This window comes from Periplaneta americana, chromosome 3, assembly GCF_040183065.1.
Source record: "Periplaneta americana isolate PAMFEO1 chromosome 3, P.americana_PAMFEO1_priV1, whole genome shotgun sequence".
In the NCBI taxonomy this organism is placed as follows: Eukaryota; Metazoa; Arthropoda; class Insecta; order Blattodea; family Blattidae; genus Periplaneta; species Periplaneta americana.
Window position 1 is genome coordinate 102,636,678 of NC_091119.1, and position 141,220 is coordinate 102,777,897.

A 141,220-nucleotide genomic window follows, 5' to 3' on the forward strand; every position below is an offset into this window, starting at 1 on the left:
CCTCTGTGGAATGGCCTTTCGAGGTACACGGCTACAAAAACAAAATATCGAGCTTGTTTGGATGCAGAAGACGATATGAGTCTTCAACTAACTTCTGTGACACTGGACATTGACAAACTCTGCCGCAAGAAACAGGAACTTCGAGTATACTTGTAACACTGTAACGTTTTTTTAATATATTAACTAGTTATATCATTTTGTAAATTGAAATAATATTCTCTATTTTTTTTTACTATAGTTTCCTTTATTAATATAATGTACCTTATTATTCACACTTCCGTATACATTTCGTGCACAGCATGCTTCATAAAACATAGAAGACAGAACTAAACATTAAACATTTCTTGGGGCCCCACGAGAAACTTTTGCTTCAAAAGGGGTTCTGTGGCTGAAAAAGTTTGGGAACCGCTGCTCTAGAACTAAGTCACACTGGTAAACCCTTTTCCACTGAAATGTCTTAAAAATTAAAACGCGTTCTCCTCAATGTTTTAGAAGAACTGGCTGTATGCATCTCCTGTGACTGCTGATGAATTAGGACAACTAGTCCAGAATGCCTGCAGATTAATTTCATATAGACCTGTGATATGGTCCATGTCCTAGGGATTGCGAGAAACTCATCCAATGGCATGACAGATAAACTTCCAATCAAATGTGTTTTTCTTAAGATACTTTAAATTATTTTATTTCAATTACGGAATATGATGGTTTTATTTTATGCCATAATTATGTTGTTTGTTGTAAAATAATACTTTCTTACTTAGTTTCCTTTATCAGTGCCTAAAATGCATGATTTTAATTTTAGAACCTTTAAAAAAATCTACAGATGCAAGTGATCAAACCTTGGAATTCAGTATGTGATCTAAGACAAAGCATTGCAGTGAATGCCTTTTCAACATTATGATATGACCTTGCTATTCCGTCATAAAAGTTTAAAGACAAGAACTTAAAAAAGAAGTCGTGCTTATGGTAGCTTCCTTTGTTATTTCACTGCTTAATGACGTAAATTAAATCATATTAAGATGTAGAAAAATAACAGACAATAATTCATCTACTGAACTTAGTCCTGAAAACCAAAATCCATTTGCTAAATACTGAATGTTTAGAGGGTTCTTAGGTAAGCTAAATTAATATGATTATACTACATAGATATGCTAAAAACAGTATTAAGTAATTCTGTCACAATGTGGATTCAAACTCATGATGGAAAGATTACAGAACCAAAGCTCTTGCTTTGAGCCACTCTGTAGTCTCGCAGATACTCGCCTATTTACATGTACAGTCAATTCTGGATATAGTGAACTCGGTTATAGTGATCCTAAATCGTTGGTCCCGACCTGCATACATTAAAAAGTACATTTATATTTCCATTTATAGTGAACCCTTGCTTTGGTTATAGTGAACCTAAAACTACATAACTTTCCCAAGAAAATGTAATTTTAAAATGGTCAAAATAGTAATTTAGGAAACCCTTTTCTCCTATAAACTTGCAAGAATATGTTCAGAACAAAATCTCAAACCTTCTGCTCCTTATGTGCATTGAAAGACAAAGGATTTGTTCAGCTTCCTGGACAGCTTGAAACATGTTAAAGAGAATAGTGTATGGGGTGAGGGATAAAGGAAGGATTAGTTCTGACCCCTTTAAAAGAGGTTATTAGATGAATAGGGAGAGGAAGTGTTTTCTTTTGTAAAAGGGAGTAGGGAGATGACCAATGGGTAAATACAAGAAGGATTACAGTAAAATGGTCCTCAACCCTTCCTCTCACATCTTTGTAAAAGTGAACCCGGGGAAATTCCAAGGCCGAGTACACAGTAGCATACCTCTAGTGGGAAGAGGTGCGAAATCAGTCAATGCCTACTACCTACATGACCAGATTAGATTCAAGTTTCGAACTGTGAACATCAGGATGTCGAAACGTAAAGTGTTTAAGTTGGAAGATAAAGTGAACATTAGTACTGTTATTGCAATACATCTTGAACCTTACATCCCCTAAGTCTGTCTTTCGAACTGCTCGGTACGGCATGTACTCATCAAAGTAACGGCACGGCAAGGATGCCCTCCCTCGAGTAACGTCACTCTTTTCAGAAAACGTTGGTTCTTTCACTTTACAGCTCTCTACTGTAAAAGAACTTGGTTCAATACAGACATCATCATCTCACGACACTCCGGTTTTGAGAGGAGAACATGGTTTCGTAGCAGGTTTTAATTAACTTGTAATGAGTAGGTATTTAAATATAATTGTGCGTACACTCCTCCTCTCTCATGCGAGCTGGAGACCGGCAACGGCGGAGTTACTACAGCTATTTCTATACATTATATAGACCTACATGACTTACACCTACAGCTGACATGTACATATTCTTATAACAATATTTTACAGGCTTATTATTTGAATTTATATTAATTTACAATTATACACAATCCATATCACTATCATTGCTGCCATCATCATCATCGTCTTCATCGCTTGGTCCAAAATTAATTATTATTTCGTCAATGGCACCATCCATTCGGAATTATCTTCTTAATCGTAGGTACTACTTTCTGAACAAGATAGAATTCTTCGATTGTATCCCGAATGACATGTTGATCGAAGTCGTCCACTTCAACTTTACACAAGTCCTAATTCTGGAATAAAATAATATGTTTTGTAGAACTATAACAAAATAATAACTTACAACAGTAATTCATTATGTCGCTCACAGTACACACACTATTGTACGTAACTATTATAGCAATAATTTCTAAACATTACATACCTATTCTTTCCCGGAGTAGTGTGAGGTTCATTCGGTTGTAATTCAATATTATTCTTAATTCTCTTCACGGAACTAATACTTTTGCCAGAGTATGTAGCCGCTGATAATTTCTCTTTCTCCACTGTGGATAACAGCATTACTTTTTCTCTGCAGTTGTGTGATTTCACCATAATTATTACCCTGTAGTTGCTGCTCCATGTTACACTACTGGTACGCAGTGAAGGAAATAGTTCAATGTTTCTTGACAAGAGATTATGATGTGGAGCATGCGCAAACAATTCAGTTGGCTCCACCCACGTTATGTGCTTCCTTCCCTCTGCCCCTCTGTCCTCGCTCAGGAAGTTCAAGAAAACTTGCAATAACGGTACTGATATTGAACGTGGTGTATGCACAGCAATGTCAGTAGTACAAAAACAGACTCTTCGGTTTTAGTGAACCTTGGATATAGTGAACGAAATATGCTGGTCCGCAGAGGTTCACTATAACCGAAGTTGACTGTATATACCGGGGGGGGGGGGGGGCGGCATTTCGAATCTACTATAACGGGCAATTTAATCGGCATTTTAAACCACTATTCAGCTTTTTTTACAATAGAGTAAGTTGGAAAGGAATGAGTTATCCCTTATTAGTGCATATCTAGATTTAAATTATTGACATAATCCTTTAAAATATATTATCTTGTGAACTCAGCTGGCCTTTCCATGCATGCTCAAATCTGTTTCTTGAGACTTACAGAACTCCAGCCAGCCATTTGTTTTGGACCACTGTACGAGAATGACTGCTCTCCAACATCCTTTTACTCGACTTTCTATTTCCTCATCATAGTAAGTCGTGAGGTTCTGTTGACAAAATGATGTCATACTTCTATTCAAATATAACAAGCTATAAATTACGAACACTCACTCCATTTGAAATTAAGTTAAGCAACAGGTCTTACAACATATGCAATGATGATAAGACACCAAATTTCTAATTATGTTGTACAGTAAAAAAAAGTTGTTCAAAATACAGCATAAAATTGGGTTATTGGCAGAAATGAAATTATAGTAGCGTACAAATTAATCCGAACACGACATATTTTTACATTTTCTATCATTGTTGGCCTCACAGCTGCTCATACCGCTTTAATTGACATCTGTAGTACGTGTAATTCCATTGCTGAAGGTCTGTCATTATTTTTTTTTATAATATGTGACATTTTGCCTGTCGTTTTGTACTTATAAGCATTTCAGTTGTGTTGAAGACTTAATACTGCAATCCTGTGTACATTCTGTCGTCTTCACAAATGGATACAACTCCATGAAAACGGTCTAAAATTATAACATTAGCAGAGCATTCTTCTATGACACAGAGGCAAATTGCTGCAGAATGTCACATCGGTTTGGCTACTGTTAATTCGATCATAAAACGATACAGGGAGACTGGGTCCATCACACCCCAGAAAAAAGGAAACTGTGGCCGGAAAAGGAAGACTTCACCTGCAGATGATCGTTTAATTGTCAGGAAAAGTAAATTAAATCCTAGACTAACTGCTATTGACTTAACCCGCGAGTTAATGGCTACCACTGGGGCGAATATTCACGTCACAACAGTGCGGCGTAGGCTTTTGGAAGCTGGACGAAGGGCTCGTAAGCCTATTAAGAAGCAATTGCTAACCCCTGTTATGTGCAAAAAATGCTTAATGTGGGCAAAATTACATCAACACTGGACAGTGAATGACTGGAAGAATGTACTTTTTTCCGATGAGTCTCATTTCGAGGTCCACGGCCACTGTGTTTCTTATGTACGGAAAGGATCCGAAAAAGTAACAGCAGCTCATCTCCAACAAGCACCCAAATACCCCCCTAAAGTAATGTTTTGGGGATGTTTTACACATGAAGGGCCTGGAGCATTAATACCTATCAAGGGAATGATGAATTCTGTCAAATATATTCACTTATTGGAAACCAGAATCGTACCCCAGCTGCAAAAATCATTTCCGGATGGCAGAGGTGTGTTCCAACAAGACCTGGCACCATGCCAAACGTCTCGAAAAACTACAGAATTCTTCAACAAGAAGAATATTCAGGTACTCCCCTGACCAGGCAACTCACCCGACATCAACCCCATTTAGAACTTGTGGTCAATTTGCAAAAGAAGAATGCAAAAAATGGATTGTTCTACAAAGGAGAAGATGATTTCTGCCCTCATTGGTGTATGGTTTCGCGATGAAGAAATGAAGAATATTTGTGGGAAATCAGTGGAATCCATGCCAAATCGTCTCAGAGCTGTTATTAGGAACAAGGGAGGCCACATAGATTACTGAGGTATGTCTTAGATCCTTTTTTTATCCCGTTTGAGTGTTTCTGCATAAGTAATTACGTTGTTCGGATTAATTTGCACGCTACTGTATGATACTGCATACAATAGTACTATCATTATGGTACGTGGTACATTGTGTCAGATGATGGTACAGTTGGCATTACTGAGACTGACAGCAAACAAGTACTCTCTACAGTGCTTACAAAGAGAGAACTCAAATTTATGGAAAATTGTGATCTCATGGGGAACTGCAGATAGTACTGAAACTTCAATACAGAATTAATTTGACTCTTCATACAAATGTTAATCACAACAGTTCAAACAATGGAAAGATTTAGATAATACACAGAAATTGTTGTTTTCTAATGCCAGGCATTTGACAATAAAGCTATTTGACCTCTTGCACTCCAATATTTTTCAAAGATATTATCATGGTCAGCCACTGAAGCACAGATTTTGAGGTGTTCCGAATCCATTTCTTCGTTTGAGTTGCACAATGGGCAATACTCATTTCATATAATACACAGAAATTGAATTTGTCTTTACAGTATTGACTATGACATATTACTGAATACATGGTCGATTGAAACAAATAACTTTGAGAAAACAATTAGGTATGATGATTGCTCAACAATTCCAACACAGCCTAGAACATTACACCACTATCAACAACAAACCAACAACAGTAATATATACAGATGGATCCAAAACTAAGCAGGGGACAGCAGCCGCCTTTTTCAACCAGCCAACAATTTAATGTTCAGGATAATTGGTCTGTTTACTCCACTGAAATCCTCGCAATAACCACAATATTATTACTTGTTCCGATTCGATCAACATTCACAACTCTACAAGAACAGGATGGTTGCCAATATCTATTACACAAACGAGGAAAATAACAATAACATCGATCTATTATGGAACCTCAGACATGTCAAAATCCCAGGCAACGAACAGGCAGATCGACTTGCAAAATCAGCAACGTTGTTTATATCCACGTCCTATCCCAGGACATTATATCAAAATTAATTAGGTACTTAAACAATAATGAGAGAATGGGACTCAACCTGACCCAAAATGGGATGCAAAGAAATGCAAACCGTGGCCTTATGCTCTGAGGTATTCCACATAGGTCATTCAGTGGCAACATTTGAATTAACAACAAAGAAAATATTTTTGGAACAGTCACATTGTTGCAGTGCTCAGAAGCAATCTCCTTCAACATGAAGAGGCCACCTCAGGGAGACGACGGATGCCATCCAGAACTAATCTTCGAACAGACTGCGCTAGCCCTACTGCTGCTGTATTGCCTGTCTGGTTCTAAAGCGAACCTCTAAGTGGGAATTTCATTTCCGCGAAAAGTTCAAAATTACATGGGCTCATATCTGGGGAGTATGGAGGATGCTCCAGAATTTCCCAGTTCCATCTGCGAAGTAAATTAACCACAGGGGCAGCTATGTGAGAGCAAGCACCATCATGTAGAACAATAGGATAAGAATTCAGGAGATTTGGACGTTTAAGGTGCACCGCTGGTTGTAAATGGTGTTCCAGAAAGTAACTGTACTATGCACCATTCACATGATGACAGAAACTGAATGAATGAGAAAGATTCTGACAAAATCATAACCAACAACGGTGTTCTTCCAGCATTCACTTGCCAATTACATTCTGCCAGTCCACGTTTTTGATGAACATCTTCCCTCCTGCTGCGAAATGCATGCGTCCACCTAGCCAGGTTACGATATGGTGAAGTCTCTCTACCACAAGCTTCCAGTAATGCTGTATGGCATTGTCGAGCATTCCTGCCTCTTGCAATCTGAATTTCAATGAAGCATCTTTGTTCGTATTTGCTAAATATTTCAGAGCGCTACATATAACAGTCTACAAATTAAACTCTCTACAAATATCTCATAAATGAGATTATTGTCTTCAAACTCACAGATAACACACATCAGATGTTTCTCTTTCACATTGTTATCAGCTTACGTTATTTACCGCTGATAGTGCCACATACAAACATTGTTGCCACTAATTTTTTAATGACCCTGTAGAAAGCAAACAGTAACGTATCACAACTTAAAACTAAAGCAAGCTCAGTCCTTGGTTTATTTAAACAGAATTGGAGTGACAGACACGGCAAACTGTATATGTGGTAAAAATGGAATTGCAAACCATGCTTCATTTGAATGTCCTCTACATAAAATAAAAACAGACCAGTTCATAACTCACATCTATTAAACCCTTGAGATCTAAACTCCCTACTCAATCAAAACGCAAGTATTAAACAACATCCAATAAGGTGTAAAATTAAAATCTAACATCCGGCATGTTAGCACTACTGCATTCATCAAGTGACAAACATAGTGCTTAATTATGAAGACCCAGACATTAAAGTTAGTCGGATCTTCAGCTGGCAGAACGTCGACAAATAAACTGAAGTGAAGTGAACTTTTTCTACATGTCTCACGGTATCCATAATGCTGTTGCACAGCTGTATTCACGTGAGTGACTGCCAAAAGGGCTGTAGTAGCCCTCTAATACCTCAGTGACCGCTAACCTGCCTATCATAAGAACCGTTCTTTTTGTTCACACAGCTCTGAGCATAACACAGGTTGAGACACAGCACACGGCTCTACTGAGAAGAAAGTGCAAGGAATAATTTTCCAATAATGCATGAATACAAAAACTTCTAATATAAATAAAGCTTTGTATCACTGTGCTTCAACAAACGTCTCGCATTGCTTATATGGACGCTTCACACCTGGTATTGCGAAAATTAAGAATATAATGAGCATCTTATTATTAGTTTCGCGAATTTACACACACAATTACACGCACACCAGGACACACACACACAAAAAAAAAGAAAGTGTAATTTTTAATTAACTATTTAACAAAGCTGCATCAACCGCAGAATTGAAGAAATGGCATAAAATCTTAATTTTCGGAATGAAAGCATTTGTAAAAATGTAGCCATGGTATTATTGACAGTATCACTATTTACAGGAAATTCCAGCCAAGACAAAGCATTTACTAATCAAATAAATACTTTGTAAATACACCACTATCTAAGAATCTAATTACACTTTACATTCAAATGTATAACTGTTCAACATGTAATATTCTATCTTTTTCTATAACATTTCTAACTCAAATACGTAATACCTTGCACCACAATTAAAAATGACGGGCTATAAATAGCAATTAGGCACCTGAGGGTAATTCTCACAGAGAATAAAAATAAATGGCAGCACTGCAACATATTCCAGGTTCACTGTACTCCTGTGTTACAGCTTCAGTCCTTTGATGTCATCACTTCTGAAATCAGTCCTAAAAAAGAAGAGTAGATTTTTTATTTTATTGGGTTATTTTACGATGCTGTAACAACATCTAGGTTATTTAGCATCTGAATGATATGAAGATGATAATGCCGGTGAAATGAGTCCAGGGTCCAGCACCGAAAATTACCCAGCATTAGGAAGAGTAGAAAATCTTTAATGTTACAAATGTGTCTGTAAATGATTTTTCCAATGGAATAATTTATTATTGGGAACTACCTCGAGATAAACTTATGAAATACATCAGATATGAAAGGATAACTCAAAATAAGTTTTGTTGACATATTAGAGTTAGTTTTTTTAATGTGAACATTGTTAAGTACAGTAGAACCCTGTTTATCTGAACTTTGGTTAACAGAAATCCAGGTTAACCGAGACTTTTTTTTTTTTTGTTCAATGTAGAGGAAGATTTATTTGTCTTACGATTAGAGAAAATCTCGAAAAAAACCCAACCAGGTAATCAGCCCAAGTAGGAATCGAACCTGTGCCTGAACACAATTCTGGATTGGTAGGCAAGTGCCTTAGCCGATGAGCTATGCTGGTGATGGGGCCCTCTAAAGAAACACTTTCACTCATCTCTCACTCTTAAGAAGGTTGCTCACTAGTTGACAATGCCTTAGAGGTGCTATTGCAACCGGTGAAGTGCGTTGCTTCAATTGTGTAGGATTACTAGCTTCACAGAAAACATTAATCAGTAAAATAACAATGTGGATTCTTTATCTGCAGTTCGAAGCGTTACAAACAGAATATTTTTGGTAGTGTGCAAGTGTGCTTTGCGTAAACGTTAGTGTATGGTACACTTTTTATTGAAATTTCGAGTAAAAGAAATGTGTAGAGACTACAGTTAAAGAAAAACTTGAGGCTGTGAGAAGAATGAAAAAATGGTGAAATCCTCTGATACAGACTGTGTTACGTTTGTAGAGGTAAGTGAAGAATCATCACCAGCAGAAGTTTTACTAATAAAGCAGTAGAGCAAAGAAACATTGCGAAATTAAAACTCAGCCCAAAATATCTGATTACTTTAAGTAGATCTTGTTACTGTAAGGTGTAGGTGATCAATTTTTATATTATCTGGATAACATAGAGACATTTTTAATCATATTTTTTTTTTCATAGAAAAGTGGAATTTTTGGAATTTACAGTTTATCTGAAAAACTGCTTATCCGAAATCACCTCTGCCCCCATTGTTTCGGATAAACGGGGTTCTACTGTAACCCACATCTCATCATACTGATATTCAATTTCTTGCTACCCATTGCAGAATATTTCATTATCAATTTTAATCCATGTATCTTTAACCTCCTGAGTCCTGAGACATTTGTCGTTTTATTTTTAAAGTTCACTATAATTCTACACTTCAAAAAAAAGTCACTGACATGAGGCAAAATTCTGCAAGTTACAGTTAGGGCACAAATGCAGGTATATTATACTGTACTTCGGGTCTCTACACATACATCTTATTTCATTTCTTTTTTTTTATTTCATTTATTATATTCCATAGATCTTACATTAGCAATGAAGCTTTAAGATGTGGAACAAGTCAAAATTTTACAAGATTATAATTACAATTTTTACAATTTTGCAATTTTCTACAATTTTTTACAATTTTTTGGCGAGATGTAGTGAGATGAGGTGAGACCTGAGAATTCGCCAAAAGATTACCTGGCATTTGTCTTATGGTTGGGGAAACCTCGGAAAAACCCAACCAGGTACTCAGACCAAATGGGGGTGAAATGAAGTGAGGCCAAGGACTCGCCATAGACCATCTGGCATCAGTCTCACGGCTGGGGAAAACATCGGAAGAAACCAATCATTGACACCAAACAGGGGATCCGACCCAAGCCCGAGCGCAGCTCTGGATCAGCAGGACTGAGCTGCATCGACGGTTCATAATCATCACGTATGAAATATAGTATAGTATACTTTACTCTGAGGACTCAGAAGGTTATTTTGTGTCTTCAACTTCTTCAGTGTTGTTGACAGAGTGTGGACATACACATTCTTTCACTAAATCCCATTTTAAGAGAAATTCAGTGGCTTCATAACAACAGATTTCATACAACCTCTACATTCAATGTAATACCTGTTCTTTGGCATGTCATAAAATGATACGTCTAAGATGCTTCTGAGAGCTTCACATAAATGACTTTATTATGTTCTTCACTTATGAGTGGTTTGTTTGTATTTACATACACAGCCCTCATACCAAGTACAAATTGATGGTTTGCTACGCACAGCTTTTCCATACTTTCGTCTAAACCCTCACAGCACTGTAGTAAGGGGTTTTCTCTCATCAGAACACACAAATTGCTTTCTCTGGCCTGATGCTATTTTGGTATAACCAAAAAATGAAGAAAAACCTTGCAATCAAGTGACAAATGCTAATTTCGACAGTTCTTTCATATGCTTTCATATACAGTCGACTTTCGATAATTCGCAATAATTAGTGCATGAACTTCCGTGAAATATCGGAAATCGCGAATTGTCCTCAAAATATTTTATTATTATCTGAAATCCAGTAAAAGTTACTCTGACAGGTTCAGTTACTAAAATACGCTTCAAAATGAAGTGCAAAATGTGGAACAGTGCAAAACACTTTGAAACATTGTAACTTGGGCTCGGAAGTTGATGACTTAAAAATTACAGAAAAATGGCCTATAAAATGACACTATATTTCTGAAAATATGACATTAAAATTTAGAAAAATTACCATGATTATAACGGTAAAATATAAAAAAATAGTATACTTTCATCTATGGAAAATACATTGTCACCAAAGTCAGTCACTAACTGTAGCAAAAAACTTTGCTTTATTTTACTTTCGGAATTTTTACATCTTCACTTGTGTGATACAATATGCTGCCTGCAAGCACTGTGGCTGCAGTATTTGTTCTGTTTTGTTGAATGGGGGAAGCACGTAACACACGTGATCGGAAACCATAAGGAAAATTCCTGTAAGACGCAATTGAATTGCATGAGCAATCTGCAGTAGGTTCTTGAATATCGACTACAACTACAGCATAAAAAAAATCCGTTCATAAGGAGAAAAGGGCAAAAAATGCAACAAAAGTGGAACATTTCCTAAAAAATGACCAATAGACAATAAAAGACTGAAAAATAAAAGTAGGCTATATTGGTCGTGTTGAAGTGAACGTGTTTGTATTGCATTCTGCATTGTCTGTGATGTCTCAGAAAGAAAGATGATATTTCATCAACTTCCGAGCCCTAATTATAACTATACAGTACTACAGTGTGACAGAATCTTAAAACAAGAAATACAGGTTTTAAAAAATGTCATAAGACACCTTAGCTTAACAAAAATACTCTGTCGTCTTTTTTTTTTTTTCCTTCCTCAGTGGATTGTTCATTTTTTCTGATTTTAGACCGAAAATTTCTTGAGGAGGAGGAAGAAAGCATAAACGAAGTAAAAACGGAAATGACGTTAGTTTCTCCTCCTCCCCCCACAAAAAAATGACTGCGAAGCAAATTAGCCGCATATGAATTATCAGGAGTCAACTACCCAGACGCACATATTAAAAAGTTAAGAATTAAGAAGAATTAAGAATTAGCCATGAAATCTCGTGAAGGGCAAGGGCCTCCTGACTATGCAGGTTGGCCTGTCAAGCAGCTCCTGGTTAGCGACCCCGGGAATGATGGTCACTTTTGTAATGTAATAGTTTGGGATGCTGTCTGGGTTAACACTGACCTGTTCACTAGTTACTGTTTGGAATGTAATTGACGGTATTCGACAAGTTATAAATATGTTTGCATTTTGATTGCTTTTTATATGTTAAATTAGATAGATATGGATTTATTCAACAGTACACTTCACTATTAACAAGCAAGAATACTGGTAGAAATTCAACAAGCAATTCTTATTTATGACAAAAATATCAGAATAAAAAGAACCCTGCCTCAATTGACTTGCCTAAGAGCCATTATCTGACGAACTTCAGTAGGCTTGAGTCTCCAAGTGAGAGGTCCAGAATTATTACCCCAATATCTGATATTTCAGTTACCCTCTCCAGGTTGAGAACAGTTACCATCTGTGTCAGACAGGCAAACTTGTCATGTATAGACCACGATGTAGTGCACGAACTTCCTTATCAAACACAAGACCTCCCAACTGCAACGTTACAAAATATTCAGAATCCTTTATTTCACTAACTTGTCATCTGCAATGAAAATGTTCCCCTTCCCACAACCATCTTACAAACTTAATATGGCTGCAAATTTCAAACCATTCAGTTATATAATAAAAATGACATGACACTTCTGCATACAAAATAATCTTATAAGTGTAAGATTTTAAGCTTTCATGGTAATTGTGTTCAAAAGCAGACATATGGGTATTTCACTGTGTACTGGAACTTAAAGCCCTGGACCAGTTTCTTGGGGTAGCCAGACATAATGAACCTGACAGAATAGGTCATCCTTCAGGTCGTTCTAAATGCCCTGAAGATGCAGTTCTAAACATTGAAGACATATGGTGGGATACCCAAACTCTTCTTCTACTTTTAAAGAGTGTTAATACATAATAATCAGTCTGAGTATATCAAACTCACCCTGTTAAACGTGGATTTGAATACAACTTTCTCCATGTGACTAGTAACCTCAGCAGTTAGAATACTTGCTTGTAGTTAAAGAACCTTTAAAAATTCCTAACAACCCATCTAAGTTCATTATGAGGTTTTGAACAAATGGTTCATTGGCTTCATAACTAGCAAAGTCCTCCTGAAACTTAACTGTAGTCCTCATCTCATACATAACATAAAATTTATTCTCACACAAATCAATGTCGTCAGTGACTATTATGCTTACCATTAGGTCCAAGGATTGTGGTTTGAAATGCAGCTAGACTAGACGGCATTTCGAAAGGCGGTCAGCTACTATATGCGCCGTAGCATTTCTGGTATGTGACGTCACAAACTTGTACAGTAGAACCAATCAGAATCAGTCTATAACAAGTACTTCCCGAGTTCATTTCTTCACATGTGAGTGTTTCAATACATTGAATAAGTAAAACTAACATTTATTGTATGTGTGTGAGATAAATAAATGGAAGAAGAGACTGTAAAAAGAAAAGTATTGCACAGGTAGGCACGGAAAAGAGTGTTTAAGGCGTATAATTATTTAAAAAATGTTGACGAGCAGAACACTGCCGGCCATCTTGATGCTGACTGCAATGTTGCCAACGCGCAAGAAACGACTGCAGAAGCATGTGGTGTGGGATTGAGAACCGTGCAAAGAATAGGTCTACTGTTAGTGAAGGAAAGAGGGTTTGTTTGGTGTCATGCTTACAGTAATCAACGGCTAAGGTCGTTATTGTCTTTTGATAATTTAAATTCTCTCCTGCACTATTTGTATTGCACGTGTGTATGAATTACGATGTGGCAATGTTCTACGCTGCATTGCTCTCTCTGTCTCTCTCGACGCAAACGCTAGCAGACTACCGCCTTCTGAATTCCCGTCGACTCTAGGGGCGATAGATTCTTAATGGCGATACAAATCCTTAGGAAATGAAGCTGGGGACTCCGTTTAATAAATTTATTACATGTAGAAAAGCTTTGTTCTTTAATAACAAAGCTTCAGACAAAATTTACAATCTATGCCGCATATAAAAAGCAACCCTGCCCATCATTATCTCCAGCTACCATGTCAATGGGTTAATGAATTCTACTTTGAAGACTCCAATCGTGGAACTTGCGCAATGATGAAGCGAGGCTAAGCGGGGAATAAAAAACAACAGATAACGTACTGAAGCTTGTGTACTATCATTGCACATGTTCAATATTACAAGACATTCTGAAAATAATTTCACCCATTGTAGACTGGAGATCGATATAGCTGGGGCAAATAAATTAATTCCGGAGCAAGGGACATTCAGTTTTTTATATAAACGAGACCTGGGTGAATAGCAATATGATATTTCGAAAATGTTGGCAAAATGAGAGTGTAAATGTCCACACGAATGTAAACTCTGAACAAAGATTGATCATGGTACATGTAGGAAGAATTAATGGCTTCCTTCCTAATGCAGAACTTGTATATAAAGCCGGGAGATTACCACGGTCAGATGAAAGTCGAAAATTTTGAAAGATGAGTAATACAAAAGTTGATATTCAATCTTCCTCCTCAATCAGTTACTGTGCTCCGTATCACTGTCTCCAGATCGACAAACTGCCATCTGCATATGCAGTAAAGACAGACATGATCTCTTGGCTTCGCAAGAAAGAAGTGAACTGTGATGAAAGTATGAGAAAGAACGACCTCTACAACCTTATTCTATCTCTGAAGCTAAAGCAAAAAAATGACAAAGTTGACAACATTTTGGAACAAGATAACCACAAAGTTCTTAGATTGCCGTCTTACATGTGCGAGTTGATTCCAATTGAATTGGCTTGAACTAAAGTGAAATGTATTGTCAGGGACAATAATGTCATTGATTTAAATTTACAGAAATTAATGCAAGTGACAAAAACTGCACTTCCTCTTGTGACAAATGAAGACTGAGAAGGATTCCGTGCACACATTGAAAATATAGATAAACAATACTGGAAAAAGATGAACTATCATTTGTAATTAATGAAATTATTATTAGGCTTGTAATATTGGGGACAGATTGTACAAATTGACTGCAGCATAGGCCGGGTATGTGAGCTAGTACGAGGACATTGACTTGGTTTTGCGAATTACACGAATAACAAGGTGCATATAAACAAAACTGGACAGGTCTGAAAGTAAATATACGCTACATGGCATTACAAAGATATATTTTTACGCACCTTTCGTTATGTGCAGAAGAACTATCATACTGTAGAATTATTCGTGGGTTTGAGTTTTTGCCTTGATTTTCTTGTGCTACAATGTCTCTGAATATAATATCACTTGTAACCTCGTATATTTGTATTACATAATTTACATATAATATTCCCGTCATTCACTTCAAAATACTCATCAAATTCCGCTGCGAAAATATGCGCCTGAAAACATTCAGCCTCAGGCATTATTATTCAGCAGGTACGCTGTTTACACATGCTAGAGTAATGACTGGTGAACAAATAGCCAACTTGAAAATCCTATAGGCCCCCAACATTACAAGCCTAATTATTATAAATTTAAGGGGGCTTACGACAGTGATAGTGATAGTGATAACTGATAACATTAGTAATACTGATGACAGTGATGGCAGTCGGGGTGGTGAAAACAGTAACACCACATCTGAATGTGACACTGACATGGGACTTGCTATGAGGTAGGAACAGAACACAGCTGGTAGCAGGCTAGCATTACTAATAGGGGTCACTATTGCCAACTGTAGGGTCGCATTGCATTTCTGTCAGGTTCCAAGATTAGAGTCTTCAACAGTACCTTAGACATTTCCCACCTCAAAATAACATTCAAAACTGTTGTTTTAGCAGACTCAAGGAATGAATGTCACAGATGTTAATCACACCCGAAGGAATTGGAGACCAACCAAAATTACTCTTGTTTCATGTACATTATCTACTGAGTGGTCCAAAAAATATCTACCATGTTCAAAAAGTTGTTGTTTTCTAATGCCAAACGTTTGACAATAAAGTCATTTGACCTCTTGCACTCCAATATTTTTCAAAGATATTGTCATGATCAGCCACTGAAGCACAGATTTTGAGCTGTTCCGAATCCATTTCTTGGTTTGAGTTGCACAATGGGCAGTTAGGAGACTGATATATTCCAATTCTATGCAGGTGTTTGGCCAAAGAGTCATGACCTGTTGCCAGTCTAAATGCAACTACAGATGATTTGCGTGGTAAGTCGGGAATTAACTGTGGATTATGAACCTCCAGAACCAAAATATATGAGATGAAACTTGTACAATGTGTTCATTAGGTTGCCCTATTTTGTTCTAGATGACAGAACTGTGTATAATTCGTGATTCTTGATCATTGACGAAATGACACTTAATATCCTGAACAACATTACAGAGTATTACAGATCAAATGAAAGTCCGAAGATAATTTCAAACAAAATTTCACTGAAGGAATGGTCAATTCTCAGTGTTACGACGCAATACTGGAAAACGAGATTATTTCTTTTCTGTATCATATTATCTCTGGTGAGAAAATGGAGTACCATTTGTTGATGCAGGATGACACCCAGCCACACCGCACAGATACTAATGAATGAGCATTTTGGCAATAGTGTTCTTGCTTCACACTCTGCCTGCCAGTTCGGAGATGGTGTGGACTGGTCAGCTATGCCCCAGATCTCAATCCTTGTGACTACTTCCTGTGTGGATATATCTTAAAGACAGAGTGCACTGGGATCGATCAGCAACAATATTAATCATATAAAACGTGCAATTCAAGAAGAAATTTATGTAATTTCACCACAACTTCTTCGAAAAATAACCTTCAATTTTGCAATCAAACTGTGTTGTATACAATAAGTAGCAGGAAGACACTTTGAAAATATTTTCCTCTACATGAGATATTAGTAAATGTGCATTTGTAATTTCTCTCTAAATCTTTTCATTTCTGCATAATCGTACATTAATTTTGATTGGTAGGTATTTTCTGGACCACCATATGTGTGGCTGGCTTCAGATGATGAAATGTCTACTGTGTGTTCAAAAAATTCTTGTGGATAATAATAGTTTGTTATTATTTGTAATCAAATATATAGCTACACTGGACATAGAAGAGCTACAAACAATTAAAGAAAATTAAGCAAAAATGATAAGATCATAAACACAAGATGAATGAAGATCATGTCCTACAGTTAGCCTCCAATCACCACGAGGCTATCCAGGTCTGAGAAGACCAGAACAATTTTGAAAAGGTCAGTAGCATTTTGTAAGATATAGAACAGACCTTCAAGATCCCTGAATCAGGTAAGGACAGAAATTAGGCACTGTTGAACTATATATCAAATCTGAAAATATACTAATTTATTCATACATATAAATTTAATAAAATAATAGTAATACAAAGTTATATGTTTCGGTAATGAATTGTGTTAATGTGTTCCCGCATCTCAAAACGACTCACTTAATTTCCCTCTGAAAATCGAATACAGAAAACTAGTTATGTTTGCCAGATTGTACGTTTTCCCGTTTTCTTACTTTTTTACCTTAAAATAAATCTTCCATAATTTGAGAGCCATCTACGTTTTTTCCCCGCAATATAATTATTTTCAACATGGAATCTATTAGCCTATATACACACATTTATTTTGTGTTTGTGTTTAAAAAGAAGTAGACCTAATGGCTTGTTAGGAATGGTAATGACTTTACACCTTAAACAATAAATAATCAAGTATATGCTACTAAATCTCTGGGAACTTCATATACATCTTCCTTATTTTTTATGCAAACCTTTCTTTCTTTTTTTTTTTAATGAAAACAAATCTAGCAATCCTAAAACTGGTTTTTATGTATTTTATTTCTCTAGTGCAGCATGATGTCGAAACGACTTTCAGTTAAAACAGCGCCGGGCATGAGAGCGGCTCCATTTAGCCGGCCAGAGCTGCTCTCGCTCTTCAATTGCAAGCCGGAGCAGAACGCTCATGCAGTGGCGGACTCGCATTACAGCTACCTTCCCTGCATTAATATAACAAGAGCCACGGTTGTTTTATTCATTCAGTCTGTCAGTACATAATAGTTTATAAGGATATTACATCACTCCATTGTAAGTACAGACTTCATAACACTCTTATTAATTTAAGGCATACATGGGCACAATTTTCGGTTACGTGAGGCACTCGATTTGAAATAGTTTGTTTACTAGGAGAGGAGACTGCAGAGTAGGATGGGAAATATAAATTGCTGTGACCTGCGTCACCTTATCGTAATCGCTAAGGTGGTCAGTGGCGAATTATTAGGAAAGCACTTGGTTAACGTGAGAGACTCGAAAACTTTTATTCAATTTGGCAAATTAATTCGGCAGCTTTAATCATAAACCTCTTTACTATTTCTCCATCATTGAATTGACTTAAATCACAGGCGAGAAATTGCGTAACTAGCCAATAATATTCCATCACGTTGTCTACGTTCATTTTCTTGAATATTCTGGGGTTTATCAAGATTACTTAATAGATTTTCACGTTCTCGACCTAAAATAATTTAAGAAAATCATATTTCGTTTTCTACGCACATTTGATATTTTTTAAATAAATTTCTTTTGGAAATAATACGTACAAACAACATTTAATTCCTCGTACCTTTTAATGCAGCGTGTTTAAGGTATAATGTCGTATTTAGTATAGCCTACTATCCAAATGTTAAGATCATAAATTTTCTTTGGACTAGTACGAAAAAATAACATTTAACTTGTCTTAACTTCTAATTCAGCATGTTCTTTATGACATAAGGAGTAATGTCGTTGTATATTAAATGTATTAATGCCTAATAGGATTTTCGAGCATAACATACATCGTATGTTCTCCCCTTCTAAACAGCAAAAAACTCTTCCTCCCATTTCTCATGAAATAATCGTTTTCTAACGCGTACACACTGCTTTGATAATGCCATTATGCCACCACTGATATTGCTTATGAAACTGATATAGAACCTGCCCATGCCTAGGAGCTACGTAAGGGAGGAACAGGGACTGTGAATATGATGTCACTCAGAGCGATAAGCTCTGTGAAGGTCAGTGAGGCACCAATTCTCAAATGAGGCACAATGCCCATCCTTGATTTAAGGGGTTGGATATAACTTACAGCAGTAAAAGTTTCGTAAATATTCAACATTTTTTTCCTCCATTACTGTATCTTGTACAATAATGAAAGTTGGTATGTGTAAAACACTGTTCTTCTGGTACATGAAAAAATATTTTTAAAATTTAAAAAAATTATATATATATATATATATATATATATTTTTTTTTTTCAAAATTCATAACGGTGGTAATTCACTCTGCAGTGATGAAACATTGCCCTCATAACTCATAAACTTGTAAACGTTTTCATGTTCTCTCTCTTTTATTTTATTGCTGAAACTCATGTTTACAATATCATGCTCTTTCAACTACATTCCTTAATAAATAATATCTATATATATATATTTTTTTTGTGTTAGAATAAAATACTGATATTTGACCATTTTTTAATTAATTTATTTTTTATCAGACAATCTATGAAAAATGGAGAGGTGATCTTGCATTACATTGTAGATATGGCATGCATAAATACACACAACAAATTTCATTACAGAATGTTGGATAGTTCTTGAGTTATGTGGGAAACGCTTCGTCACTGCAGAGTAAACTGAATTTTGAAAAGAAAAAATGTAAATAATTTTTTTTTTAATTGTAAAAATAATATTTTCATATAGCAGAAGGACAGTGTTTTACACATACCGTACTAATTTTCATTATTGACAAGATACAGTAATGGAGGAAAAAATGTTCAATATTTCCAAAATTTTACTGCTGTAAGCTGTACCTAACCCTCTTAATGCAATAAACTTCGCTCTATCCACACACACACATATACACAAACCATTAGGCTTATTTAAACAATCTATATGCATAAAATGTAATAAAGGATTTCAATCAGAAACACAAAAAGAAAATTAATGATAAACACTCTTTTACACTTTTCTTTTGGATGAATAAACTATTGTAATAAAACCGTACTTCTATATGAAATCAATAAATATTTTCTATTGAAACAAAACTATTTGAAACTCAACCAAAATAACTATGTGGTTGTTTTCCGAGACTTATGAGGTCGTTTCATTTGCAGAAATCGTTCAAAGTTTGGAACAAATGAATTAGACATGTTCAGTCTCAAAATATAATTCAGGTTTTTGTCTGACATACAGTTTCTCAGGTGGTGCATCTTTAAAGTTCTCCATCCTACTGCAGTGACAGTGAGTGACGTACAGTATGAATGCATCACAGTGCTCGGAAGTATTGCTCATTAAAGTAAACAGAATCATGGAACGTGCCCAGCCTTGAGTTAAAAGATCTCATGCAGTCCTGCTCCTTGTGCATGTCTAATTTTGGTGAAAATCCTCACAAGATTGAAAACAGAAAGAGAAAAAGAATAGAATCAAAGTAGATGATTATGATGATTATTGTTGTGGCATTGGTAGTGTGATGAAGTTTTCTCGTCATAAAAGAGTTTTAGTTGAATATGAGCATTTTTTCTGTCCAGTTCTTAAATAATGCTGTTACTTTCCAACGCTCGGTTAGTTGGCAATGAAGCCATTTACCATCTTGCAGTTCAATACTTTTCGATAATGTCTTGATTTGCTTGAGAGGATATTGTAGACAGCTAGATGGTCTTTGTCCAAGTATACATCCTTGCTGCAAAGTACACATTTTGGTGACTTCAGAATGCCAATCTTATGTAGATACTTTGCCACGCAGTCATGGCCAGTTAGCAGGCAAGAAGTTGCAATAGCTGATTTTTTGGTTCTTCCGGAATTAGATTTGGTTTCTGGAATGAACTTTCCCATGATCTATCTTTAGCTCATTCTTTCATTCTGTCCTTGAATTTTTGTTTGTTTAATGTTAGATTTCATAGAATTCTTAAATTTGTGTGCATCCATGCCTACCCACATCACTTGCATCATTCGGACTCCACATATTATGGATAGATGGTAGGATTGTGAACCATTTTCAAGTAGAATACCACTTTGGCAGGCTATGCTGTGCATGATGTGTATTTGTGGAGAGTTATTCGTGTACTAGTGTGAGTATATGTGTACGTGTAAGTATAGTGTAGTGTAGGGAATGAATGATGATGATGATGATGATGATGATGATGATGATGAAGATACGAAAGAGAGAAGGGAAAACCCAGTACCAGGCTTAATCTCCTTGTCCGACAGATGAATCACTATCAATAGTGACATATACCTTCTCTTCATATGCACTGTGGAGAGATTTGGAATTTAAGGGGAATTGGACGTTATGGCATGCAAAGTAATGGTAAAAATAGCCTATCTTCAAGCAGTCATAAATGTAATACTATTTATCACAGCTATTTCATTTTTTAGTGATATATGTATACACATTAAACTTTAAAATGATAAAAGAATGGTTAATCTAGTGTAAATCTTACCCTTAAATTAATTTTTGAATTTAAACATGTTTTATATAAATTCACTACATATCTGTGATTAGGTACACACTATTCACTTATCATAGCACACATTGAATTAAAATTTTGGCCACTTACTGCTAACAGATACTAAAACATACCCTACTAAAATTGTTAAAATATCTGTAATATTATGGGCATAGGGCTTATACTAATCTCCAATTTTTTTTAAATTTATTGACAGTGATGATTACTATAAGCCCTATGCCCATAATATTACAGATATATGAATAATTTTAGTAGGGTATGTTTTAGTATCTATTAGCAGTAAGTGGTCAAATTTTCAATTCAATATGTGTTATAATAAGTGAATAGAGTGTACCTAATCACAGACATGTAGTGAATTTATAAAAAAAAAATTGTGCTTAATTAAAAAAATTAATTTAAGGATACAGATTTACTCTAGAGTCACCATTCTTTTTCATTTTAAAGCTTAATATGTATACACACATAGCTAACAAAAATGAAAGACCACTGATAAATAGTAGACTATTATATTTATGACTGCTAGAAGATAGGCTATTTTTACCATTATTTTGCATGCAATAATGACCAACTCCCCTTAACCCAGGCATAATGGTGTACAATCTAGTGATTAGAAGTTGTGAACCTCCATCCCTTCTAGTCCTGAGGTAGAAATTTTACACAAAAATCTCTGACCTCACAGGGGATCAAACCCAAGCCAGCTAGTCTGAAGGCAGACGTGCTACCACAGAGCTAACTCAGCGAACAAATTCTTAAATATAATAAATCATATTTGAACCTCCTTTAGGATGTTCTTGGGTAATATTTAGGTTTGCCAACCCTCCTGTATTTCCCAGGATCTCCCATATTTGCCCCTAATTTTAAACAGTCTCCCAGCTCGTGTATTATTTTTCTCTTCGAGCATTTTTCTCTCTTATTTTAGCATAATGTAAAAATTGTTACTCTAAACATTTGATTTTGCCATGATTGATGAGTTTTGTTGTGCATTACAATATGCAGTCTTTATAGAACAAAATGCTTGTCAGAAATGGGTTTAAAATCAAGTCATGTTAATGTCATAAATTTAGAAAAACCAGCTAGCTTTGTTCTAAGAATATCAAGTAGTACTGCTCATACAATTGGACAGGATGTTCGAAACAGGAGCACCACACATCTAATCAAATCAGAGCTGAAAACTGCAGTCGATTTCAATTATTACGTGAGACAAAATACACTTAAGCTTAATTTAAGCTTAGCTGCCGAAGTGTAGAATAAAGATGGCTTTTAGTAACTAATCTGAATAATTTGTCTATTTTCTATGTGAAATTTTGTCGAGTCCTTGGTGTCCTATATTTTCTTTGAAAAAAGTTGGCAACCCTAGTAATATCATATGTGTACTAAGTTTAGTTAAAATCAGTTCAGAATTTGGTTGATTACTACTAATACTTCCAAATATTTCATACAGATCTTCCTGACTAGCAGAGTTGGCTTTTGGTATGGGTGGGAAAGACAAATTTTGCCCTCTTACTTTGGGACAGTGTTCTTTTATGTATGCCTTAAAATATGACATGAATTTACCAGTTTTACATCCCTTCTGAAGAAAATTACGCTCAGCATCTTTAATGCCATTAAAAATCCATCAACTTCATCTGGTTTGAGCCCACGAAACTTGGCTCCAATGGTCAGCATGTTAACCATTAGACTATCTACCAATGATCAGTTCATGCATGTGGAAGTTATTAAGACACACACATGAAATGCAGTATTTTATGAAGTTTGTTATTTTTAAAAAGGAAAATAAGAAGCTCACCTCTGAAAGCTGATGATTGACAGACAGGAAAGCGTCCACCCATGGCTTGATAGCACTAACCTGCATGCCATAGTCGATAACAGCTTTAAGACTGGCGGCAACTGAGCTCAGGCCTGCAAACAGCAGTCCAACTTCACTCCGACATGTTCGTCAGGGAACAGATGCATTATAGGACTCACCCTAAATATAAAAATATGCAAAGCCGCAAAAAAAGGTCAACGGAAGTAGCGTTTCGATCAATTAAATTATCAATATATATCGTTTTTATTATGTTGCCAACCAACCAATGTTATTGAAAATTAGTTTCATCAGAATTATGGCGGCAATTTCGAATGCTATAGTTAAATATCAAAAAGAAGTGTATCAAATTCTCCCTCTTGGCTTAAAATGTAAGCCTAGAAATGGAAATTATGGAATTATAAATAGAAACTTTGTAGTTGCTTTGTCCATGAATACAGATATGTTCTATGGTTTTTTATGTGATTGTGGTTTACTTAGGAGTGAAATGTTCTGCGAAACCTGTAATTCTGGGATGAGTTTGAAGAAATGTAAAAGTAAATGAGATGGACTCATATGGAGATGCCATCAAAAAATACAAGGTAAACAGTGTGGAAAAACGAAATCGATAAGATGTGGATCGTGGTTTACACAGAGTAAATTAACAATGCAAGAAGTAATGTTGTTAACCTATGATATTGTAAATGGTTGTACGAATGCACAAATTGAAAAGGAATACTTCTTTGGAGATCACACTATTACAGACTGGAGGCAATTTATTGATGAGGTTGTAGAAGTAAACAGCGAAAAAGTTGGAGGAGATGGTAAGGTAGTAGAAATAGACGAAAGCAAATTTGGTCGTCGAAAATATAACAGAGGTCATTTCGTGGGAGGGCAGTGGGTTTTTGGAGGAGTGGAAAGGGACAGCGGGAGATGCTTTTTAGTAGCAGTACATGATAGGAGTGAGAAAACACTAATCGAAGTGATTGAAAACTGGATCCATCCTAAAACTACAATAATATCAGACTGTTGGAAAGCGTATTCAAACCTTAGTAAGTGTGGTTACCAGCATCTAACAGTAAACCATAGAATTGAGTTCGTTAATACTGAAACAGGAGCCCATACGAACACAATAGAAAGTACATGGAGGCGTGTTAAAGCATCACTACCAGCCTACAAAGAGTTTGTGAAGTACTTGGCCCAATATATGTTTAGGAAAAGAATAAAAAGTGAAGGACAAGACATTACAAAGAAATTCTTGGAAATTGTTGGAGAAATTGATTGGAGTAAAAAGTGAAAAAATGTGTTTCTAAAGACAATGTTGGTTTGTTGTTTGATTTAATATCATAATTGTGGGGGGGGGGAATGTAATCAAGTACTACATCATATTATTCTCAGTGTTGGATTTTTTAAAATTGTTTTTATGGTGCTGCGATTTTAAGTTTTGATAACCTAGCATGTAAATTTACCTAAATTGTACGATAATTGATATTGTTTTGCTTTAAGTTCAGTGTTACTGTTTTTGGCGAAACTAGTGCTGAGTTAGTTCCGGTGATTTTGGAAGTGAATTTCTAAGGGTTTTTTTTTTTTTGAGATGGATTTGAAAACTTGAGGGTTTTATACGGGTATATGAAGAAAAGGAAATTGCTCGGAAATGTATTAAATTGCGTCTGGATTGATAGGTGCGTGGTCATGAAAGTGCAAACATTGTGACTTCTAGTGAAGGAAAGGAAATTAGAGATATAAAACACACAATACTATGTAATGTGAAGAACACAAAACTTGTATTAATCCAATAATTACTGAAATATAGTGGAGCATAACAAATAATAATGAAATAAACACACACTTTCCATAATGCAACTTAGTTTGCATGTCAGCCATTAAACTAGCCACCAATAGACCATTAATGATAACACCACTAAAAAAAAATCATCGCACTTGAAAATCCTGAATAGTTTCGTATATTCAAGACACAACAATGGCCTAAACTAACATAACCTAACCTGTCACAGATTCGTATATGCAGGGCTTAGCGCGAGTGTACACTAGCGTGAAACTTTCGTAATATCACCAAAATTATATTGCTATGGCAGAGGATATAGCTGTAAGACAGTTACGGGGGATTCAGCGAAGTACGAAGGGAACTAACCAAGCCCTAGTTTAGCCCTGTTTATTTGTTTATTTTTTTAGTTTTGAATGGTTTGTTTTCTTTAATTTAATTTGAATGATATACAACATAATATATTATAAAGATGACTGATATGAACTTAATTTCATCGTTGTATTAATTCCAATGTTTTATTGTTTGAGAAAGTTCAATGTTACTGTGTTTTAAGTTTAGTTTTGGTTTGTTTCTTCAACTTTGTTTTGTATAAAATATAATTTATTGTATAACAAAGATGACTGATATGAGCTAATTACATTGTTGTTGGGTTTATTAAATTATACATATTTGTTGTATGTTTTTTGTTTTCTTAAGATGGCATACTTGATATAATAATCGAAAATATACTGTATATAATCGATACTATGGAATACTCGGGGTGGGTCCTATAATGCATCTGTTCCTTCGTCAGCACTGTAGGAATCTCATCTACCAAGCTTCTCCGTAACATGTCAGTGTACTCTGTGTATTGTTCAAGTATGTCTGCAAGACAAGTGGGTCATAATCAACAGTAATCTTACTAGAAGTTTTGATTTTATCAATATACCTGTGAGTCGAACACGACTGACTTACTAAAATTCTGTTTCACTAATGTTAGCTTCGCCAAAAAGTTTGAGACCACCTCTATGGTGTAAGGGTCAGCATGCTGACCTCTTACTCAGAGAGCCGGGTTCGATTCCTGGTTGATGTTTTCCAGGATTTTCCCTCAACTGTAAGGCAAATGCCAGGAAATTCGGCCCACAACATCCCTGAATATCACTGGCCTCATTCATCACCAAAATCATATTCATAACAAATCAGTAATACATATACAGTCGCCATCTAGTCTACAACAATAAAACCAGTCTCAACAATAATACACAGGCCTCCGGATTTCACCCAAAAGATTAACTCGCGATATGACCAAAGATGTTAAAGTTAGTATAAATAAGAGCGAGACAAAAAAAAAGTTTGAATGGAGCCACCATTTTCAGTTGACTATCAATGCGGTAAACAAATCACGATTGCAAAGCATGTTTTATAGTACTGTAAAGAATTTGCAGTTTGAAATGTTGGCAAACAAAGAAACAAATGGTAGGGAGGTGACAAAAACAGAAGAAAGTATATAAATATTAGAAGAAATGAAGTACTCCAATACAATAAAATAGATATTAATTGACTTACTAAAATTCTATTTCACTAATGTTACCTTCACCAAAACGTTTGAATGGAGCCTATGCGGGAAGCAAATGACGATCGCAAAGCATGTTTTATAGTACCGTAAAGAATTTACAGTTTGAAATGTTGGCAAACAATGAAACAAATGCTAAGGAAGTGATAAAAACAAACAAATGCTAGTGAAGTGATAAAAATAAACAAAGCTAGGGAAGTGATAAAATTATAGCGATAAACAGACATGACTGGTTGAAACACGTCCTTCCATACCGTTTATTGGTAAAAAGTAGTATGACACAGTAAAAGTGTAATAGTCATTACAATATCGATATTGAGTATTGTTGAACAGGTTCACTTTTGACAATGTTATTTCCAGTTATTTTATATGTATATTTTCTAGTTAGTATTAATTTCGGAAAATTTCAAAGATATCATTCATATGTAAACTAGAAACTAAGGTACAGTTATCCAACAGGAAATGACTTTTATTTAACTTAGTACTGAAACAGTCCCAGGGAGGAATTTGTTCCAATAGATCAAGAAACAAGCTGTAAAAACAGCCCAATGATGTGGATATTTAAATAGGTTGAAATGAAACACTAAAATCTTGTGTTCTGACAGAAAGTTTAGAATATAACACCATAATACCCTTTACTTACTTACTTAAATGACTTTTAAAGAATCCAGAGGTTCATTGCCACACTGTCATTGGTCCCTGTTCTGAGCAAGATTAATCCAGTCACCAGCATCATAACCCACCTCCTTCAAATTCATTTTAATGTTATCTTCCTATCTACGTCTCGGTCTCCCCAAAGGTTTTTTTTCCCCCTCGGGTCTCCCATCTAACACACTATATGCATTTCTGGATTCACTCATATCCGCTACATCACTGCCCATCTCACGTGTTTGGATTTAACCCTTTCTGACCTGAATTTATGGGCGCACAACATCATAGAGACACCATGAAGAAACAAAAAAACAAAGCAAACCTCTTCCTAATAACAGCTGGCCAAGGAACTGGCAGGTGTTGCACTCTATCAGTAAAGAACAGAACTACTTTTGAGTATACCAAATGGAAATAAAAGTAGTAGTAAGTGCTGTTACTGCTAGTTTTTAAAAACTTGCATTCTAGTGACAAAACATTTCAATGTGCAATGTGTAAGTACTGCAACTAAAAGTAAGTATTTGTTTGTGCCAGTAAATACTAGGGAATTTTCAAATATGATACAGACTAGTGTCATGCAATGTTCGAATATGAGAGGAGATATCAGGATACTACAAAGTTCGCCCTACTCCATAGGCATTCCAACAAGTGAAGCATGTATACTAAAATAACCGAGTCCATTGAAAACTGGTAAGAGGCCTTATGTTCGGTTCATGTTTGTAGAACCAAAGCTGCTCCCTTTGCATTTGTTCAATCTTTCCCTTTCCGTACATATGTTCGGTGCCATTCCCTTAGTTCCTACTCTCCCTGCACTTTTATGCTTTAGCTGCATAAGGATATCAGGCACATATCTTGCGAAATTACGCATAGTAATGAGTATAGATAATTTTTTTCTTATTAATATGATTAAACATTCACACAAATATGTATAAATAAATCAAACAAAATATATTTAAAAGAAGTGTACGTTAAAAATACTGACTAGTACATGCAATGTTCAAACATGAGAGAGGAAACCAAGACATTGGAAACTTCGTCTTATTCCATATGAAAAAACTAATTGCAAGATATGTGCTCAAATCTTTAAGCGGTTAAAATAGTGTCCTGCAATGTTCGAATATGAGAGAGGCAACCAAGACATTACAAACTTCGTCTTATTTTATATGAAAAATTAAGCGCAAGGTCTATGTTAAAATATGAAGGGGTGGGAGTGGAGGACAGCCAATATTTTTACAACAAAATGGAACAAACACGACAGGCCTTCTTCCGCAGAGCGAACATCAATGAACGTCGAACTTCGTCAAACTCGACCAACTTGAATCGAACACAGTGCAGGTGATACTTCCATTCATCCATATAGTCACACAAATATTGTTACCAAGCAACTGTGATTTATTTGAATATTATGTAAAGAATGTAATTATGTATGTATTTATTAACACTACAATTGGGTATACACCCGGTGGCAGTGATATATAATATACAATAATACCATTACAATTATACAATAATTACAGCAATACAAGAAAAAAATTAAATAAGACAAAATAAAATAAACCTAAATTTATTTCTAACTATAAATAAATAGATGCAATAAACCTAGGAAATAGATGCAATAAACTAGCTATTTTCTTTCGGTAATTGGTATAGTAACAACTGTCATGTATTTTAAAACATTATGTGATATACCTATATGTACGTATATTTCTGTTGAAGTTTAATCATATTTTTGTAATAAAAATTATCTCTCCTTAGAACTACATAAAATTTCACAAGATTTGTTCTAAAATCGTTACTCGGCTAAAACCATGAAGGGTTGGGAGAGGAGTGTAGGAGAGGTCAGGGAACTTCAAGGTCATAGATCATACAAGGCGCAAGACCGAGCGAGTTAGACAGATCCACTTCTTCAAAGCAGACTTCGGTTCTTGTCATGCTCGACAAACTTGAACTAAACATAGAGTATGAAATGCACGATACTAATACAGACCATATAGTATGTTTTATAGTAATTGTAATACCTTATCCTAATTACTGCTTCAATGACAATAAGAACGCACGAAGTGTAGAGAACTAATCATAACTCGAGAAGAATATAACCGCAGTTTGTTTAGCTTCAAGGAGGAAAATTTGTAGTGGCTTACATCTTACTTCTTGGAGGAAAGTAATTCATTAAACACGAGAAGGCACCTTAAACAACGAACAGAAGATGGAAAATTTTCTTGGATTTTTAAGTGGAATTGTAGTTGCTAAAGATATTGGTGTTCACCACACAACAACATGCAAATCCAAGTTGAGTATCATTCTCATTATTTACACTCTTCTCTGATCAAGAACTCACACTGAAAAACTAAAATTCATTAAATTATTACTAAAAACTAATTTGACAGACATTGTTGTTTTCAGATAAGTTACCATTAGGTTGAATATTTATCAGGTATACTGTTGACCTGAAGTTGCTGTTAGGCAAAAGCGCTTGTCTTAAAAATATGTTATATAATCAATGACGTAATTCATTGTTTGTAATGTGGTAAGTGTAGACTGAACAATATAACTGATAAATATTAAAAAATAATCAAGCTGTTAAAATTTAATAAATGAAGATTGAGATTAAATAAATCTCACATTATATACTGTTCTTCTAAAAAATCATAGCCAATTTTAAATAATCAGTGTTGATTCGCTGATTCATTCATTCATAGCTTTCTGCCCAAGGGCAGGTTTTTCACTGCAAAACCAGCATTCTCAAATCTTTATTTTCTGCCTTCCTCTTAGTCTCTGCATGTATGATCAATGGCATCTATCATCTGATATCTTCTTCTGTCCCGAACTTTTCTCCTGTTCCCTTCAGTAGGCAGTTTCTTCTCAGCCAATTTCTTTTTCTCTTTCTATCAGTTTCAGCATAATTCTTTCATCACTCACTCTTTCCAACACAGCTTCATTTCTTATTCTGTCTGTCCATTTCACATGCTTCATCCTTCTCCATATCCACATTTTAAATGCTTCTATTCACTTCTCTTCATTTCGTCATAATGTCCCTGTTTCTGTCTCGTACAATGCCCCACTTCACACAAAGCACTTCACTAGTCTCGTCCTTAGTTCTTTTTCCAGAGGTCCACAGAAGATGCTCCTTCTTATATTAAAAGCTTCCTTTGCCACTGCTGTCGTCCTTTTGACTTCCTGGCAGCAGCTCATGTCATTGCTTATAGTAGTACACCCCAAACATTTGAAGGTATCTACAGAGCTATTATTGTCATAAGTCCCAGAAAAGAGCAGCCGGCCGGCCGCGCCCTGCGTGGTTTCCGCCGAGCGCATAACCATTTCTCCGGCGCTTCTCCAATACATAACAGTACTAACAATAAATGTTCAATAATTTGGACTCATCATGCTCACAGTCATTGCTGAAAAGGCCCCCGTTTGCCGCCACACACAACTGACATCTTCTGATAAACGAATGAACAACACTCTGAAGTTCCACATCATTGATAGCTTGGATTTCTTCTCATATATAATCTTTTAATTATCTACAGAATGAAGACTTTTCCTATAAACCCCACCTTTTAGTGTTCCCCATAAATAAAAGTCACAGAATGTTATATCTGGGCTTTGTGGAGGCCACAAATTATTACTGATTAGTCTCGATCGAAAATACGCCTCAATTCCCTCATTGACAAGGCAGCTGTATGAGTAGTGGTGGAATCTTGTTGGAAATAAACTACAATCGTTCTGTGTAAGAACACTATGTTTCCTGCTTGATTTTCGATTCTTCACCGAGCCTGTTTCTTTAAATCTTTTAGCGAGTTGTCTAATTGTTTTGGCAGAAGGCACAGGTCTGTTTGGAAACTTTATTCGAAATTTTCGTCTTGTTTTCGCACACGACCTTCTGTCTTTTATGAATGTATTGTACATATACACACGTTCACACAATGAGAATTTATTGCTAGGCATTACCTAAATACACAATAATCCTAAACTTTATACACTAACGTTGTACACTTGAAGAATTGAGAGTTTCATTACACAACTTCTAAGCACACTGAATGCCATACAGCTACTGGAGGTCGACTGCACAGGAGAAACAGTCAGCGCGCGGCAGAAACCATGCAGGGCGCGGCTGGCTGGCTGGCTGCTCTTTTCTGGGATCTATGATAATAATAGCTCTGTACTTGCTCTACTGTCTCATTTAGAATTCGCACGTTTACCTTCTTTATTTTCTTCTGATAACCATGGTCTTCGTCTTGTTTGTATTTATTTTCATTGCATACTGCTCACAGCTTCAGTGTTGATAATAAATTGTTTTACACAATTATTGAATGGGAAGCAATTTTATCCAAAAGATAATTCACACAAATTAAAAAAAAAAGCTAGTACTTGTAAATATGAATCAGCATTAATTACTAGTACTACTAGCAGCTACTTCAATTTTTATTCACTCCACCTGATGAGTACCAAAACTGATGTCATGAAGCAGATACAGTACGTTTACATCTAGTCTATCAACATTTCAAATCTTATTTCTGATGTCAGGTATGAAAGACGGATACAGAACTGGGAATAAAACACGTAGCAGTATCACTACAGTCTCTCCAACTGCAATTTTTCCAGTATGAGGAACATAAGGTCAAAATGTTAACAACTGCAAGATGGACAACTCACCAAGAACATGAGGCGTGCTTGTTCTGAATCTAATCGCCTTGCTGCACGCTGTATGCCAGATAACCTGACGCAGCTGCTGCCTCAGAACTTCACAGATGTCTGTCTCCAGGAGAGCACATGCATTGTTGATAACTGCACAAACCCCGTCCAGACTGGAACTTGTGCTAGCTCGACTGGAAGTGCAACAGTAATGCATTCAACTTTTAAATAACGACTCTAAGTTCATTCCTTCCATACTTAAAGCACTGCATGTAAATTAATACACAATTTAAGTGTTCAATATTACTTAGCAGTAATAAAGTCTTCAACAGTCCACTGGTAATTATTCTCGCTAGTAGACCCAATGTTCATGGGTTCAACCTGACTGGCAGTGAAATATTACTCCCTGGGAAACAAGGGAATAAAAATTCTTTGTTATGTAGATGACGTTGTTTTATTTGCTGAAATGTTGATGATCTCCAGTGATCATTTCACCAGTTTAACATGACTGTATATCATCAAAAGACTAAAGCTATAACAATCTCGACTTCCTATAATACACAAGTTGTTGTGGTTAACAATGTTATTGATAAAGTGTCAAAATTAAAATTTTTGGAACTGTCGAAGTTAATTTTTTTTTTAAATAAATATTACTACCTACGCAAGTCTGAAGTAACCATTTGAACGAACGAATAAAGGTAACAGAATTCCAGTATATTTAAGGGAAACAATTTGGAAAAATTAACATTTTAGGGATGAACCAAAAGGCAAAAGTACGAATAAACAAATTAATTGTGAAACCAATTTTATTACAGTTGAAACTAATTTATATGCAACCCAGTTCTGATTTAAGCACAGGATTTTGTGTGTCCTGGCAAAGCAGCACTTTATTACAGTCGCGTTGTTGACTCCTCCTCTTTGCTTACGCCTTAGGAAGTGAAGGCTCTATAAAGTCTAGGCAGGCATTATCAATTTGCCACACCGTTAAACATTATCATGTCGTAGCTCCTATGATAATACATCAAATGCACTGTAATTGAGCAAATAATTGAGCGGCAAATAATGTCCTTATGTGTTTTCTGCAAACGCCAACGAAAGAGGCAAAATGGCGGGCGATTATATTAAGTATTTATCGAGCCTTAGGAAGTGCATAACGTCATAAGCAGCAAATCACAAGACACACACATTTAAATGTAGCAACGTGATTGGCTGTCGGAAATGAGAGTGACAGGACTATACCTATAAATTTTCTCTGAGTTATACATAACTAATTTAATTCAGGAAAGATATTCAATTAATGAAGGGCATGCATTTTCATATGAAGTGACATTCCAAAATTAGTCCTGGCTTCACTCTGGCTCACTCAACATGCCTATTATCACGAATTACGAATCACAAGAGTGGTCACAAAGGCAGCTGCTCTTGATGCAACATGGCATGGCTGATCACACCCACAGCGAGGGGAGGTGGTGCCATTGGTCACACAAATTACATTGGTTCACGGCCTAACATTAGCATTCCACTGTGGCTCATAGTCTTCTTAAAGCAAGCATTTTAAATTCTGCCATTTTTTTGTTTCATTACAGATACCGGAACAGTGTCCATTAAATCGGTGTGGGGAAAAACATATTCTACAACAAAACATAATAACAGAGGTTCTCAAATGGAATAAAATCGGAAAAAGATGACCATAAGACAACATTCATTGTAATTACGCGACAATATTGAATCTGATTGTGAATAAAAATGTATATTTACATGGAAAGATACTGCTACTGTTTTTCAATGGCAACTCTCTTGATAGCTCACGCTATTTTTTTCTCTTACAGTAGAACCCCTTTTTAATGAATCTCTGAGGGATTACTTTTTTCACCTTAAATACTGCTTACATAAAATGGGAGGGAAAGCTTAAATTAATTAGTACTAACATGTGTGTTATATACGAAACATTTTAATTAATTAATTAGGCCTACAATTATTATTTACAATATATTTCATTATATTTCTTAACTCTTCAAATGGTGAGACATGAATGATTTTCCATCTGGTTGAACCCGAACCACACTGAAACTCGGCATTGAAAGTTTCTTCTTTGTTCTTCATTATTCCCCATAAGGAAGTAGTTGGCAAACCAGCTTTTCTGCCATATGCGACATGTTATGTGAGGATTAACCTCCACGTTTCTTATTATTTCCACTTTCCGTCTGATAGTTAATTTCTTCCATTTAGTTGCGATTATAACAATGCATAAACAGCATAAACTAACAAAAAAACTTGGAAACAGGATCCACACAACTCACGAGATCAAAGCAAGCAAAGCGACCATCTGTGAAAGCAAGACCATAAAGAACTGCAAAGAATAATGTCACCGCGTGGCACCACATTACTATCTGATACTACTGATTAATAATGTCACCGCGTGGCACCACATTACTATCTGATACTACTGATTAATAAAGTCACCGCTTGGCACCACATTACTATCTGATACTACTGATTAATAAAGTCACCGCTTGGCACCACATTACTATCTGATACTACTGATTAATAATGTCACCACTTGCCACCACATCACTATCTGATACTATTGATTAATAATGTCACTGCTTGGCACCACATTACTATCTGATACTACTGATTAATAATGTCACCGCGTGGCACCACATTACTATCTGATACTACTGATTAATAATGTCACTGCGTGGCACCACATCACTATCTGATACTACTGATTAATAATGTCACCGCGTGGCACCACATTACTATCTGATACTACTGATTAATAAAGTCACCGCTTGGCACCACATTACTATCTGATACTACTGATTAATAAAGTCACCGCTTGGCACCACATTACTATCTGATACTACTGATTAATAATGTCACCACTTGCCACCACATCACTATCTGATACTATTGATTAATGTCACTGCTTGGCACCACATTACTATCTGATACTACTGATTAATAATGTCACCGCGTGTCACCACATCACTATCTGATACTATTGATTAATAATGTCACTGCGTGGCACCACATTACTATCTGATACTACTGATTAATAATGTCACCGCGTGGCACTACATTACTATCTGATACTACTGATTAATAAAGTCACCGCTTGGCACCATTTTACTATCTGATACTACTGATTAATAAAGTCACCGCTTGGCACCACATTACTATCTGATACTACTGATTAATAATGTCACCACTTGCCACCACATCACTATCTGATACTATTGATTAATAATGTCACTGCTTGGCACCACATTACTATCTGATACTACTGATTAATAATGTCACCGCGTGGCACCACATTACTATCTGATACTACTGATTAATAATGTCACTGCGTGGCACCACATCACTATCTGATACTACTGATTAATAATGTCACCGCGTGGCACCAAATTACTATCTGATACTACTGATTAATAATGTCACCGCGTGGCACCACATCACTATCTCATACTACTGATTAATAATGTCACTGCGTGGCACCACATTACTATCTGATACTACTGATTAATAAAGTCACCGCTTGGCACCACATTACTATCTGATACTACTGATTAATAATGTCACCACTTGCCACCACATCACTATCTGATACTATTGATTAATAATGTCACTGCTTGGCAGCACATTACTATCTGATACTACTGATTAATAATGTCACCGCGTGGCACCACATCACTATCTGATACTATTGATTAATAATGTCACTGCGTGGCACCACATTACTATCTGATACTACTGATTAATAATGTCACCGCGTGGCACTACATTACTATCTGATACTACTGATTAATAAAGTCACCGCTTGGCACCACATTACTATCTGATACTACTGATTAATAAAGTTACCGCTTGGCACCACATTACTATCTGATACTACTGATTAATAATGTCACCACTTGCCACCACATCACTATCTGATACTATTGATTAATAATGTCACTGCTTGGCACCACATTACTATCTGATACTACTGATTAATAATGTCACCACTTGCCACCACATCACTATCTGATACTATTGATTAATAATGTCACTGCTTGGCACCACATTACTATCTGATACTACTGATTAATAATGTCACCGCGTGGCACCACATTACTATCTGATACTACTGATTAATAATGTCACCACTTGCCACCACATCACTATCTGATACTATTGATTAATAATGTCACTGCTTGGCACCACATTACTATCTGATACTACTGATTAATAATGTCACCGCGTGGCACCACATTACTATCTGATACTACTGATAAATAATGTCACCACGTGGCACCACATTACTATCTGATACTACTGATTAATAATGTCACCGCGTGGCACCACATCACTATCTGATACTATTGATTAATAATGTCACTGCGTGGCACCACATTACTATCTGATACTACTGATTAATAATGTCACTGCGTGGCACCACATTACTATCTGATACTACTGATTAATAAAGTCACCGCTTGGCACCACATTACTATCTGATACTACTGATTAATAAAGTCACCGCTTGGCACCACATTACTATCTGATACTACTGATTAATAATGTCACCACTTGCCACCACATCACTATCTGATACTATTGATTAATGTCACTGCTTGGCACCACATTACTATCTGATACTACTGATTAATAATGTCACCGCGTGGCACCACATCACTATCTGATACTATTGATTAATAATGTCACTGCGTGGCACCACATTACTATCTGATACTACTGATTAATAATGTCACCGCGTGGCACTACATTACTATCTGATACTACTGATTAATAAAGTCACCGCTTGGCACCACATTACTATCTGATACTACTGATTAATAAAGTCACCGCTTGGCACCACATTACTATCTGATACTACTGATTAATAATGTCACCACTTGCCACCACATTACTATCTGATACTACTGATTAATAATGTCACCGCGTGGCACCACATTACTATCTGATACTACTGATTAATAATGTCACCACGTGTTACCACATTACTATCTGATACTACTGATTAATAATGTCACCACGTGGCACCACATTACTATCTGATACTACTGATTAATAATGTCACTGCGTGGCACCACATTACTATCTGATACTACTGATTAATAATGTCACTGCGTGGCACCACATTACTATCTGATACTACTGAACTTTCCTAATGGCATATTCTAGAGCGAAGTTAAAAAGTAAAGGTGATAGTGCATCTCCCTGCTTTAGCCCGCAGTGAATTGGAAAAGCATCAGATAGAAAATGACCTATACGGACTCTGCTGTATGTTTCACTGAGACACATTTTAATTAATCAAACTAGTTTCTTGGGAATACCAAATTCAATAAGAATATCATATAATACTTCCCTCTTAACCGAGTCATAAGCCTTTTTGAAATCTATGAATAACTGATGTACTGTACCCTTATACTCCCATTTTTTCTCCATTATCTGTCGAATACAAAAAATCTGATCAATAGTCGATCTATTACGCCGAAAACCGCACTGATGATCCCCAATAATTTCATCTACGTACGGAGTTAATCTTCTCAAAAGAATATTGGACAAAATTTTGTATGACGTCAACAAAAGTGATATTCCTCGAAAGTTACCACAGTTGGTTTTGTCCCCCTTTTTAAAAATAGGTACAATTATGGACTCCTTCCATTGTTCTGGTACAATTTCCTTTTCCCAAATAGCAAGTACAAGTTTATAAATTTCGCTATATAATGCACTCCCACCCTCTTGTATTAATTCTGCTGGAATTTGATCGATACCTGGAGACTTGTACTTTTTCAGATTTTCTATCGCAATTTCGACTTCTGAAAGCGTGGGTTCGGGTATAAATGGCTCAGCAGTTTGTATTTCAATTTCGTCCCGATCATTTGTATTTGGCCTATGTACATTTAGTAGTTGCGCAAAATAGTTTTTCCATCTGTTTAGGATTGATGGAGAGTCTGCAAGCAAGTCGCCATTCTCATCCTTGATCACGTTTACCCTTGGCTGATATCCGTTCTTAAATTCCTTTATACCCTTATATAAATCTCGAATGTTTTTATTCTTACTATTTGTTTCTACCTCATTCAGTTTTTCCTTCAAGTAACCTCTCTTTTTATTCCTAAGTGTACGACTTGCTTCCCGTCTTTCATTGAAATAATTATCTCTCTTCTCCTCAACTGGATCCTGTAAGAATTTCAATTTTGCCTGTTTCCTTCTTTCTACTACCATGCAACAATCTTCATCAAACCACGGTTTCTTTTTCTTAGTTTCATAATAACCTATGCTCTGCTCAGCTGCAATTTTGATACTATCTCTGATATTTTCCCACACGCTATTAACATCTAATTCTTTCTCAACTTCGTCGGAACTTTCTAAAGTTCTTTCTTATCCCTTACTTCTCCGAATTTAGTCCAAGCAGAGTTTGTAACTACTTTCCCTTTTTTTCCACTACTCTGACTCTGCTGATTTAACTTTATTTTCGGCATATACTTTTGACATCGTGTCTTGTAATCTTTTACCATCAACAGAGACGGTGTCCGAGCCTCTGCTTGAGATCGACGTCGATACTATTGAATCATCTTCAACATTCGTTTTGATGAAACGTACTGATTAGACAAGCCTACAATTCACCTACTGCTTACTGCTACCGGAAGAGCACTCATGAACACCGAGCGCTCGTCGTCAGACCCGATTGCTCGGTGTGTTGCTTTACTTCGTGATTTATCGGAAATATTCGTATATGATCGCTATTCATTCCGTCAGTGCCTTCCTGGACTGATAACGATATCCCGCGCTCGCTCTCTTGCAGGTCTCTGGTGTGGACTATATCAAATTAGGAAACTGTAAAAGATTTCTCTGTTAATGAATAAAAACGAATAAAAGCAAAATTCTATGTTCAACCCCATCCATTAGATGTATTCAATTTTCAACTTTTCTTAGCATTGAGGAGACCTCTAGTAGGAAAGGAATGGACACTTTTTACTCAAATCTCACTATCCACAGTATTCTGTGTGATAACACCCACTGAGGTGCACAACCTGGAACTGGATATCAGTGGGCCGGATTTATATAAACTTGTTACACTTCTCCAATACTCGTTTCACACCTCACAACCGCACTTTTCCTGCCTGTCTGCATGTTTGGGGTAGATTCATGCACAATGCACATTTTCAAGAAATTAGATTTAACAGCACATATATTGCACGTTATGTTCTTTTTTCTGGATTTAGTGGATATATTATGTTAACTTGCATAATAGTGCCTTTTATGAATGTTGCTTCGTAAAATCTGGTATTTCCACGTTATTTGTTTATTGAGAAAAAAAAATAAAACAAAGCTCCCCGTAATATGGTTTTGTAGCATCAAAAGGCTTTGCACTAATCCCTCCCTTTGTTACACTGAAATTTCCAACCCCCAACTCTCTCTCATTACAAGCCAGGGGTCAAAATATTGAAAGAAAGGAAGCCAGAAGCAGCATGCTTGCAAACTGCAATTTAGTATACTTTTGTGTCGAATTCTGAAGTGTTGCTGTAGCTCCTGTTAGAACTGCAAGAATAAATCTTCTGTTAAAATGCATTGAGGAAAAGGAATATCTAAAGACGGACAGTGATGCAGTTTATTGTGATTGTTGTAATAAAGACGTAAGCACTTGTGTATTTTGGGGCGCATCACAGTTAAGATGTAATGCTGCAAATCCGGAAGGTCGCGGGTTCGATTCTCCATGGGGTCATGACCATGCGGAAATGCAAAAGACTTACAATTCGATCTCACTTTGTCCCAAATTTCATCTCTTAAGTATGCATCTGTCACTTCTCGTGATGTAGAAAGATCATTTTCTGTGTCCAAGAATGTGCTTCAGATAAACATATGAGCTTAAATGAAGAAAATTTTGAGAAATCAGTTGTAGTAAGCTTATGTTGTTTCAAAATAAAATATAAATGTTGTTGTTGTTGTTGTCTAGTGCCTTGCATTTGGCAATGAAGCCATTAGCAGTCGTGCTTTCCAATACTTTTGAACTGTAGTTTCTTCTGATCTTAATGCTTCACAGGTCTTCAAGTGGTCTTCATTCATTTCTGCTGGTTCGTTACACAGGACACATATTGGTGAAGCTAAGATACCTATTCTGTAGAGATGACTTGCTAGACAGTCATGATTTGTCAATAGTTTGAAGGCTGCAACTGCTGTTTTCCTTGGTCTCTGGGGGATTATATCTGGGTTGGGAAGTAGTGTAATTCATTTTTTGTCTTTAGCATTTGATTCTATTTCTTGTAGGTATGAATGAGAAAATTTTGTAGTGATCAAGCATTTTATTGAGGAATATGAGAAATTAAATTTAGACTTTTGTTTTATTGTTGTGCCTTTCTTGGCAAGTGTGTCTGCGGTTTCATTCCCCATGACTCCACAGTGTGCTGGAATCCATTGGAGACGGACAATCTTATTAACTTTTTGGAGTTGTGTCAACATTTTGTAGCATTCCCTTATTTTTGTTGACTTCTTTGTAGCATTTGAACATATTCCCTGAATTGCAGCTTTAGAATCTGAAAGAATTACTGTCTTGTTATATTTATTTAAGGGAAGATTTAATAATTGTCGGAGAGCAATGTGTATAGCCTCTATTTCACCATCATAATTTGTTGTGTCTCTGCCAACAGAATGATAAAAGGAAAAATGTGTACATGTAACTCCAGCTCCAGTAAGGTTTTCTGTGGTTGATCCATCAGTATATATGTGTAGCCATTCTTCTGTAGGGTATCTAGTATTGATCGTTTCCTGTGTTAGAAGTTTTTGTATTTCTTTTGGTGTGTCTGATTTACTTATTTCCTCTGTTAATTCCAAACTGAAGATAGGTTGCAATAATTCCAATGGATTTTCTCTTATAAGTAAATTTTCTCTTGTGTTAGGAATGCTCAATTTAGATTTAATCTCTGTTACCTTTTCTAGGAAACTACTATGAGTTTTAAGGATTGAAGAAGGGAGGTTCTTTTCTGTCCATTTAGAGTTTGGCAGTCGTAACATTTTCTCATGTTGGAGCAGTGCTTGTTCTTCTATTTTTGTTGTTATTGATGGGATCCTTGTTAAGGCAAGCATGGCATCAACAGGTGTGGATTTAACTGCTCCAGTGATTAGGCGAAGAGCCTGATTTAGTATTTGTTCAAGTTTATTGATGTTAACATTTGCTGCTGTTATTAAAGCTTCAGAACAGTACAAAAGGTTTGGTTTAATATACATTTTGTATGTTGTATTAAGGACTCTCCTTGAGCAGCCCCATTTAGCACCAGCTAACTTTTCAGGATTTGCAGTTTCTTTTCAACCTTTTCTGAGATGTTTGTTATATGTTTTTTCCAACTAAGTTTTCTGTCGAAAGTGATGCCCAAGTATTTGGCATCATCAACTGCTTTGAGTGGTTTATCATTATAATTTATGTTAATAGTCACTGGTTTATATTTTAGTGTAAATAATTCATAAGTTGTTTTTTCTACATTAATAGTCATGAGGTTTTTGGAGCTCCATTCATGTACTTTGTTTAGGGCTGTTTCTATTCTGTCTTTAATTAATTTAGGTTTTTTTGGAGAGCCTGGAGTCCAAAAGACTACGTCGTCAGCAAATAAAGCAATTTTGGTTTCTGAAGTTTGTATTATTGATGGAAGGATGTTTATATAAATATTAAAGAGCGTTGTGCTCAGAACAGCACCTTGTGGAAGTCCTTGGTGTGTTTGTTTATATTTGGAAATGTATGTATTATATTTTGTAGCGCAAAATCTTTGTGAAATAAACTGGGTTATCCATTTCAGCATGTTACTTTTCACACCTAATGATTGCAACTTCTCAATTAATTTATTTCTCCAGACTGAGTCATATGCTGACTGAAAATCAATGAATACTGCTAAGGTGTCCTCTTGTCTATTGAAAGCTTCCTTGATGTCTTGGCTTAGTAGAAGTACATTTTCACTTGTACTATGATTCTGTCTGAAGCCGGTCTGTGAACTATTAAGTAGGTTGTAGTATTCTAGGAACCAGTTAAGTCTAGATGCTACCATTCTTTCCATCACTTTTGCAATAACGCTGGTTAAAGATATTGGTCTGAAGCTATTAATATTGTTTGAAGGTTTATTTTTCTTTAAAATCGGGATGATAATGGCTTTTTTCCAGTCGGATGGTACAGTCATTTTCCAACATGTGTTATACAGTTTAAGTAGGATTTCTTTTTCTTTCCTGCCAAGGTGTTTAATAAACTCTGGGTGGATCTTATCAGGTCCTGGAGATTTTTTGTTCTGTAATTGTTCTATTGCTAGATCCAGTTCTGTGTCATTAAAATCTTGATTGAAAATATCATTTTGTATATCTTTTGGTTTGTTAGTTTTTCTGATAGTTTTTTGGATAGTTTTATCTTCTTCCTTGTATGCTTGGGGCATTCTTTGAGACTGAGCATAAAATTTGTTAAGGGATTCTGCTATTTCCCTATCTGTAGTTAAGCCTTTGTTATTATATTGTAATGGTTCTGTTGTATTTTTTGATAATTTTGTTTTATTAAGAAATTTGTAGATTTTATTTCCATCTTTCCTATAGTCCATATGTTCTACAAAATTTGTGAAACTGGTCTTCTTTGCAGAAATTAATTCTTTCTTAAAAGCGGCTGCTTTTCTTCTACAGTTTTGTACATCTTCTGGACACTTGGTTCTTTCGTGTTTTAACTTAGATAGAGATGGAGACCAAAAGTAGCTATATTTCTTTAACTTTCCTTTGGGAATATGTTTTTTGGCTGCTGTCAATAATATTTCACAAATTTTTTTATTCATTTCATCTGTTGACTTGAACTCTGATTCTAGCAGTATATTACACCTCCCTTCTATCTCATTTTGGAAATTGGACCAATCTGCTTTTTTGAAATTCCAAGAAGTTTTTATGTTTGGTTTATTAGTTTTATTTATTAGCCCTGTTATGGAGTCTATGGTGATTCCGTGGCCTGAGCCTGGGTCTTCTATTATTTCTCTTTTTGTATTGTCAATTATATCAGATGACACCATCAGAAGATCAGGATTTGTACCAAAACCATTATAATGAAGGTAAGTGGGTGGATCATTTGGATTAAATATTAATTCCATTGTTGAGTTTATTAGATCTTCTATGACTCTTCCTGCTGAATTTATATCTCTGTAGCCCCATCTAGGGGAGTGTGCATTAAAATCACCTATTAAAATACTTTTGGGTTCTATGGGGATAGAATTTAGGTCTAGTTTATTGTCTGGAGGATTGTAGATACTGTAAATTCTGTATAAATGTAACATCTCGTAGAACTCAATTTTGATAGTGCATATTTTTAATGTTTTTTTTCACTTCATTGTGCATGTTTTGTCGTATGATGGTGCATGAATGCATGCATGTTTTAAGATTTGACAGTGCATGGAAATCCAGATATCAGTTAAGCTGAGACAAGAGAAGAAGAGCCAAAGACATAAGAGAGTTTTCACACTCCACCTGTCTGTAATTCTATCATGATGCCATTAATTGCAGGGCCCATCAGAATCAAGACATATATGCTACTGTAATAAGTAAAGCGCGGATTTCTAAGCACAATCAAACAGTAAAATAAGTACGAAAAATGCTGAAAAGAAGCCCCAAAATAAGCAAAAACGAATACACGGAAATATAATGATAAATTATTTGTTTCGTAGAACTCTTCCCTTATTGAAGGCTGTCACCTGGAAACAAGAAGATCCACGTCTTTGTACTGACTTCCAACAGTTTCAGTGACACAATGCAAGGCACGTCAAGTGAACTAATTTAGGGTAAAGAGCTTTTAAATCAGCTCCCGCTTTAACAATATATGCAGCAGCATCACTGAGAAATAACAATAAATTGTCATACCGCATCCCTTCCCAGCCACAAGAAAAGTAACGAGTCGTTGAAAAATTTTGCAACAGTGGAATTATTTACTCAGTCAAGCAGCTATTTGTATATTAAGAAGAAATGATCTGCTGCCTGCTTCCCACTACAGCACTACACACGCACTGTCCCGATGCATCTGTGGTTTCATCAATAGAAATTCGTATGTTTTCGTGCTTCAGTTTATCCCGAATATTACAAATTACTTCTTGAAAACACTGTGGCATATAGTTATTGGGCGATGTAGATTCGTCCGGCACCCTTTTGTTTGTGAATTCTTCTAAAAATACCCGAAGCTGCACATTATTCAATTTCCACAACGAATGTCGGAACCCGCTAATGCTAAGCACGAGTCTCTTGAAATGTATCGCTAGAACTCGACTGTACACTGCTTTCAATCAGTTCCTGGTTTAACTTAGATTTATTCTTAAACCTCTCCTCATGCCGCATTGCATTAATATGCTGCACAGTGCCATATTTTTTCTTCGCAGAAACACTTTCTTCACACACCAAACAAAATAAGACACTGCTGCCTCACTGGAAATATTACTCCCAAACTCATTTACGCCTTTGCGTAAGAATGCTGATTGAGAGGTTTTTGTGGGTGGCATTCCGTAACTACAACAGCAGCAATCACACACACCTCATTGAACCAACGCGTATTGCACAACTTGCACACTGCAGCTTGGAACTCGGGGATTCACCATCCAGGCACATGACATCATTCTGATAATGCGATAAGTGCAATAACCGATTGACCTGCCTAGTCACAGAAGCTTGGCGGGGAATCCCAAGGTTCTCTAATTAAAACTACGCAGTATTATTTTGCATCATCCTGGGTCATATCCTAGCATTGCTTTCTTACGCATTCGACTGAAGCTAATTTTTATTAGCCAATAAAAAAAATGGAATCAGTGATAAATGGCGGCTAGGTGTGAAATAACACACTTTTAAAATCACAGCTTTGGGTAAAATATGCAGTTTGAATTAAAAATCGTAAAATAAGGAAGCAAAACGTTTTCCTGCGAAATAAGCATTTATTAGCACTAACAAACATAGTTAAAACTTCTTATCTAGGTGTGTCTTACAAAGTATAATCTTTCTGCTTACCTTTAACAGTGTGGAAAAGAATGTGCATTTTGCTTAGAAATCCGGGCTTTAGTAATAAGCAGTGACTATTCAAAGCAGATAACGTGAACCTTAATGCTGTGATGAAACAATGGCTGGGCTGCTCCTTTGAGATTGAATATCACCAACAATATCAGGGTGCTGCCAGTGCTGTCATGGTAATTTTTTTCTTGGTCATACGCCCCACCCTTGTTTTCTCCCTTGAACTATATTCTACTCTGCTCTCTCTATCTCTCAGACTGTCATTTAATGATTTTTTAATATTAAAGAAGAAGTAAAGAAATTGTTTTGCTTTACATTTTAATTGTACAAGATTTAAAGAATACACCATGTAGCCCCACCATAGATGCACACTTGTCTCATGAATCTTGGAGTGTGTATTTGCAGCACTTCTTGTTTTTCAACCATTATTTTATATAATTGTGGATTCCAGTGCTGCAGAGGTGGACAATTTTTGTTTATGAACATCACACAAAATACATTAGGAACAGCAAGAGATGATCTAAGATCTGTACAGATCTCCGTGTGCAAAACTTAGGCACCCATATGCTGTATGGCTCCATACAGATAAAATTTTCTTTTCCCCATACGATTAAATATCGCCTCCATGACAGCACTCAATGCTGTTCTTTCTTCTGAAAACATTTGTATCAACAAAATGTCTTCTACACCTAAATCTTCACATAAAGCCACAATTTGTAGACTTCCTTCCATTTCCTTATGAAGGAGAAACATATACAATTAAGATGACTTAACAATAACAATAAACAAATGAGCGCGAATGTTATTGATGACTCAGCGGATTTAGAGGTATTTTCTATTCATGACGAAGCTGCTGTCATTACAAAAAAAAATGTATTTTGATTGTTTTCAATTTCTATTTTATACAGATGTAATAGTAAATAATTGTATATTATTATTAACATGGTATATTTGACATAAAAATCTTCATGGCAATACTAATTACGTTTCAGACGAAAGCATAACATGTTCAAAAAATATTTGGAATACAAAAATATTCACAAACCATAATAAGTCTCCACAAGAGGTTGATGAATTTCACTGATCCGAGCAATTCCTTCAAACAGTAGAGTCAACGTATCAGCATAGATAACACTAGCTCGCTTATTAGAAGGGATCGTCTCCAAGGCAACTAGCAGATTCTGATGAGCTGTTTCTTGAAGCTACGAATAAAAAAGGTAAGTGCTACAATTGTACAAAATGTATAAGCATAACATATTTCTTAGTTCGCTTTCCACCTCAGAAAATATGTTACTTCAAAAGAGATGCAATTCCACCGAAAAAGTACAGAAAACACCTTTAATACACAGTCTATACACACCTAAGAACAGGCCAAACCTTCTACGTCTATGTCGACAAGTGTGAGCTAGTAAATGTTCTTAATATGCAGAATCAAAATATAGTAGCATCTTGCAGAATTGCGCTCAGTTAATGTTTTCTCAATAGAACACTTTTTAATATACAAATACACAAAATATCTTATCTCTCAACACGACATTTTTTGGTTGAAGTTTATATATAGTCAACTCCGGACCAGCATATTTCGTTCACTATATCCGAGGTTCACTAAAACCGAAGTCTGTTTTTATACTACAGACATTGCTATACACACAGGATAGATTACGTTCAATGTAATTAATAATGTTCACTTTTTTATAGCCATTAGGCAGTAGGTACTGACCGACTTCGCACCCCCTTCCATTAATCAGGAAGATATGTTTACTGAGTACGCGGCCTTGGTAATTCCTTCAGTTCACTTTTACAAAGATACGGGAGGAAGGGTTGACAACAGCTGTAATTCTGCTTGTACTTACCCTTTGGTCATCACTCTACTCCCTTTTACGAAAGAAAACAGTTTCTCTTCCTACTCATTAATAACCTCTTTTAAAGGAGTCAAAACTGAACTGAACATTAGTTCTAGTGTAAAAAAATTCACCTCAAAACAGGCTTATTATCCTACCAAATTATTCAGTTTTAACAAATTTATTGTACGTACAAAAACACTCGTTGCGCACTTTTCATTTGTAATTTCTTGTCCATTTATTTAATAAGAATAATATTTTTACTGCTAAAATGACAATAATATTTTTTCTTTTACTGTGAAATTTTATGAACACAACTCTCAACAACTGCGCATCAAACCAAAAAAATTTACCAATAATTACTGATGAAAGGGTAGCATCAGTGGTGATATTGAAGAAGTTTAACAACCAGTTCTCTCATGTGTACCTATGCTAAAAAAAATACGGTATATGTCCATGGTAATTGCAAATAATATCTAAAAATAATTTAACAACCGGTTTATCTGAACTGGTGCGAACCGGCTGAATATCACCACTGGGTAGCATGACGTTAGTCATTGTCAATGTTCTGACACCAACCCAAACCTGTTCACCAGATGTTCCAGTTCTGATACTCAAATGAGCATGAATGTGATGTATAGGTAAGAGTCCCTTTATAACCTGTCTTGATAACATAATTTTAAACTTGAGTGGTTTTTAGCAATTTTTTTTTCTGGATTTTTGGATAAAAAAATTGGTGTGCGCATTATATTCGATGGCGTAAATACGGTATTTTCGCGTTCTTATATTTCATGGCAAACCTAATTTCGAGCAAAATTGAATTAGGACGTATAAATGAAGTTTTGTACCTCTCAGGGTTTAAAATACGATAAGTGCGAAAAACGTATAACTCAAATAAATTAACATGAAAAGTAGAAGAATTTTGCCGGAACTTAAGAAAAAAAAGTATAAGTGAGAAAATGTGTAAGTGAGAAATGCACAAATGAAGTTTTATTGTATTTGTACCTCGCCTTGCATATTTTTTTTAAATTCTGAATCTAATTTCATTTACTCATACTCTCAAAATATATAAAACATCTCAATATAATTCTAACTGCAGCTTCTTTGGTGCTTTGCAAATGTACATCCCAATTTCGTATTTGACTCAAATATAATTAAATTCATAAGACTTAGCCAGATCTCTTTATGTGGGAGATGTCCGAGCTAAAGCTCAGAAATACTAAAGCATAAATAAAATTATCCTACCAAAACATTATTTTTTGAAGATAAACACATTAGAATAGAAAACAAAGACAGAAAAATTGAAGTAAGAACTGCATGATTTTGTAATATTACCTTTGAACATAGGTACAATCAGAACTTAATCAGACCTTCATCTTGCATTCCAAGAAGAGGAAAGATCTTAAAAAAACTCTCTACTGATGCTAAATCTTCAGCACGCACTGCTTCGTCAAATTTCTGTGTAACGACAGCCCCAAGCTGGGTTGCAGCTTCATGCAGTAGTGAAAATTAGTTCGTAACACTTGTGCAATCTAGAACAGAAAATCAATTCAATTACCAACTGCACAAATATTTCCCTCAAATGCCACCACATTGTCTTTGGACATTTCTTGGCAGTGGATTATGTGTAGGCAGAGTGACACTGCTCCAATGATATTGTGTGGTTGTGCAGTGCAGGAGAGAGACTTAACCTAGATCATGGACGAACACAAGAAGGAAAAGTTCCTGTGCTCTAACCAGAATCGAACTTGGAACCTCATGAACTGTGGCCAGAAACTCTGAGGCTGAACACAGCACAAATATAAGATAAGTTATATAATTTTACATTTATGTAGGTTCTAAATGATTTACTTTGATTATAAATAATTAATGTAATGATTAACATGTAAACGAAAAGAGATAATGCAATTGCATCATCCTGTCTACATATGTATAATCCTGATTAATGCTCCTGTAGGCAATGAATTCGCGGATTTTATGGCTTGTTTTCTTTTAACCTAGAGAATATACCACACACATAAGTTCAAAACCCAATTTAAGCAAACTCGGTTCTATAACATACCCACATTTAAGAAAAGAATCCTTGGAGAATTTTAGGCTGCACAACTAGAATTATTTAAAAAAATGTAGAATTTCCCCAATACTCTCCCCCTCCTCACTCTCCCCTCTTTTATGATTATCTCTTATATTTATGGAAGCCCCACTTAAGGAAATAAAAAAAACAAGGTCCCCAATGACTCATTAAATAGAGGTTGTACTTTATTTAAAGGTATGTGCTACTGATTTTTACGACTTCCACAATTTTGATATGATTTCAATTAAGTTTTAATCACCAATTTCTTTCCTTTAAGATTAGATGATGTTGTTGAAATTTTAAGAATTTTTGGTTTCTAACTTTGATCCATAAAAAATTAAATAGACAAATTCATATCTTACCAATAAATTATATTACACATGGAAGAATAAAGATCTGTTTCTAGTTTCATGGCTTGACATCCAGCTGAAGAGTGATGAGACTGTGTATTCGATTTTTGTTTTTATTTGTGGTTCCGAATAAAGAAATTATCTTGAATTTTTTTAAATTTTTTTCTTAAGGTCATGCATTGGCTGTATTTTTCAAGCAACATAAAAATAAAATAAAAATGTCCCTGGAATACAGTGTTTAAAATATGTAGTAAAAATGCCACTGCATTATCTTACTTAGTTTTTGATAAGTCTGGATTCCTAGATTGAAAAATGCAAAAAAATATTATATCCCAGAAACTGGGTTTAAAGGTTAGATGGCCTGGTTAGCTTACAGCCCTTTAAAAGAATTAATATTTAGGTCACCTACAATTCGAATAATGAAACGAAACTTTGCACAAATATTTATCATAGACCATATGAGTTTTTGGTGGGAAAATTTAAAAATGGTAAAAATTGAAATATTTCATCAGATCTCAGTAGGGCATAACCTTAAGGGAGAAATATTCTTCCTTTTGCAATATTTACAGTAGATGGGCTATATACTGGATGTATTAATTATAACTGAAAGTCCATTTATGTGCAAAAACAGAGCAACATTTTTTCAATGTCATGTTCAATAGTCCAATAGTTGGTTACCTGCTTATTTAGGTGTCTACCGAAGATGTGAAACAAAAATTAGTTACATTTTAGTTACGTACTACAACTTATCAATTATTCATAAGCACAATGAAAAAACATTAAACACGTTTTATTTAACTAATGATTTATCATCAGACTTTTTTTTTCTTTTTGTTAAGTTTATTTATACACGCTTTAACATTCACGGTCATCTCGCGTGTTTTAGTATCTGCGGGTATATAAGTAAGCCCCTTTTACTATTCCTGTTTCTATTGTTGTGTTGTAGATAGTTTGTGTGTAGGTAACCGACTCAAATTTTCGATTAATGTTTATGATATTGGTGACTGAGCTGGTGATGAATCATGGTATGCAAGTTTTCAATCCGGCCATTGTGACTAAGTGAAACCGTGAAAAACACTAGTCAGATTGGTCGGCCATGGGGTTTGAACCTGGGATCTCCTGACTGCGAGTCGCAAATGCTACTACCTGAGCCAACTCGTTCAGACTTGTTCCACAGGTCATCTGATCTTCAGTGCAATAGACAAGCAGCCAACTTTTCTCCCAGCCTTCTAGACTATATCAGACTTACATATGTAATCACTATCGACCACTGTAACAGAGGCAGTTGTGACAACATTAAATAAGTGAAGCAGAATAATAGTATGTGTAATTTCGTTATTCACGACTATTCGAGTCTTTTAAATTCGTTACTTTCGTTACCAATTGCTTAAATGAGTTATTTTTAGTTACTTTTGTTTACAGTAGATGGCCTGTTATTTTTGGACCTATCTGAACACAATGGTATTTTTAAGAATGATGAAAACTCTTATCAAAGCTTTTTTTGAAAGAAAAGTAAAGTCAGGTCATACATCAGAGTTTAACAAGTGAAAGAAACCTGTCCCTGAATGAGAGATCTCCAGGCAAAATTTACCCGTTGCTTGTCGTCGTCTATATTAGAATTCACTTTTATTCATCATCCTTAGCTATCATTTCACCATCAAGGTAATCTTTCAACTTATGGTATATAAAGAGCTTCTCCGATAACATGATAACAATAGAATACACAGTAGGCTACATAAAAAATCTAAGCTATACACTAACACTACCAGTTATACCTTCATATGTGCAGTACGTTTTGGCACTTTTGATTACCAGCAGTTACAATAACTATCCTTGAATCAGCAACTGTTTCATTTTACATTAAATTTCTGTTCATTACGATGTTAAAAATTCATACCTTCAGCCACATCATCAGCGGTCTGTTTCAAAAGATGTTGATCCACTGAAAGAAAGCGATGTACATGGGTTGCTGCTTCCTCATAATCTTCATTTCGAAGAGCAGTCTGCACCCCGTCACTACACAGCTGCAGATCAGAACTCTCTGCTGGCTCTATGTAATATGGGATTAAAACAATAATACTTTTTAGCATAAGTAACACAACAATATAAATATTGTGAAAAAAGTTCCATTAAAAACTACACAATGAAAAATAATCATAAGATTTTACAGCATACAGTAACATAACAGTATAGTGAGAAAGAAGTCGCTTTAAAAACTACACAAAATGTTTTCTTTCCCTTTTTAAATTTTCTTTCTCTTCCAACCATTCCATATTTCAACCTAACCTTGATGGTTACATTTGATTTTAACCACTCAAAGTAATTCAAGAAATAATGAACAAAATGTACATTAAATATTACTGCCAATATACTGAAAACTTCGATCTGTGATTATTACAAAAATAGCCCGTTATCACTATTATTTCAAAAGTATAAAAAAAGATTATTAGCCATAATATCCAACTATTGAAGTTAAGAAAGGAAATATGCTGACCTGCAGAAATGAAATTTCAAGATGGAGGGAGCACTTTAGCGAAATGCTAAATTGTTCACCCCCAAACAAGTTTATTAAATATCAAGCACAAAACAACGACCGAGATACTGAAGGCCCAGACTTGAGGGATATAAATCTGTTAAAAATTTAAAACAATACACCTTATGAAAGGAAATTATCATATATTATTATCCCCATTCATAAAAAAGAGAGATGACAACTTTCAGAATTTCTATCATAGACAACTTTCAGAATTTCTATCACTGTGTAACGAAATATATGAGAAAGGCAAATGGCCTCAAGATTTCACGGAGACAGTAAGGCTGCCAGTATCAAAGAAAAATAATACCAAAAAAATTTAATAAGTTCAGGACTATCAACTTGATATCGCACTCAGCAAAGATTCTCCTGCAAATACTGAATCGATGTTTATATTCTAAGAGGAAGGAGAGTTGAAAGAGGAAAAATTTGATTTCAGGAAGGGAAAAGGTACGAGAGATGTAACTGGGCTGCAATCAGCAAGAGATATCAGAAAAAAAGTAAAGAAACGTATGTAATATCTGTGGTGGTAGAAAAGGTTTTAATAAAGTGCACTAGAATAAATTTATGCAAATCGTGAAGAAAATTGGTGTGATTAGGAAAGAGAGGAGGCTATTAAGTAATCCTTATATGAAACAGCGAGTCAAAGTTAGAATAGGTCAAGAAATGTGCAGGGAAGTGCAGTAAGGACAAGGAAGCTCTTCATCACCTTCCTGTTTAACATCTACTTGGAGGATTTAGAGAAGAACTATTTTCAGAAGGGGTGATAGTAGGAGGAAGAATAAAGTGCATAAGATTTGCTGACGACATGGCGTTGTTAGTAGAAAAAGAAGATGATAATAAGGAATATGCTAATGGAGCTAAATGAGAGCTGAGAGCAGTATGGGATGAAGATAACGAAGACCATGGTTACTGGTAGAAAAATAAAGGTGATAAATGTGCGAATTCGAAATGAGTCAGTAACAAGTAGACAGCTTCAGATACTTGGAGTGTAGGAACATGAGCTGTTGCCAGGAAGTCAAAAGGAGAATAGCAATGACAAAGGAAGTTTTTAATAGAAAAAGGAGCATTTTCTACGAAACTTTGGAAGAAGAACTATGAGACCAGTGAAGAGTTTTGTGTGGAATGTGACTTTGTATGAGACAGCAGACAAAATAAGAAATGAAGCAGTGCTAGAAAGAGTGGGTGAAGAAACAATAATGCTGAAACTGGACAGGAAATTAAAGAGAAATTGGCTACACCACACACGCACAGATATGTAATAAAAGGGTTTTAAAACACTCCACATTCATTGACTTCTAATATACACTATTCTCTGCTTGTCCATAGATCTTTCAGCACTCTCCTACAGATGGGACCTCTCCAGCTCCTTCAGTATTGGCTTCACTTCTTTTCCCTCGTCCAATAGTCAGCTCTTATCCACCTTTCATACCATAGTCATCCCTTAGCCATCCTTTATACATCTAAGAAATTCAAATGTTAAATCACTTATAACTGTAATCTCTCTGAATTCGCAAAAAGAAAATGTATTCTGTTTAAAATCACCAATCACCTGGCAATATCTAGCCGACACACTTTAGCACTAACATTCTCTGCCAGAGTTGAAGTAAATGTTATCATCTCAGCAAGTTTCTGGGCATCAGAATGGACGATCTGGCAATACTTTGTAATGCCACGAAGTTTTGCTTCTAGGTGACACTGTCTTGAAAGAAGGGTCTCCAGTCCATTATTAATTTCATCCTGTAATAATTTACTTAACAGTAGATTATTCTTTATCATTTCCGTATTATTTCAGTTACCCTGAGTTAAGAATTTGATTAAATAAGAACAATTAATATAATTGTTCATTTAAGAGTCCATGTATTGTGGGTCCCTATCACCACGGCATGGTGCGTCCTCAGGTTGTGGATCGAGGAGACGGCCTCCAGATATGGAGGGTAGCTGTGAATATATTGAATAAGCAGTCGCGGACAGCCGATGAGGGGTGATCCTACAACTTGAGGGTGGGCGAAGGGCTAACAACCCATCACCGTAAAAGACAGCTTGTTACGAATCCTTCAAATAAGCCTCGGAATGGGACTGATTCTCTGGCACGACCACAGCAAAGGAATAAGGTTTTGAGATTTGGTACTTGGAATGTTACAAGTCTATATAGAACAGGATGGGTAACATTATTAGCAAAAGAAATAGCTAGATATAGAATAGACTTTGTGGGAGTACAGGAGGTTAGGTTCGATGGGAATGGCATAACAGAAATAGGAGATTATTTGTTGTATTATGGGGAAGGAAACGATAATCACCAATTAGGAACAGGATTCTTTACTCATAAAAGAATAAAATTAGCAGTAAAAAAGGTCGAATTTATCGGTGATAGGTTATCGTATTTAGTACTTAAGGGTAGATGGTGCGATATCGTAGTTATAAACGCACATGCCCCTACAGAAGAGAAAGACGACCATATAAAGGATAGCTTCTATGAGGAATAAGATGCTTAGGAAAATATTTGGGGCATATAGGGATGAAGTTACAGGAGAATGGAGAAAGTTACACAACGCAGAACTGCACGCATTGTATTCTTCACCTGACATAATTAGGAACATTAAATCCAGACGTTTGAGATGGGCAGGGCATGTAGCACGTATGGGTGAATCCAGAAATGCATATAGAGTGTTAGTTGGGAGGCCGGAGGGAAAAAGACCTTTAGGGAGACCGAGACGTAGGTGGGAGGATAATATTAAAATGGATTTGAGGGAGGTGGGATATGATGATAGAGACTGGATTAATCTTGCTCAGGATAGGGACCAATGGCGGGCTTATGTGAGGGCGGCAATGAACCTTCGGGTTCCTTAAAAGCCAGTAAGTAAGTAAGTAAGTAAGTTCATTTAAGAGTTCCAGAAATTTACATTTTAAATTTTCATACTAGGACCCTATTGTATTACGTACAAAAGCAAATAAAGTGTGAATTACGAAACAGAAAAAAAATTCTATCATTTTAATTATGTGGCAATGAAACAACATGCGAATCTGCAATACATATTCAGGAGGTACACACATAATTTAGACAAAATATAATTTGAGTGAGCATTAATTTATTGTCCAAAATTAAACTTGATCCTTACATTTAAAGCTGTGCACATAATGCTAGGCCCTAATAGACAACAGGAACAAAACAATTACTCTGATCCTCCAGGTTTCAAGCAGAGAAATTTGTTAGCTCAAAATAAACTTCATGGAAAGCGGCAGCAGCAGTGGAAAGAAAGAATGATGCTGAAACGGATCAGGAAGAGGAGAAGGTTGAAAAGAAACTGCCTTCTGAAGGAATGGTGAACGGAAGAAGAGTTCGGGTCAGAAGAAGACATTAAGATATATGAATCATATGCGGAGACAGAAAGGAAGACAAAAAATAGAAAAGATTGGAGAATGTTGGGTTTGCAGTGAAAGATCTGCCCTTGGGCAGAACGCTATGAATGAATTGTTTGTTATGCAAGTCCAGTTTTCAGGTAAAGCTCCTATGAAGCAGACTTCAATAATTTCAAGGAAAAAATTGTTCCAGGGTCGGGTATCAATCCTGGGACCTCTGGTGGAACATACCAGCGCTCCACCGAGCTACCCAGAAACTCCATCCGACACCGTTTCAATTTTCCCCCTTATATCCACACAACTCGAGTCTGAAAAGACGCCAGAGACCCACATCGAGTGTACACAAACTCTGTGCAATTCAGAATTGTGGTTTTCTGTTAAGGTACCTACAGTAACGTATATAGGCCTATTATGCAAGTCTAGTTTTTCAGGTAAAGTTCCCTGTGAAGCAGACTGAATAATTTCAAGGGAAAAATTGTTCCGGGGCTGAGTATCGAATTGTTATTGCGTAGGAGTGCATCTGTTAGACGAATTCTTTCCTTAGCCTAATATAAGAAAAAACTGTATTTGAGGTGGATGAAATGGAAACATAGTTCTGCCAGTGCTCATCGTGATTTGTCATAATTATTTGCCGCTTTGGCGAAGATTTCCCAAAGCTCGATTTGGCAAAACGAGCGTTGAGGGACTTCCGCCGATTTTAGCAAGACTTCTGACTTCTGTTGCATTCAAATAATTATAAAATACGATAATTTGGTCCAGGGAGGATCTGTTTTTGGTGCAAAGATAATTCGTTTGGCATGTTTCTTAATTGAAATTAACCTAAGTGGGTCAGTGTCTATTTCAAAATCAGCGGAAGTCCCTCAGCGATCGTTTAACCCTCGACTTATGTATGTGAATGCTGAACTTGTAAAATCATTTGTTAACCTATTCACGTAGACGCAATAAATGAAAATAATCATAACCTTAAAACTTACAGACATGTGTATTCTTGTTTCTATTATAGGTGGAATAGAAGTAGATTCATTATCCGGGCTGAGAGGCCGTGGTCTATTAGTTGGTTTTATATCAGACGTTTCGTCTGCAACTGCGGCAGACATCTTCAGTGGAGTGGTATCCGAGGTCGCAAGACTCTTCTCGGCGTACCTGAGGCAACTGATCCTGTGTCTGGTTGTGCGAGCGTATTTATAGTGCGGCTCGCGGGCCGCAAGAAGAAGGAAGAAGGCGTAAAGCTAAACAAGTGTTGGTACCCGGTCCTAAACAGAACAGATAAGAAGCCACTACAACAAAAGGACGGAACCCAGAATGGGAGCAGCGAACAAAGCGGCGCGGACTGCAGCGACAACAGGCCTCGGCCCGCGAGCCGCACTATAAATACGCTCGCACAACCAGACACAGGATCAGTTGCCTCAGGTACGCCGAGAAGAGTCTTGCGACCTCGGATACCACTCCACTGAAGATGTCTGCCGCAGTTGCAGACGAAACGTCTGGTATAAAACCAACTAATAGACCATGGCCTCTCAGCCCGGAAAATGAATCTACTTCTATAGACTCCGGCCGTGAAAGCCTACACTGCAAGATAGGTGGAATAGCTTTTTTAATAGACTAATCGATACAGATATTACAGACATCTACAATTACAATTACCAATTACACAAAAAGTTTTCAGGCTATCCAAATTGAACTAGACATCAATCTGGTAATAGGCATATATAATGCACCATATAACTATGTGTCTTGGATCTTTTGGGAACACCATTTTGATCTAACAACATCCAAATCTATAATAATCCTGGGAGATTTCAATCTTAAACAATCTCTGCAAATACTCAGGCCTTTCGAAAATACAAATTTTTACAATACTTTGAACTCATAACCTCAACTTAGTAAATGAAGATACTCCTAGTAGATTAGGACTTCCACATCAAGAGAATAGTTCCCCAGATTTGACATTTACTACTACCCCTAACGACTTGGAGCATTTCACCTGATACGATGGGTAGTGATCATTTTATAGTACAGATTCAGATTGCTCAAATGCCATGGACTCAATACCAACAATGACATGGATATAGGAAAATTCAAATTAATCCGCAAGTGCTTCAAGAGAAACTAGATTTACCCAGACATCACCTGATAGCCCAAGAGAAGGATATGACGAAATTCCTTGCTATATTCAAATAGATATTGGATAAACATACTAGTGCTCCATCTTCCCCAACCAAGGAAAACTTCAAAGCTCGAATGAAACCACCCTGGTGGAACAAAGAGATTATGATGCATACAAATAACAGAAAGATAGTATGTAAACAATTTATGAAGCATAAAATACTTTCCAATTTTATTAAATATAAGCAAAGCAACGCCAGGGTTAAACAAAGCATCAAACAAACCAAAACCAGATCATGGAAAACGTACGCTTCCATCGTATATAGTCCATACTACAGAACATCCATATGATAAAACGTCCGTAAGGTCAAAATGTCCATACGGTGAAAATGTCCATGTACTGAATGTCCATCCGACAGAAAGCCCATATGATAAAACGTTCATAAGGTCAAAATGTCCATACGGTGAAAATGTCCATGTACTAAAAGTCCATATGACAGAAAGCCCATATGATAAAACGTCCGTACGGTCAAAATGTCCATAGTGTTAAACGTCCATAATGTCTGAATTGAATAGAACACAATCAATTTTATTCTGTAACTCGCACAAATAAGTTATTAATCATCGGAAACCAGAGCCCCACTTTTAAGATGGTAACCAATACTTTTAAGGTATATGAGAATTTTCTCCATTTTCTTTGTACCTGTTGTAATTTCTCACAATTTGGAGAATTTGTCTTTGATTCGTCAAATACGTTTCATTCACCGGCTCTTTAATTTGTGTATGCCCCTCCTCTTGCTTGCAATATTTGTGCCCAAATTTAATTTTCTTCGCTCTTTAGGCACGCATAAATTGCCAAATGGATGAATAATGTACAGCCATGACTGTGCCAGCCTTCTATCGCATTGTTTGTGTGCTGCATGATTCGAGATATCTCCCTTGCACTGTGAACAATTGTGCAAACCACTGGGGCGCACACTTAAAAGTCCCATCACAAATTAACATATTACACTGAGACAGAACCCTTAGGGAATCATCATAAGAAAATATTAAAACTCTATTTTCGTCATCCTGGCCTGAGCTAAACAACAGAAACTGTTGACCCCTTGCCATACGGTCATAAGGAGCTGTTATGACTAAATCATTCAGCACTGTTGGATTGGGAGGCCGCTCATGGATTTGTTTTCGGTTTATCATTCTTTTCAAACTTCTGCACTCAAGCATCTTTTATGCTACCTCCTCCACAAGAGAACCGAGAGTTGCTACCAAAACAGTTGATGGAGTTTCATTTGGCATCACTCTTGCTCTTGCCTTAACACTGTTCAAGATGCACTTTACTTCTATACCTGCTTCATCAGCACTATGTAAATGCTTATCTGTGCCATCCTGCAAAACCCAAATGTCATGTAGCTTGCTGTTAGTTGTTATTGCAGCATTACAAATTTTCCTTTATCTGCATCACCAATATAGTTTTGTCCTATCTCTATTAAAGTCATGATGTTGGTACAGGTACCCACGAAAAGAAAGAAGTGGCTTACCCTTCTGTGATGGAGATAGTGTACATTATAGAACTATGGACATTATGACTCTGGACATCAGAGTGAAGTGGACATTATAAAACTATAGACATTTTGACTCTAGACGATTTAACACGGACATTATTCCATGGACATTTTGAGGTATGGACATTATGTCTGGTAACCAAACGTGCTGCTCCCAACTAACACAGCATACTCCAATATCACATATATGGCAGAGAATTCACTGGTTCACCAACAGATTTAACAGCTCCTTCAATATAATTCATCGTAATACCGACATGCAAGAGGAATTCCTAAAACTAGTTACACCAGATGACGTTCCACCGCTTGTCTCCCTCCAGGAAGAGAGATTGAATCTTAACGTTTCAAATGAATTGATAGAACCGATATCGTACAACGAAGTAGTCACTATGATTCAAAAGAAAACAAAAAAAACACCTCTCAAGGACCAGATATAACATATACCATCTTAAACTATCTATCACATCACTTCCTGCAAGGCTTGACTAATTGTTACAATACTATCCTCAATACAGGCAATATCCCGCTCCCATAGCAGCAGTTCTTTGCGATACCAATTCAGAAACCAAAAACAACAGGAGTAGACAGTAACCACTATAGACCCATCATGCTAAGTAATACCACCAGAAAATATATTAAATACTCGTCTATACATTACATTGAACGAATTAGGAAATGGCCCCAATGCAGTTTGATTTACATACTACTCTACATACTCTACTCACAATCTTTACAGAAATTAGAATTTAGAAATCTTCTCACTATTCGTGAGCTGCCACAAGGGACAAAGAGTACTTAACCATATAAATGTTTACAAGTTCAGTGAACCATTAATTTTGTTTTGACAATGAAACTCCTACAAGTACATAGCTGCAAATACAGCTGTAGCATGGATCAGGAAGCAAAATCTCCACTTAATCGCAATTGATGTATCCAAAGCATATGATAATGTTAACTTACAACTTCTAGTTCCTGCATTAGAATACTTCAACATTCCGCAAAAGTTAAATCAATTAATCATTAACCTTATGTGTAACAGGAAAATCAGTTTCCATCCAAGATACCAAAATACTAGTAACCGAATTTCTAACTCTGGTTTATTACAAGGATCATCTCTTAGCCCCATTTTATTTACAATATATACTCATACTCTGTTCCAGTTAAACCTTCAGATAGCCAGACTTACAATGTTTCCTGATGACATTTTTATAACAGCCCGGATACCATTAAGAAATAATACAATAGCTTTGCACTTACTACAAGATGACATAACCACTATCTGTACCGCAATCCAAGATATTGGCCTACAAATTAATCACAGAAAATCTCAACATATAATAATTTCTAAAAATCATAAGAGACACCCTAATGTAAACAGCTTTAAAATATCCAACCAAGTCATCCTCATACAACTTACTTACTTACTGGCTTTTAAGGAACCCGGAGGTTCATTACCGCCCTCACATAAGCCCGCCATTGGTCCCTATCCTGAGCAAAATTAATTCATTCTTTATCATCATATCCCACCTCCCTCAAATCCATTTTAATATTATCTTCCCATCTACATCTCGGCCTCCCTAAAGGTCTTTTTCCCTCCGGCCTTCCAACTAACACTCTATATGCATTTCTGGATTCGCCCATACGTGCTACATGCCCTGCCCATCTCAAACGTCTGGATTTAATGTTCGTAATTATGTCAGGTGAAGAATACAATGCATTCAGTTCTGCGTTGTGTAACTTTCTCCATTCTCCTGTAACTTCATCCCTCTTAGCCCCAAATATTTTCCTAAGCACCTTATTCTCAAACATCCTTAATCTCTGTTCCTCTCTCAAAGTGAGAGTCCAAGTTTCACAACCATAGAGAACAACCGGTAATATAACTGTTTTATAAATTCTAACTTTCAGATTTTTCGACAGCAGACTGGATGATAAAAGTTTCTCAACCGAATAATAACAGGCATTTCCCATATTTATTCTGTGTTTAATTTCCTCCTGAGTATCATTTATGTTTATTACTCTTGCTCCCAGATATTTGAACTTCTCCACCTCTTCAAAAGATAAATTTCCAATTTTTATACTGTATTTCCATTTCGTACAATATTCTGGTCACGAGACATAATCATATACTTTGTCTTTTCGGGATTTACTTCCAAACCTATCTCTTTACTTGCTTCCAGTAAAACTCCCGTGTTTTCCCTAATCGTTTGTGGATTTTCTCCTAACATATTCACGTCATCTGCATAGACAAGCAGCTGATGTAACCCGTTCAATTCCAAACCCTCTCTGTTATCCTGGACTTTCCTAATGGCATACTCTAGAGCAAAGTTAAAAAGTAAAGGTGATGGTGCATCTCCTTGCTTTAGCCCACAGTGAATTGGAAACGCATCTGACAGAAACTGACCTATACGAACTCTGCTGTATGTTTCACTGAGACACATTTTAATTAATCGAACTAGTTTCTTGGGAATACCAAATTCAATAAGAATATCATATAAAACTTCCCTCTTAACCGAGTCATATACCTTTTTGAAATCTGTGAATAACTGATGCACTGTACCCCCTTTTTTTTTTTCGTTGTTGGTAACTCTACAGCATCTATTAGATGCTTTATGGTTGTGCTAACAGATGGAGTTACTTGTCAACAATGTGACGCTGAAACGTGTGTTCAGGTTACTGCCCAGCGACAGTCCTGACGTATTTTTTTATTGTAATGATTGGTTAATTTATATTAACCTGGCACACTCATTATCACACTCACATTCATACAAATTTCCAGACTCTAGACACCCAGGGAATTCCTCTTCTTCAAGAAAAATTCACCGAGAGCCTAGCCTGGGAATCGAATCCGGGACCTCTTGATTTGGAAGCCAGCATGCTGACCAACAGACCACGGAGGCAGTCACTGTACCCTTATACTCCCATTTTTTCTCCATTATCTGTCGAATACAAAATATCTGGTCAATAGTTGATCTATTACGCCTAAAACCATATTGATGATCCCCAATAATTTCATCTACATATGGAGTTACTCTTCTCAAAAGAATATTGAACAAAATTTTGTACGACGCCAACAAAAGTGATATTCCTCGAAAGTTACTGCAGTTAGTCTTGTCCCCCTTCTTAAAGATAGGTACGATTATGGACTCCTTCCATTGCTCTGGTACAATTTCCTTTTCCCAAATAGCAAGTACAAGCTTATAAATTTCGTTAGATAATGCGCTTCCACCCTCTTGTATTAATTCTGCTGGAATTTGATCGATACCTGGAGACTTATAATTTTTCAGTGTGGGTTCGGGTATAAATGGCTCAGCAGTTTGTATTTCAATTTCGTCCCGATCATTTCTATTTGGCCTATGTATATTTAGTAGTTGTCCAAAATAGTTTTTCCATCTGTTCAGTATTGAATGAGCGTCTGCAAGCAAGTCGCCAATCTCATCCTTGATCACGTTTACCCTTGCCTGATATCCATTCTTGAATTCCTTTATGCCCTTATATAAATCTCTAATGTTTTTATTTTTACTATTTGTTTCTACCTCATTCAGTTTTTCCTTCAAGTATTCTCTTTTTTTATTCCTAAGCGTACGATTTGCTTCCCATCTTGTATTGAAATAATTATCTGCATTCACCTCAACTGGATCCTGTAAGAATTTCAATTTTGCCTGTTTCCTTCTTTCTACTACCATGAAACCACGGTTTCTTTTTCTTAGTTTCATAATAACCTATGCTCTGTTCAGCTGCAATTTTAATATTATCTCGGATATTTTCCCACATGCTATTCACATCTAACTCTTCCTCAACATCATCAGAACTTGCTAATATGGCAAACCTATTTGAAATTTCGACCTGATAAGGTTGCTTAGTTTCCTCGTCCTTTAATTTCGGAATATTGAATCTTCTAATATTAACTTGTTGCTCTACTCGCTTGGCTACTGATAGTCTTTCTCTTAGTTCTCCAATTACCAAATAATGATCAGAATTATAGTCTGCCCCCCTGAAGGTTCAAATGTCTACTATACTAGTATGTCTTCTTTTATCTATCAAGATGTGATCTATCTGGTTATGTGTCAATCCATCTGGAGAAGTCCAAGTATATTTATGTATATCCTTATGGGGGAATGTTGTACTTTTAACAATTAAATTTTTTGATGTGGCAAAGTTGACTAACCTAACTCCATTGTCATTACTAGATATGTGTAGGCTCTTTTTTCCAATAGTCGGTTTAAAAATATCCTCCCGTACTACTTTAGCATTGAAATCCCCCAATAAAATTTTCATGTGATATCTAGGTAACTGATCAAAAGTGTGTTCCAATTCCTCATAGAAGCTACCCTTTATATGGTCGTCTTTCTCTTCTGTAGGGGCGTGAGCATTTATAACTATGATATCGCACCATCTACCCTTAAGTACTAAATACGATAACTTATCACTGATAAATTCGACCTTTTTTACTGCTGATTTTATTCTTTTATGAATAAAGACTCCTGTTCCTAATTGGTGATTATCCTCATACAACAAAGTATAAAAATGTTGGGGATTATCATGGAATCTAACCTCAAGATGAATGAACATTTCTCTACTATTAACCTCAAATTTCAGCAGAAAGTGAAATTATTCAAATGCATTGTGCATAGGAAGTGGGGGTGTCATTCAAACCAATTGCAATGTTTATATAACATCATCTTCCGCAGTGTAACAGAGTACGCATTACCAATAAACAATAAACAAACAAACAAATCACAAACAGGATGGAGACCTTACATTACCAAGTGGCGAAGAAAATAATTGGTGTGAGTGGAAAACCAAACAAAAAAACATACACTTCAAGAAATAGCATATGTCCTGCTTTACATCCAACAACAAATTATGGCACATAAATTTTTTAATTCAATTTTAAACAATTGTTCGGCACTGTTAGACAATAAAATGAAAAACTGATGACCCTGCACACTCATAACCCTCACAATATCGACCTGACTCTCCCTACAGTGTATCACCTCTTTCAAGAATATACTCAAAGTCTCTCATACCAAATATTTCCGAGATATCTTATATATTGTGTCCCTTACAAAATATTGACGGCCCCAATTCAGCACTACCTAGTGTCCTTCCAGAAGGAAGAGGTTCAGTCACCACAGCTATTTCAAGAATGGATTGCAATGAGAAGCAACAGAACCTGAATGTAGTTATTATATTCACTGATGGTTCAAAAACAAAAACAGGCGTTGGAGTTGCATAGCTCAGTTCGACTGATAACACTCATGCCAAATTCAAACTCCTCCAACAGTTCTAGTTATACAGCTGAACTCTCAGCCATCCTTCAAGCTCTTATTCCTTTAATAAACAATAAAAATAATCACATAATAATGGCCTCGAATTCTAAAAGTGTACTAAGCAGAATTACCAATAGTGATATGCACACAAAACAAACATGGCTAGAAATTAACATCAAGCAAACCATATTTAAAGTGAATCAAAGGGAACTCGCTCAAATTAATCTGGACATGCAGAATACAGGGAAACGAGATGGTGGACGGTCTTGCAAAGGACGCAATAAACATGTCGAATAACAACGTATTAAATACCACCTTACAGGATCTTACACAGAACAAAATCTGACAAACTCTGGTACACCATAATATACAAATTCGTCCATGGTATGTGATTATAAAGGACACCGCTCCTTCATCACCTTTATCAGTGCTGTAAAACTAAGATGCAGCCATACGCCTTACTACTTACACAAGATTGGGCTTTCAAATTCGCCTTTGTGTACATGTCAACAAGAACAAGGAGACATTAATCATATATTCTTTCAGTGTGGACGATTTAAACAAGCCATCGACAAATTAACAATACAACTTGGAAAGATTTTAGGATATGGTCCATGGAAACCACCAGGAATGCTATTGGAAACAATAGGAAGACTATTATATCAACACATGAAAACATGTAAAATGAAAATTTAATCACACATCCCAGTATTGATGGCATAACCATACATTGCAATAACTGAATAAACGCCAAGATCAAAGGACGCCAAAATCTTCAAACAAAGAGGATATGACGTCCAAAAGAAGACGAATAGGAAAATTTTCCACTTTCAAAACAGTGTTTGCAGGTTTATGGTATTCATCATCTTGTACTGTGGTCATTTTAAAAGTATATTCTGCTGTGTGTCAGTGGTGGACGGTAGGTTTGAAAGTTGGAGGCCAAGACGTGACTGATGAGAGTTTGCATTACATGTATTAAAATATAAGGCCTGTGACGTACCTCATTACTAAGCGCAGAATTTATAGGTTTTAAGAAACTAAAATTAGGTTTTCCAATCGATTTTTTTGGATTTTTTTAGGATTTTAGATCTCATGTTTAGGAATTTATATGATTTTACGGGGGAAAAAATAAACAACATACTGCTAATATACAGGGTGAATCAAAAGTCTGGAACCATATAAATGTCTTCCATACGCTTGATTTGCGATTACTATTGGTGTTACCATTATTTGTAAGAAAAATACTCTACCAGTGATACATTTGAGTCTAGCCCTCACCTATCTCAAAAGCCACCATTCTGAATGCAACTTTGAAATTTTAAATCGAAAGAGGGTCATGTAGGTACTCAAAATCATATGAAATATTCTGAGAAAAACAATGGTGCAATTCTTTTGAGATATCTGTAATCATTTTCAAGTTATTTAAAGATAATTGTAATAATGACACAAACATTAGTTACTGCATCTAATCTACAGATATTTTGTAACATGGTACAGTACTGAGGAGGCTTTGGAAACGGTGTTTTTATGCAATTCTGGTAATTAACTTTTCCTGCTTTACTGTTTGGTTAACCTGTGACAGTTTCAATGCACTGCTGTGATTATTTGAAGCTTTCCTATAACAAATTTCTTGATTTTCGTGATGACATTATCGAAAGAGGAAAGAATTGATATCATTCTTCATTCTGGTAGGTTAAGTCACACAAATGTTTTATCAGACAGGACGAACAGTTCCCTGGACATTGGATTGGTCGGTGTGGACCAGTAGAATGGCTGACCAGGTCTCCAGATTTAACACCGCTTGATTTTTTCTTTTGGAGTTACATAAAGAGCTTGATATATGTAGAGAAAATTGAGAATGTGGAACATTTAAAGAATGGTATTGTTATGCCCCAGGGCTAAAGAACGCCCTGTAGCATGATTTCCTGTGGAGTATTAAATTTGAAACAGAAACGGTGTCAGTGGAATACACGGTCTTGAGATGCTTAGCCAGCGGTATAGAGTCTTGTCGGGTGTGTGGTAAAATCACTGCCTACAACGAAAGTATTCTTACGCTTCAGATTGTTGCTGGCCCAATCCCATTGGTCCAGTAGGATAAGGCATGCATTTTAATTGGTCAAATTATATCACGCATTGTTCGGACTCTTTTCTTGCGCGTAATTTCATTATAGTGACTTGTCACTATAATGCACTAAATCAAAATTAAATGTAAGAAATGATTGATTAAGACGATATTTGTAAGTACGTGAAATCAAAAGTGTTTTAAGACCATCTCACAGGGGTGGATGGTGTGGTCGGTACCCCTGGCGGGAAACGGGTACCGAATCATAAAAAGTGTTGGAGAGGAGACGCGTGAGGCAGTTGATTAGTTGGTGGAGATTGTCAACCTAGCTACGTCGAATCTATCCTGACAGAAGATGGCGTCGGTAGAGGAGAATGATATACCCGGTAAGTAGTTTTGCTGTACATATGTAAATATATAATAAATTAGTTAGAGATAACAACATTGCAATCATTTCGGACTTAGTTTAGTAGTCATGTAGTTCCCTATAGTATCCTGAGAGCTCCAGTTTTTCCAGCAAAGTAGTTTTCCATTGTTGTGTACAATGGTGGTGTGAGAAATCCTGACGAGAAGGAGCAGAAGTCGAACACAGTAGCCATCCGGCCAGCAATCAGTGCAACCTGAGTGATGGTCGCACAACAGTATCATTGAAGCCTGTGCTAAAGTCACTCCAGAAATGCTACAAAATGTTAAGATACATAGACAATAGAGTTGGGTCGATTCATTCACAAATCGTTCATTTGAACAACTAATAATAAAGAATCGTTCCCATTCAATCTGAACTCCGTCTTCTCATCTTATAGTGGGGCATCTTTTGTTTTCGTTTCTGTAAGTTTAATGCTGTAATTGAGGGAGTACCGTTCAAAATTTGCTAAATGCATAATTTTAGATCGAGAAAAATAAGAAAATAATATACCACAGTAAACATTATTAATAGCATTACCTTTTAATATAAGTTTGCAAATATATATAATTTTCTGTTACAACACAAATTGTTAATAGATCTGTTCAATTAGTTTAGCAGATAATGATCTTTTAATTGTACAATAAACTGGGTTTGCAGCAGAGTTTCTATAAAGCAAAAATAAAATAAATTTTACAACAGTAGGCTATGTTTTACTGAAATATACTGTAGTTAATTGTTATACTTTTTTCATAAAACAATAGCTACCGGTACTATTTTTAACACAAGAAAGATCGTTCCGATCATTCTGACCAGTAAGTGTTCTTTAAGGCTTTACAAATGAAGGGTACACGGGAATAACTATCAAGGTCCATTTTAGAAAGTTTCGAGAAAAACGAATTTTAAAGTTTAAGTACTTAATACTTTGTTATGTGTGTATTTAATAGAAATTGACGTAGTGGAATGTCAAGAACGATGATTTCTTATTACTAGCTAGACCGCATGTTAGTACTTCCTTTCCACTATAAGATAACATTATTAACTCAATTTCGATTTTTGATGGACCTTGATCGTTTTTCCCGTGTACCCTTCAAATCGCACGGGATTTTATTTATGGATTTGATTACTTTTATACAATTTTCGTTTTTAAACTTAAAATGAAATCTCTAACACGAATTTTGAAGGGATTTATCAATGTTTTTAAATGTAATTGACGCGACAGTTCATTTTGATCGGTAAGAGCTACTGTTGTTTTTTTTTTTTCTTTGTTGGTAATTCTACAGAATCTATTAATGCTTCATGGTTGTGCTGGCTGATGGAGTTACTTTTCAAAAATGTGATGCTGAAACGTGTGTTCAGGTTACTGCCCAGTGACAGTCCTGATGTATTTTATGTTTTTGATAATTGGCTAATTAATATTAACCTGGCACACACACAATCACACTCACATTCATACAAATTTCTTCTTCAAGGAAAATTCACTGAGGTCCAAGCCCGGGAATCGAACCGGGACCTCCAGATCTGGAAGCCAGCATGGTGATCAACAGACCACGGAGGCAGTCACTGTTGTTGTAATGTCTAAATATGTAATAATGAGATTATTCAATTTTTCCTAGTTTTATTTTGTATAAATAAACAAATAAGTAAATAAATGGAAGATATGAAAGAAACAAAAAAAAACAAATAAACAAATACATAAATAAAAAAATAAATAAATAATTAAATAATTGAGTGAGTGAGTGAGTGAGTGAGTGAGTGAGTGAACAAACCCAATGTTGGAATAAGTGCATGTAAAACATGTTTATTTCAGTTACAGAAAATATGTTTTCTTCATCGATTAATAACACTGCAGAAAGACTTTCTTAAAACATGCATTCTTATTTGTCATTGCATTGGATACATTCTGATACAGGGTATTGCTACTATCTTCATATATTACGCAAGTTTTGCAGCGGAGCCTAACACTTATACAGCTTTTTATGTGGGAGTATGATAGAATTTGATCCATAGTTAGTACATTTAGTAAAGTATGTCCCAGAATGCAGATAAGCCTCAGGCTGCAGTTTAAACCTTCGGGTCCCTCCTGCGTACAAGAGAAAAAAGTCCCAGAATACCTGATATGGTACATAATTCAATTTCATCGAAAAGTACATTAAGCAGATTTCGAACTAGACGCTCTCAATTTTTCTTGTCCGTTCTGGATAATTTTTTCATTTTCCCACTCCTACTATAGTAAATATATTGTTATTGCACTGATTCTAAGGAAGGAAGTCTATTATTTATCGTCACTTCCTTGGTGTCTATAAGCAACAGGAAGTAAGTAGGTCTAATTTACTTTTCTGTGGAGGTGATACTTTCATTCATTCTTCTGCCGACAACTGAAATTTACAGAAAAAATTGCAATTATCACATTTATTAATATTGGTCGAAACATTTACATGAATATTATTATTAACAGCTAATAGACCAAGTTATGTCATTCATTCATTCAATCATTCATTCTTGTGCTGACGACTGAAATTAATGTAAACATTACAATTATAGCAGTTATTAATATTAGGGCAAAATTTCGATGAATATAATCAGGATTTATTTCTTTGCTTATTTCAAAGTCCTTTTTCACAGGTAACTGGATCCTTCATAATAACTGACCTGTTTCTCCACAAGGAACTCTCTTTCTTGTTACTCAAACTATCAGCTACATAACTTTCCGCAATTCTAGATGTCTCCATCCTCCATATCTCTTAAGTGCTAAAATATCCACACCTCTGTTTGCCAAGAACGTAGCTGAGTTCTTATAAATGAATGGCCTGTATACAGTTTAGGATTTTCCAAATTTAAAAAAGTTCCTACCTTGTAGGAATTGTAGAAAGAGTGCTCCTCTCAACTTGATGTTTGTAACATTGTCCTTTGTTACATCGCATAAACAACCGCGAATTGTTATTCCCAATCTTTGACCTAATCATAATGTACTGTACTTGGTAACGATTTGTAAATCACAAACACCATTTTTACTAGAAGTAATTGTGAATCTACGGGACATATCATTTTTAGAATCCTCAATACTCACGATAATAACATTAGCATTCACCTCAACATCTTTCAGTCTCAATCATAACAATTCTTCACAGCCACATGCTCCACCAATTTCCACAACTGCCATTCCTTTCACTAATAAGTATCTGTCATCAGGAGTATCTGTAAGGAATTCAAACACTAGATTTGTTCAGTTTGTACACGTTATTCTTTCGTCTCAACAAAGCTTTCAGTTTAGAGTAGCTATTTTGACATGTCAATATTATCTCCAGTAAAAAGATTTGCCTTTAACATGGAATATCCACACCAGGAACTAGCCGCTGAGTTTCCTATTTCTGACTTTTCAAAGAAATATGCTAATAAAGAAGTTTCACAAATAATCGTCTTCTTAACACTGCGCCATTCCTTAAACATCTTGTATGAATGTTCATATTGTTTTTTTTATTTCTGCGGCAATAAAAATTCACAAGCAGTTCTTTAAGCTTCTCCAACATCACCTAAAATCATTTTTAAAGACTACAATACATTTTTAAAAATGCCTGCCACACTTCTTTATATATACACTGTTTTGCAACTTCAACAACTAACGGACTAGAAGGCTGGGGTTCGGGCGGTGACAGAATTTTCTCATTATCAAACTTCCAGAACAGCCCCGAGGTTCAACCAGCTTCCTATCAAATTGAGTATCGGGTCTTTCCCGGGGGTAAAAGACAATCAGAGCATGGTGCCGATCACACCACATAATTCTAGTGCCGAGGTCAAGAAAGCATGGGCTCCACCTTCATGCTCCCAAAGTGTCTTCATGGCATGTGAAGTGGATACCATTTTTAAAACAACAATGTAATAAAACAAAAAAATAATATTCATTTTGTTAAATCTTTACCAGATTCTGAAAAACCTCAGATGTCAAACATTTTCAAACATGAATATTGAGTCATATTCTATTTAAAAAATATTTTTGGATACAGAAATATTCGTTGTGTTTTTACTAACATTTTCCATTCATATAGTCCAATAATTCTTAACTCATGCATTTCTTTTAAACAGTTTTTTGTGTTTCCCCAAATATATATATACGCAATAAGGGGAAAATAAAGAATTGTACGCACATCAAAAAGCAATTCTATGATACTTTTCTCATGTTTCTAAATATGTGAATACACATAAATCAACTGAAAAATTGTATTAATTCTAAAATACACATCTCCCAAAATGCTGTTGTTCATGTCCAAATATGTGTTATTGCGAAATTCTGTGTAATCATGTAGTCAATATTGTATGTTAGACGTTATGGAAAGAAAAATATCTTAATTTCTAAAATATATGTCTCTCAGAATAGTATTCTTTATGTTACACAATGACTTCTCGCGAAATTATACTGTATCTTTCTCTATTCTGTACATAAAATAAAAAATTATATAAGTAATATGACCTGAATTTGTGAGATAATAATAATTTCTGAAGTCATATTTTGAAAAAACCGGATATGATGTAAACAGGCATACAAGAGTAAAAAATCTTACAATATAAATTTAATTATATGCATATAAGGAAGATTATAACAGAAAAATTAGCATCTTCTGGAGAAGAATGAAATGTATGAAATGGACAGACAGAATAAGAAATTAAGCTGTACGGAAAAGAATGATGCTGAAACTGATCAGAAAGAATGAAAGGAATTGGTTGGGTCACTGGCTGAGAAGAAACTGCCTACTGAAAGATGCACTGGAAGGAATGGTGAACGGGAGAAGAGTTTGGGCAGGAGAAGATATAATATGATAGACGTCATTAAGATATATGGATCATATGCGGAGACTAAGAGGAAGACTGAAAGTAGGAAAGATTGAAGAGAACTGAGTTTGCAGTGAAAGACCTGCCCTTGAGCAGAACACTAAATGAATACTGATTCTTTGTACGACTGATAGTGAGATAAATTTTTGTTCAAGATGACACCCCAACAGGTTCAGACTGAAAACAAGGTAATCCTTATTTATCGTCAGCTGTCTCTGAAGTTCAAGTAAAAGCACATATAGACATAAAATTACGTAAAATTTATGTCAGCACAGCTTCAGATCAATGTACAGATCTTATAATTATTTTATATCTGTCTTTGTACAACATCACATTTACAGTGGGAAGGAAAAGAGACTGCAGAGAGGTTGTAATGTTTTTTAATAGGCTAACGCCCAAGAATAAGACAAGCCACTTGAAATTTAATGGTCACTGACAGGCAGAGATAAAATATAAGATCTGCAGAACATTGAGTCAACACTTAGTGGGCTTGTAGGTACCGAGGGATGTGTTTTTGTTTTGCTGAACTTCAAGACAATGCTAACTCATTTAAAGCTTGTGTGACTATACCTTGCATATATTTTCGTTTAGTTTTACTTTGTGTATAGTTTGATTTCTTCCATTATTTTATTTGTACTCCTGGTGGTGGGTGTGGAAGGGAAGTTCTGTTGGCCTTTAGGGGACACTCAACTATATTTTGAAACTTTTTTCTTATTTGACCAATCTTTTTCAAATTTGGAGAAAACGTTTAATATACACATGGAAAGTAACATGCAAAATCTCAGCTCATTAGATCCAATGCTTTTCAAAATAAAAAATATTTCAATTTTTAATCAATCATTAATATGAAATATCACTTTTAATTATCATTTTTTATTTTTTGGCTTTGTGCATTTGACTGTGACTTCTCAATGAATAGGGGAAGAATTCTGCGTATTGATTTAGTTCTGTCACGTAAATTAGTGTAGAAATTTAATTTTTCTTTTCTATGACACTTTTTCTCCAATTTTTAAGTTGAGTGTCCCCTTAAATACACCAGGAAATATATATATATATATATAAATTAAAAAAACAGTTGGATGTAAGGCCCTAATGAAATGTTTTCTTTTAGGCGTCTGATGTACAACTGTTTTCATTTGAGTTGACCCTGACAGGCATTTGGCTAAGAAGTTTATTAATTCATGTAAGGAACGCTATGTAAAGATTCATCTTTATTGACGGGAAAAGATTGGTAAAGGCAATTTATTCGTTTTGTTTGTCTATAGTTGAGTTTCCAAGATTTCTGAAAAGTTTAAACAGTTTACTTAAAAATGGAAGCTGTTTGGGACTTCAAAGGTTGGCACTTCGCCAAGTTTGGTACTTCAGCGTTGGTAATCCTCCATTAGGAGGGCATCTACAAACATGATGATGGTGAGCTGTTGCGGTTAGAACATCAAGGACAATAAAGCACATTATTCTACAGTCCACGTGTGCTTTATTCAACAAGAAGAGCTACCAGGACTTTACAGAAGCAAAAAGGTGCTTTCAGCTAGTAGAGATGTACCTTCGTGGACAAGAAAACTTAGTAAAAGCAATTCGTTCTGGTTGTCTATAATTGAGTTAACGAGATTTCTGCGAAGTTTAACAACCAGTTTAATGCAAAATAGAAGCAAAAAAGGAAAACTCAGACAACATAAGGTGCTTTCAGCTAGTACAAATTAAAAGTTACATTATTTTGTTCTGTTATAAAATAAAATGAATTACTGTACTAAAGGACACTAAAGGATTCCAGAATGGATATATTTTCGTTGAAATTATTGAATTTTCCAAAAATGTAAGCTTCGAAAATAGAAATGGAACATACATCTTGATTACACAACTTTTAACACTATATCACTTTGGAATATGTATTATATGTCTTTCTCATGTTAAATTTTATGGATGTGTAGAATTTCCATGCCTGTGTTGATGTCTCTGATATGCAGATCAACACACAACTCAATTTCAGAACACACACACTCTTTGACTCCACATTACACTACACAAACACACCCCCACAGGAAACAAAATAAAAGGCGCCAAGACCAGCAACAACCAGTTCTGAAGATGGTCAATAGCAGGCCGAAACATGTTAACCAGGTACGGTAAATTTAACATGAAGACATATAATACATATTCCGAAGAAATGCAATGTTAATTATCAATTAGTTGTGTCATGAGTAAGGGGCATCTCTCTAATCATTCATCACTTAATGATACCATTAGAAGAGCATTAACATCATCAGGGGTTCCATCCATCTTAGAACCTTCCAGGATCAGCTGTTCAGATGGCAAAAGACCCGATGGTCTGATTCTAGTCTCATGGCATGTAGGCAAATCCTTAATTTGGGACTCCATATGTGTGGATACACTGGCCCCTTCTCATCTGTCTTCAACCTCTAAGACACTAGGATCTGCAGCAGAAAGTACTGCTATCAGTAAACATCATAAATATAAACATTTTACAGATAATTATATTTTTATCCCTTTTGTGGTTAAAACATTTGGATCATTGTGTAGTGAAGCCAAAGTTCTTATCTCCACCACAGACAGAAGTTTAGTCCTAGTCCAGCTTTTTGGGGATCATCGAAGCAGTCAATATCTATATCAGCGCATTGGTATCGCCATTCAGTGTGGTAATGCAACAAGTATTCTTGCATCCTTCCCTAAGTCCTCTTATTTAGATGAAATTTTATTTTTTAATTAATCAATTTATATCAATACACCATATTTTATTTTATTATACTTTCATTCTGTATACAGAAAATTTATGTAATCAGTTAATTAATATGATTTATACCAGTATGAGGCAATATGTTGATTGTATATACCTCAAACTTAAGTTTCAAAAGTAGCAATATTATTTTTTGTGTAACTACAATTGAATTTTATTTTCATTTAAATAAAATTATGTATTATCAACATTAGTTTTAGAAGTAATTACTAGGGAAATAGACATTTATTGGAATTATCCAATGTCGAATTAACCTATTTGTATTACGGTATATTATAATTTCAAAAAGTTTCCAATCCACAGAATCTATATTTTCTATCAGTACTGGTACATTAATTAGCACATGACTGACATAATGTACTGTGATTAAAAAAAAAACGGTGAAATTTCAACTGCCTACTTTCACTTGTTCCAGAGAAAATGGGGACACATACAAAGAAATGTAACTTTTTTAAAACCAAATACACAAATGAACACGTGGGAAGAACTATATTTCCTTAACTGCACATTAAGGTTCATCTCCTAGACCTAATTTAATATAATATTTAATCTTCCTCAATTTGGTGAGGTTGCCAAAGACAAAGAATGTTAAACAGTAACATTTAAGATGGCATTAAAATGTCTTACAAAAAAATTTGTTTACAACAAACTAAAATTTACAGTAGATAATATTTCACATAATGAAAATTTAGAGTAAAATAAAAAATACAGATAAAATAGAATGAGAAAATTCAATTTGAATTGAAATACAAGTGTTGCCGTAAAATCTGCAGAGAACCCTTCAAAGCTATCATAGAAATGATATGAAAATGCTGCCTACATAGTACAGAATGAAGTTTCTGGTAGAAAATTAATAAAAGAAGAGAAAGAAGATCTCTAAGCCAAAGAGTTTTGAAGTTCATACTCTCGGAAAGAGTAAAGATTTGTTACTTTTATACTGATAAAAATCATCTAACATGAATGTAATACATAACTGCATCATAAAATGTATGTTATATTAATTTCTTCAGAAAAGTTAAAGATATGCTTTAAATACAAAATATGGAAACAACAATATTTAAATTCCCTTGCAGCCAGTTGACTACATTTAAAATCAGGTCGAAAGTTCTCAACCCAATACTATCAATTTTCTTATCTACAGTTTCTACCCACTGATGCTAGTTCCATTTTTTCATTCTCTATGGAATTCGCATTCATCACTAGATGCATAACAATGCCATCTTCAATAATGCAAATGATGTATTGGACCGCCATTATGGGTTTTGATTTCATTTAAAGTAAGCAAAGATAGCACTTTACGGAGAGTACGTGTATTGAGGAGCTCGGTTCGATTCCCATGGGACAACTAAGATAAACTTCTTCCTACTGAGGTAAGCTTTCTAAGTTATTGTATAATTCCTGCTTGAAAACTGCAACAATAAGTAGGGAATAAACACATTTACGTTTTGTAGCGTCAATGACGATTCTAGGATTAAATGTATATATTGGGGACTGATAATTAAGCCTCGATTGTCTAAAAACACTGCCGAACGTGAAATGCAATTTCAAAATTACTGAGGACAATGAGGTTTTATGGTTTTCATACACTACATTGTTTTATGACCATCTTCCTTATTAATAAATACAAACAATATAAATCGTACAATGCTACACTTCTGAATGTTTGGAATTCTGTGAATCGTAAATTGTATTTAAATAGTATTTTAAATCTGGATTATACTGCAAAATGCAGGCCTACACAAAGTCACGGAAATAGGGATCAATAAGAACATGGAACATCAATAATAATAATTATCATTATTATATAATCGTAATATTACAAAATAAATATTAATAATTATTCATATAATTACTACTATTAATATCTAAAAATAAATATAATATTTATCAGTTCCATATTTGAATTCTCTGCGTATTTATCCATGAAAACAAATTACCGAAATAGGTTAAATGCAGAAATTTGTAGCCTCTTTAAAGAACATATTCAACCCACCCAACAGAACAATTACGTTCTAGATTTTATATAATTTACTTACTTACTTACTTATGGCTTTTAACGAACCTGACATTCACTGTCGCCCTTCATCGGTCCCTTTCCTGAGCAAGATTAATCTAGTGTCTACAAACATATCCCACTTCCTTCAAATCCATTTTAATATCATCCTCCCATCTACGTCTCGGCCTCCCCAAAGGTCTTTTTCTCTTCGGTCTCTATGCATTGTGGATTTTCCCATAAGTGCTACATGCCCTGCCCATCTCAAATGTATTGATTTAATGTTCCTAATTATGTCAGGTGAAAAATACAATGCCTGTAGTTCCACGTCGTGTAACTTTCTCCATTCTCCTGTAACTTCATCCTTCTTAGCTCCAAATATTTTATTTTATATAATTACGTGTATTAATTATTATTAAAATTAAAATATATTAACATTTGTATTGTAAGGATTATTTGTTAATTTTTTTTTTATTCTTTTAAAGATCTTAGGAAAGTTCATAGTAGGCCTATGTACTGATTATAGTGAATGTGCACTTTAAACTAAATTGAAAATGTATTATTAACAGTTGAAGTTCATGTGTGACTTATACGACATTGGAAAAACTTAATAGACTTTGTTTGCAAAAAATATGCTAGGATATGTATTTTATGATTCAAAATCTTGTAGAAATGCAATTATACATATATCAAGAGTTGTAGATATAATAATAATAATAATAATAATAATAATAATAATAATAATAATCTGTGGTGCTACAGCCCATGAAGGGTCTAGACCAACCAGCCGGCTGCTGGCCTCACACCCATATGCCAAAGCACAGGTGGACGATCAGAATGGAGGTATCATGTGGTTAGCACGATGATCCTCCCAGCCGTTACAGCTGGCTTTCGCAACCGGATTTCATTACCTACCATAGCTCTCCAAGTGCATCACGATGCTGGGTGGGCACCAGTCCCATACACTGGCCGAAATTTCATGAGAAAATTTCTTCCCCCATGAGGACTCGAACCAGCGTGCATTCAGTAATGCGAGTCCTAGGCAGGATGCCTTAGATCACGATGCCATGGTGCGGGACTGTACATATTATATTTTGAAAAATTTACATCACACATGAGGTAAGATAATTATAATATTTTTCATAGTGTGATTTACACGACAATAAAAGACAAGGAGAATGCATTCCATACTATAATTTCACAATTTCTGCTCTTTTATTTGCATGAAAATTATGAGAGGTGGATAGGATTTTCAGCAATGATAAAATGAATTGCAACGGCAAGGAAATTAAATTTTGAAATTATTTTACCGCCTATCCCTCAAAATATATTGTGACTTACATGACTTGTCAAGGTACTTACAAGCATAATATTCTCAATCTTCTGTATGTTTCTGTGTCCATATACAAAGAATAAAAGAAATGGAGAGAATACAATCACATCTCCAACTCTGTTGTCGCTAAATACAGCTATGAGGCTTTTCGAAGCGAAAGTGTGTCCTACACTCACGTATGGGCTAGAGCTTATATGGGAGCATCTAACTTCAAGTCACATGAGGGCAATGGACGGTCTCAGGCAGCTTCCTCAAGAGGTAATGGGGACTTCAAAATTTGCACCATCGAGATTGACCTTCATACTAGCCCGAGAGACATATCGTCCCTCCTCTGGCAAACTAGCGAAAGTGAAAAATAAGCGTCCTGCACTTAAGGTCTATATTGCACTATTTAATAGTGCAATATAGACCTTAAGTGCAGGGCGCTTATTTTCCACTTTCGCTAGTTTGCCAGAGGAGGGACGATATCTAGTGGAGGATCTGAGGATCAACCTGCAGCTGCCATCTACAGAGTGGTACAAGAAGCTGCCTGAAGAGTTGCGGAGGAAGAAGGATGAAGTATGGGAGGAGTTTTACACTACTGAGGCAATGACGCAACGCGAGTGGACTGAGACAAACTTTCAGATGAGACACTTAGGAACAGGACTAGCTGTGCATGGTTTGCATTTCAAAATGTGTGTGACAACAAGTTTTCATGACCCAAGGGATACATGCGTGTGAGATGTCCAGCAAGAATATGCTCCATCAGTGAACTTGTAAAGGACATATAGATCAATGCACATTGTGCGCAATTTATTTTTATAATTGTTCAGTTTCTGAAGCAAAATATATAACAGCTGTATACAAAGTACAACTATGTGACACTCAACGAGCAGACTGTATCACATCTTGGTATTGAAAGCAATAACTTTCAATGAAGTCATTTGAATAATTATTGTATTGGGCACAATATTTTTCTTCAGGGTTTGAAAATAAGAAGATTGTTTTGAGTTAATAAATTTGCATGTTTAAGGAATTGTGGAAGCTTACCTCTCACTGCGTCCAGTATCTCTGTAACAGACTCACATATTCTTTTTCTGGATGTGTCCTCCTCCGTCTTTCACCCATTATTTGTAGATTCTTTCATCATCTCTGATATCTTGTGAAAATACATTAAGAATGTATCTAGCAGTGCCACAGACATCATCCACTTCACTTTGTTCTCATTGCATACCAACGTTTCGTATAAAATCTGATATGCTCTTAGACATTTCTGATAATGATGCAAGTAGCAGTGTCATGTTCTCATGATAAATACAGAGGCATAAATGTTCAGGAGTGTGTTGTGGACGAAGTTCACCAAATCTTGCCAATTCAATTTTAAATTCTGGGTAAGTGTTTTGAGACTGTTTGTAGGTTTCACTCACACCAAGGAACAGGAACCACTTTTGTACCTTCTCTTTTTCACCTTCTGAACAAATGATGACATAATCCTTGGTCCCAGGCATTTGATAGGACATGCTGTTACTGTTATAGAAAGCTCACAGGTCCCTCGAATAACAGCTAAATTGACAAGAACTCATATCTCTTCTTTGGTGCTCCTGTTATCGAAGTGGTCTTAAAGTCGACAGAAATTGAAATATATTGAATCCCATAATTGCTTGTATCCCACTTGGTCTGATCACTTGGTTGGATTCATTTTAAATAGACTTACTAGTTGCCAGAAAGAAAAAAAAGTGCTTACCGGTATGTTTTATCTTTCACATTCGAATGTGGAAGGCTGCACAGTGTATAATGCATTTTCGGCACTGCCTCCGAGATTGTGAAAAGAAAAAATATATAATCATCATAATCTATCAGCCGGAGTGTAATCAAACTCACATCCCCAACACACAAGTCCCTTTCCCTGCTCCATCTACGCTGGTTATCACTAGCTGTGTTAAATTAAATTCCAAGCATTCCAAAAATTTTAGGCGACTATTACAAGTCTTTCAGAACTTTCGAAACAATTCCAGGAATTTACATGTATTTCACTGACTCAATTACCTATCGAAGTTTCTTGCAGTATTACAGGTTTACAGAGACATCTATCTGCACCAGAGAGTGAACTCTGTATGTTTCAAGAATCCACTCATTCAGCAATAAGACTAATTTAATTGCGTCAATCTACATCATGGGACACCCAACTTTAGTTTTGTTCTAAAGTGAGCCAAATTATGGCATTTATAGCCCTTAAAACTTCTCCATCGTCGAATAAAATTTTACTATCTACTATTCCACATTTCTGAAATGTTTCAGGAACAACAGGAGTCCATGGAGTGAGAAGACATCAACAAGCATTCCATGGAGTGGGACCCAGCCGAACATCTGGCTGCACCAGGATACCAGACAATGGAATGGGATACCTAACGGAATTAATGATGGTGGACAAAGCGTTTCGCCAACAAGGTAAGACCTTGCGGCTTGCATCTTCTTTATTAGATCAAATAATTGATTTATCATGAACTATTACTCCAGCAGTATTCCTCGTCTGCAATTCAGTAGCAGGAAGCTGGGGATTTAAGATTATTTACCTCTAGAAATATAAGGCTTTTGCTTTGAGAACTATTATTATAGCATTTTTATAATGTCTGGAATGGGGAATTCTCCTTAATCCTTGAAATTAGTTTTTACAGATTTTTTTGATAGCTTGCATGTTCGAATGTGTGGAAATATTTAGATTTTAACGACGATAAAACAGTATGTTCTTCCATATAGGGTTTTGTGTCTTTTGGAATTTAGGCAACACCAGTTGTTACAAACCGCATACAAAAACATCAACCACAGATGTACGAATATGTACAGATACGGAAACAAACATTGGAGTTTCCTTACTGTCTAAGTTTCGCTTACAACACAGCGAGCATGTGCAGTTAACAAGAGCCCCTGTATATATGCTACTTGTGAACAGTCGTGCGAAACTGTTGCCTACATACAGGTGGACGCCCATCAAGACTCGCTCCATGAAAGAATTTCGAGAAGACTAAGTACTCAGTGCGTATGAGAATGCGTAGCGTTTCTTTTTTATTACGATTTTGTTGAGACGGACTGTTCCCTCTCTGTAGCACTTGTTCAGTTTGCTTATGATCTTCGTGTAGCTTTAATGCATCAGTCCCGGAAATCAAAAGTGCTGTAATGCTTTTCTGGTGTTCACTACAAATACAGAAAGGCGAGAGTAAGATTATTGCAGTATTCATATTAAATAGTGTAACATACAGAAATTTACAATATGAGTAATAATTAATACTAACACTGAGCAATTCTGCGAAGCATGGCCTACGGAAAGTGTTGTCTGAGCGGTAGTTGTGTGTCGTGCTGACCACCATGGAGACTTGCAATAACCTTCACAAGCAATTTCTGCTACACGTCAAATGTGAGCTCTGCTAGACATATTTTCATTCACGGACACCAAGAGCCAAGGGGCTTTCGTAGCACAATCAAAATTACCCCACGCCTACCTATACTATTTTTAGACCTAAATATTACTGTAAAACCTCCCAAAATAGACTTCAATATACACAGAAAACAAACAGCTACTACACATGCCATCGACAATAATTCCACCCATCCCACAACACACAAAATCAGCAAATTTAGGTACCTTATTGACCGTTTACTTACGATACCCATGAACAAGAGTAACTACAAAAAAGAATTCAATTATATTCAAAACCTTGCAAAAGAAAATGGCTATGGAAAACACTTATTTCAGAAACTACTTAAAAACAGAAAAGCCATATTACTTAAGAAAAAACACACTACATTAGAACGAGAAAATGCAAAACCGAACAAAAAATGGCAAACCATGACTTATTTCGGGAAAATTTCTAATCAAATCAATAATTTTTTCAAAAAATAAAATATCAACATAGCATTCAAAACCAACAACAAGCTTCATAACGTAATCCCCAATAGAACCAATAATAATGAACCCCTCTTAAATAGTGGTATATATCAATTGCAATGTAAAAACTGCACCAAACTATATATCGGTCAAACACGCCGTAATTTCAAAATAAGATATAAAGAACACGTTACAGATTTTAAATACAATAGAAACAAGTCGAAATATGCCCATCACCTCATAGAAGAAGGACATGAATTATGTAATATAAAAGATACACTAAAAGTTATAAAAGCCATTAACAGCCCCTTAATAGACATTGCAGAGCAATTTTATATTGCAAAGAATTTCAACGAAGGAAAACACCTTTTAAACGAACAAATAGTTAATCCCAATAACCCATTATTCAATTTATTTAAATTAATCTCGAAAAATCGGACATCATCCTATAATATTACATCACATCCTCCTACCCCCACATCACTTCCGGTTCCGCCAGACGTTCATTAAAATAAGAACTATTGTGAGCACCGAACGATTCTCAGTAACAGCCTGACTAACGTCGAGCACACAACACGTCCAACCAATGTAAGTAAGTTAATATTTTCAATCAATGCATTTAAACTCCAGTATATTCACATACGTAACAACAACATTTTATGTTCGCAGTGTAAAAGGCTTAACTGAAAATCGTATGGTGACAATGATGAATTTGTAACATCCAACCTTAGCAAACCGAAGGAATACAATAACAAGCATCAATGTAACTGATATTATGCAACATTTCATCATGGTACAGTGCTTCGACTTGCGTAAGTGAAACAACATGAATCCTTGGTGTGTTAATATATAACAAACAGAATTTTAACATTTTAATACGTGCAACACAGTGCAACTCAAAAACATAGGAACTGCATGTGATAACAACTTCAAGATAACCATATTGTTACATAAAACAATGGGACTTTTATTGTAGATGTAAATTAGTATAGATTTTAATTATTAGTAAGTGTTTTTAATTTAATTTATATATATCTTGTAAACGATGGTAGATCATCAAGGTTACATACCATATATTTCACACACATAAGGTGTATCTATTTGATCATGTAATAAGGCAATTCCATACACTTGAAAATGGCACATAAGTGCCGAAAACGTTAATGTTTAATCCAAAATAAACTAGATAAGTATAGACGGTTAGCCCAATTTAATATTATTGTATCACAACTTGCTTATCGGAGAATCATACAAAATGAAAATAATAAAAATAAGGTTTAAGCTGCTTGTGTACGACCAAATTTTTCTTCCAATTCAATACAATAGAAGAAAAGTTCTTAAAGTTTGATCAATATTGAACAAAATATTTTTCAAAACTATTTCAAATTGCTAACGATTTGACAAGATTTTAAAACATGCGCTTCAAGTTCATTGTAACCTAGGCAAAGCCAACCTACCAAATATTACAATACTAATATATACATTATTTGGCAAATACATGCCCATACAAAATATCTGTATTACTTCTTAATAACTGCACAGCACCCTAAAACTAAGAATATTACGATTGCACATTGTTTCAAAACAAAACATTTTCAATTAGTATTCGCCTATGTTGTAGATTTGGAATTATCTTCATTCAAAAAATACATAACTGGTACTTAATATGAGATAGCCTATTACATGCCTTGCAATTTGTACATACGCATTATGTTTCTTCCAGTTATTGTAGTATGCCACAGAAGTCAATGGTGTTTCAGTTTCAGAAGCGTGGCCGTTCGTCTCAATACCTCAGATGCTGTCTGTCATATGGATGAGAGCAAGTTCGAGCCTCATGTGAGTAATTTTTTTCTTGAACAATGTGGAATAATAAAATTTTATTACTGCCCAGTTTGTTTGGGTTACTATTAAGGCTCATTCATAATGAAAATTAAACATAACATAAGCGTTAACTTTAGAATATAAACGTTACGGTAAAATCAAGAAGTCATACCATCATTCATGATGGGAACATAAACATAACCGCAAACATACTTGGTAGCCATGGAAACATAACAACGACGCCATTTCCTCATATTCTGTCGTATACTTCAGCGCTCCACGATTGTGTTCTGTTTGCAAATCACGTAAGCATAAGCATGAAAGTTTGGAGTTTGCATTAACGTCTTACGGTAATGTTTATGTCAATGCTTATGTGAATCATTGTGAAAGATCCCATTTGGTAGCCTGGGCGCAAACTTCTTTGTTTATGTTACGGTTATGTTTAATTTTCATTGTGAATGGGTCTTTACGCTTGACCTTACATAAAGTTAGTGGTAGAAAATTCAGTTCTAGCTTTTCGCCCCTGTCGAATATATTATATTATATTTTATATATATATATATATATATATATATATATATATATATATATGTACTTTTTTTCCGGTAAAAGGCCACAGATTACATAGAAGGAGCTATTACATATCTGACGAGAACAAAGTGATTTTTGTGAAAGATAGAGCAAGTTCTTGGCCACGTATGAGGAAAAGAGGTAGTGATGACATTGTGTAATTGTAAGCAATAGTAATGACACTTTATACAGAGTGTTTCAAATAAATGGAATGAAAGTAATCTCAGCGTTAGGGAAATTTTAGCTATAAACAGTTGATGGTTGAATTGTACTGTAGCTTTCCTGAAAAATATGTTAAATGCAATCATCTTGTGAATCACCAGTGTCTTGTCCTGAAAACTGACACCTGGTCCAGCAGAGGAGCGTCCTAGGGAATAGTTTCAGGAGAGCAACAAGAAACCTGAGAGACGAAGTGGAAACATTACACTAGTCGACAAAAATGAACTTTTTTTCTTTCACAAGAAGTAAAATAACATTTTCTAGAAGAATATTTCATGCTGAATTCAAATATAATTTCAGTTTTTCCCCCATCAGGCAGAAGTTTTTTGTGATATTCATTTGAATTTTTATGATATTCTAAAAAAATCTGTAACTAGCTATCTAACTCAACATTATAACTACTCATTCTGACTTAGCTAGCAAGTGGTAGATAGTGATTTTCGGGCATATTTTGCATCTGGAACGTCTCTCTTCTTGGTCCAACAGTAGTCAGCCAGCATATTGGAACTCCACTTGCCTTGGTACCTCTTTTCCACAGTAGAAATTTGCTGATGAAAACGCTCACCGTGCTCATCGCTGACAGCTCCAAGATTTTCGGGGAAGAAGTCCAAGTGAGAGTCCAAGAAGTGAATTTTTAAAGACATGTTGCATCCCATAGCTTTATAAGAATGCAGAAGATCAGTCACTATGTCACGATAGTTTTCTGCTTTATGGTTTCCAAGAAAATTGAAACATAAACTTTTGAAAGACTGCCACGCTGCTTTCTCCAGTGGATTTAACAGTCCTTCGAAATGATCATCACCCATTAATGACCGGATTTGTGGTCCTATAAAAATTCCTTCTTTCAGTTTAGCATCACTGACTTTGGGGAATTTCGATTTCAAGTACAAGAATCCATCAGACTGTTTATCCATAGCTTTGACAAAATTTTTCATTACTCCTAACTTAATATGCAATGGAGGTAACAATATTTTTTCAGGATTCACTAAAGGGACATATGACACATTTTTGTGGCCAGGGATATGAGATTCACGTTTAGGCCATGATTTTGTAACATAGTGAGACTTCCTATCTCTGCTGTCCCAGAGGCACAAAAAACAGCAAAATTTGGTGAACCCAAGTTGCAAACAAAGCAATAAAGCAATGACCTTTAATTCGCCACAGATATACCATTCATATTTTCCATATTGTAGGCTATTTTCTCTAGAATTACTTTCATATTTTGATATGTCTCTTTCATATCAGCGGCATGCGCTACAGGTATTGATGGAAGTTCATTGCCAATATGTAGCAGCACAGCCTTCAAACTAACTTTAGACGAATCTATGAATAGTCGCCACTCATCTGGCTGGTGTTGAAGCCCAAGAGTTTCCATAACTGAACAAATATCATTACAGAACACAATACCATTTTCTTCAGAGAAGCAGTCCTTGAAATCACTATGGCGGCCACGATAACTACATATTCTTACGTCTTTTTGGAGTAGATTCCACCCTTTGAGTCTGGAAGCTAAACCTTCAGCTTGCTGTTTAGACAGATTTAAATCCCGAATCAGGTCATTAAGGTCTTTCTGATTGGGAAAGTATGGTTCTGATGAACAGGTATTGGCTTCAAATGTAGGATCATTTTGATTTTCATCTGAAGCATTTTCAGTTTCAGTTAGGTCAGAATCAGAGTTATTACCTAAGGTCATATCGGCATATACTGGTACAGGGAACTGTTCATTGTGTAAGACAGGTCTTATTGCAGATTTAAAATTAGGATACTTAACTGTATGTTTTGTTTTAGATGTGATTCCTGTAATATTTGTCAAACAGAAATAACAATCACTTAAATGATCCTTCGGTTCCCTCCAAATCATAGGAATTGCAAATGGCATACGATGTGTACCCAGTCAGCAATCTAACACACGAAACACAGCATGTATTTGGGGCCCAACTCTTATCAAAATCACCAGCCTGACAGCCAAAGTAAAGTTGATAACACTTCTTTACAAGTGGGGTCAAATGTCGCCTCTGAGACTTGAAGGTCAGCTCACCACAAATATAGCAGAAACTGTCTACATGATTTACACACTTTCTTGGCACGATGAACAACACTAAGCACTACATACACAATACACTTCCGAAAAGAAAGGAAGGAACTATTTCACTACTGAACAAACTCACGGCCAGCTCGATACTGACACATCACAATGCCAGATGAACAGGTCTGAGCATGTCCAAACATGAATGAACCTGCACAGGATTGTTTAATGGTGCTTCAGCATAATATTACAAATCATTTCCTTAAATACAGCTTGGATAAAATCGCTACATACGAGGTAACGGTTCCTATGACAGGTCAAAGAAAATGCTAAAATCCGATTTTAAAAAGTAGCTGTCACAAAAAAACTTTGCCTGATGGAAAAGTTCTGACTACATATCTGAATCCAGTATGAAAAACTGCACTAGAATCACAGAAACATCACAATGATGCTTTGCATCAATGCTAGGGAAACGAATGGCTTCACAATTGACGAAAAACACACCAGACGGAAGCATATTTGACACTCAATACAGCAGTTGGATCACAGTATCAGGCTTTCTGACATGGTTGAAAGCATTTGTCAGGCTGAACATGGATTTGAATATCAACAGGATGCATCAGGCATTTAAAGAAAAGTATCCAGGAAGTGTGGTTAGTTATATAAGTTCTATGATAAAGTTTTCAATAAGGAGTTTCCAAATGCTTCATTTCATCGGCTAAGAACTGATACGTGCAAAACATGTGATGGTTCTGCTTGTGAAATTTCTTCAGTCAAAACAGACTCAGTCCCGTGATGTGAAAAGGTATCGAGACTTATGCCATACAAAATGTAAGGAAGTACTTGAGACTGTTATGATGCACGTTTTCCACACAGTGAAACAACAGTAATGTCAGTTGATCTTCAGCAAGTGTTACTAGTTCCAAACCTTACCCACAGCAACATGTTTTATAGCAGACAGCTCAACTGTTATGATTTAGGCTTACATGTTGCAGATCCTCATGATCGTGTTATGTGTATGTGGGATGAGAGCATTGCCTCTCGTGGGACTAATGAAGTTGCATCGTGCTTATTGAAATTAATAAAAGGAGGGAATTTGAACAAGAGGAAATTAGTCATTTAGTCTGATAATTGCGCAGGTCAAAACAAAAATCGCGTAATGACTTTCCTTATTATGTCTTTGGTACATCATGACAGAAACATGGACATTACAGTGAAGTGAAGAGAAGCGAACAGAAACATTTGAAATGTGGATATGGAGAAGGATGCAGCATGTGAAATGGACAGAGTAAGAAACGAAGCTGTGTTGGAAAGACTGCAAGAAGAAAGAATGATGCTGAAACCGATCAGAAAGTGGAAAAGGAATTGGCTGGATCACTGGTTGAGAAAAAACTGCCTATTGAAGGATGCAGTGGAAGGGATGGTGAATGGAAGAAGAGTTCGGGGCAGAAGAAGATATCAGATGATAGACAACATTAAGATATATGGATCATATGCGGAGACAAAGAGGAAGGCAGAAAATAGGAAAGACTGGAGAATGCTGGGCTTGCAGTGAAAGAACTGCCCTTGGGCAGAACACTGTGAATGAATGAAATGCCCTTTGAGGAAGTTACACTAGAAGTTGCTTATAACGCTCACAGCTTCTTGATCTGTGACCGTGATTTTGGTCTTATTTAGATGAGAAAGAGAGTCTGCAAGGCATGCATTCCAAGAGATTTGCATTATGTTGTGGAAACTGCTCGACATCTTCAATGTCATGGAGATTGAATCTGATGATTTCTTCGACCTAAAATATGCTGCAGATTCTGTCATTACGACCTCAAAATGTGAGATCTCAAAATTAAATATGATTCATGTAACTAAATAGTTACCAGGAAAGCTTCTTACCAAGAAAACTCACAGAAACCTAAAATGGAAGGTGATGAACATTATGAAGACAGGAAAACTTCCTACTAAGATAAGAGACACTTTACTGCATGTACTCCCACAACCTATGTTACCAGTTACTAAAATAGCAGATCTGAAAAACATGATATCGTTTCTACCAGACTATGCAAAGGTTCTTTTTATGAAGAACTTTGCAGAAACTGAGTATTGGAACAGTAATCCTGAAACTATAGTCCCGTCGCTTTAATTTCCGGCAGCCAATCGCGTTGCAGGTCGGTTACATTTAAACGCATGCATCTTGTGATTCACTGATGAAGACGCTATTCATTTCTTAAGGTTCGATAAATACTTAATACAATCGCCTGCCATTTTGGCTCTTTCCTTGGCGTTCACAGAAAGCATACGAAGACGCTGTCACTCAATTACAGTGCGTTTGATTTATTATCATAGGAGCTACGACATGACAATGTTTAACAGTGTGGCAAATAGATTCCTCGTATGGTAGCTCGGCAACGAAAGAACAAAAATGGCGAATGATACTACCTACCTAGACTTTAAAGAGCCTTCACTTCCTAAGACATAAACAAAGAGGAGGAGTCACGCCGGGAATAACAGCATCACGACTATATAATAAGACTTTTTTTTTAGTCTACATGACCTTATATTATCACCCCTTTGTGATGTACATGTTGTAATACCTAACTACAAAACATAGCATTTGGAACACTATGAGTGAGATGTACAAGGTACTTAGAATATTCTATAAGTTTCATTTTCTTATATTTTATTCTACATTCCAATTATCAAGAAAGTGTATTTAAGTCTTATACTAACATGTATCCTGTACAAACATGTGTCTATTTTGAACACAAAACGTTAAGTTAAAAAATTGAGAAGTTTTTATTGTCTCCTGTGAAATTTTCTGAATGGCACTTAGAACTTTTACCATTTCCACTCTTCAAATAATAAAGAAGGCTTTTCTACATAACCGGTAGCTCGATTTTTGTACTTCCAACCTGATGTAATACTTGAAAGATTTCACTCTATTAGGTTTCTTCTCATTTCTCGTCCCGTGTTGTTTTATATCACTGGCACATATACCTTGTAAGAACCAGTCTTGCTGATCCTTGCTAGCAATATTTAAAGGCATTCAATTGTCATATTCACCAGTTTTTTAATCCCTCAGACCTATTTGCCATATGCATATACGCAGCTCTCTAGGTTAGTTCTCAAGTGATTTTACATACCACATGTAAATATCATGCATGACTGCACAAAACCGGCCATAGTTCATAATCAAATTGAGATATGAATAGGCCTATGTGGTTTTTTCAATTGTATTGCAGAGAGTATGTTTTTTACTGTCATAATGGTTATATTATGTTTAACCATTTCGAAAACTGAAATAAAGGAGTGAAGTAATGTAAATTCCATTCTACTAGAGCATTTAAATACCACTTTAGCGCTTAGTGCAGGGACTTTTAGGGCAGTATTTATAGACATTTTTAGTGCGGGCTTTCGGTGGATTATTAGCGTTTTTTCATATTCATAAACCAGTGTTAGTGATAGGATATGATTTGAATTCTGTACTAGTAACCACAGCCGGATAGCCGGGGCTAGCTTAGTACGCTCGTAGCGCGTGCTACGAAATGTCTATGAATACCACCCTTAAATACCTTGTTGTCGGATTAAACCCTCTTTCTGGCATTTGCAGTCTTCACTATTCACTTTTTAGGAACATTCTTACCACTGTGGTTCATATGTTCTCCACCATGAATTCTGGCCTTTTCAACATTTCTTCTATATTCCGAAGAATGTTTTGTTCTTTTCTTGCTATAAACACCAGTGAACACACATGCAACTGGACGTGTATAGTACTGTACTCAGATAAAGAGCAGTTCTGCAGTAGTGCCAACTGTTTCCTGTTTATTGGAAAAACAACTGAAATCCTGCACTTCAGATGAATATTGATGCCTTGTGCTTCACAGTATTAACTGTCACTTCGGTTGTTTTTCTGCTCAGACTGATGTATCTATGTGTGACGCAGTCATTACAATGCTCCACTTATTTTCAACCAAAATGTGACTTAGAGTGTTTTTATAATCAGTATTTACTTGATTACACCACAGTTCACTGTTCCTGATCACTTAGCCATGTGTGGAACTTTCTCGATATGTTACAGTCAACTATTCCTGACTACTTATCTCTGTGGAAAGCTTTGATGTACTGTACTGCAATCAACGGCTCCTGATAACTGAACTTTGGGTAGAATTCATCTGTATTACAATCCACTGTTCTAGGTCACTTATCTGTGCACGTAATTTTCTCTTTGTGCTACAATTTACTGCTTTCCATGCCTTACCTGTGCATAGAACTTCCTTGCTGCATTACAGCCCAACAGCTTGGACTCCACTGCACTTCTCACTTTATCAATAACGGAATCTTCGTGTAGAAAGTGCACTTCATGTTTGGCTGGGTGGACATTCACATCCACATTCCTAGGGTCCAACTACAGACTCATGTATATTAATGGTTGACGTTCTTGTGGGATGTACATCTGCTCAAAGGTCTTCTTCAATGCTGCCAACATGTTATAAACGTCAATTTGTTACAATTTGTACATTTGTTTACTGATGCTGCAGCAATAGAGAAAACAAATAGGAGTTCAATCTTGGCTAAAGGCAACAGATTTTTAGGTGGCAAAAATTTTAAATGTGACTATCATGTGATGAAGAAATAAAGCAGATGACCTACGTAATATATTTACTTTATGTACCAAAAAAAGCTATTTACTGTATGTAAAAAAAAAAAAAACAAGTTTTTCGTTCATAAATTAAAATGAATAAAGGCAACATTTTCATCTGTATTACTAATTCTGGAGAAAGAGACCACAAATTACAAATTCACTGTTAAGTACTCAGCACAAAAGTAAGCCACCAACCAATTTCGCATGGACTTGGTAAAATTTAAATCTGAAAATTCCTGAATGGAAAATTAATGCTGTAGCTATTTAGAATACAATACTACAATTTAAGTGTAAATCCAAGTTTAATTCACTTACAATGGGAGAGGAGGTTAGAATTAGGCACCTGGGTATTCACAGTGTTGACATTTCCATTTCAGAACTACATAAGGTTCCATCTTCAGAGCAGACAGGTAGTCAACTACTCTGTTTGGACTCATTATGTCTGACAAATCTGGATCACTGAGCCAAAGTCTAAAGACGAATATGGGAGAGGAGATTTATTTTAACTTCTCTAAACACTACAGTCCATAAAAGCTTATTTCTGTTCTGTTTTGCAGCCCCATGAGACAGCTGCAGTCTCAATCAAGATGCATCCACAGGGACAACTTTAGTGCAGCAAGGAACTTGCTTGGCGAGGAGTAGAGTAGATGCAAGAGGAGCTGCACAAACTATCAGCAACGTTCATGTGCACTCGGCTTCGCTTGATGACATTTCGAGTGAGATTTATCACAGCGCATGTAACGTAACGTGAACCTTGTTGCAGAGTAACTAATAACACAACATGATTGAAAAAAACCTACCCCCCACCCTATCTCTCGCCATGCAATATTGATGTAAATCAGAACGTGTAGTATTACAAACTGTAATGGAACATGTTTAATAAAGTTCCTTACAAAAAATATTCTCTCTCTCTCTCTCTCCTGCTGTTCTGTGGTTTTTAGTTAGAAATTACATTAATTAAATGTCACAATAGAGGCTCCTTTAGTGCTAAACTGGCGTTAATTACATAAAATTAGAGCCTACATGTTGAAGTACAAAATCTATACCAAAGAACAGGAATGAAATCATACGACAGAATTCCAGAACAGCCACAAGGTTGACTTAGTCATCTATCAAATAGAGTACCGGGTCTTTCCTGGGGATAAAACGCGATCATAACTATATAAAACACAGAATATTTAATGCTCACGTTGGCTTCTACCCGCTCTGCACAATACGAACAGCTCAAGACCATGCTTTCGAATCGCCCTGTAATCGGCATTAGGTGGTTCATAGCAGCAAGTTCTTCTTGCATCTACTCATTTTCTTGGATTAGGGTACTTTTGCAAGCCCTGACACTTCCTTCCTAATTGAGCACAGTATTCCTATCAACACTGCTCTCAATCAGAGTTCAATCCATGAACCTGAGATAACCTAAACACTAAACTAGAAAAACCAGTTATTTACCAGACTATTTCTTGCAACAACAAAGAAACTGTACTAAACTGAAAAGTAATGAAATCACTATTATCATAATTTGTTAGCCAAAAAAAGAGAGTAGCAATATGACAATGAGACGACTTCATCGTGTCTTAGTAATCGAATACTTAATGTTTAAAATGAAATCTGAATTAACAAAACTGATTACATGAACATGTGTTATCAATTACTATGTGCCATACCACTTGAGCTGCTAAGACACGAGTAAGAAGTCTCTACTTCGGAACACTTACGAGGCACATCCAGAAAGTAAGTTTCCCGATTTTTTCCCCTTGAAAGTAAACGTAATTAGCCGTGTCAATTGCGCATGCGTAACAGATCTATGACGTATCAATCATATGCCAGCCGGACAGGTCCCGCCTGGTGCCAGTAGCGTGGCAGCAGTGGTCCGAAATGGAAGCCTTATTCCTTCTCCCACCACCTGCGAGGTTTGGACGGTGATAAAGTTCTTTAATGCACAAAGCATTGCGCCAATTGAAATTCATCGGCAGCTCTGTCAGGTCTATGGGCCGAACATCATGAGTAAGCAGATGGTGCGTCGCTGGTGTAGGCAGTTTTCCGAAGGTCGTCAAAGTGTCCAAGATGAAGAGCGCAGTGGGCGACCGTCCCTCATCAATGATGATCGTGTTGAGCTGATGCAGCAGTGCATCATGGAGAACCGTCGCTTCACGATTACGGAGCTGAGCAGCCATTTTCCGCAGATATCGCGATCCTTGTTGCATGAGATTGTCACTAAGCACCTGCTATTCAAAAAAGTGTGTGCCAGGTGGGTGCCGAAAAACCTGACACCCGAACACAAAATGCAACGTTTAGGAGCAGCACTGACATTTCTGCAACGGTATCATGATGACGGCGACGAGTTCCTCGACAGGATTGTCACGGGCGATGAGACTTGGATTTCGCACTTCACCCCGGAAACCAAGCAGCAGTCAATGCATTGGCGGCATAGTGGATCTCCGGTCAGGACGAAATTCAAACAGACGCTGTCGGTACGAAAAGTGATGTGCACGGTGTTCTGGGACAGGAAGGGCATTCTGCTCATTGACTTCCTTCCAGTGAACGCTGACCGTTACTGTGAAACACTGCGAAAATTGCGACGTGCCATTCAAAATAAGAGGCGTGGAATGCTTACTGCAGGTGTTGTGCTCCTCCATGACAATGCTCGTCCACATACGGCTCGGCGCACAGCAGCTGTTTTGACGGAATTTGGCTGGGAATTGTTTGATCACCCACCCTACAGTCCTGATCTTGCTCCCAGCGATTTTCACGTTTTCTTGCACCTCAAGAAATTCCTGTCCTCCAGTGAGCATTTTGGCAACGAAAGAGCTGAAGATGTCTGTCACACGCTGGTTCTATTTACAGGCGGCAGAGTTCTACGAAAGAGGGATACAAAAGTTGTTGTTGTTTTCTAATGCCAGGCATTTGACAATGAAGTCATTTGACCTCTTGCACTCCAATATTTTTCAAAGATATTATCATGACCAGCCACTGAAGCACAGATTTTGAGATGTTCCGAATCCATTTCTTGGTTTGAGTTGCACAATGGACAGTTAGGGGACTGATATATTCAAATTCTATGCAGGTGTTTGGCCAAACAATCATGGCCTGTTGCCAATCTAAATGCAGCTACAGACGATTTTCGTGGTAAATCGGGAATTAACTGTGGATTTTGATGCAGAAAGTTCTATTTTTTCCCTTGGGATTGTGTTATTAAATTTTGTTTGTTGAAGTCTAAGTATGTAGATTTAATAAATCTTTTCACAGAGTAATACGACAAGTGTCTCAATTCTGATGGTGGCTATGTTGAAAAATAGCTGAAACATTGCTGTACCTGTTGCCAATAAATGTTTTCCTGAAAGTGTGTGTTCTTTTTTTTTAAAAAATAGGGAAACTTACTTTCTGGATGCGCCTCGTATTTCAAATACATTATTTGGTTCTAGTTATATTTATGCAGTTAAATTCAGCTATAATGGCTGGGGGATCATCATTCTGCCGTCACACCCGTACTGGTTGGATGACTATTCACCTTTACTGTGGCATGTGGGCATGAGGCCAGCAGTCCAGCTGATTGACCATAAGCCTTGGTCCTCCGTGGGTTGTTGCATCACAGATTTATTTTATTTATAGTTATATTTATAGTAAAAATAATGCAACCAGAGGAGATGTATTAGTTGGCATAAACTAATTTTCTGAGTTTGTATTTGGAGGAAGCTGGACATATGAGACTTGAATTAACTTATAATAATTAACAGGAAAACTCTGTTGACAGCTGTACTACTTGGTGAGCTGCAAACCTATAGGGGGGTGGGAGTGTACACAAGACATTTGAATGGCCTGAACTCAATTAGGTATCCCAAGTGTACAGTATAATTATATTACCGCCAACACTGTCTCTCTACTCAGAGTGTTCTTGTAAAATTATCTCAAAGAGCAATCGTGAACACTGATAACAGAAATCGAATATATAAAACAAAACAGAGATTCAAAACAAGTGAACTCCTATAAAAATTTGAGAATATTTCACTTCCGGTTGTTTCAATGCACACAAACAATAAAATTAACATTATCACAACACAAGAGATATATTCAACAATTAAAATCAAGCATATTTCAAGTCATTATGTTTCATGGCAGAAAAAAGACATAATTTATTATTGCTATGCTGTTTGAATGATTTTAATACACACAACATTTGTATCATGTCACAGAATGTGTGAGTGCATTATGTGAGGGGTATAAAAAACTGTGACTTAAGAAGGTTCAGTTATGTAAATCAAGAGTGTAGGCTATATTCAGGGAGGTCGTGCAGTAAGTGTTAGTGATTGTTAATACGCGACAGTTTGTGCTAAATACGACTAAGAAACCAAAACAAGAACACCAAGGCAATGCCATACTAACTGTGCACGGCCAAAGGGCTGTACGAAAGGAAGAGCTTACAAGTGGTAGTGGATTTAACACTCTGCAGGCGAAGAGCATATTGATCAACTATGTCAGACATACGCGCCCAGCAGTCCCCACCATCTGAGGAGAAGATACAAAAGCAAGACGTCTGCCCTATATGTAAACTAAACATTGATGTTATCAGAAACAGCAGCAGAATGCAACAGATTAGCCTGCGTAATGAGCCAAACAGAGTAGGCGACCCCTCTGGTCTTACTTATTTGCTCTGACCTGTATGTAGTACCAAAATGTTGTGGAATATATCCGAAAGCTTAATTTTGAGGCACAAAATTGTTTCGAAGCAGGTGTGTAGGGAAGTGAGTGATGTACAAATGTACACAGTACAGCCTTACAGTGGAGTGTTTAATAAGTGAGTACCAGAAACATTTATGCAGAAAGTGACCTCATCAAGATGACTCACCAATGGAGTAAGTAATAGAAAGCTGATTTAATGTGAGTGTTAAACAGAATCCCTGTATTGTGGGTCTCTATCACCACTGTATGGCGCGTCCTCAGGTTGCGGATAGAGGAGATGGCCTCCAGATATGGTGTGGTCCTCCAGCTTGGGGGTTGGCTAACAAACCATCACCATAAAAAACAGCTTGTTACGAAACCCCAAAATAAGCTTGGACTCTCACTTTGAGAGAGGAACAGAAGTTAAGGGTGCTTGAGAATAAGGTGCTTAGGGAAATATTTAGAGCAAAGAGGGATGAAGTTACAGAAGAATGGAGAAAGTTACACAACGCACAACTGCACGCATTTTATTCTTCACCTGACATAATTAGGAACATTAAATCCAGACGTTTGAGATGGATAGGGCATGTAGCACATATGGGCGAATCCAGAAATGCATACACAGTGTTAGTTGGGAGACTGGAGAGAAAAAGATCTTTGGGGAGGCTGAGACATTGATGAGAGGATAATATTAAAATGAATTTGAGGGAGGTGAGATATGATTGTGGAGACTGAATTAATCTTGCTCAGGATAAGGACCGATAATGGGCTTATGTGAGGGTGGCAATGAACCTCCGGGTTCCTTAACCTTTAAGAGCCGAGCTACCATTATAGTGGTATAGCTAGTATTATGATCATGACATGATATTATATAAAATACATTACAGGTGATATCTTTCAGTTGTATGAACACTAATAAGTACAATAAAACTATTAAAGATGTTAGTTATAGTCTCCATCTTCAGTGACTAATTACCATGACAGCAAAACGAAAGCAATTATAATTAATCTCTTGTTTAGTTATATTTCAAAGATTAAAAAGTGACAAATGGAAAAATAGAAGATATCATAAGTTGTGATACTTTATAAAAGTCTTTCACTGATTAGAAAAGTTAAAAATATAAAGTATAATTGATTTCTAAATAAGCAATACTGTTATGTCTTCTATATATGCATATAACATTTAAAAATGATATAAGAAATTATAATAATGTATGAGATTGAATAAAAATGTGATAATAGAACTGACATGTTAAAAAGTTAAAATCTTATAATATATGTACATTCTTCTGATAAAAAGTTTACACAGATCATATTTAAAAAATAAAAATAAAAGGAGAATGGACAAAATTGCGACTTGGATGAATGACTCACCGGTGTGGTTCAGGTGATCGAACCGTGTTGTTGCTTGGCTTGAGGGAAGGACAGACTAATACTACGTTAGTCTTTTCCTATTCAAATCGGAAGTAATATAAAGGTCAAAGAGAATGTTTTTTTCATAAATTGCTTTTTCATTCAAATTATGAGAATTAATGAATTTGTCTTTGTATATTTCAATAGACTCCAGAATATTTAATAATTTACCTTTCCTATTCATATGTAAAATTTCCATGTCTGAGTTAATGTCTGTAAAAGTAATGTTGATTATTGGATATGTGTTCACTGAAAGCACAATGAGAAATTTCATGGGAGATATTTCTATGTTCTTTATATCTTATAAATTATGTTATAAATTGTATATGATACATAAAATACGTTGATATTCTTTAATTTCATACAACATTAAGGACACTGCATTTGATTACAATAATTAAAAAATCCCCCCCCCAAAAGGAACAAAATCATTTCAACTGCAGTCAACTGAAACTCCGTATGCGTACCATTACACTGACTGTTTTACATGGGTCCTCCCCATCCTTTACCACAGACTCAATTGACTGCAGTGACTAGGACGCGAACCTGTGATCTTAGGCACGATATGCTGGCCGGACATAGCTTGTGCACCTTAAACCACTCGGCTAACGAACCCAACACGAATTTGCCTGATTATGCAGGTATACGAACTCCTGCTTAAGAGTTAGAAATTTGCGTGCAATAGTGGTACAGGTCTTGCGGCTTCTAAATGTTAAAAGCCATTTGTAAGTAAGTTGTTAAACAGAATATGTTGTACTTATTGCAGTTTGTGGCATGTCATTTTGTTTTTCAATTATGTGACAAAATATTTCATTTTAACTTCATATCTGAATAATACGAAAACATGTTCACAACAACAACAAAAATGAGGACCATGGCACTTCCGCCTTGTAGTGGTTTCACTGTACTAAAACTTCCAGACTGTCTAATTCCTTTCTCTTTTATATAAATCAGGTAATAATAATGCGGTAACTATGCACTTGTGAATAATATGATCTATCCTCTTCTATATCGAAAACTATGAGAAAAAAATTATACAAGTATGTCAAAATCATTCATGCCATTAACAAATAATAACATGTGACATTATCATGATTCATAAAGTTACCTGTACGCACACTGACCACTTGCTGTCTTGGTGGTTATGGCAATATGGCTAATGCTCTCCTCTGAAACTGTATGCTGCTATTGTACACAAATCTTCAAACTTCTGAAGTTTGCTTGCCCGACTTCACTATGGTTTTTATTGCAGTGGCACAGGCATTCAAACTGCAATGACAAGTTCACATTATGCATAATATAAGCCTATCAGTGAATGCTGCTAATTATGAAAAATTATGTAATTCCAGAAAGTTTTATTCAGTATCAGTATGTATAGCTAAGAATTATAATGCTTGTATAGGGATGGTCCAAGTTGAACAGCATTTTAGTTTAGACTTAAAATTAAGGATGCAAAGAAAAAAAAAGTTAAATTAAGAATGCAAGGAAAAAAATTTGAATCTTGTGAACCAGTAATCATGAAGTTTAAAGATTCTAATTGAATCAAAATGCTACAAAAATTATGTATTCCAATTATGTCTTATAAGAATTGTTACTTGGTATCCAAATATCCAACATGTAACTGCACCTGAGGACATTTTTTTTTCCAATACAAAGAAATGACACTGCTCAAACACAAATACATAACAAATAGGTCTAATGCAGGTGAAAAGATAAAAAAGAGTAATGATTAATTGAAGAGTTTTTTTCAAAAAACAAGCATAGTCCTGGTTGAGGTTCTGGCTGATATGTACATCTATTGTCAGACAGTACATCTCACTTGATATGTGTCAGAGGAAGAACAATTGTTTGTATACATCTGAAGTCTGACTAGTGTAATATGTAGCTAGTCAGTGATGTATGCAATGGAGGGGAAAGGAACTGGTCACCCTACCCCATTATCTCCTGGCTTACTTGCCTCATAAATAGTGCCTTCTTGGTATCACTTGTGAGGTTCAGACCTGTCTTTGGACAGTTGACTAAACAACAAGAGTCCAAAAACATACATTTTTCAGGAGAAACAAGAAACTATCCGGCAGGAGTGTTGCTGACACTTGAAGGTCTTGTTAAAATTCATCATGCCACTTCTTAAGGTGTTATAAAAACTTGGGAAAACTGAAGTACATATTTTATAATGTAAATTGTCTCATAGAAATACATGAGTAAATATAGGTAACCGTGGACAATGGTTGTTTTAGGAAAAAATACTCTGTTGTGGCTGAAGTGTGCCTCCCCTTTAATCTTCTGTTTCTTTATTCCTGTTTCTTTACTTGCTTACATTTCTTCCATGGCATTACTTCTGCACCTAAAGATGACTTTCATACTCCATCGGCAAGTCTATCGTGCTTTCAAAAAGGAGTGTGTTATATGGCAGTAAAAATTTTTTAAATAATCAAGATGTATAAACATTTTTAATAGCCTCCATATCGATATAAAAATTAAACTCAAAACATAAGATTATTTAAGGTCAAATTAAAGAAGTACCTAATTTCTCACGCCTCCTATTCTGTAGGTGAATTCATGACATTCAACAACGCTTCATGAAATTGATAATAAAACTTTGTGTTGTACTAGTACTCTCTATTGTAAACCTCTTCTGTATATATTTCCACTAGACTGTAACTATGAATTAAGACTTTATAGTAGTGTTAAGCCTTTTGACTTGTTCCATATTCTAGCTGTGAAGCAATGTACGAATACATGGAATGTTGATAAATACAATACAATACAGTAGTCCATAACGACCATAACTAATACAACAATTCACGTGCCAAAGTATTTTTCTCTGAGGTGGTTTTTGCAGCGAATCTACTACAGTTTAAAATTGAATGCATATTTCAAGGTGATTCATTCATTCATAGTGTTCTGCCCAGGGGCAGGTCTTTCACTGCAAACCCAGCTTTTCTAGTCTTTTCTATTTTCTGCCTTCCTCTTAGTCTCCGCATATGATCCATATATCTTAATGTCTATCATGTAATATCTTCTTCTGCCCAGAACTTTTCTCCCGTTCACAATTCCTTTCAGTGCATCCTTCAGAAGGCAGTTTCTTCTCAATCAGTGACCACAAGGGATGTTTGTAAATGCTACAATCGTCCTGGCTGGACAATGACTGTTTTCACAAAAAAAAAAAAAATCTTTGGACTATGGTTGCTTTATGAAAACCAGTGAAAATTTCCACTCTTACAACATAGGCTTACGGTGTTTTTTTCCCCCTAACAACTAGGCTAATTCTGTAGATGGCGCTACAATACACTCGCCATATGCTTAATATCTGAAATTTGTATTTTTTTGGACTATGATTTTTTTTTCAAAAAACCCTTCAATTGTAATACCTTTTGTAGCAGTAATGGTACTGATTTTGAATTCCTCTCCACTACTTTAATGAATTTTCCGCAGAAATGTGTTGTTGTTAATTTTAGCAGTGAAGCCACTGATTAACTCTCTTCTTCTCCAATATTTTCCACACAAAGTGGATTTAGAGGAAAGGACTGAGCATCTTTGAAAAATTGAAAATTATTCTGACCCATTTCTTCCTGAAGACTGCACAATGGACAAAGTGATGAAGAAATAACTCCAATTTTGTTCAAGTACTTTGAAAAAGTGGCGTGAAATCTTGAGGAGAGTCCATTGCGTAAAATCCCCTATAGCACACACAAAACTTACCTCTGCAAAGCATTTCAGATGCCTGATGGCTTTTTAATGAGTAATTTCCTGACCTCTTTGATTCTGTCATGAAACAACAACTAGTTCATAAAGAAAAACATCCTGAATCAACATCTTAGCTTTCACCAAGGGTTCAGAATGAATTCATCCACCTAATGGCAATCAACGTTCGGCAGAGGTTACTAAGAAGCAGGGAACGGATTTATATGGACTAAAAATATATGAAATATGTAAATATATATGTAGTTATTTTTACCAAAATATGGAATTAAATATGGACTTAAAATTATAAAAAAATGACTATGTACGTTAAATATTGGTACATTTTAATCAAACTAAACAAAAAATATAATGGACGTACCTTATCTTCCAATGTAGTTTCAACAAAACACAATTTTTATTGTCTGTTACCATAACAATAGGTTACAAACATTTCTTTCAAGTGCTGAAAAGTGAATCTTCTTCTATTGTCTCTGAGGATAGATTTATACTGACTAAAAGAGCGTTCGACGTCACAAGAAGTAACTGGTACATAATTCAATTTCACAATGTCTGCTGGGGATAAGTCCAAGTTAATCTTCACTGTTGATTCACCACTCATCACAGCAACAACCTTTTGTAGTTCTTCATATCCAGGGTTTTTTGAAAGTACAGTGTCCACCTTAGCTCTTACTGCATCTGCAACTTTACCTCTACCACGATTCAGTTGTTCCACAGTACTATTTATAATTTCAAAACTTTCAGATAGTGAAAGGTGCCTATTTTGGAGACTTTTGAGCGTTTTTATGATGCATGAAAATGTATGCTGAATGTGAGCTAAGTCATTCTTCACACTTATGTCACAGGTAACTGTTTTCGCAGTATCAATTGAGACTGCATCTTCAGAGTCCAATGCAAGGAGAACATTGTTAATAGAGTCTATATGTTCGGCATAATATTCAACTGCTTCTAGCCATGTACCCCATCTAGTTAAAATTGGCTTTGGTGGCAATGGAATTTCAGGGTACATTTCTTTCAACACGTTAACTCTACTGGGAGCTTTGAGAAATACTTTTTTCACTGATGAAATCAACAAATCTACTTTAGGGAAATTGTCTCTGACCACTTCTGCCACACGATGAAATGCATGCACCACACAAGTAAAATGAGTCAATTTAGGATATACAACAGATAATGCTTGTCCAGCTTTGACCATATAAGGGGCAGCATCGCTAATAAAGAATAACACATTATCGTACATAATACCCTTTGGCCACAGGATACCCATAGCTTCGTTGAACAGTTTAACTATAGTTTTGTTATTGCACTTTTCTAGAACATCACAATGTAAAAGAATTCGTTCAGAATATTGTTCACTTAACAAACCGATAACTACATTACCAACAAGTCTACCTTCTTTGTCGGGAGTCTCATCAATGGAAACCCAAATTGAACTATCTTTAATTTCATCTCTTATCTTCTGTATTGTCTCATCGTAGATGGATGGAGCATACGTCTTCCTAAGTGTTGACTCATCCGGGATTGTATGTTGAGTATATTTTTCAAGGAATTCCCTGAAGACCTTATTCTTTAGTTTGTAGAGAGGAATATCAGCAGAGATGAGAGAACGGCACAGGTCGATGTTAAACTCAGATCTTACATTCGATGTTGTTGGTTGTGTTAAAAACAATTGTCTCTGCTTGGAATTTAGTTGTTTGTTGGCCTGATGTTTACTAGTTGTAATGTGTTGTTGCACCAGGAACTTTTGTGTAGATGATACTGCACACTGACACAAATTACAAAATAATATTTTATTGTCAGTTGATAAACCATCTTCTTTAAATTCTGAAATGTAACTTGTTAGTTTTGATTTTAAATTGACTGAATGACGTACTTTTGGCATATTTACCGTCTTTATAGTATGATTTACAAAACTGAACCTATGTGTACTCTGACTGGCATTTAACTGTTGAGCTGCACAACTGAAGTCTGTTAAAAATTTTAAATTAAATTAATACAGTTTTGTAACTTACTTTCCCATTGTTGATAGGACTGCTAATTTTCAAATAACTCTGATGTTAAAGGGATTACTGAACATGTGTTTAAATCTCTATTGTTGAAATGTATTTTTAAAAGTTAATGGAATTTTGTTTTGTTTTATTGTTAAACCTAATATAATATGGACTGTTTTATATGAAATATGGAAAATATATGGAAATTAACGAAAATATGTACTAAACTCTAAAATATGGAAAAATATGGAAAATAAAAGTAGGATTTTTCAACCCTACACATTGTGAAACATAAAGATAATGCAAAATATAAATTATATTAGCTTTATAAGTAAATATGTATTTACATATAAATCCTTTCCCTGCTAAGAAGCATACAAGAAGTCAAGTTAATGTTTTACTCGAGTCCTGATCAAGCACATCGAGAGCAATTGTCTGAGATACGCTACATGGAAATTGATTTTGAGAAAAAAAAAACAGTAGTCTATTTGTTGGAGAGTCTTTCCTTGGCTTCATTGAAATAAATCAGAAGGATGAGGAGAGCTTGGTTGAAGCAAGCTATAAGTGGATGAAATGGATATAATTATGAGATTATTGATCCCACTGCTACAATAATGCTGGACATAGAAGTGGTGTTTGTCAAAGAATAAGGAGGTAACTCGGCAATGTTTGTAAATTGTAGCAATCACTAGTGGGTATACATGTAGCAAAACAGATCTATTGATGACGACATTTTTCAGAATAATCGAAATCTTCTACATCTACTTGCTCGAAACGCAGCACTGAGAAAAACTGTAATTTGTTATTCCTGTGGTTTGAAAGTTGGAGTCAAAAATTATGTTGTTGTTGTTTTCTAATGCCAGGCATTTGACAATAAAGTCATTTGACCTCTTGCACTCCAATATTTTTCAAAGATATTATCATGGCCAGCCACTGAAGCACAGATTTTGAGGTGTTCCGAATCCATTTCTTGGTTTGAGTTGCACAATGGGCAGTTAGGGAACTGATATATTCAAATTCTATGCAGATGTTTGGCCAAACAATCATGGCCTGTTGCCAATCTAAATGCAGCTACAGACGATTTGCGTGGTAAATCAGGAATTAACTGTGGATTTTGATGCAGAGAGTTCCATTTTTTCCCTTGAGATTGTGTTATCAAATTTTGTTTGTTAAAGTCTAAGTATGTAGATTTAATAAATCTTTTCACAGAGTAAAACGCAGATTTAGTAACAGGTCCGTAAGTAGCAGTGCTGCCCTTCTTTGCTAAAGCATCCACATTCTCGTTTCCCAGGATTCCACAATGGGATGGTATCCATTGGAATACAATTCTTTTATTGAGTGATATTAATTGAGAAAGCATTTTAATTATTTCTGCTGTTTGAGATGAAGGTGTGTGTTTAGAGACTAAAGTATGTGTATGTGGCGTGCAACAGAAGAAGCTGTAAGACCCATCAGCAAGTACATCGAAGAGATACTTCATGTGATGAGAACAAGAAGTGATGCGTGACAGTTACCTATACTGTACACAAGCTTCTTGTAGGATGACCAGGTTTTTAGGCACAAAAAGCAGGACCATTCCTAAAAGTGGTTTTGTAAAGCACTGTCTTAGGCTTTTGCTATTTATCTTACACATCATGTGTCTGAACTTCATATCAAGCAGTAATCAGTTTTAATATTCATATACATATTCATTTACTGCAGCCAACTGATCACATACATGATATGGGACATGTCAAAAGTGACACATAATTACTACGCTATAACAGAATTAAAATACAACATACGAAATTTCAACATTAATTATAAATAATTTCAACATTAATTATAAACAATTTCAACATTAACAAATAACAACCACAAGAACAGGTATAACACTTTACAAGACAAATCACATTTCATTTAGCAGTCTAGAGTCAATTTCGACCTATGCGTCCTTCATGAGAAGACATCCTTCTCGAAGTCAGGATCTGGAAAAGAGGAAGTAAAATTTTTGAAGTAAGGCATTCTTTTCTATTCAGTTATGTCAATTTTCAATAAATTCGTTCATACTGTAAAAGCAGTTTTTGATTAAAATTTTGTAAAGAGCTTTCTTAAATTTTTTATGTGCAGATATTTCTTTAAGATAATTTTGTACGTCATTATACATACGAAGACCAGCATGAATGAAACTTTTTGTATAGAGTTGTGTTAAAACTTTCAGTAAAAATATTATCTTTATTTCTTGTATTGTGCTGGTGTGTGTCTGAATTTTTGAGAAAGCTATACAAATTACATTTGATAAAATTTAAAGTTTGATAAATATAAATACAGGGTAATGACAAGGTATGTATTTTTTTTAAGACTGGTCTGCAGCTGGTAGTTTGAGACACTTGAACTATGGCTCTAATTGCTCTCTTTTGTAGTTTAAATATTTGGATTGCATTGTGTGAATTACCCCAAAAGATTATACCATACGTTAGGATAGAGTGAAAGCATGCGAAGTGCAATGTGCGAGCAGATTCAATAGATGATGCTCTTATTAGTAATCGCAAGGCAAAGCAAATTTTACTTAATTTCTTTCCTAGTTCCTGAAGGTGTACAGACCATTTTAAATGTTCATCTAGCTATATACCAAGAAATTTTGTACTGTAAGAATATTGAATTGTTTCATTTTGATGTTCTATGACTGGCCACTCAGAATAATTGTTTTGTGAATGATGAAAAGAAATGGCTATGGTTTTCGACTTATTGATTACCAGTGTGTTTCTCTCAAACCATTCCACTAGTCTTTTCTGTAAGAAAACGCATGGTATTGACATCTTTTCCTGATAAAAAGATACTGGTATCATCTGCAAAGAAAGTTGGTTCTCCATGGCTGATGTATGACTCTAAATCGTTTATATATATCAAAAATAGAATTGGTCCGAGAATTGAGCCCTGTGAAACACCATACCTATACATTTTTTCTTAGACAGATAATTTATTATTTTACCATTTTCTTTACAAGTGATCTCTGTCCTTTGTTCACGGTTTTCCAGGTAAGAAGTAAACCAACTGTGTGCCAAGCCTCTAATTCCAATAGCTTTTAATTTTTCCAACAAAATAGTGTGATCCACTAGGTCAAATGCTTTTGAGAGGTCTAAAAATAATCCTATTCCTATTTCTTTCTTGTCAATAGATTCATATACTCTTTTTAAAAAGTTTATAGTTGCCGTATTAGTTGATTTACCCTTACAAAATCCATGTTGGTTTTCAACAATTATATTATGTTGGGTTAAAAATGATACAAGCCTCTTGTGCATAACCTTTTCAATTATCTTAGAAAAAACAGAGAGTAAGGAGATTGGTCTATAATTTCGAACTTCCATCTGTGGTCCTTTTTTATATAAGGGTTTCGCTTTTGCCATCTTTAAACTAAGCTTATCTGGGAACTGGCTTATTGACAGTGAAAGATTTACAATGGCAGTTATAGGAGTAACTATATTTAGGAAACATCTTTTGATAAGAAAATCTGGAATCCCATCGATGCCAGCTGATCTTTTACTCCCAAGTCGTTTAATAATTTCCATAATTTCTGTTTCATTAGTAGAATTTAGACATATGCTATTACAATTATCCTTGTGTTTTGTTATATTATTGTTTTTAATCTGTGTGCTGTTATCCAGAACAGTTTCTGCAATACCTACATAATAATCGTTAAATATGTTTGCTGTTTTATTGATGTCACATAGTTCTCCACATCACATTTTAGTTTGATATTTTTTATATCATTACTATTTTGTCCGAGTTCATCTTCAATAACTTTCCACATAGCTTTTGACTTGTTCCCAGCTGAATTTATAAATTTATCATTGTGCAGTTTTTTGGCTTGACTTATTACTTTATTATAAATTTTCTTGTAATGATAATAATAATCTTTAAACGTTTTTGAGACATTCCCCCCTTTTAATATTTTGTTAAGAAATCTTAGTCTCTTTCCGGATTCCCTTATCCCTGTAGTGACCCAGTTTTTTGTATTGTCTGTAAATTTGATATTAATTTCAAGCAAAGCTGTCTCATAATAATAATTGAATGTTTTAAAGAATTCGTCATAAGCAAGGTTTACTGAAGTTTGTTCGAATATGGAGTTACAAGATTCTTTCTCAAGTAGATGATTTAGATACTGAATATTTTCTTCCTTAAAGGATCTTACTTTCTTGTATACAGCAGAACTATTATAGTTATTTTTATTCCTATCTTCTAGATGTAACTGCAAGATTTGAGCTTCATGATCATAGAACCCAGTTGTTATTACATTAGAACTGTAGTTCCACAAATCCTTGTTTAGTATTATTTGACCAACTGCTGACTGACTGCTGCTTCCTATTCTTGTTGGGACATTTACTATTGCCTCTAAGCCATGTGTGTTTAATACTAGTTGTAATTTCCAAGTAATATTATTATTATTATAATTTTTAAAAATCTACATTTATATCACCCATGATTATAATATTTTTGTTTCTATTTCGCAAAGTATGAATTATTAAATCCAATTTATCAATAAGGATCTGATATTACTGCTGGGAGTCCTATATATACAGATTATAATTCGTTTCAAACTCGAGAATTCCACCATGCTAGTTTCAAAATGTTCTTCAACATTATCAAATAATGTAGGCTAAATGGTATTGCTTCTATACTTGTTTTACAAATACACATGAGCCTCCATGTTTTTTGTTTTTCCTATAGAATTTTGTTGGAACAAAGTACTTATTTCAATTGATCGAGCTCAAAAGAGGCTGCAGGAAATTGCACGATGCCACCCTGGATACGAAAGGTGTCAGAGATAACTTTCATGTCGAAAGAGGAACTTAGTCAACTGCTCCCTGTAAAAAGTGATATGGGTATGTTGAGGTTGAGAGATGTCAAAGACGAAAGAAAATTATGCCTGGTGAGAGCTGGAAATACATCACATTAACCGCTAGACAAAACATGGAGAAAGTCATGAAGGAATCACTCAACTGCCTTCACATGGAAATGGACAAAAGTTTCTCTGTGCTGCAAGAAGCTGAATCAAATCGGGTTCCTTCTAGATATCAGTCAATACACTATGTTATGGTGTTGACAATACCAGTAGTACCTTAAAAAACAAGTGCAGAAATTCGGACGAAAACTACAGCTGTGATACTGATGCGTAACAGAACGCAGAATGGATTGCAGAATGCTGCTTTCGACTCACACTGCGAAAATTTCAGGTCTGAAGGATTCTCGATTTCATGAACATGATGTTTCCCCACTTTATGCATTGCAACACAAATAACGCTACCTATTTCAGTTTCCATTGTCAGCTGTGAGAGATTGTTCAGCAAACTGAAACTGATTGCTTACTGCTTGAGAGCATTTATGGGCCAACACTGACTCTGTAATCTTGTCAGGCACTGTTGGGTTCGTAGAACAATACAGTATCAACACAATTTCACAATATCCCATTCCAAAAAAGAATCCATTTGCTCTTGTTTAAAGCAGGATATTACCAACACAATACATCTCTACCAAAAACCTGACCAAACCAAACCTAACCTCCAACTGTTCTCAGACCTTACGAAGACTATCTAGGCCTATATATCTATATACCAAAAACCAAACACACAATTCATACCAAAAACCTAACCAAATCAAACCTAACCTTTCACTTATCTCAGACTGTCTTTCTACCTATATATAAAAACTGCATACCAAATTTGGCACATTACATGTCTTCAAAACAGTGTGCCAGCGTTCTTGAGTTGGTAGATCTTTCAGCATCGGCATCATCTCTTTCAATAGGCAATATTCTTGGTACAATGTAGCACCATTTTCAAAGTCCAGTTCTGTATTAACATGCAATATATTCAGTAAGGACACTGAATGTGAATATATATATATATATACACCGTGTTCCGCTTATAAGTATAATAAAAGAAATAGTTATAATTTCATAACAATGCATGCAAATGGGTTAAGATTGGTACCATTGTAAAGAGGAAATTGGGAAGTTTTAATCCATTGTTGTTACTTATTTTTAGAAGACTCACGCATGCGCAGATCATTAAATAAGAGAATTCGTATCGTATCTTTAGTCAGTCAGCATGTGGACGCCACAGCAGAAAGCCTTTTGTGTGGTGTCATTAGCAGAACATAGATCCATAATTCGTGTACAGCGCTTGTTTCGCCGTCAGTACAATCTTAGACCGAGGGAAGCTGTACCGACGTACGTCTCAATAATGAAATGGGATAGGCAGCTCAGAGAAACAGGAAGTTTGTTGTCTAATGCAGGTAAACATTCCAAGCGTAAAGTGTCTGACGAAAATGTCGAACGCATTCGCGAGGCATTTCAGAGAAGCCCGCGGAAATCCATTCGACAGGCTAGTGTGCAGTTGAACATCCCACCAACAACAGTGCATACAGTGCTCCATAAAAGATTGCGTTTGCGAGCGTACAAGCTGCAACTTCATCAGATGATTACGCCGAATGATAAACTGGAACGAAAACGCTTTGCAGAAACAATGTTGGATAAAGTGGACGATGACGACACATTTCTAACTCGAGTCTGTTTCTCAGATGAGGCAACCTTCCACGTCAGTGGAAAAGTAAACCGACACAATTGTCGCATCTGGGGGTCGGAAAATCCAAGTGTCGTAATTGAACACCAACGGGATTCCCCTAAATGGAATGTTTGGTGTGGGATCATGCGTGACAGAATCATTGGTCCCTATTTCTTTGCTGAAAAGATAGTCACTGCAAACACGTACCTGGATATGTTGCAACTGTATGCTGTGCCACAACTCCCAGATGGAGCAATTTTCCAGCAAGATGGGGCTCCACCACACTTTGCCAACATGGTTCGCACATTCTTAGACGAACAATTCCCTGCAAGATGGATCGGAAGAGGATCACCGTACATCACATGGCCTGCCAGATCACCAGATCTAACACCACCTGATTTTTTCCTGTGGGGGTTTGTTAAGGACCAGGTCTACAGGACGCCAGTACGTGATTTGGCAGACTTACAAAAAGAATTTATGCTGCTGTCAACAATGTTACACCACAGATGCTTCATAACACTTGGGTCGAGGTTGAATACCGATTGGATATTTCCCGTGCCACCAATGGAAGCCATGTTGAGGTTTATGGAACATAAGGTAACAAAAATTCCCAGTTTTCATTCTTTGTAGCAGTTGGTTTCAATTATATACTTGTATTAATTCAGAAGTTATAGCTATTTCTTTTGTTATACTTATAAGCGGAACACTCTGTATATATATATATATATATATATATATATGAAATTTCAGAATGTAATACTGCAATGAACAAAATTCCAGACATTAAGAGTCCTGAAAACAATTTAATTTTTTTCGACAATCCGGAAAAATTCCGGATGGTTGGCAATCCTATACACAAGATGGTATGACAACTCGATTTTTGTGTCCAATAACTGTTCATGAATTTACACAACTTGTAACTTACATAATACCAAGTTTTATTTATAGGGTTACTTGGTGAAAGTAAACGTCTTTTACTATTGTTTTTGTCTTTTGCGCTCAAATTATGGCAGGTCAAATTTAGAACATCATTATCCAAAATACTAAGCTTTTTAAAGGAAGAGTTTTCAGTAACACACCCTTAGGTATCAGTTTTTACAGTTCTCACATTTTACATTTCTACACAACACACTCATTATCTGTTTAGGGTTCCCAGACATATTGGAAAAAAAATACGGGACACTTATCAATTATCACTAAGTAAGTTTAATATGCACATCCACCAAATATACCAATCTTTCAAACTGTGTATGTAGCGAAGTTTACTACACAAACACTTTACCAACTAACTAAGGGTAAGTAAACAAATAGTAAACAAAATTGTTAGGGAGCATAAGTTACTTGCATTAAGTTTAAGCTTCCTTATGTAAGTTGCTTTCAAATTGGTTTTACTAAGTTATTACAGAAATAGTTACAAAATACACTAAGTTACTCATGTGACAATATTCTTATAAATCAATCAGCCTTGGCCTTGTAATACTTCTCTAAAGAATGAATTTCACTTAACAATTGTTTATTTTGAAGAATCATGTCATGAAAAGCAACACAGTCCTCACTGAAGAATGATTTTACAAGCATTAATTTTACTGTTTTTACAGACAATTTATTTTTATCATCAGTCCATAGAGCATTCATGCAAGAAAATAATATTTTGGCACACGCATTCATTCCAGGGATACGCATAAATTTGAGAGTTCTCCTTCAGTACTTTTAAAAACATCCACCCAGACTTCATCTAAACGTTTGGTGTTGCCATCACTCGCCTTGAGAAATTAATAACTCACAATAATATTGTTTCATAACAGACCATCTACAGTCATCTGCAATGATGAAGTGCGACATTGTAACTTTTCCGTTTTTTCTCAGTTTGGAACTCTAAAATACGGGACAGAAAGCTAAGCTGTCCCGAAGACTTTTCTCGGGAAACAGGACGCAATAGCAAAAAATGGGGTGATCCCATATTTTACGGGACGTCTGGGAACCCTATATCTGTTGGCATTTCAATGCAATGGACATATTTACATCAATCCTTTCCACATGCCCTCCCAACAGTTATTAACGTTTCCACTTCATTATCACTATAATTATATTATCAAAATCACCTGCATAGAATTGGAATATATCAGTCCCCTAACTGCCCATTGTGCAACTCAAACCAAGAAATGGATTCGCAACACCTCAAAATCTGTGCTTCAGTGGCTGGCCATGATAATATCTTTGAAAAATATTGGAGTGCAAGAGGTCAAATGACTTTACTGTCAAACTCCTGGCATTAGAAAACAACAACAACAACATATTATCAAAATCGCATTTCTCCTGTTTGAATTGGTACGGTTGGATACTTCTTTTAGTGGGTTATTTTACGATGCTTTTTCAACTGCTGAGATTACCTAGCGTCTGAATGATGTCAGCAAAATGAGTCCAGGTTCCAGCGCCGAAAGTTATTCAGCATTTGCACTTAATGGGTTGTGGGAAAAAGCCTCAATCAGGTAACTTGTCCCAAACAGGATTTGAACCCAGGCCCGTTCATTTCAGGGTCAGGCATGCTAACTGTTACTCCACAGCGGTGGATGGTTGGATCCCTGAAGCCATAGCACACTATAATTTATCTCAATATGAATGGGATTTATATATCTGCATAGAAACAGGTGTATGTATGCAATGTTATCACCGGCAGCCGAGTCCAATGATGTCATCAGGTAGGCTACTCGCTTTTCTCCCTCTTTCCTCGGGTGTTTTTGAAGGTACAGATGCCACGTTTGAATTAAACTGATTGTAATTCCTTCCTATGTTAAACTATATGGTGAAACTAGTGCTGACGCTGAGGTAGTTCCAGTGATTTCGGAAGTGAAATTCGTCTAATTTATAAGGGATTTTATAATTCGGCATAAAACGTTGGTCAATATGGCGGACATCATGTAGAATCTGGGACAGGTTAGGTTTGGTTTGTTCAAGTTTTTTATATGCCTATCAAAAAACGTATAAGTATGCAAGGCGTACCAAAAACCTCAACAAACCATACCCAACCTGTCACTGATGTCCCTCAGATTGACCAACTTTTTCTACCAAATTACCAGGATTTTTGCAGTGAAACTAGCACTGAGGTAGTTCAAGTGATTTCAGAAGTGAAAATCGTTTAATTTAAAAAGAATTTCTTATGATGATGCAGTTGATCGTATATGCAAGGCATAACAAAAGCTTAAACTAACCAAGCCTAACCTTCATAGATTCGTATATACAAGGTGTATAAGCGCAGTATGAAGGAAACTACCTCAGAGGTAGCCTAGTTTAGCCATTTTTTTGTGGAAATGCAATTGATCGTATATGCAAAGCATAACAAAAGCCTAAATTAATCAAACCTAACCTGTCACAGATTCATATATGCAAGGTGTGTAAGCACACAGGAATTAGCTCAGCGCTATGTAAAGATTTACTTTTGGTCCTACAGAATTGATCTGTTATGGTTACAATGGTTATTAAAGGAGAAAAATTTGCTCCGGCGCACAGTGGTCCAGAATGCAAATTTAGCGGACATATTAATAACTTTTCAGCTACCGAACAGATTTTTATGAAATGTTACACAGTAGTTACAGGTAGCATATATGTATTGTATGCAAGCTCTCGTTACGTTGGTATAAGGGGAACTACCCCTTATAGGGGGCACAATTAGACAAAATTAGTAACTTTTCTCCTACTTAACAGAATTTTATGAAATTTTATACAGTAGTTACATGTAGCATATATGTTTTGTGTACAAGCTCTCGTTACGTTCGTATAAGGGGAACCACCCCTTATAGGGGGGCGCAATTAGACAAAATAAGTAACTTTTCTCCTACTTAACAGATTTTTATGAAATTTTACACAGTAGTTACAGGTAGCATATATGTTTTGTGTACAAGCTCTCGTTACGTCCGTATAAGGGGAACCACCCCTTATAGGGGGGGGGAGCAATTAGACAAAATTAGTAACTTTTCTCCTACTTAACAGATTTTTATGAAATTTTACACAGTAGTTACATGTAGCATATATGTTTTGTATGCAAGCTCTCGTTACGTTCGTATAATGAGAACCACCCCTTATAGGGGGGACACAATTAGACAAAATTAGTAACTTTTCTCCTACTTAACAGGATTTTATGAAATTTTATACAGTAGTTACATGTAGCATATATGTTTTGTGTACAAGCTCTCGTTACGTTCGTATAAGGGGAACCACCCCTTATAGGGGGGCGCAATTAGACAAAATTAGTAACTTTTCTCCTACTTAACAGAATTTTATGAAATTTTATACAGTAGTTACATGTAGCATATATGTTTTGTGTACAAGCTCTCGTTACGTTGGTATAAGGGGAACCACCCCTTATAGGGGGGCGCAATTAGACAAAATTAGTAACTTTTCTCCTACTTAACAGATTTTTATGAAATTTTACACAGTAGTTACAGGTAACATATATGTTTTGTGTACAAGCTCTCGTTACGTTCGTATAAGGGGAACCACCCCTTATAGGGGGGCGCAATTAGACAAAATTAGTAACTTTTCTCCTATTTAACAGGATTTTATGAAATTTTACACAGTAGTTACAGGTAGCATATATGTTTTGTATGCAAGCTCTCGTTACGTTGGTATAAGGGGAACTACCCCTTATAGGGGGGGAGGGCACAATTAGACAAAATTAGTAACTTTTCTCCTACTTAACAGAATTTTATGAAATTTTATACAGTAGTTACATGTAGCATATATGTTTTGTGTACAAGCTCTCGTTACGTTTGTATAAGGGGAACCACCCCTTATAGGGGGGCGCAATTAGACAAAATTAGTAACTTTTCTCCTACTTAACAGATTTTTATGAAATTTTACACAGTAGTTACAGGTAGCATATATGTTTTGTGTACAAGCTCTCGTTACGTCCGTATAAGGGGAACCACTCCTTATAGGGGGGCGCAATTAGACAAACTTAGTAACTTTTCTCCTATTTAACAGATTTTTATGAAATTTTACACAGTAGTTACATGTAGCATATATGTTTTGTATGCAAGCTCTCGTTACGTTCGTATAAGGGGAACCACCGCTTATAGGGGGGGGGGGGCGCAATTAGACAAAATTAGTAACTTTTCTCCTACTTAACAGATTTTTATGAAATTTTACACAGTAGTTACAGGTAGCATGTATGTTTTGTGTACAAGCTCTCGTTACGTTGGTATAAGGGGAACTACCCCTTATAGGGGGCGCAATTAGACAAAATTAGTAACTTTTCTCCTATTTAACAGAATTTTATGAAATTTTACACAGTAGTTACAGGTAGCATCTATGTTTCGTGTACAAGCTCTCGTTACGTTGGTATAAGAGGAACCACCCCTTATAGGGGGGGCGCAATTAGACAAAATTAGTAACTTTTCTCCTACTTAACAGATTTTTATGAAATTTTACACAGTAGTTACAGGTAGCATATATGTTTTGTGTACAAGCTCTCGTTACGTTGGTATAAGGGGAACCACCCCTTATAGAGGGGGGCGCAATTAGACAAAATTAGTTACTTTTCTCCTACTTACAGATTTTTATGAAATTTTACACAGTAGTTACAGGTAGCATGTATGTTTTGTGTACAAGCTCTCGTTACGTTGGTATAAGGGGAACTACTCCTTATTAGACAAAATTAGTAACTTTTCTCTTATTTAACAGATTTTTATGAAATTTTACACAGTAGTTAGAGGTAGTAAACTTGTTTTGTATACAAGCTCTAATTCTCTGGATTGTCTTTGTTTCGACCTCATACTTGCTGTAATGGAAAAGCTTTTTTGGGCAGACACGACTTTTTCCAGGGGTAAGTTTTCTATAAATGTTTATTATTATCACGAGTAGAACCTAATTTAATAAGTAGCTCACTAAGCCAATGTCCATTTCGTTTAAAAAAACGCATATCCCTTATCCTCTTGCTCTCCAACGATAAATTATCTTATGGGAGAAAAATGTAACATTTTAGATACTATTGCACCTTTTGGGCACTCGGGAAGCTTATTTGGTATATAATTAACAAGCTGTCATCTTGAATTCCCTGTATTATACTGCGAAAGCAGATTCGATTCACAGATATTGAAATAGGCCTAACTGCAAACGAGAAAAATTGCACTACTGCACCTCGAAAGAATAGTGCTCATAAATTATTACTTCCGCAAATCTGCGCACCTTAAGATTAGATTTAAAATAGAGGTAACTTAAATAGTAGAGGAAGTAAAAAAAAAATCATTTTTGGACGAACCACAGGGGTTTTTTTTTTCTTCTCTACCTTAGCAAAATCTGCACTCAATGGTTATATTTATATTTTGTACCGTGTCCATTCATGCTAATTTTACATACTATAATAACATTAAATGTAACAAAAACAAACAGTGTTACATACCCAAAGAACTACTTGACATGTTGATACTAAATATGAATGGAATCGACCACTTACAACAGAGTTACAGCACAAGGAAAACGGCAGACTCGCGGCGCGTGCTGAGTAAAAATATTGGGTGGCGAAATGTGGCATGTTACCAGCCTCTTATCTCGCTATGCAGCCACCTCCGCTGATTAAGGTAATCAATTGGGTGTTACTCAGTTATACAGGAAAAATAATTTAAGGATTTAATTTCATTTTTCTACATGTCATTTTTCTGCATTTGTCCTCCTAAATACGGATTTTAGACCACTGTGCGGACCAGGGTCCTTGGTTCTACGTACCAAGTGCTGTAACTACTAAGCTACGCAAGTTCAATCACAGCACCGGAAAAAACACTAGAGAAGGGTGATTCGATCCGGTGCTGTGGATTGAACTTCGGCGTAGCTTAGTGGTCAGAGCGTTTGGTACGTAGAACCAAGGACCCGAGTTCGATCCCTGGCGCCGGAGCGAATTTTTCTCCTTTAATAACCATTGATACCTCAGCACTAGTTTACCTAACTATATGACAAACTAAATATAGGCCTAATATGTTTTTGTGTTGTGATTCCCTTTAACAAGTGGAAAACAATGGAATTGAAATGATATAGCTACATGTAGGGGGAGAGATGTAACTTCTGCGCCTCATGTGGCACTGTTTACACTAGATAGTAGGCCTCTTGGCCGGTGTGGATAACGATTAACGCATCTGACCGCGAAATCAGGTGGCCCGGTTCGAATCCCGGTCGGGGCAAGTTATCTGGTCGAGGTTTTTTCTCCTCAACCCAATAGGAGCAAATCGCATCCCTAGAATAATACTGCCGTTCTCTCTCAAAAATTGAATTTTCAGTTACAGGTAGTTCTGTATCAAACAATAGAACTGTCGTATCTCTAAGTTCAAGCGCAAAGTCTGCAGGGCTTATAGGCAGGCTAATGATACTTGGTAATTCGGAGTTTTCATACGACTTTGATACGTTTATCTTGCATTTACTCAAAACTAACGGGCGCGCTTCCAAACAGGGCATTTCCACTAAGGTTAGACCTCAGTTTAGGTGTTTGTATATTAATAAAAAAATAAGGGGCTAGAAAATATTGAAAATAGGACGCATGTTTATGTGACATTTTTTTTTCAATTAATACACACACACCTAAATGGACTCTAACCTTAGGGGAAATGCCACTGCCCCTGTTCGGAAGCGCGCCCCTCATTTCATCGGCATTATCACCTTCATTTCATTCAGACGCTAAATAACTTGACATGTTGATACAGCATCATAAAGTAACCCACTAGTAGGCTTCTTACTGAAATTCAAAAGTATAATGTAGTAGCAAGGATATACTTTAGTGCAACCTTTGGTAAACTATATACATTGTAATTATAATATCCTTAAAACAACATAACCTGTAAAGTTAAAAAAAAAAACTTGCCTGTTTTCTATTTCCTTCAATGCATTAGCGGGGCGCTGTATAATTTCTCCTACTGCTATCCGATTAACAACAGTGTCGTCTAATTTCCGAATTATTGCCGGTCGATTCATTGTATAAAATTAAATTAATTTATTTCCGTTTATTTGATTCATATTCGCGGTTATTTAGTAAGTCCATGTTCATATTCATATTATAATTCGCACTACCGCTGCTGCCAACACGATAATGCTGAAAGTCTCCAAATGCTACGCAAAAAGTCCCCATTTTCAAGTAAAATACCTACCGAAAATTTCAAATTAATAATTAATTAATTATTATTTTGCTTAAAGTACCACATACTGAATTCCAGATAACAAATATTGAGATAAACAAAAAATTGATGCGAAATGTATGACCCCTCCCTGTCACATACAATGACGTTGTAGTTACTTACATTATGTTCGAAGATATATTATAGAGCATCGATCGACAAAGTGCACGCGAATGTTGGCAAAAAAAGTGTTGAAGTTGCGCGACTGTGTGTATAAGACTGTGGTGCAACCAACGAGTAACCAACGAGCACAGAATACATAGAGTAGACACTAGCATCTTAATACCATTGGACGGAGTGAAGCCGGTTTGATGGGCCTGACGCCATCTTGTTGCTACCAAAACATTGCAAAATAGCTATTACGTTATAGAAGATCTTATGATAATAGGAATTCCATATGTCCCTAATTTCCTGGAGGATTCACACTTCCTTGTTTGTTTCGTAATACAGAATCCCTAGGCACGTATTTTTAGCAAAAATTGCAAAACTGTAATCGATAAATCACATATATACATATTTAAATTGACAGCTCTTCAAATTGCATTATGGTATTTAATAGGTACTCTGGAAAGTTAAACAAGCAATAATGATAAAAAAGGAAGATAACAGTTTCACCTTATTTTGCTACTAGTCCAATAAAAATGCTAGCCTATAATAAGTACTTTCAAAGATTGATCCACTTGCTTCGATTTAATAATGCAACTTGCTTCTTAACGCAAATTATCATTCTCTTCCTTTTGCCAGTATTTCATATAGATGTCCCGATTTTTGTTTAGAGAAAAAGTGGAATGCTCTTAACCATATAATATTTGGGTAATTTCATAGAAGACGGGCACTTGGTTGAATATAGTACGTATTACCAACTTTTTTATTTCAGAGTTAAATGTTAGTGATCTTTTAGTGACTTTTACATGTTAGTACTAGGTTTTTTATACTAGGTGTCGCCGTGATTTTCTTTTAATTTGATTGGCTATAGTTGTCATTTGTTCTAGAATTTCCGTTAATTTTGAATGGATAATGACGTTATCAGTTGTTCTTGGTTGTTTGACGTGAGTGGTGTTATGTTGTGTCTGATGGCTAAAGCTATTGAAAGTTTGTCATTTTATGATTTTCTTTCGATTTGATTGGTTATAATTGTAATTTATTCTAGAATTTTCATTAATTTTGAATGGATAATGACGTCAGTTGTTCCTGGTTGTTTGACGTGAGTAATGTTACATTGTAGATTTGTCTGCATTTGTCGAATGAGCATCATCATGCTTACGAAAAGGCACTTTTCAGTGCCAATAATTTATTTTGTGTGCACAAGGTTGGAATTTTGAAGTAAGAGGGAAAGGAAGAAATCCGTGTTCTGAAATTATTGATTAAATTTTGTGTCGATTTTGGTTTAGTTCTTTCGCTGGTGATTAAGGATTGTGTTGAATGTTGAGGAGAAAACTGTTTTTTCTGTGGTTTAAAGAAATTACTTACTGAATTTTCTGTAGATGTTATGGTCTAATAAGTGTTCGAAGAGAATTTCATTTAGTGTAAAGACGTGGTTTATTTATGCACAGTTGACTGTACGACAAAGTGTTAGTTTAGTTCTTTGTTGCTTGCATGGTTTAAGTTTAGATTGCCTTAAAGCCTGTGTCATTTATATTGGAAGTGAAGTGGTTGTCGATGAAGACGTCAATGAGAATTGAATTTTATTTGATAAGGTGATAAATTATTATGTTTTGTGTTTTTGTGATTTTTGGGGATAAAGTGCGGACGAAAACTACCAGAAAAGTACTACCAACTATGAAGTTCGAATGCCACGAAACGCCAAAAAAAATCAAAGGCGAAAAATTAAATATATTTTCATTTTTTGGAGGGCTTGTTCTTCTTTAAAAATACGAATATATATTTGATTTTTCATCCTTGATTTTGCGATGTTTGGTGACATTTGGACTTCATAGTTGGCAGAACGGTTTTGTTAGTTTTCGTCAGCCATGTTGGATTTTGCCCGTCTCCTAGGAAATTACCAATATTTGATAGGCTCTTCGTTTATAGTATATAATTAGCAGGGAAAGGATTTATATGTAAATACATATTTACTTATAAAGCTAATATAATTTATATTTTGCATTATCTTTATGTTTCACAATGTGTAGGGTTGAAAAATCCTACTTTTATTTTCCATATTTTTCCATATTTTAGAGTTTAGTACATATTTTCGTTAATTTCCATATATTTTCCATATTTCATATAAAACAGTCCATATTATATTAGGTTTAACAATAAAACAAAACAAAATTCCATTAACTTTTAAAAATACATTTCAACAATAGAGATTTAAACACATGTTCAGTAATCCCTTTAACATCAGAGTTATTTGAAAATTAGCAGTCCTATCAACAATGGGAAAGTAAGTTACAAAACTGTATTAATTTAATTTAAAATTTTTAACAGACTTCAGTTGTGCAGCTCAACAGTTAAATGCCAGTCAGAGTACACATAGGTTCAGTTTTGTAAATCATACTATAAAGACGGTAAATATGCCAAAAGTACGTCATTCAGTCAATTTAAAATCAAAACTAACAAGTTACATTTCAGAATTTAAAGAAGATGGTTTATCAACTGACAATAAAATATTATTTTGTAATTTGTGTCAGTGTGCAGTATCATCTACACAAAAGTTCCTGGTGCAACAACACATTACAACTAGTAAACATCAGGCCAACAAACAACTAAATTCCAAGCAGAGACAATTGTTTTTAACACAACCAACAACATCGAATGTAAGATCTGAGTTTAACATCGACCTGTGCCGTTCTCTCATCTCTGCTGATATTCCTCTCTACAAACTAAAGAATAAGGTCTTCAGGGAATTCCTTGAAAAATATACTCAACATACAATCCCGGATGAGTCAACACTTAGGAAGACGTATGCTCCATCCATCTACGATGAGACAATACAGAAGATAAGAGATGAAATTAAAGATAGTTCAATTTGGGTTTCCATTGATGAGACTCCCGACAAAGAAGGTAGACTTGTTGGTAATGTAGTTATCGGTTTGTTAAGTGAACAATATTCTGAACGAATTCTTTTACATTGTGATGTTCTAGAAAAGTGCAATAACAAAACTATAGTTAAACTGTTCAACGAAGCTATGGGTATCCTGTGGCCAAAGGGTATTATGTACGATAATGTGTTATTCTTTATTAGCGATGCTGCCCCTTATATGGTCAAAGCTGGACAAGCATTATCTGTTGTATATCCTAAATTGACTCATTTTACTTGTGTGGCGCATGCATTTCATCGTGTGGCAGAAGTGGTCAGAGACAATTTCCCTAAAGTAGATTTGTTGATTTCATCAGTGAAAAAAGTATTTCTCAAAGCTCCCAGTAGAGTTAACGTGTTGAAAGAAATGTACCCTGAAATTCCATTGCCACCAAAGCCAATTTTAACTAGATGGGGTACATGGCTAGAAGCAGTTGAATATTATGCCGAACATATAGACTCTATTAACAATGTTCTCCTTGCATTGGACTCTGAAGATGCAGTCTCAATTGATACTGCGAAAACAGTTACCTGTGACATAAGTGTGAAGAATGACTTAGCTCACATTCAGCATACATTTTCATGCATCATAAAAACGCTCAAAAGTCTCCAAAATAGGCACCTTTCACTATCTGAAAGTTTTGAAATTATAAATAGTACTGTGGAACAACTGAATCGTGGTAGAGGTAAAGTTGCAGATGCAGTAAGAGCTAAGGTGGACACTGTACTTTCAAAAAACCCTGGATATGAAGAACTACAAAAGGTTGTTGCTGTGATGAGTGGTGAATCAACAGTGAAGATTAACTTGGACTTATCCCCAGCAGACATTGTGAAATTGAATTATGTACCAGTTACTTCTTGTGACGTCGAACGCTCTTTTAGTCAGTATAAATCTATCCTCAGAGACAATAGAAGAAGATTCACTTTTCAGCACTTGAAAGAAATGTTTGTAACCTATTGTTATGGTAACAGACAATAAAAATTGTGTTTTGTTGAAACTACATTGGAAGATAAGGTACGTCCATTATATTTTTTGTTTAGTTTGATTAAAATGTACCAATATTTAACGTACATAGTCATTTTTTTATAATTTTAAGTCCATATTTAATTCCATATTTTGGTAAAAATCCATATTTAATTCCATATTTTGGTAAAAATAACTACATATATATTTACATATTTCATATATTTTTAGTCCATATAAATCCGTTCCCTGATAATTAGATTATAACGGCGAACAAAAGTGAAGTTTTATTACCAAGTGGGTCAAGTTGGAGTTAATGCAGCTACTAAATCTGCAAAGCATAAGTCTGATTTCGTGATTATAAAAATTAATTATAATAATATTAATACACTATTTCTATTTCTTCATAAGACGAATGCGTGCATTCGGTTGAAGAGAAACCTCGGCACACCTCGGCACACGGGACACAAACTTCCAACACGGGTTGTTAGGTTAGCTTCACTCGTAGATGCTAAGTCTGCAAAGCATGTCTGATTTCGTGATTATAAAAACTAATTACAATAATATTAATGCAATATTTCTTTTTCATCAAACGAATACGTGCATTCGGTTGAAGAGAAACCTTGGTACACCCATTTTCTATAGCACGCGACACAAACTTCCAACTTGGGTTGTTAGGTTAGCTTCGCTCGTAAATGCTAAGTGTACAAAGCGTAAATCTGATTTAGTGATTATAAAAATTAATTACAATAATATCAATACACTAATCCTTTATCTTAATCAAACTAATACGTAAACAATACAAATCTAAGCGACTAACTTAGGCTAAATCATTCATTACCGTATCTAGCCTACCGGTAATAAGTACATTTCACACATGCATATTTACCTGTGAAAAGTTATTCCAGGAATTTTTTTGAAAACCTGTTTGTGCAGCCATATGCAGAACATGTAGGCATATTGAAATTAGTTAATTTATTAATTAAAACAATGATGCAACATCACAATCAACTGCCCATGTGCTAACCGGGAGCCCAATGTTTTGGTAGCATCATAATGGCGACTGTCCACAAAAGCGGCTTCACCTCGAAGCTGATTATATCTACTCTATGCATTCAGTGCTCGTTGGGTGCAACCGACTGCCATGTAGAGGTATCGACTGAATTTATTTTCCATGTCACACTAAATATCGATCGACAGAGATCGTTCAAACCGTTGCTAAGCAACGGTTCAAACGTAAACACTTGAACAGTAGAAAAATCATATTACGAAGCGGGAAAATGAATAGCGACAGCTCAGGTCAAGATAAATATACGTGAGAGCTTGGGAGAGTTCCACCAGCTTGTACCTTCGTTGTGGGATGACGAAGAAAAGTTTAAATATTATTATCGTTTGTCCATTAATACATACAAGGAAATAATAGAGAAAATGAGGCCACTAATAGATGTTGGGCACACAAATTTCAGGAGAAGCATAAGTTTTGAAGAAAGGCTGACTGACTGTAACTTTGAGGTAAGCATTTAAATGCTTTTTAATTGGAGGTTTGAAAGTGGCATTCAGTATTGACATAAGGAAAAGTATGGCAATAGTAAAGTTTAGCGGTCCCTACTGAGATATATTTAAAATCATCTGCCTCAAGTGAGGTTGACCACTGGGGTCCGAAATTAACAAACATAAAAGATAAAGGGAAATGAAACGAGTAAAATACTTATTAGATTTGCACATTAAAACAAAAATTTATGTGTTAACATATAAATGATAGTGTAGAATTTGAAGAGAGGCTTTCAGAATTTCCATCACAATCTTGTGAACCTCATAAAAGGGAGTTTTAAAGGATTTAAGGATATTACATGTAAATTTTTGTAAACAACCCCTCGCTCCAAATAGTAAGCCTGTAACATCCCAGTTGTAAAGCGAAGTGCCATATTTTTCACTGAGGTATGGAAGACAGGTACAGTACATATTCAGCTCTCTTGTCATTTATCTGCAGTGCCTGATTCGTGTCTCGTTTAAAGCAAATTGCAGGGTCTAAGACCGTAGTCGAACTTTCTTTAAATAGGATAATAGAGTCGAAGATATTCCTTCATAACATGCACACACCTGAAAATAAAAGAGCTGAATATGACGAGTTTCAGATTGTTTGAAAACCAGTTGCACCAGTACATTGCTTTTATACCTTAATTTGCAGCTGTCTGATTATAGTGCAGGTGAATAATATATAATTAGCCTACAGTTACATTTATATAAGTTTACTGTATATTACTTTTATTTCTTGATTAACTGCTTGTCCACCCTGTTGAAGTTATGAGATAATCATCTACTGTGAATTGATTCATACTTAAATTAATTTAGTAAACTAACATTCCATGGGAACTAGAAGTGTGATCTCAGGCTCGTTTTAATTCTGTGTATGATGCTGTTTGGATTTTTGTCAGTTTAATAGCAGGTCAATATTATAAAAATGTGTGATTTTTTTACGCTTAGAAAATGTTTTAGTATGTAACTTTTGAGTGCAGTTTAGTATTTTCATGACTTTATTTTAATATTATGCAAATAATAAAGTACCCTACCCCTTTCATTTTCTGCTACAAAATACAAATATGGTATAATATATGCACGTTTTTTATAATGATATTGCAAGAAACGTAACAAAAATGTAACATTAATTTTCTGTTACAATTGCTCTTTTCTGTACTAATTTGGAAATATGGATGCAATTTCACATTCATTTCTGGATAAATTCCATACAAGATTGCATTGTTACAAATTGGTGAGTAAAACCTTAAGTTTCTCTGAAAGCGTATATATATATATATATATATATATATATATATATATATATATATATATATATATATATATAATTATATTACACCTTTCATATGACATTATTGCATTTAATTACATGTAAAAATATACTGCCAATATAAATATCGGATGTTTGAGATATCTCATGATTCTAAATTAATAGTAATATTTTTTTATTTATTTGAACAAAATTATGTAAGGAATCCGTAAGAAAACTAAAATTATAGGTGACAAGTAATAGAAATGATTGCTGCTATGTTTGAAATTGAGAAAACTATCTTATTCAAAATATAAAAATAAAGTTATGCACAACTTTGTATATGTACTGCACTTGTCTGTTCAACTATATATTTGTGTAAATATTGTATGGTGCACTAGCCTTGTTCATCTTGTGCATTTACATTAACGTAAGTATGGACAAGAAACTCTTATTTTGCAGAGCGTACGAAGCATGGTCAGTATATTTTTACAGTAATATGGTCTAGGACTTAACTTCTATGAAGAAATAGATCAATATAGGTGTTTGATCATTCTCATCATATTATTCCTCTTTTGACCTGTTTCATTACAGTCATTTACAAAGAAAAGCCATAAGAACCAGCGGTATATCCAAGTATTGCTGTAAGAAGACATGGATTGTTTTTTTATTAGACTAGGAATACAATGTGGAAGCTGTACTGGACTGGATATGGGGAATAGCAGCTTTCAGGCCGGTGCCCATGACTCGACAAGGCTTGGTACTTAATAGCATGTCATGAGTGTGAGGCTATGGTCTGCAGTCTGGTTTTGTCTTTGCAGTCACATGGCATTTAATGTATAGTGTTTAGTAATGAGTTAGTGATTTATAATTTATATATCAATAATGTAATGGGGTAATGTCAAATAGCTTTCACAATCCAAGAAAGAATTTTTATAAGCAATATAAGGGTCATTCCATTGTGACACTTTGTGACATTTGTACTATAATTATTCATGAAAGAAAAAAAATAGAACTAAATGTTCAAATTTGTTCAAAATTTATTTTTACAAAAGTGCTTCAAAATCACTAAAAGAACATTACAATAGAGACTGTACATTCTACAAAACATACTTTTTTTCTGTGACAGTTGTAACCATTTCATGACATGAAGTTCCCACAAGAGTTTTTTAAGACAAGATTTCTGTTAAGTTTTGGGATAAGTAATATCAACTTATATTTTTTTCCTGATACATTAGGTAGCAGTGTATAAGACCTCATATACACAGTAGATATGATGCTTTAGAAAACACGGAAATTTTACTTGAAAGGTTTGAAAGTAAATCCTGGAAAGACCAAATACTAATTATGTCTCGTGACCAGAGTTAGAATTTATAAAACAATTACATTACCGGTTGCTCTGTATGGTTGTGAAATTTGGACTCTCACTTTGAGAAGGAAATAGAGATTAAGGGTGTTTGAGAATAAGGTTCTTAGGAAAATATTTGGGGCTAAGAGGGATGAAGTTACAGGAGAATGGAGACAGTTACACAACGCAGAACTGCATGCATTGTATTCGTCACCTGACATAATTAGGAATATTAAATCCAGATGTTTGAGATGGGTAGGGCATGTAGCATATATGGGCGAATCCAGAAATGCATATAGAGTGTTAGTTGGGAGATTGGAAGGAAAAAGATCTTTAGGGAGGCCGAAACATAGATGGGAAGATAATATTAAAATGGACTTGAGGGAGGTGGGATATGATGATAGAGACTGGATTAATCTTGCACAGGATAGAGACCAGTGGTGGGCTTATGTGAGGGCAACAATGAATCTGGGGTTCCTTAAAAGCCATTTGTAAGTAAGTCTCGTGACCAGAACATAGTACGAAATGGAGATATAAAAATTGGAAATTTATCCTTTATAAAGATGGAAAAATTCAAATACCTTGCAGCAAATATAAATTATACACGAGAGGAAATTAAAACGCAAAATAAATATGGAAAATGTCTGTTATTATTCGGTTGAGAAGCTTTTGTCATTCACTCTGTTTTCAAAAAAGCTGAAAGTTAGGATTTATAAAACAGTTATATTATTGGTTTTTCTGTATGGTTATAAAACTTTGATTCCCACTTTGAGAGAGTAACAGAAAATAAGGTGCTTAGGAAAATATTTGGAGTAAGAGGATGAAGTTACAGAAGAATGGAGAAAGTTACACAACACAGAACTGCACGCATTGGGACTGGATTAAGCTTGCTCAGGATAGGGACCGATTGCGGGGTTATGTGAGAGTGGCAATGAACCTCTGGGTTTATGTATGTGACGGTTGCCACGTTGTGTGAACTTTTTAATCGTATACGATGATATCTGCATGCACATAGGCTAATTTCTATATAAAGTGATAACATCATCATCAACTCTTGAAGGTTTAGGAGAGCTGTCTTGTTCTGCCTCATGCTTGATGCCACATTCATGCTGGTTTCCCTGCAGCCTCATATTAAAGTGGTACCATATTTTTATTTAATTTCTTCGTGTAACCACTACAGGTTGCCATCGACAAAGAATACCATGATGCATTAGAGTAAATGCCTTGAGGCTTAGTGATACATTGTTGTTAGAGTGAAAAATAACAGTTTGAATTATGTTGAAACACATGATATTAAACGAAGTAACGTCAAGGAGATCCGAATTAGTCATGGTCCATATGTATGATGCCTGAAAATAGCTATTGAGCCTTTGAGTGCTGCAATTGTTAGATCTCTTAAAATATTTTTATGCAGGCCAAAAGATTTACAGAAGTCGACTAGGAACTAGGGTATGGTCCCACGGGCTCCTATCATTAGTCCCATAGTGACAATGGATTCCAGATGGTATTTGTCCTTATAAAAACTGATGGAAGGTTCGTATATATTTCTTTTTTCCTCGTGTACTTCTTCTGGCTGGTGTTCGTGCGATTCGAATCTCACAGTAGGATCTATGATGTAACCTTCAAGAGAGGGAGGTTTAAATGCAATTATGTCGATTCTTCGATTACTGCCCTCACTGGATATGCCGTGTATTTCTTCATATACTGAATAACCTTTGTTCCTTAAGGCAGTTGCTATTATAGATCTTACTGTATGATGGCGCGTATTTCATAGAAGTTCACTGTGTGAACAGGCCCCTAGGACATGGGCAAGGGTTTCAACCTCCCTGTCGCAACATCGACAGAGGTTACTGCCCGAAGACCTGCCAGGTACACTACGCACAGCTGACACGTTCGCATTCATCTTGATCGCTTCCCTCCACTCACTACAGATTCCGGATCCACTTACAAGCCGGGGTATATTGTTGGTATAAGAGCACGCCTTTGCATTTATGTTTTTTCTGGCTCCAGTTGTCAAACGCTTTTTCTCTTAATACTTGCCGTACCTTTCGCGTATCTACAGTGCCGTATTTATTTAAAATATTTGCTGATTCGGTGATATTGAGTGCTGTGGGACTGGATGTAATTTCTTGGGATAATGGCATTGTAGCATGTAGGAAGGAATTATTGGATTTAAGCAATATCTTACATGCATTTATATGTTGTAAGTATAATTCCCATGCTGAACAAAATAAACTTAATCCCTTGAATTTTGTGTCTGTATACAACATATCTGTAGGAAGGTCATTAGGCAGTTGCAGTAATAATATCTGCATCCATTATGAATTTAGTAGAAATTCTTTTTGGAGGCACTGTCTGAAATGGATATATTAGACTAGAACAGATTGAGGTGTTAATGATGTTGTATTTTTGATCCGCTTGTATGGTGAAGAAATAAGCTATTCTACATTTGTTCTTACTTTAGACAATGCTGAAAGAGGATCAAAATTAATCTCATCATAAAAATTGACTCCTAGATAGTGAATGAAGTCACCTCTTTGCAAACCAGCTATTTCATTTCCAGACGAGATGTGGAAATTTTCTTCAAACAGCTGACCCTCTTTTAATACAAATGCCTTTACACTTGTTAATGTTAATATCTAGTCCGATTTCATCGAATTGTTGGAATGCATGATTGAAGAGTGTAAAGCGGATTTTTTGTCTTTACCAATGATAACAATATCATCTGCGAAGCCCATTACAGTTAATTGATCTTCAGATGGACTTAAGTTAAATCCATACTGAGTAGTCATGCCGTGTTCACTATTCTTACACTTATTATTCTAAATATATGGAAAATATTATTATTCATAATTTGTGTGACGATTGGGACATTAAGCGCTATTAACTGTGCTAAAGTAAATGTGATTAATATATTTAATATAAAAACTGGAGAACCTATGAACAACATGTATTTCTCTCCAATATTAAAGGAGAAACAATGGCACTCTTCAAAACAAAAGAACAGTGAGTTGCACAACATAGTTTAGCCAACCACAGAAATTATAAATTCAAGGCATTTAGTTTTATCCATACTTTAAATTAAAAAATCTGGAATATTACAGAAAACACGGGATCAGTATTTGGTTGTAATATGCCAATAACCATAAAATTAATCATTACCTGTCAAAATGCACAAAAAAATTAACTTTAAAATTGTATGGTTATGTCAAAGTTTACATGGAATGACTCATAAATATATAAATAGATCCTTGGCACAACAGCCTATGGAGGGTCAGATCATCAGTCGACTGCTGGCCTCACGTCTGCATGCCTCAGCAAGTGTGAACGATAATCAAAGCAATACTGGTATGAAGGTAACATGTGATTAGCACAATAATCCCTACCCCAGCCATTACAGCTGGCTCACGAGACCGGATTCCACTATGTGTTGTAGCTCCCCAAATTCAACATGCTGCTGAGTGGTCACTGTTCCTATACACTGGTCGAGATTTCATGAGAAAATTTGTTCTCTCCCCTGAGGACTGGAACCAGCGGTCATTTCGTATCACTAGGCCAAAGCATAATGCCTTATACCACGCAGATACAGTGATGGACTTTCATAAACATTACGTTGTTCGTCTTATAGAGATGTCATTGACAACTTCAAAGGAAGTTTCTGCAAGTTGATCCTCTTGGTAAATTCGGAGTTTATAAAATAACCAAAAAATTTCGTGAATCAGGTTTTGTGATCCTGTGATTAATTTGGCTACATAGGTATATTCTCATATAGATGCTGAACCTGACCAAGTGGTAATTACAACTTAGATCAGAAGCTACCTACCTACTCTGGAAAGAGAATAGCACCTACCAAAACTGGATCAGCAAAACGTAGAAAGGGAAAAACAGTTAAGAGACGCATTCACAATTCATTTTGAAAGTCAAGTAGTTCAAGGTAATGTTGTTCCATCTTGAATCTTGTGTACACTACTTTTAACACTTAAATATAAATGATTGGTTAAATGGCAAACTTACTAGTGTTAAATTATATAAGCACGTGTGACTTACAGCTGTTTTGGTGTATCTTTCACACCATCCTCAGAGTCTACTAGATCCTGGTGTCATCATCGACATCGCTGCAAAGATTGGATCCTGCAGGTGCCCTTGTTCAAAATACTTGTCTTGCAATATTAGATGACTACAGGTATCAATGTACTCTGCCCTTAACTACATAACAACCCAATGGCTGGAACTGAAAACAGAACACAGCCTTAATCCACAAAGTGAAAAATTAATTTAATGATGGCGTGTTTCTTTCATTGTTCCTCCAATCAAGCAACTGCTGAAAAGACTTTATGAATGTATGAAAATACTGAAAAATGTTGCTAGTTTAAGTTTCCATTATGTTCTACAACAAATCAAGGTTTTCTTAATTCAACACAGCCAAAAAAGTTACTGAAAACATTTAAGTACAGTAACGCGCGATGAACTTGATGAAATGGAAAAATTTCAGCTTTACTATTGATTTTTGGGATAAAGTTTTCCAGTACAAAGAGGTATCAAATACAAAACCATTAAAAGAATTAGCATACCAAGTTCGCACCATCAATGTTATGTCTTGCTTGGTGAAATTCAGAAGTGGTTTCGAAGCATTATCGTTAAACCAAAATTAGTCCACCACTGTGGTCTTGTGGTAGTGCGTTTGCTCCCGAACTTAGCGGGCCAGGGTTCGATTCCCTGCTTGGGACAAGTTGCCTGGGTGAGGTATTTTTTTTCAGGGTTTTTCCCTCCTATGAATGAATATCAGGTAACTTTATCAGGCGTATGGAACCCCACTCATTCTCGTCACTTCTTTTCCCCCTCATCATCCTTTCCTTATCTTCTGATTGTGTACTTGGTTTTCAGATCGCGCCTGCGGCAGCCATCCAAAGCTCCTGACGCTCTTGGCTGGCTCTATGGAGATTCCAAAGCATGGTAGTTGCGGAACCCATTCCCCTCCCGATGGGAGGGGTGGCCTATACCTTAGACCATTTAAGGGGGGAATGTGAGGGTGCTGTTGTGGTGGAATGGTACACGGACTTAGAGGGATGGTGGGACTGGTCATTAGGGTGTTGGGATTTAGGTCGGCTCGACGTGGGTGCGGTCGTTGAGCTACAACTCATCCCAGGGGCGCACAATAGACCTCAGGTCGCGGGTGCATAGAGATGTTCTCCTCCCGGCCTCATAGAGAGAAAAAAAAAACAAAATTATAAATAGAATAGAAATTTCAATAAATTTTGAAATTAGGGCTGCACTAAGACGGAGTGTTATGTACTGTTATAATTTTTAATTTCTTCAACACAATCATGTTAAAAATTTGAACTACAACTGCAGCTGCAGGTGTTTCAAACTTCATCTTCTACACCTTTATCTGAAACGTGAAATCACTAATTTTATAGTTTCTATATTGAGTGTTTAATAATTATTTATATCTTATCTACTCATTATTTAACAATTAAGTGCAAACAAATTTGTAGAAACAAAAATTAGGTGGGTTTTATGACGTTAAATTTGGTGAGTTTTTGTACGTGTGTAGTGACTTTTCGCAAATTGGAGTTGGCGGCACTGTCGAATAGGTGCAGGCGGTGATTTACAAAGTAGTTTCGTTTGGTGTTAAGTTGAGAGGATAAACTAATGTATTTGTAGTTTCTGAGTGATTAAGTAATGATTTTACGTAAGTCAGTTCGTAGACATTCATTTAATTTAATATACTGTAATCGTAAGCAGCAAATTTGGTTTGAAATGGGTCATTCCTGTTGTGTGTCTGGTTAGAAATCGAACTATGGCAAAGCACCATATATTACAGTTTTTAAATTTCGTTAAGAGAAAACATTGAGGGGAAAGTGGCTGAAGAATATACAACGTAATAATTTTGAAGTGAATGATAAAACAGTATGTGTTATATATTTCAAACTTAAGTTTGTGGTTAGAGAAGATATTTTCCCTTTGCTGAATAGTGAACTTATTCGTGTTCCTCTGAAAATTCCAAACAAACCTGACTAATGATGGTTATCCTATAATTTTTCCTAATCATTCATCTTATCTCGCAGTGAAACTTAGCAAAGAAAGAAAAGATTCTGAAGAGCGTGTACAGCAGATTTTACAGAAAGATGAGAATAACTTTATTGAATGGTATCAACAAGATATCATTGCAAATTTTGATTAGGCTATTTCACAAGTGAAATTACGGGAAAAGACATTAATCCATTCATAACTATCATCAAGGAAGATTACATCTTTTTCATTAAAATAGATTAACTTATGATGGATATACGTAGTGATGTACACCATCTGTGTCATTGAGTTTTAAAGTTTCGAGTAATTTAGATGTGACTTGAAATGTGACAGCTGGAGCAAATTTGATAATTTGGTGAGTTACCTTGTTAATTCTAATAATCATACTATGTCAGTCTCTGAAAGAATGCTTATATTGTGAAATTTATCGACTCATGCAAGTACTGATTAGCAACAATTACGAGTCTGAATTTTTTAAGTTAAAATCTGAGAGTTGCTATGATAACATTAAGAATTCAGTTCATTGAAAACTCTGTAAGCTAATATAGTAGATGGTGGATGAAGTTGTGGTGTGCCTTTGTTTAAAGTTGTTAAAAAATGTGTAAAAGTGTTAGCTAACATATTTAACTATACCAAAGTTTTTAATAACAAAAAAGTGTCCAAGGAACTGGCAAAAAAGAAAAAAACTGAAAGTCAGTCAAAGAAGAAAAGTTACTGACGAACTTGGAACCAAAGTAAAAATGCACAAGAAATGTGAACTTGGCAACAAGTAAATAGGGCTATGTCAGGTAATCTGCATTTTCCATTTTTTTTTTTTTTTGCACATCAGTTACTTTGTTTACATTCTGTTTTTTTCTAGTAGCCTGTATACGATGGATAGTATACTAGAAAGTCGACAGCAATTGGGAAGGCGGTCGTCTGCTAACGTTTGCGTCGAGAGAGACAGATAGAGAGAGCAAGGCAGCGTACAACATTGCCACATCGCACTTACACGTGTGTGCAATACAAATAGCGCAGGAGAGAATTTAAATTCTCAAAAGATAATAATGACCTTAGCGTTGTTTACTGTAAGCATGACACCAAACAATCCCCCTTTCCTTTATTAACAGCGTTCTTTGCACTGTTCCCAATCCCACACCACATGCTTCTGCAGTCGTTTCTTGTGCGTTGGCAACGTTGCAGCCATCACCATGATGGCCGGCAGCATTCTGCTCGTCAGCATTTTAAAAATAATTATACACCTTAAACACTATTTCCCGCGCCTGCTTGTGCAATACTTGTCTTTTTACAATCTCTCCTTTCATTTATTTATTTACCTTACACACATAAGTTATTATGTCAGTTTTATTTATTCAGTGTATTGAAACACTCACAGTGAACAAACGGACTCGGGAAGCACTTGTTACAGACTGATTCCGATTGGTTCTACTGTACCGCCTTGTGACGTCACATACCAGAAATGCTATGGAGCATATAGCAGACGATCTCCTTCCTAAATGCTGCCGACTCTAGTTGATTGAGCTGTTTTTATGCATGCAGTTGTGATTTAACGTAATCAGTAATATTAGACTATTTCGTTATAAGTGAAATGCGTAGTTGTGAAAAATAACTCCCGGTCGAAGGTTTCTTGTAGAATTTATGCCTAAATAATTTCAAAGCGTTTTCTCATAAGTTATGCCTGTTTGTACAGTGGTAAGTTACCTGTAACTTATATTATAGAATAGTTTCCATTTGAGTCTGATCTTGTATATTGTCAGCTGACCATCTTCGATGGCTGCCATGTTTTTTTCTATGTTATAGTAGAGTCTAGTAGGCTATATACAGTCACGAAGCTCAATACGTAGGAAATATGCATCCATAGATAGTTGCTAACCACTAGGATTACTACTATAGCCTCGTCACAGACAATGCGAAATAGTACCGGCACAGTCTATTGTTCCTAGTACCCTCAACAACTCAAGGTTCGTGAATGTATATACTAGTCTGTGTAATGGAATCTGGTCTTGCCCTAACCCTCTAGCCCAAAGAGTTTGTAATACTTACTAGAGACACATACCCATGAGTGACAGGCAAGGAAAATGTCACATCCGTCCCATCGCTTTCAAGCATTTTGCCTTGGCTCGCTCTCTCCTTTATTTTTATCCTCGAAGGTTGAACCCAACGAGTCTTCTGAGCTCGTGGGTTGAATGTGTTATGGTTGTTACATGGACTGAACATTTCATTTCTGCTTTCTTTTATTACTGTTCATCATATTCACCAACAGATAAGGATACTGTATGGTTCCTATGGAGCCATTAAAAAGAGTTGTCTCAGGAGGATAGGATGAGACGAAAAGTAGGCCTATATTGCATCTTGTGAATCTTATTTCATAACTCGAATATCCAATTTTTACTAACACTTATTTATTTTTAATAGTCGTCACTAAACTCATGACCAGAAGTCTCTTTCCTTTTGTAAAGAGGTACAAAATGGAAGATGGTTGGTATTGCATCAGCCAGTAAACGTCTCCTCTCGTTTACAAAATAGCCTACATGCATTTATTCTCGAAGTGTGCAGAACATAAAATACTATGTGTTGTGGGATACCATTGATTTGTCTTCATTTTCAGAGTCCATGGATATCCAGAGTATCGCAATCCTTTGCGCCGGAAATACCAACAAATCACCCATTGTTATTCCCGTGGGCGCTATTTTCCATACCACTCCATTAGAACTATAATAGATAAATGATTAAACAGAGAAAAAGCAGCATATCTAGGATTCCTGGGTTTACACTCAGCTTTTGATGAAGTTCCTAGAGAAGAGATGTGGAAAGCTCTGAGGAAGAAAGAAACCCCTAAGAAGCTGATGAGAGCTATGCAATCAGTATTTCAAAAGGTAGAAGGAGTAGTATGTATGGATGGTCAGGTACATTTGACATGAGGGGACAGTTTAAGCCCACTACTGTTCATCATCTTTGTGGATGAAATAATGACATGTAAAGCCAGAATGGATGAATCTGTAGCTTAGTTGGGATGTGGAAAATGAGACCAGTATATGTACAGGCTTTAGTATATTGTGCGCATAACAGATGCAGAGAGCAAACTACAGAAGGCAGTGACGGAATGGATGGAAACATTGACAAAAAGGGGCATGAGAGTTAATATGAAGAAAAGTCAAGTTATGATGATTACAAGGACGGAGGAAAATATAGAGATCATGTGCTTAGGACAAAAATTAGAACCTGTTGAGTCCTACAACTACCTCAGAACCGAATATGCCGAACAGAAAAACTCCAACTAGAAGTCCGTAACAGGGTCCAAAAGGCAACCTCGGCATACTTCGCAATTAATGACATTATATTTGGCAAGTCAGAGTTGGAAAAGAAAACAAAGACTAGAGTTCAGAAAGCAATTATATAACCAATACTAATATATGGATGGGAGAGCTGGGTCTTAACAGTTTGAATGCTGTACAGATGAAGGTACCAAGGAGAACAGCATGTGAAACTAGGAGAGATCGGAACACATCAGAGAGGAATTGCAACAAGAACCAGTAGGCTAGTCAAAAGAACAGAAGAACAGCAGTTGAGGTGATATGGACACGTCCAAAGGAAGGAAGACAAGGCAGTTTGCAGAAGCTAAACCCAGGAAAGTCGCCTGAAAGGGAGGCCAAGAATAATGTGGGAAGAAGTTATCAAGGAGATAGTCGAAAAAAGACGGAAGTCGATGGCACAAATAAAACTTCTTACAGCTGACTGGGAACAATATAAGAAATGGATCAGAGGCAAGCCCTCCACGCTGCTCTGGTGGGAATCAGGAGGTAGTGAAAGAAGAAGAAAAGGAAGCTATTTTCCGTATATAGTCGTATAGGAAATGAATGTAGCCTAAATCAGAGACAAATATTTTTAATTTTAAGGACCACGGACTCTGGCCTAAATTGAGTTTTACTTTAAACATTCGTATCTCAAGCCTGTTGAAATGGAATAACATTGGTGGCCTACTAGCTGATTGCGTTACTCTAGGTGTCCACAGATTCTGTTCATTTTCTAAACCCACTGCTTCCTTAAGGGAGGCGATGGGTGAAATACCTATTTTCTATATTTCGTTAGCTAGAGACTTGATTTTTTGTATACATACTCCCATTGATATCAGTAGTGATGTGTTTAAGTTTCGTGTTAATACGATCAGTAGTTTGACAAAAAATTTGCATAATTTCAAAATGCTACTTCTCCTCCAAAATTGAAGAACCAGGTCTGAATTTTTTTTACAACAGCTTTGATCTCTTTAGAAAGTTTCTATGTTGTCACATTTTTTAGTTTTACCTTGTGAAAAGAGGAAAAAAAAAATCCTATTCATATTCAAATTTTTTAAAATTTGCAGAGTACATGCACACATTTTATTTTTTTATTCACAAATTATTTACTTTTTTGAAAAAGTTGCAACATACGTTTCTTAAGTATACTTTAGAGCACTTGTAGCAAAAATTACAACTTCTTAGCATAACATTTGTGGAAGCCTTAGCAATGTGAATGCAGAGAAATGAGCTAAAATAAAAAGTGTGGAAAAATGAGTTTAAAAGTTTGCATGCATTTCAAACTTAAAAGAAAATATACAGGCCTTGTTAAAAGTGTCCAGCTTTGTATGTAGTGCCCTCTGTCCTCTTAGCAGCTTCTAGAAGTCGTCGTTTGGCAGATTTGATCGCCTGACGGTAGTGCTGGAACTTTTTTGTAGCTCGAAGCTTCGCTTTCACTACACGTCCTCAGTCACGGCGAACTCCTAGAGCTACTGTTTTATCTCCAGTAGGCAATCCAGCAGCTTCTTGGAGACTGAGGACAGTTTTTGTGCAGCCAGCATTGAATTTGCATACTGCCAGGTCCACTGCTAGGTCCACTCTCCTCTTCGAACCAAAGGAGTCCTTCGGACAGTGTCTCCATATGACACTATGCAGACTTTCGTTGGTATTTTGTGTTAGACACTTTAAACACCTCTCAAGCAGTGTATTTGATGCCAGCCTTTGATACACGGGCATCATCTTTGCAAGTACAGCTTCTTTGAGAGGTGTACCAACGTTGTCTTTATGAGGGCCTGGTTGCTTACCCTGTGCGACTGCCCTCTGATAGAAGCACCAACTTTCTGTGCCAACAGGGCAATTGCCATGCTGGGGCTTCTCATCAGTGGAAATGCTGTGAAACAAAGTGGCATATATTGCACTCTTCATGGCCAATAGATTACCACGGTTGTCGAGGATTGCCTTTTGGTAATACTTCTGAAGTTTGGCAATAGTCATCGCTTTCAACGTACCATGTCTCCGACCACCTAATTTACATCCACGAGTTCTCCATTCACTCACAGCTTTCCTGAGGGCAGTGCCCTGCCTTTTTCCTATGTGGTTGATACACTCTTCCTTCTTGATAGCAACCGAGGCCCCGTATGGCTTTTCGTCAGAAAGTCTCTTGTATGTAGAGGCTCTCCATCGGAAAGGATTGTTGTGTATCTAAGGCCATACTGTTCTGACCTTTTCCATAGGATTAAGGCTGCTTCTGCTTCCATAGCTCCTGATGACCCCTCGTGATTTATATCACATTCAGGGGCATGGACAGCATACCAGACCCTAAAATCTGTGATGGGCATGCATCTCTTGGCGATCATGCACCTGTAACAGTGTTTGCTCATGACAGTGTAATCAAGAACAAACTCTGTTAGCAAGTCAATTACACTGCCTACACCATACATGGAACTATGTCCACGTGTGAGCCATGTCCCATCAAAACTGACTGAAATATCTGATATTTCAGGTACAGCTGTATCTACAATGAGGTCGCTATAAGCTTTCCTTACCTCAAGTCTAGCATCATGGAGAACACTGTCAACAACACATTCAGAGGCCTTCTTCATTACAGCTGCATGGTCATTGAATGTAGATTTGTTCATCACAGACATATTCATGACCATGGCAAACTGTTCTAATTCAGAGTACCCCTGACCTGCATTCACGAAGGACTGGACAATCCTCTGGTTCACGTCGAAGCCCGGTCTCCTGGATTTATCCTCACGACGCCTCGAGGAATAAATTGAAGACTTTGTCTCTCCACAAACCCTACACACTAAATCTAACTTGTGGCTGAACCCATGTTTTTCATCACAAAGTACTATGTACAAAGACTTACAATTACAGTCACTACATTTCAAGTCAGAGACTAGGCCTGACAACAAACTACTATCTACCAATAAATATTTACACTGTTCATTATTAACACTATATACATTCTGACAACTAATTTCTAGTTGGTTTTGTCTCAGATTCCTTTCTGCACTATTGTTCTCTACACTAGGCCTACTTGAAATGGTTTCTACACTACTAGTAGTATGTTCTACATGAGGCCTACTATTTACAACTCGAGTTTTTTCTTTTTCTCGCCTTTTCTTTACCATGTTCAGACAACGTTGTCTCACTTTCTTACTTCTAGGCATGTTGAATTTGTAATAGCTTATAACCTAAACGTACACGTGACTACACTTCACACAGCGATAAAATACTATTTACACAAATAAATATACCTTACATGTACACTATACTCTACTATACTACACTATACTACTGTAAGAAAACTAACGAAATAAATATATTTAGAAAAGTATTTTAAACGTTCAATTAAAACTCAAACTTTTGTAACAACACAACACACTTTCTTTGTATACAAACATTCACTTCGAAGTTATAAGATCTACAACCTCTTACACATCTGTTTTTGAACTTACATCGCTCTGCCATCTATTGGTGCATCTATGGTAATTCCTAAACCAGTCACAATGACTCGGCAAGCCACTTATAGAACCTTAAAACCTTCATTTTCAGATGCAAAATCCGTGATAATAAAAGGGAGCAACAAGTTCAGTGCGGGCCACGCCTTCACGGGAGAATTTAAAGAGCGCAGCCTTTTAAAGATGGCGTAATTAATGACACAACCGCCGTAGAGTTCTAAAACTCTGCCAAAGTGTAAAGTAGGCTTCATTACTTCATTTTCTACAAAAAACGAAAAATTCAATTTTTCACCAAAAATTACGAAATTTTCACCCATCTCCTCCCTTAACAACTTATTTCCCAACAGAAATCTGTAAAGCAATATACATGTTACAGAATTTTTCTATCAATAACAACTGTTATAGGCTATTTATAGTACGCCGAATACTAAGTTATGGCAAACTACTTACTTGAAACATGATGTATTTTTTGTTTTGTCACTTCATTTGCTAAAGTTATAAGTAGAACACACAAGGGGCATCTTAATTAGGGGATTTAAAAATCTCCATTTGTGTATACACCTCCTTCTGCTGACCAGTTAAAACATGGAGTCCAGCACCACCCAGAGCACCACTCTATATCCTCACTTTTAGCTCGATGGTCTAGCCTGTATGGTCAGCTGCTAGTTTCTAGTCCCAACTGCTTGCCATGTTCATTACAGGTTTCCACACTGTATTCAGCTGTATTCATCTAGTTGGATTTCGATGACTTCCTTGATGACTAGCTAGTTCCCAATAACCCTATGCCTTTTCCAAGATGGTGGTGGCATTGAAATCTATCTTGTGGCCCATTTCCTGGCTGTGTTGCGCTACTGCCGACTTATCGGGGTAATGTAGTCTTATGCTGCATTGATGTTCCTTGCAGTATTCCATAATGGTGCGTCCCGTCTGGCCAATATAGCATTTTCTGCACTCACAAGGTATTTTAATAGACAGCATGTATACTAAGACCAAGGTCGTTCTTAACTGGTCTCAGCAATTTTTTTTACTAAAGATTATTATTTCTTTGTTCCTACAGAATATAGCCTATCTGTCCCAGTAATTGTTCTCAGTAAGTTCAGAACTTTCATGTCTTTCTTGACTTTTGAATAACTAGCCTATATTTTTTCTCCCTTGTGGCCTATAACTTAATGTATTATTTTCATAGGATTTCCCCCCCCCCCCCCCCACTCTACATGTTGCATCCAAGAGTTTCTGTAGGTTAATTGAAGGGTTCAGAACCATAGTGGGCCAAGCGCCATTTACTAAAACCATAAAAAACAATGGTTAAAATGAAGTTATTACCATAATTGAATGAAAATGTATAGCAAGTAAATATAAAGTATATACATTAAAACTAAATGATGTCAGTCTTCATTAAACTATGGCATTCACTTAACTTTAACCCTTGCTTTCTCCATTTTTAATAAATGGCGTTTGGCCCACTATGGCTCCGGACCCTTCAATTGCTGATTGTATGCTGGTGACTAAGAGCCTAAACAAATATAACATTACAGTTAATTGATTCGTTTATTAGTTTACTTATACAAAAATCCGGAACATACCAGTATCCGCTTCCCTAGTACATTTTCAGAACACTGTAACAGAATATTTCTGATACCTAGTCCTGGAAAAATCGACCAAAATACTTCTTTCCCATACTCTTATAATGATAAAGTAAAACTCTTTATTCATTTCCTTTTTTGTGTATGTTTCAATATAGTAAAATCGTTGAATTAATCCCCTAGTGACAGGATTTATCTTGTATTTTTTTAAACACACATCAAAGCTTGTAATGTCAAGCAGTGCTGTCAGATTTTCGTTGTAAAGAAAATCCTTAGATAAATTATATTTATACCAACATCCATACACTGATTCGTACCACAACCATCTGCAGAAAACAAATTTTAAGCAATAAGATGACCTTTATTTAAAATTGAAACTAAAATTATTATACATCTTGATTATACAACTTTTAACACTGTATCACTTCGGAATATGTATTACATGTCTTTCTCGTGTTCTGTTCTGAAGCTGGCCCATAACAGGCTGAAACATGTTAACCAGGTACAGTAAAATTTAACACGAGAAAGACATATAATACATATTACAATTATTAACTTTTTTCGTCTATGTATCAACTCGATAGCCTATATCATAATAATCACAATGTTTTGTAATCGGCATGGAGTTTATATTGACACGTGAATTAAAATGTTAACTCATTAGTTAAACGTATGTTAAAGCTGCTTGTGATTGGAGCAAATCTGAGAAATCCTGATCATAAACAAGCTCTTATCTTACCTCTTCAAAGAAAAACGTCGTCTTTGACACTGCTGGGCAAACATGAGGCTACACGCAACTCAAACCCCCTTCAGCGAATTACTGGTATGTTTGGCAGCAGTGTGCAGCGTACATTTCCAAAAAAAAAAAAAAAGCATTGCTTCTTTACGACTTTAATTTTCTTCCATAGCAAAGCTGGCATAACCTTTGACCTTCTCCCACAAATGGTGAAGTTGGAAAAATACCTTCAAAGTGGAGGGGTGCTGACTTAGACGTGTGGCTGAGAATGCATCTATGTTATACAGTAGCCTACTTCACCTCCATCAGGATGATAACAGTTAAGGTTCAAGTTCATTTGAGCCTGTTCCTGTGTCTCAAGATGTCTTGATTTGACCATCATTGTTCAGGTGTTCGTCTATCTCGGAATTTCCACTAAAGTTAGTTGACTTTAAACAATGGCAGCAGAGAAAAATTCTGATTTAACGGTCAACAAATTTTGTAACAGATTTGAGTATTTTTGTCGGCGATGAAATTGATACAGTTGTGAACATTTTAAATTCATAACAGGCCTAGTTCACAAGTAAAACACAAATTTAATCTAGCCTATATAGGTAATATTTAAGTTTTACAGGTATATTATATAAGTGTCAATAAGCTGAGAATACAGAAGTTTATTGACTGTTTGCCATCAAAAAGCTTATCAATTGCTGAGTGAAGTGTATTCGCTAAATTAGCATGATGTGTTTGACAGTGTTACATAGGTGGACGTTTTCGGCAAATGTTTTGCCATCTTCAGATCATTTTGATATAAATGTAACAATAGGCTATATGAACACATTACTGGATTAGCACACAGACAATGTAAAAAATTAAAATAGTTAAAATAATTACTGCTAATTGATAAGTTGGTTAACATATAACAATGAAGAAAATTTTATCTTCCATTAATGCATTGTATGAAAAATGGTATTGTTTGTAGCTATTTGTTTATGTTGAACATTCGTTGGCTCTTATAACTGATGTTAATAATGTTGTAGTTTTCCATAAGGAAGATTGTTGCAAGTTGTGTAAATCAACCAGGCCGTATGCAAC

At 35.8% G+C, this 141,220-nt stretch overlaps 1 long non-coding RNA gene and 1 pseudogene across 1 annotated transcript; both read right to left on the bottom strand.

Moving 5' to 3' along the window:
- Positions 1-7,949: 7,949 nt before the first annotated feature.
- Positions 7,950-84,996, bottom strand: LOC138696341 (conserved oligomeric Golgi complex subunit 4-like; annotated as a pseudogene).
- Positions 84,997-90,101: 5,105 nt separating this feature from the next.
- Positions 90,102-117,145, bottom strand: LOC138696343 (uncharacterized). Its single transcript, XR_011331345.1, has 3 exons — positions 117,057-117,145; positions 97,654-97,814; positions 90,102-90,313 (listed from the first exon to the last, which is right to left on the bottom strand). It is a non-coding gene; the product is annotated as an uncharacterized lncRNA (long non-coding RNA).
- Between the last annotated feature and the right edge of the window lie 24,075 nt (positions 117,146-141,220).